Consider the following 144,179-nt stretch of genomic DNA (forward strand, 5'->3'; position numbering starts at 1 on the left):
GAGGACTTAATCCCTGAAGCCGGGGACTATAATTGGCTTTTAGCTTAGCACCTGCTTGTTGAAAGGCAGGTCCTTTTGAGGTGCCTCGGAAACTGAGCACCTGTTGTTGTTAAAGAGGAGAGCGGGAGAGATTCCTAAATGAAGGATGAATGCAGCGTAGGTCAGAGTGACACAGGATGAGGTTGGATGTGATGTGCAAATCACACACATAATGCGCAAACCATTCTCCTGGTTCACTGTGAAGTATGCAGGTCATAAATGCATAAGACGAGTGACATCTTTTATTTCTTATATCGTGTTTTATCGTATTACAATTTGAATTCAATAGAATCCAAGTGGCAAATGTTCTTCACGGATATGCCCTGGACCTCCGGAACAAACTCACGGACTGCTAGTGGTCTCCAGCCCATCGTTTGGGAACCCCTTATTTGAGAACATTTGGAGGGCTTTAAAGGAAAAGGTAAAGGGACCCCTGACCATTAGGTCCAGTCACAGACGACTCTGGGGTTGCGGCGCTCATCTTGCTTTACTGACCGAGGGAGCCGATGTACAGCTTCCAGGTCACGTGGCCAGCATGACTAAACCGCTTCTGGTGAACCAGACCAGCACATGGAAACGCCGTTTACCTTCCCGCTGGAGTGGTACCTATTTATCTACTTGCACTTTGACGTGCTTTCGAACTGCTAGGTTGGCAGGAGCAGGGACCGAGCAATGGGAGCTCACCCTGTTGCAGGGATTCAAACCGCCGACCTTCTGATCAGCAAGTCCTAGGCTCTGTGGTTTAACCCACAGCGCCACCTGTCCCCCCCTTGGAGGGCTTTAGAGGAGGACAATTCTCAGTTGGAAGCAAATTCTGCAGCTGTGAAGCCACCACCAAGGCGGCCCTGTCTCGAACCACTCGGAGGAATGGGGCTTGCCTGTTTTCATTTAGAAGCACATTCCACGGGTGTTTATATGCTCAGATTCTGCTTGCATGTTTCCCATAGGCATCTGGTTCTTTACTATGGTGACAGGTTGTGAACAAGATGAGCCTTGACCCAGCAAGCTCTTTCAACGTTCTTCCCTAGGTGCTATAAACACAACAGAGATAGCCCCCTTCTGGTTTTCATCCTATCTAAGGTGAATCTGTGCTGTATGTATTCATTGCCTCACCAACCTAAGACAAGAGCTGATTGCGCAATTGTCGAAAAGGGGGGGAATTCAGTGAACCAAGAAGAAGCTTTGACTGTATTCCAAATGCAAAAATTCACCTGCGTTAATTTCGGGTTTAGATCTTTTTCTCTCTCCCTCCAAACCAAACCCAATTTGGCTTTCCTTTTTATACAAAACCTGAATCTCAAGAAAAATACAGCAGAAATGCACATAACCTGTGATCGCTCGCCTCCTTCTTTTTTTTTTTACTTCTAAAACAGGAAATGCACACAGAGCCAAATTCAAGTTTTGCTCAGAAATTGCCTGACAGTTGCTAGGTTTTTTGAAGGAGGGGGAAGAGGGTGCAGGGAGGGGGGAGGTTATATAAAAAGTTTGCATACAAGCTGCCATTGCACTTTTATAAACACACACACACACACACACACACACACACACACACACACAAATAAATGCTGCAGGGCAATAGCACTAGTAATGTTAAATGGACCAGGCACGAAAGATATTATTTCAGCTTTGATGACTGCAGCAAGCTGTTACGGCTGCTCTTGCCCATGACAATGACTGCAGATGCTGTTCTGTAACAGGCTGGCGGTATCACTATCTGATCATACGGAAAAGCCGCATTAAAAAAGAAATATCCTTGGGGCATTGATCAGGTCTTCTTCCTGCATTTATCTCTTCCCATTTTAGTTAATCACAACTCACTTGGTCCACAGTCAATGTTCTCAAAAAAGGGGTGGTGTCAGGGACTGGACTGAGGAAGAATGGTGGGCACTGCCCCCTCCTCTTCCTGAACCTTCCTGAGGGGGGGCCGGATTTAGGTTTGATGCGGCCCTAAGCTACTGAAGGTAATGGGGCCCTTTATATGATCAGCTGTCCTTTGTCAACAACAAATTGTCACTGTTTTTTGTGTTGAATATATGCTATATGGTAATTGATGGACCTAATAGGTAGCTAAAGCCATTTGCACTTGTTGCCATGCAGCCAGTCCATGCAGAATGTAGGCATCCTAAATAATAATAATAATAATAATAATAATAATAATAATAATAATAATAATATAATTTATTATTTATACCCCGCCCATCTGGCTGGGTTTCCCTAGCCACTCTGGGCGGCTTCCAACAGAACACCAAAATACAATAACCTATTAAACATTAAAAGCTTCCCTAAACAGGGCTGCCTTCAGATGTCTTCTATATAGAAATGAGCAAAGCAGTGATATTTTAGGGAGCAGCCTAGCATGCGGGGCCCATGACTTGCATCATAGGAGCCTACACAACACAAAACACTGTTGCCGTATGTAGGTTTTATTTTATTTGCTTTTTATCTTATATTTTGGAAACGTGCATCCAGTTTTCCCCCCCTTTAATTTTTTTGGGGGCTCCCAAGAGAGTGGGGCCCTAAGCTATAGCTTGTTTAGTTTATACATAAATCCGGCACTGACTCAGTGTCTTTAGAAAGCATTCCTGACCCCCTTCTCAGGGCCAGGCGAGCGTTGAGAGTAGTGGAACAGAGAGCTCACAGGCAGAAAGCACATATCAGCCAGCGCATTGATGATGTAGAATAGGGGGTGGGACTTTACTCGGAGCAACGCCATTATCTGAGAGTCGGTAACATCCGTCTCTCTCTTTTTTCCTTCTGTAACACACTGCCAGACCCACAGCTATGATTCTCTTCCTTCTGCCTAAGGCATCCCCACTAAAATGGCGCATGAAAGATAAAGGAAGGCAGTTGGTTACTCAGACAATGGAGATTTAATGCCAGGTCTCACGAAGACAACTTTATGGAGTTCCCTCCATAATTCCAACCACACATCTCTCACAGGCAGCCTCCTGAGAGGTACAAATTAAACAGCTGGTTATAATCATCAGCTTTCGCAATATTTTGCCTACTGCCATAAGCGTTAAGTTCTTATGTTCGGCTGCATTTCTAACGAGCTCTACTTTGTCTTTCTCTTTAAATAAAAATGCAGTGCTTGGAATCCCTGCGGAGATTGGGTTTTATTGTTCCTCTACAGCAGTTGCTCGAAACCTTTTCAAAAATAAGAGCCAAAAACCATGTATGTCTCTGTGTTTGCACGTTAAGGGATGCAACCTTTGAACTGAGAAAGATTCCCCACCCCTGACCTCTATTTACACTTGTAGGGAGTGTTTGTCTGTTTGTTCTTAATTTGTTCTGGAGGTCCGTTCTTAACCTGAAACTGTTCTTAACCTGAAGACCACTTTACCTAATGGGGCCTCCTGCTGCCACCGAGCCGCTGGAGCACTGTTTCTGTTCTCATCCTGAAGCAAAGTTCTTTACCCGAGGTAATATTTCTGGGTTAGTGGAGTCTGTAACCTGAAGCGTCTGTAACCCAAGATACCACTGTACGAATCTACCGCTCTTAACTACTACACCACACTGGCTCTCACTGAGTCTACCTGAGCCTCAAGCAACAAACTCCATACTTGTTCCAAGCATTCCCAAACTCCATACTTGGGGGGGGGGCTTCTTTTAGGAGGGGTAAATTGCACACTGTTGCTTATATTTCCATCAAGGGAGCCTCGGGGTGCCTTGGAATGCTGTACAAGAGGCGCTGCTTTAAAAATCAAGGCAAACGATTCTGCAAAGCTATTTCAACAACCCAAGTCTGGGAACATAATGTTCATTCCTGGGCACAAACATTTTAAAAAGCCGTTTCTAGATTGTTTGAGTGAGAAGTGTTTTGTAGGGGAAAAGTCGCCCTTTGTAATGTTTTGGAACGAGAAAGCCCAGGATGATGCAAGACCTTTTGCCCTGTTCTCTGTGTTATAGGGAAAGAAGGAACATAATTGGTTTGCATGCGCATGCTTGCGTGTGTCTGTGAGAGCGCATTTAAAGCAGGAATTATCCACTAGCAATGTGAGAACAAGATTTCCAGGAGAGACACCAGTCTCACTTCGCCAGCTAGCAAAGGCAGGGTGGTATGTCTAGAACGTAAAGCTTCCCTGAATTTGCTGGGACATACGGAATATATGCTGATAACAGCCATTTCCAGATATGAAAAATTATGCCCTTTGTTATGCTGGAAACACAGTCAAATTTGGCAATCAGCTGTAGTCAAAAGGTGCAGGGAGGGAGGAAAAGGGAGGGAGTGTCTTGCTAGAGGAACTCTGTTCTTCAAAATCCTCCCTGCTGATAGAGACATGTCCGCCGATATTTTTGCCTGCAGGAACGCGAGTCGCGCCATGTCTCTTTTCAACGGTGCTGAATTTTCAAACTTTTGCGAGCGACGTTTGGGGGCCTTGTTCCAGTTTTTGAACCTGGAGGCACATGAATGGACAGCAGCTGCAAACTCAAATCAAACCACACAAGGGCTTAGTAAAGGCAGCTCTAAAAGCAGCCGTAATGTCCATTTTCCTGCATAGGGTTTCAATGTAACGATGCTCTGCTGCTCCTGTTAATATATACCATTAAAGGGCATAAAGTTCCAATTTGTGCTATCAGATTGAACTTTGCATATTTACAACCACAGGGAGTTGCTCTGCTTCCGAGTATGTATTTCATCTGCCCGAGGTATCAGCTAGATGGAAGCTATATGCAATTTTATCTCTTGAATATTTTCTAAGTCCCTTTAAAGGTGTCTTATTATTAATGGTGCAGCCAAGCTTAGCAATTCAGCGACTCAGAATGTGGACCTCAGTGACACGGAATGGTAAGTTAAGATACAAGGCAAGTACTATGACTTCCAAAGTTATTCTCTGGCTCGGATTCTCAAACTGAGCCAGGGGAAAACTCAGCTCCTCTCGTCTGTCTGCCTGCCTACATGCCAACACCATTCCTGCACACCCCATCTCTTTCACTTTATTGCTGCTCCATTCTATCACCCTCCCCAGCAATTTTTGGGAAATGGACCCTTCTGGACAGCACCAATATGCCCACTCCTCTGACCCACGTTAAGAACTGAGATCTCTTGGGCAAAACTTGCCTTGGGATTTTAGAGTTGCCAAACAGACGTCCAAACATAGCAGGATGAACTCTGAAGCACCAAAGAATATCGCAGCCATAAGGAGGGAGAGAGGGACGCAGGTGGGTTAAACCACAGAGCCTAGGACTTGCTGATCAGAAGGTCAGCGGTTCAAATCCCCGCGGCGGGGTGAGCTCCTGTTGCTTGGTCCCTGCTCCTGCCCACCTAGCAGTTCGAAAGCACGTCAAAGTGCAAGTAGATAAATAGGTATCACTTCGGCGGGAAGGTAAATGGCATTTCTGTGCGCTGCTCTGGTTCACCAGAAGCGGCTTAGTCATGCTGGCCACTTGACCCGGAAGCTGTACGCCAGCTCCCTCGGCCAATAAAGCGAGATGAGCGCCGCAACCCCAGAGTCGGCCAGGACTGGACCTAATGGTCAGGGGTCCCTTTACCTTTACCTTTAAGGAGGGAGAGAGGAATCCATTTCAATTGCCTCCAGTTTCTCCTTTTTCCAATCTTACGTTCAGCTATCTGCCTTTCCACACCATTTTGGGAAATACACCAGCATTTTCATGCAACTTAGCATAATATGGACATATCTGTATGCAGTTTCGACTAATTATTTAATTGATCATTATATTGTGTTTTTTTAAATTTAAAAAATGGTTTATTTGCCGCAGTATATATTTCAAACAATCTCATAATCTTGAAAACTGTAAAATAACGCATCATGTGCTCCAATCTCATTAAAAGGAAGGAATACATTATATCTGCAACAATATGAAAGGTTAAAATGCAAGTATTACTATGTTACCCGCCCCCAACACCCCCATGTTCCTCATTACCTGTGTATTCAATAAAATCGCCCCATACTGCATAGAAGTTATCGTTTTTCTTTTGGCCCCTTGCTACCTGCTGTTTCCGTGTTAGCTTTTCCAACAAAGCTGTTGATAATTTTATTGTTTTATCTTCTTTAGAAACTGATTGGAAGGGTCCCTCCTCAATCAAGTGGTGTATAAAATAATAATAATAATAATAATAATAATAATAATAATAATAATAATAATAATAATAATAATAATAATAATAAACATCTTCCTTAATAAAAATGCATGTTTGTACCCATTATTTGGCTAGAGAACTGCGCTACAACATTAGGAGAAGTGTCCACCTATTAAATAAATAAAGACACAAGGACACATGTATTTTAGGTTAACGGACTAAATAAGGCCACAACTTTATTGGTTACAGCATGTGAGTGGTATTGGCTTAGGCATTGGATCAAGCAATCTAATATATGACTCCACCCCGCTCAGCGGGGAGACATCTGAAGGTTAACAACCAGTGGGAGGAGCTTGTTGATGCAAATACAACTGGAAGCTTCCCCTGATGTCACCGGGGGTTGTGCCATGGCCCTAGCCACCAGCAGGGCATCGGACAGGATCCACGACCGCCGGATTCCTTCAACGGAATACCCAACAAGGGGAGGGGTAGCTGATGACCACAACCCGCCCTCCAGCACACAACACATATTCCAATGCCTAACCGCCAATACCCGAAAAGTTGTGACGATTTGCTACAAGGTAGGCGAAAAACCAAGAGGCTGGTGCCAATTTGCCAAATGGATAAAAATTCCTACCAGGCCCCCTGGTCAACCAAGGCTACCAACCAAGGTCCATAGCAAGGTCAGAAGCATAAATATATCCTAAAGGGAGGGTGGGCGGGTGATCCGACAACTTCTGGCAGCAGAATAAATAATAATAATAATAAATTTTTATTTATACCCCGCCCTTCCCGGTTAAAAAACCGGGCTCAGGGCGGCTAACAACAAATTTAACAACACTTAATTATAAAAGCAGCATAAAATACAGTATAAAAACATGAATAACAATAAAATTCAAAAATCAATTTAGGGGAAATAAGCATTAGATAATCCCCAGGGCTAGCTGGCTGAATTGGTCCTACCTGGGCCAGCGAGGAGACCAGGGGAGAATTAGCTGTGGGGTCTCAGGGTGGGTGATCTTCATAAAAGGGGAGGGAAGGGAAATAAAAGAATGAGGGCACGGTGCTGCCACAGCCTCCTGAAAGCGGCTAAACCCCACCCCGCAAGCCAGCCCTATTGGCTGGCTGATGGGAGTGGCGTGGCAGCCGGGTAACTGATTCAGGGGGCCGAATATGTCTCCCTGCCGACGCAGAAACCGGCTCTCACTCACAACTCCTCCCCCCTGGAAGGAGGAGAGGCTTTCTCAACTCAGCCGTGTTGTTGTTGTTGTTGTTTAGTCGTTTCCGACTCTTCGTGACCCCATGGACCAGAGCACGCCAGGCACTCCTGTCTTCCACTGCCTCCCGCAGTTTGGCCAAACTCATGCTGGTAGCTTCAAGAACACTGTCCAACCATCTCATCCTCTGTCATTTCCTTCTCCTTGTGCCCTCCATCTTTCCCAACATCAGGGACTTTTCCAGGGAGTCTTCTCTTCTCATGAGGTGGCCAAAGTCTTGGAGCCTCAGCTTCAGGATCTGTCCTTCCAGTGAGCACTCATTTCCTTCAGAATGGATAGGTTTGATCTTCTTGCAGTCCATGGGACTCTCCAGAGTCTCCTCCAGCACCATAATTCAAAAGCATCCATTCTTCGGCGATCAGCCTTCTTTATGGTCCAGCTCTCACTTCCATACATCACTACTGGGGAAACCATAGCTTTAACTATACGGACCTTTGTTGGCAAGGTGATGTCTCTGCTTCTTAAGATGCTGTTTGTCATTGCTTTTCTCCCAAGAAGCAGGCGTCTTTTAATTTCGTGACTGCTGTCACTCAGCTGTGTTACCTTTGCACAACTCTGGCTCTGTCTCATTGACAAGGATGCTCCCAGGCTAACACAAAGGCGGACATTTTTCGGAAACCCCATAACTCCTTTTTCATTTCCCCCTGGGGTTTTGAAAGAGGAGCTTTGATAGGGTGTGTTTGCCAAAGTGCCAATGTCCCGCCGGCAAATCAATAGTCAAAACAGGCAGCGTTGTGCAGTGGTTGGAGCTTTGGACGGGAACCTGGGGCGCTAGGGTTCAAATCCCCTCTCAGCCTAAAAGTGAACTGTGCCTGCTTTGTGGCCTTTGGGTGCTAGGTGAATTCCTCATTATTTTCTAGGTTTTTGGAAAACACAGACATGAGTGCTTCTTGAGTAATTTGTAGTTTAATCCGATTGCTGTTTTAAGTGATGCTTATTCTACCTTTAGATTTGATGCTTTTTAAAAAAAAGTGCACTGCCCAGAGAACTAACTGTTAGCGGGTGGTAAAAACAATGCTTGCAATAAATAAGAAAATATTTTCAGTAGTCAGCAGGGAAACACACACAAGCACACACTATTGGGACTGTTAAGTGCCTGCTTTCGAATGGATGCAAGCCCGCCGTGAGCTAAAATAAGGCTTTTCTCTAGAGGGGATTTGTGTTTCTTGCCAAATGGAACGACCTCATCCAGCGATCCAGCGATAAATTGCTTCTAGAAAAAGTCACAACAACCTCATAAAGAGCTTTGCGTGTGCATTCCCAGTTGTGTAGGAAGACACTGATTGGCAGTTTTGAGAAAATACAGAACACGAAACCCTCCTCTGGGGAGCTCCTGTTCCAGGAGAGCCATGTTAACGACGAATTAAGAGATGGAGAAGTTCTAATGGATTCTAAGTTTGGGCTCTGTCCTGGCGATCTACTGGAGAAAAACTGTCTGTCTGTATGTGCAGAGAGGGTCATGGTTGACCTCTGCAGCAGGAAGCCAACAACTGGGTGCCTCAGTTAATAATAACAATAATAATAAAATTTATTTATACCCTGCCCTCCCTGGCTGAGACCGGGCTCAGGGCAGCTAATACCAAATCCATAATACATTAAAAACGCAAAATCAAATGGTTAGTTTAAAATACAATTCGAATCATATTTAAAATCAAACTAAAATTAAGTGGGAACCTATGAACCATAACCATAGGGGTAAGGAATTAGAAGTTCACCAGCCCGCCCCCCTGTGCTGGTCCCATATGGGCCAATGGAAAGAGCCAAGGAGGCCACTTACATACAGGGTCCCATAGAAAGAAGGGGGTCAGTCTAGGTCCACACCAAAGGCCTGGTGGAACAGCTCCGTCTTGCAGGCCCTGCAGAAAGATGTCACACCCCGCAGGGCCCTGATCTCTTGTGAGAGAGTGTTCCACCAGGCTGGGGCCAGGGCTGAGAAGTTGTGCGTTTTGTTGCCCCTCTCTCTGTCCCTCCCTCTCTTTAAGAGAACTCCATGGTGTTGTGTGTTTGCAAACCAACATTCCATCCTCTTCCTCCTCCTCCTTGTTTTTTCTCAGGGAAGTGCCATAGCTCAGTGGCAAAGGATCTGCTTATCAGGAGCTTCTCCTACTCTCGAGTAGGACCCTGGCAGAGACACATGCCCGACTGGCGTGTTCTCTCCCTCCTGGTCGATTGTTCGGGAGCTTCGAAAGCTTTCTTCTGCCCGGACATCACAGCGACTGATGCCAGCAGACATCGGCACACTTAGGGATCCGCAGAGTCTTTGCAGCTTGCGCAACAGACCTCAGCAACTCAGCATTTTGGCTAATCTATTTACATATAAACACACATGGAGCACTGCAACATGGCTCCCTCTCTCTCTCTAGCATCAGACAGCAAAGAGAGAAAGAACAAAGGACAATAGTCCCACTTCACAGAACACAGTAACACAAACATCCTGTCTCTGTCACTTCCCACTCTGTGGAGTCAAAACATACACCGTCATGTGATAGACAACAATCCCATGACTGCAATCATGGAGCTGGAATTCTAACACTGCTTTGCATACAGAAGGGCCCAGGTTCCATCCCTGGCACCTCTAGGTATGGCCGGGAGTGTCCCCTTGTCCGAAACCCTGGAGAACTGCTGCCAGTCAGTGTAGACAATACAGACCTAGATGGACCAAGGATCTAACTCCGTAGAAAGCAACCTCCCATGTTTACACCTCTCCTACCCGGGGCTTCCTTCTGAACCCTCCAGGACCTGCAGCTACCGAGCTGTTTACTGAAAGAATTTGGCCCAATGTGTGCACTGCTGCTGAGTGTCACGGTCCAGACTACAGGCGATGGAAGTCCCGGCTGAGTACGTCGGGACCGGGGGCAAGATGGTGGGGTGGGAGCAGGAATGAGAGTCCAGAAGCCGGGGGTCCGAGGGTCAGGAAGCAGGGAGTCACGAAGTCAAGGGTCCGAGGGTTGAGAAGCAAGGAGTCAAGGAGCCGAGGTCCGAGGATCAGGAAGCAAGAAGCCAAACGCAGCAAGGTAGGAAACGTGTTGCTGTGGCAAAGAGCCAAATGGAAATGCTTCTTAGTTTCTGTTTGCCACTGTGCAGCTGCTTAGAGTCACAAGACTCTGTTTACATTCCAGAGACATTCCAGGCTGTTGGAAGTCTCACGGAAGACAGGAGACGGATGTGTTGTTTACTGGTTTCTTGTTCCTTTGTTTGTTTCAGTTGCTCTCTGTCTTTCACAGAGAGAGGATGTATTTTTCTTTGCTGTCTGCGTAGCTAGAAAATAAAGCATAGCATGTAGCTCATACTATCTCATCCTTCCCCATGCTGCTGGAAACTCTGCTGAATGGGGGGATGTGACTGGAGTCTTATCAGAGGCTCAGGTCGTCAATCACATCGGAGGCGATTCTGGAGGACTCGGCCAGAGGAGGATGAGCTTTATCAGCTTGGCCGAGCGAAGATCCCGACAAGGCTGACCTTCCCGGCTCTTGCCACCAGGTGCAGTGAGTTACCAAGTGGCCTCACCTGTGCGGCCGCATCTTGCCTCTCCAGAAAAAACTTAGGAAGGCCCCAGTCCTGTGAAGCCCTACCGGTCACAGGGCTTGGCTCCTGCACGCACTCCTGACACTGAGCTAGATGGGCATGTTAGTGCTGGTTCCGTATTTGTTAGGAAATGCATTTTGCATTTTGCAAAGAACTGGAGGAAGAGAAAACCCATGTGATGTAATGTAACAGCTGCAAATTCTTGTGACTCCGATTAAGGTCACAGAAATGGATAGCTCCCCTTAAAAGTGATCATGGGTAGTGATAGGATGGGTGGGAGATTGGCTGGTTGTTTTGCCGAGTGTGAAAACTCCAAGCACATGTGGCCCAGAGGAGTTGGTGAGGACCGAGGTACAATTCATGGACGGCTTCAAGGGAGTTTTAGAATCAAGAATCAAGAAGACCCTCTCTTGGGCTCAAGAGAGTGAAATGCATTGCATTGGACTTAATATACAGTGGTACCTCGGTTCTCAAACTTAATCCGTTCCGGAAGTCCGTTCCAATACTAAAGCGTTCCAAAACCAAGGCGTGCTTTCCCATAGAAAGTAATGCAAAAGGGATTAATCTGTTCCAGACTTTTAAAAACAACCCCTGAAACAGCCATTTAGCATGAATTTTACTATCTAACGAGACCATTGATCCATAAAATGAAAGCAATAAACAATGTACTGCAGTCACACCATCAATCAATCAGTAGCTGAACTGGGTTCCAAAGAGTCACAAGAACAGACAGACCTTAGCATAACACGCAAAATGGAAGTGTGGCACTCAAATCGGAAGCGTAACACTCAAAATGGAGCATGTTTGGCTTTCAAGAAAAGTTCGCAAACCAAAACACTAACTACCAAGTTTGCAGTGTTTGGGTTCCAAGTTGTTTGAGTACCAAGGCATTTGAGAACCAAGGTACCACTGTATATGTATGATTTTGCTTGTAATAGTTGCTGCCCTTCTTCAAAGTCTGGGGTGTGGAGTCTACTTCATCACTATGGCTTCAGTTGTGAAATCTGCATGACTCAGAAAATAGCCAACAGGACTCAAGGGACTGATATGGCAGTTTTCTGTGTTCTTCTTCCTCCTTCTTGGTCCCTAAGCATTTTACAAGTATAAAACCAATTACAGATAAATATAAACGCACATAACTGAAGAACACACTCAAACCGTTCTACTGAAATGTTAACAATAAACATGCAATGAAAATGTGCTATGAAACAAGCTCATTTAAACAGCGCAACAATCAAAACGGCCATTAAAAAAAATTAATGCAGGAGGTTCAGGGAATGCTGATCAAGAAATATCTTGCCTGATGCAGACAGAAATGAAAGGCTTAAGGGTTTCATTCAACATTAGTCCTGCTCAGAGCAGATCAACTGAAATCAATGGGCACCTTAGATCAATTAATTTCAGTCCGTATAGTTCAAGCTATGGTTTTCCCAGTAGTGATGTATGGAAGTGAGAGCTGGACCATAAAGAAGGCTGATCGCCAAAGAATGGATGCTTTTGAATTATGGTGTTGGGAGAGAGTCTTGAGAGTCCCATGGACTGCAAGAAGATCAAACCTCTCCATTCTGAAGGAAATCAGCCCTGAGTGCTCACTGGAAGGACAGATCCTGAAGCTGAGGCTCCAATACTTTGGCCACCTCATGAGAAGAGAAGTCTCCCTGGAAAAGACCCTGATGTTGGGAAAGATGGAGGGCACAAGGAGAAGGGGACGACAGAGGACAAGATGGTTGGACAGTGTTGTCGAAGCTGCCAGCATGAGTTTGACGAAACTGCGGGAAGCAGTGGAAGACAGGAGTGCCTGGTGTGCTCTGGTCCATGGGGTCACGAAGAGTCGGACACGACTAAATGACTAAACAACAACAACAATCACAAGTTTTACGCTGTCCGGTGAGTCCAAGTCTTCAAGCAAGAGTGAAAAGTGCCTTGCTGGAGCAGATTTCAGTCCACCTTAATTCAGCGTCCTTTGCAAGAACCACAGCAACCAGCAGGAAGTTCACACACAAACAAATTGCCAGCCAATTGCATCCTTACCCAGGCATTGTGTACCAGTGGCCCTCCTGATAATGCTGGACTCCGACTCCCATCAGCCCCAGCCAAGCATGGCCAGTAGACAGGATTCATGGGAGTTGTAGTCCAATAACATTGGGGGGCCCATAGCTTGTATAATTATGTTTTATTGAATTCATCCATTCAGCTCCCTGCGGGATCCATCTTTCTCCCACAAAAGAATTATGAGGCATTGGCACTCTAGAGTCCGTGGCACAAATGGGATTAATTTACTGCAGCAAGACTAACAATCTGAAATGAATAAATCTTGTTCTATTTTTATTTATTTATTTTGCACTATGGAAGTTGCATTTTTGGAATTCAGGAGCACGAGGGACCTTAAACCGTATTGGCAAAACGTATTTCTCCGTGAAGTTTGCTTGGCTCACAGATTTCGCTCCCCTAAGTAGAGATGCTGTCAAACTTGATAGATGGCCGTGTGAAACAGCCAACAGTCAACATTGAGTCTTCCAAAAATTAGCCTTGGTACTATAATAAGGTCTCTAATGAAGTTGTTACGGGTTTATTATCAACCACGTGGAAGAAGAGTTTCCCCTTTGGCTGCTTAGAGTACCTTGACTGTTGACACAGGACAACAGCTGAGGGATTGCCTAGACACCCAGGAAGGAGACGTTGAAGGCATAATATTGGATATAAAGGTTGTATTTATAACAAAGAGAAGACCTGCAGCCTGCTCAACCGAATTTTGAAACTGAAGTTAGGTGGGATCTGGATAACTCAGGTAGGGACGGATCTTTCCGCCGCCCCCCGAACATGTTCACACCAGAAACTATCAGTTCCAAAGCGGATTATGGGGTGCAGGATACGTCACATGAGCCTAAAATGTGCATCCCAACCAGCTATGCAGGGTTCAGCAGGCCAAAAGAGCACTCATCCAAGCATAGCTGTCAACTTACAGATTGGAAAATAAGGGACCAGCAGCCAAAATAAGGGATTTTCTGAACACAGGTATGTTCAACTTCTGAGCCCCTCTGAGCCAAAGGCAGAAAACCCAGCCAGCAGCCAAACGAAGCCTCAAGCGGTGGTTCCCACAGCGCAGCAACCCGGCAAAGGGGATGCAGCAAGGAAAACCACCGTCACCTCTCTGCTGGGAAGCGCTGAGCAAAGGCGAGTCCCCAGGCAACGCGGCCGATTTGATTGGCACAAGGCATGCAAGCTCCACCCCCCAGTCGTTCTTAGACTCCTTATTGGGTGAGCAACACAGCCAACCAACACGGTTGGAGCCTCCCTCCTCCCTGGCCGGCAGGGAGGGAGGGAGAGAAGCTGCTTCCTTTGAAACCCGGGAAATTTAAGGGACATCAACAATAAGGGACAGCAGCAGGACACAGCGTTGGGATAAGGGAGTTTCCCGTCAAATAAGGGACGGTTGACATCTATGCATCCAAGCCAGTTGTAGAAAGTAGCCGGAGAATTCCCATTCCCATTTTCCCAATTTTAAATTTACTTTCCCACATTTCCACAGCATCTGTGATTTACTTTTACTACTTTTAAAAAACTTGGTTGTGAGAATTTATGAGAATTTTAGTACAAACTTCTCCCAATATGCACATTCGTGTGCAATTCCCCAAATATCCATTTTTGTATATTATTGTATACTATTCACTATTATATGCCTGTTGTCTTTGTCCATGGAGTTTTCTTGGCAGGGATACTGGAGTGGCTTGACGGTTCCTGCTCCAGGTGGATCATGTTTAGTCAAAACTCTCCACTATGACCTGTCCGTCTTGGGTGGCCCTGCATGGCATAGCTCATAGCTTCTCTGAGTTATTCAAGCCCTTCGCCATGACAGGGCAGTGATCAAGGTTATGCTTAAAATTCTACAAGGCAGGCTTAAGCAGTATGTGGACCGAGAACTCCCAGAAGTGCAAGCTGGATTTTGAAGGGGCAGAGGAACCAGAGACCAAATTGCAAACATGCGCTGGATTATGGAGAAAGCTAGAGAGTTCCAGAAAGACATCTGCTTCTGCTTCATTGACTATGCAAAAGCATTTGACTGTGTCGACCACAGCAAACTATGGCAAGTTCTTAAAGAAATGGGAGGGCCTGATCACCTCATCTGTCTCCTGAGAAATCTCTATGTGGGACAAGAAGAAACAGTTAGAACTGGTTATGGAATAACTGATTGGTTCAAAATTGGGGAAGGAGTACGACAAGGCTATATATTGTCTCCCTGCTTATTTAACTTATATGCAGAATTCATCATGAGAAAGGCTGGACTGGATGAATCCCTAGCCGGAATTAAGATTGCCGTAAGAAATATCAACAACCTCAGATATGCTGATGACACAATCTTGATGACAGAAAGTGAGGAGGAATTAAAGAACCTTTTAATGAGGGTGAAAGAGAAGAGCGATAAATATGGTCTGAAGCTCAACATCAAAAAAACTAAGACCATGGCTACTGGTCCCATCACCTCCTGGTAAATAAAAGGGGAAGAAATGGAGGCAGTGAGAGATTTTACTTTCTTGGGTTCCATGATCACTGCAGATAGTGACAGCAGTCACGAAATTAAAAGACACCTGCTTCTTAGGAGAAAAGCAATGACAAACCTAGACAGCTTCTTAAAAAGCAGAGTCATCACCTTGCCAACAAAGGTCCATATAGTTAAAGCCATGGTTTTCCCAGTAGTGATGTATGGAAGTGAGAGCTGGACCATAAAGAAGGCTGATCACCGAAGAATGGATGCTTTTGAATTATGGTGCTGGAGGAGACTCTTGAGAGTCCCATGGACTGCAAGAAGATCAAACCTATCCATTCTTAAGGAAATCAGCCCGGAGTGCTCACTGGAAGGACAGATCCTGAAGCTGAGGCTCCAAGACTTTGGCCACATCATGAGAAGAGAAGACTCCCTGGAAAAGACCCTGATGTTGGGAAAGATGGAGGGCACTTTGGCCACCTCATGAGAAGAGAAGATTCTCTACAATTGCTCTCCCTGCTTCCTGCCCCACTGGTCCCAATGAGCACCAGGCATTGTTGCAAGTGTGAGAGCCAGTTTGGTGCAGCAGTTATCGTGGCAGACTAGGACCCACGAAACCAGGATTCAAATCCCCGCTCTGTCATGAAGCTCACTGGGTGACCTTGGCCCAGTCTCTCTCTCTCTCTCTCTCTCAGGCTAGCCTACCTCCCAGGGCTGTTGGGGAATTAAATGAGGAGACGCAGAACCATGAATGCTAGCCTGAGGTCCCTGGAGAAAAGGATGGGATATAAACGCAGCAAACAAACAATAAGATAAAAGAAAATAATAAGTGAGATGCTTAGGCAAATGGGAGCCCATTATTCAGGTGAGATGGCCAAAATTATCCCTACTGACTCATAACCCTTCCGCTTCTAGGGCTGGTAATGGGGTGGGATCCTGCTCCAATATCACCACAATTGCCCAGCTCTGTTTCACTGACTTGTTTGCATCCTGTAAAACCCAATTGTGTGTTAATGCTGTCACCTAGTGGTTGGCTAGTGAGATGAACCAAGAACGCAGAGGTGGAAAGCAGGGATGCTGTTATCCTTCACTATAAGGCAGGGGTAGGGAACCCTTTGCAGTCCAAGGGCCACATTCTGTTCTGGGCATCCTCCTGGGGGCCACATGCAAGCGGCGGGCAGGGTCAGGGTCAAAAAAGTGTGCGGGGCAATGAGTGCAGATCCCACCTTTGCAGAGTAGCTCATCAATCTCGATCTCAGAGTTGAAGGACACATTCCAGATCGCTCAAGAATGCTGCATAGCAGAGGAAAGGACACATGGATGGTTAAGTCCAGTCAAAGGCAACTATGGGGTGCGGCGTTCATCTTGCTTTCAGGTCAAGGGAGCTGGCATTCATCCACCGACAGCTTTCCGGGTCATGTGGCCAGCATGACTAAACCGCTCCTGGCGCAACGGAACACCGTGACGAAAACCAGATCTCATGGAAATGCCGTTTACCTTCCCACCGCAGCGGTACCTGTTTATCTACTTGCACTGGTGTGCTTTTGAACTGCTAGGTTGGCAGGAGCTGGGACAGAGCAATGGTTTTCTCCTGATTGAAGTGCAGAGTGTTTGAGGACCAGAACTTTTGCAGGGAAACCAAAATGCTTGTTTACAAAGCTATTGTACTACCAACCACTGTATGCTTGTGAAACATGGACCACTTATAAACGCCATCTCCAACTCCTCAAAAGTTTCCATTAATGGTGTCTCTGAAAATTTTTACACATCACTTGGGAAGGCAGGCAAACTAATGCCAGTGTACTGGAAGAGGCAAAGATCACCAGTGTTGACGCAATGATTCTTCAACATCTACTTCATTGGACTGGTCATGTTGTTTGGATGCCTGATGATCGTCTTCCAAAGCAACTACTCTATTCCTAACTTAAAAATGGAAAGTGTAATGCTGGTGGTCAACAAAAGAGGTTTAAAGACAGTCTCAAAGCAAATTTTAAAAAATGTAGTATAAACTCCAACAATTGGGAAACACTGGCCTCCCTGCGAGCGCTCCAGTTGGAGAACAGCCTTTACCAAAGGTGTCATGGGCTTTGAAGACCCTCCAACTCAGGATTTAAGGGAGAAATGTGCTAGGAGGAAGGCACACTTGGCAAATCCACACCGTGATCACCTCCCGCCCGGAAACCAATGTCCCCACTGTGGAAGGATGTGTGGATCCAGAATTGTCCTCCACAGTCACTTACGGACTCATTGTTAAAACCATGTTTAGGGAAGACAATCTTACTCGGCTACGAGGGATCGCCAGAGAAGAAACCAGGTGAGGGTAGACGATGGGTCTCAAAGCCTCATTGAGTGAGAGACTTGTCCTGCATACGAAGATGGCGGATGAGACCAACAGTGGGTTCAACAGTCAAGAAGCTGGTCTCCGCATGTGCTGTAGAGGGAAGTGAGGGGCAGGAGGGCCTCACCCACTTGGAAAGGTAGCATGGGGGTTGTGGCGATCACACAGGGTCCCTGGACGTTTAACGGTCTATTGATGCCTGTGCCACCACTTTGATCGCTTCCCTGCCTCCACCAACCAGTTAGGTAAAGGTAAAGGGATCCCTGACCATTAGGTCCAGTCGTGGCTGACTTTGGGGTTGTGGCGCTCATCTCGCTTTATTGGCCGAGGGAGCCAGCGTACAGCTTCCGGGTCATGTGGCCAGCATGACTAAACCGCTTCTGGCGAACCAGAACAGTGCACGGAAACGCCGTTTACCTTCCCGCCGGAGCAGTACCTATTTATCTACTTGCACTTTGACGTACTTTCAAACTGCTAGGTTGGCAGGAGCAGGGACCGAGCAACGGGAGCTCACCCCGTCACTGGAATTCGAACCACTGATCGGCAAATCCTAGGCTCTGTGGTTTAACCCATAGCGCCACCCGCATCCCTACCAACCAGTTACTCTCTGGTAAAACACTGAGTCCAGTCAGTTGTTAAAAGTGAACCAAAAAAACAATTTATTTTACAAACATTAACAAGTTTATGGTTTCTCAGATAATATTCCTGTGAGTATCTTAACTTTAGTTTCTTTACCGGCCTAGACCTTCCTAATACCTTCTGACTGATTATCTCAACTGTCTGACTGACTCCTCTTAACAAATTCTCTCTCTCACACACCAGACTAGCCCAACCCACAGACTTATCTTCCCTCTCTAGTCTAACTCCAGACTGTCTTCTCTGCCACTCTAACTTCTCTTAACAATTTCTCTCTGTGCTTAAACCTTATACACAGTTAACTCTGCCCCCTGGGTTCCCATTGGTTAATCATTTTACAATTAGTTAACCCTTTCCCTATGAAACCAGTATGATGTCACACACCTAGGAGGGCAAACGCCACAAGGGTAGCCAAGATTTTTGTTGGGGGGGGGGAGGCTTTTGTGGTGGAGCAGAACCTCAGACTTTTTAAAAAATTTGTATTGGTTTTGATTGGTTTTAGAAATGTTACAAACGTTTGTAAAACAAATCAAAACAACCAGAAGCTTTTCTTTTGGGAATTATAGGAACAGAACTACCAAAACTGTATAGAAACTTACTCATGTATGCGACTACAGCGGCAAGAATGTTACTCGCCCCAAAACGGAAAGAAGCAGAAGTCGCAGTAAAGGAAGAATGGATACAAAAACTTATGGAATATGCTGAAATGGCGAAACTTACTGGAAGAAGAAGAAATCAAGATAACAGAACTTTTTTTTTAATAAAAGAATGGATATGGTTTATTGAACATTTACAGATAGATTGTAAACAGATTAAAAAAAATTGGCAGGATTATTGTAATAACCTGCAGTTTTATATATTTAAAGTAGATGAATAAATGAGCAGATTAAGTTAATTTGGAATGTGCAGAAGATATTAAAAATAAAGGAACCGCAGATAGAGGGGGGAGGAAGTCAAGTTCTGAAATGTTAAAATGATTGTAAAATTAGTGAAACATATAAACATGAAAAGCATAAAGAAAGAAAGAAAGAAAAATATTTTGATTGATTTAGGGAGGCAACCGCCGCCCTGCCCCCCCCCGGCTGTGCCCATGGAAGGTGGCCCAACTAAGAGAATGAAGGAAAAGTCATCCTAAACCTCTGCTGCCTTACGGTATATCTTCCTGAGAAGAATAGACTCAGGAGTTTACAAAGCATCTGACAGGCATTGCAGCCTCCATCTTTCTCCCCTCCGCCCTCAGCCTCCTTCCTAGCGTTTGGCTGGGTCCAGGGCTGGTGAAATATACTCAGAGTCGAGCGTGGATTTCATGCTCTTTATTCAGCTTATAGTGGTGAGGAGGAATGGAAGTTCCCCCAGAATGTCTGCTTTATATACATTATTTACACAATGGGCCCCACGTGATTGGCTAGTTCCGGGATTCACCTGTAGGCCAATCAGGTTGTGGATTCACTTCCACCTGGAGCTGGATTGGGTGGCTCCTGTGGACCAATCAGACTGCTGCATTCTGGATCCTATTGTTCTAGGACCAATCAGACTGCTGCATTCTGAATCCTATTGTTCTAGGAGCAATCAGACTGCTGCCTTTTGGATCCTATTCAGCTCAGTACATAACAGCCAGATTTAGGTTTGATGAGGCCTTAAGCTCAAATTGTTGCTGTTTGTTGTGTTGAATAAATGCTATATGGTAATTTATGGACCTAATAGGTATCTAAAGCCACTTGCACATAACAAAATATGTATTTTATCAAAGTAATTGTTGAACTGAAATACAATTAACAAGAAGGATATTAATAGTGAATTATTAAGCTCTAACTTAAAATGATTTTTTTATTCATAACAAACTTAATAATGCAAACACTTTGGCAATAACAAAAGTTCCTTTAGAAACACAATTTACAAAGACTCATAATCTAGTCTCTAGACACTTGGTAAAACATCAAATATTAATAATAGGTGTAAATATATGATGCAAACCACTAATAATTATAAAAAGCAGAATGTAGGCACCCTGTATAGAGAAATGAGCAAACCAGCGATATTTTAGGGAGCAGGCTAGCAGGCGGGGCCCATGACTTACATCCTAGGAGCCTACACAACACAAAACACTGTTGCTTTATGCTGGTTTTATTTTATGTACTTTTTATCTTATATTTTGGAAATGTACATTCAGGTTTTTCCCCTCAATTTTTTTGAGGGGTCCCCAAGAGAGTGGGGCCCTAAGCTAAAGCTTGTTTAACTTCTTCTTTGGCGATCCCTCGTAGCCGAGTAAGATTGTCTTCCATAAACACGGTTTTAACAATGAGTCCATAAGTGACTGTGGAGGCCAATTCTGGATCCACACGTCCTTCCACAGTGAGGACATTGGTTTCTGGGCGGGAGTTGATCACAGTGTGGATTTGCCAAGCGTGCCTTCCTCTTAGACCAGGGGTCAGCAAACTTTTTCAGCAGGGGGCCGGTCCACTCAGACCTTGTGGGGGGCCAGACTATATTTTGGAAAGGAAAAAAAATGGACGAATTCCTATGCCCCACAAAGAACCCTGAGATGCATTTTAAATAAAAGGACACATTCTACTCGTGTAAAAACACACTGATTCCCGGACCGTCCGCAGGCCGGATTGAGAAGGCGATTGGACCGGATCCAGGCCCCGGGCCTCAGTTTGCCTACCCATGTCTTAGCACGTTTCTCCCTTGCGTCCTGAGTTCGAGTGTCTTCAAAGCCCATGACACCTTTAGTAAAGGCTGTTCTCCAACTGGAGCGCTCGCAGGTCAATCCGGCACTGGCTGGGTCCCTCCGAAGTGCCCGGCGCGCTGCGTACCTTGCCTTGCGCGCTTACCTGTGCGCGCCCAGGTGAGTTGCCTCGCCGCGCCGGGTGCCTTGCCCCCGCAGGAGCGGCAGGGGGCGCTGCGAACGCTCTCCCGGCCATGATTCCATCGCCACGGCAACCTGCCAACGGCAACGCAACAGCCGGGTTGCAGATGGAGACCTGGAAGCTGTGCCGCTGCAGTTCGCCGGGCGCACAAAACAAAGGCGCTCTCTTTTTCTCCCTCTCCCGGTCCTTAAACTGAGCCAGCAAACGCAGATCTCCCTTTTTTTGCATGCTCTGGGAGTTTTGCAATGGAAGCCTCTTTCCTGGAAGAGGTGGCTGCATCCTTGGTGAGAGAATTTCTCAGCAAAAAGGTAAAGGATAATAAAAACAAAGAGCTTGCGATCTGCCTTGGAGAGCAGTGCATGCGCGCTTTACGATGCTTTGGGAAGGGGGAAAAAATAGCAGTGCATTTTGTTAAGCTTAAAACATTCCTTCTGCTTTTTCAGATTTTGCTAAGATAATTAATGCTTTTGTGTGTGTGTGTGTGTGTGTGTGTGTGTGTGTGTGTACATATATATGCATATACATATATGAGAATGACTTTGATTCAGGCTGCAACAACAAGCTCTCAGCCACCCACCACGAGGACTACATTTCCCAGAATGCACTTGGGATTCCCATGAACGCGGAAGCAGAAATATGAGTTTTCCACCCAATTTGATAGGAAAAGGCTGTCCAAATGTTAAAACAGAGCGTAGATTGTGTCGAACGGATGTGTACTGGAGAGGGAAAAAAAGCACGAGCGATGAAAAAAAAGCACGAGCGATGATTCTGTTTAAAAATAACATTTTTTATTTTTTAAAAAAGTGGAGGGGAGAAAGGGATTGAGAGCTCCCCGGTAGGAGATGCTATTAAAAGTCATCTGTTTGGCCGCTTCTAGCATTTTATCCGTTAAAAGCTGCAGAGTCGGCGAGAAAGAGACAGAGAAGGAATTTCCAATAGTAAAAATGCATGTCTGCTTTTGTGACCCATATCCATTTCACACATCTAATTCAAGCCTGGATTATTTATCTTATTTGTTAGTTTCACGGAATCGTAGAATTGCCGTGTGGGAAGCGACTCATCTAGTCCAACCCTCCGCATCCTTTGTTTATGTTTGTTTATGCATTTATTTACATGCTTGGCCGACACTTCATATCATCAGGGACAGCTTGCAAGCTCAATAAAATAAATAAATTGCAACTTGTGGCGAGAAAACAAGTAAACAGAACTGATACAATGCAAATGAAATCATATAACTTTTTAAAATGGTTTTTAAAAACAAACAAACAAACAAACCCAAAAGTTGCAATACAGCTTTGTCCCCTGCCATAATGTCACAATTTTAAAGAAATTGAAACCTGGGGGAAATGGTTTTGCAAAGCATGGTTTTGCTGCCTTGCAAAGCAGCTAACCTCACTTCCTCAGGATCCAGCCCTGGTGAGGATCATGACCTGCTAGAGGGGCATAGGGTTGTAAACACCCGCAACCTCTCTTCCAAACAGGGTGCATAAAAATCAATGATTTTTTAAAAAATAATTAATTAAAAATGGATTTTTAAAAATTTAAATTGGATTTTTTCAAAATTTATATCAGATTTTTAAAATAAAATGCTTTTGGGGGAGAAATCTTTCTAAAGATAGTTTTCTATTTAAGTTACATTATAGTCCAGAGGCTAGTCATCAGGAAATAAGGATTTAAGTTTTTCATGTGTGCTAAAACTCAGTCTAAGTTTTTTTTTAAAAAAACATTTAACCACATCAGTTAACAAACATGGATACATATGCTATAATGTTGTTGCTTTAGTTAAATAAATTGTTTAAATGGTTGTTAAGGAAATGATTTTTTTTTTCTCCTTCCAATAAAGTACAGCAGAAAAGTTGCCCAAATATAAACAGTTAACTTATGAAACCTCACAATGATTTCATAATTATCTGTCTTTGTATTTCCAATAGTATAACCAAATCAGTAGTTTTTGATGTAACTGTAAAAACTACTCTGAAAATTTATCGTTCCAAAAAAAGAAACATTCCTCTGGTTGTAAATATTAAGATTACACCAGCAAGAATGAGTCTTTCTGTAAAACAAATGACTTAAATCAAGTATTATTGACTAGTGGTTTAAATCGTGATTTAAATCAATTTGATTTAAATCAAATCCACCCTGCTTCCAAAACTCAAAATCTGCCCACAGACCCCAAAAGGTTGGCAACCTTTGCTTTATGCACAGAATCCTATTGCATGCCCCTATGTGCTATGCCAGGGACACGGGTGGCGCTGTGTGTTAAACCACAGAGCCTAGGACTTGCCGATCAGAAGGTTGGCGGTTCGAATCCCCGCGACGGGGTGAGCTCCTGTTGCTCGGTCCCTGCTCCTGCCAACCTAGTAGTTCGAAAGCACGTCAAAGTGCAAGTAGATAAATAGGTACTGCTCCGGTGGGAAGGTAAACAGTGTCTCCGTGTGCTGCTCTGGTTCGCCAGAAGCGGCTTAGTCATGCTGGCCACATGACCCAGAAGCTGTACGCCGGCTCCCTCGGCCAATAAAGCGAGAGGAGCGCCGCAACCCCAGAGTTGGTCACGACTGGACCTAACGGTCAGGGGTCCCTTTACCTTTATGGTAACCTTTGGCAAGGATATCTAAAAGGTAAAGGACCCCTGGATGGTTAAGTCCAGCCAAAGGCAACTATGAGGTTGTGGAGCTCTTATTCCTTTCCTGATGGGTCCGTTCAGGATTGGCCACGACTCAATAGGGTCAGATTCCACATAGTGTTTTTATACAGTTCATAATGCAAATATTCCCTAGCGACGACTGGACCTAATGGTCAGGGGTCCCTTTACCTTTATGTGCTATGCCAACTTCACTGGATAGTATTTTTCTGTAGGAACTTTTATCAACAAGTTGTCCTGAACTGTTAAGACAGGATGGGGAGAGGTCTCTATCCTGCACAGCGCCACGTCCGTCCTCTCTCTTCCTTCCACAGTGCTTGAAGAAAACCATCGTTGTGATGGATGAAGAGTTGCCCCGAACAGCTCTCAGCATCAACAACAGAAACGAACTGCGAAATGTCTTGCACCTCCAGTCTTTGTGCAAGCAAAACAAGGTGAGAAGATGAATCCTCTGTACAAAATTCCCTGGATCCTTTGGAAACCTGAGAGCGGGTGGAGATGAGGCCAGCCGTTCCATAGATAAACTACGGAACTCGCTGGACATGTAAAAAGGTAAAAGTGTATTGGGAAATGATATATAATGAGTTGAAAAAAAATGTTTAAAACTACTTTTCCAAAAACACACACACCAGAGTCCTTTTTATCGAGGATAACCCAGACTGAAATTCCTAGGGGTCAGGAAAGGTTATTTATGTATGCAACAACTGCAGCCCATGTTTTGTTAGCCCATAAATGGACAGTGAGTGTGAGGTCCCACCTAAAAAGAGTTGGTAACTTAAGTTGACAGAATACGCAGAACTTGCAGATTTAATATATAGAATAAGATAGCAAGAAGAACATACATTTAAAGAAGATTGGAAAGCATTTACTGAATATATGGAAAATAACTGTACACAGCTGAAAACGCTGGCAGCATTAAGATAAATTCAACAGAGTAAATAATTTTTGATGGATGTGAAAGTGGAAAACGGATTTGGACAGTTATAGTAAGATATGCAGGGATGTATATGATATGTAAAATGAACCACGGGAAGAGAAGAAGGGTAGTGTTATGTACTGAAGTTCTCACCCTGGGCCAGCAGGGGGATACTGTAGATAGTTATGCAAATAAGGGATCGAAAGTGACGTTCAGTGATTGGATAGTTTTAGAAAATTGTTACAGTTACGTTGTACTGGAGCTCTATATAAGCAGGCTGGCTGAACCCTTCAGTTCAGTTCTGTTCTGGCCTGTGAATAAACAAGAGCTGTTTGAAGAATCGCTGTGTTGTCTGATATGCTCACCCACAACTTAACAGGTAGCTCCTGCAGCCAGTGGGAAGCTGCGCACGCCTCCTCCGTGCCGGAAGGAGCGCCGGAAATAGTGTTTGCACATGCGTGAACCGGCCCAAGCCACAAAAACTTTGCCGACTCCTGGTGTAGACAATATTGAGCTTGTTGAACCGGTAGTCTGAAGCAGCTTCCACTGTGCACATATCTCAGTTAAGGGTTCAATGAAAGACAGAGGTTTTCTCTAACCAGCTGAGCTCTTCTGTTGCAGGCAAGGGAGAATCCCTTGAAAACCCTCCTTGAAGTCATGGCCAGCTATTTTCTGGAGCATACGAGCAGCTCCAAGGGTGTTAAGGGGAGCCCGCCAGCCCCACGGAAGAAGCTCAGCCAGCCCAGGTGTACAGAGGACTCTGTCCTGAAGAATTATCTCTCTGATGAAGACGCCCACTTGCAAACTGGGCCTGGAAAAAGCAAAACCGAGACCTACAGGTATGGATAAGCGCTTTGATTCTAAATCCATTTTCTTGGGCCAAGAAATGTCGCTACAGATGAATCTTCTTGGTGTAACTCAGAAGTGGAGAGCATTTTTCATCTCTGCATTCCCTTTTGGAGATCCTTCTAGGGACCACATGCCGGTGTTGGGTGGGGCCAGGTTGGCTAGTGGGTGGAGCAATGGATGTGGCTCTGACCTTTGCACAGGTGATTCCAGCCACAGGAACGTCAGGGCTTTCTACACACACAAACCTCTCTCCATCCTTTGCCCACGCAACTGAGGCACGGGTGCTGCAGCACAATTGCTGACAGGAGCGAGGCCTTGTATGCATTTACGTAATGCCTGGACTCAGAGGTCTGTTCCAGTTGCGGGCTGGCCCAGTATACCTGAAGGAGCATCTCTACCCCCATCGTTCAGCCCGGACACTGAGGTCCAGCGCCGAGGGCCTTCTGGCGGTTCCCTCATTGCGAGAAGTCAGGTTACAGGGAACCAGGCAGAAGGCCTTCTTGGTGGGGGCGCCCGCCCTGTGGAATGCCCTGCCATCAGATGTCAAGGAAATAAAGAACTATCTGACATTTAGAAGACATCTGAAGTCAGCCCTGTTTAGGGAAGTTTTTAATGTTTTCTTACGTTTTTAATCTATTGTTGGAAGCTGCCCAGAGTGGCTGGGGAAACCTAGCCAGATGGGCGGGGTATAAATAATAAAATATTATTATTACTACTTCAATAAGTTATTGATAGTATTTAAAGCCCTTAGGACCTGCGAGATCGCCTCACCCACTTCAGTCGATGCAATTAACACTCCTACAGGTACCACATAACTAGGGCTGGGTGGTATCTAGTTAATAATAACTAGTCATAATAATAATTTTATTATTTATACCCTGCCCATCTGGCTGGGTTTCCCTAGCCAATCTGGGCAGCTTATATCACTTATAGGTAAAGGTAAAGGGACCCCTGACCGTTAGGTCCAGTCGTGACTGACTCTGGGGTTGCGGCGCTCATCTCGCTTTATTGGCTGAGGTAGCTGGCATACAGCTTCTGGATCATGTCACCAGCATGACTAAGCTGCTTCTGGCAAACCAGAGCAGCGCACAGAAACACTTTACCTTCCTGCCAGAGTGGTACCTATTTATCTACTTGCACTTTGATGTGCTTTCGAACTGCTAGGTTGGCAGGAGCAGGGACCGAGCAACGGGAGCTCACCCCGTTGCGGGGATTCGAACCGCCGACCTTCTGATCAGCAAGTCCTAGGCTTTGTGGTTTAATCCACAGCGCCACCCGCGTCCCTTATAGCACTTACAGAAACATAATAAAAGGTCAAACATTAAGTAATTCCCCATATAGGGCTGTCTTCAGTTGTCTTATAAAACTTGTGTAGTTCCTTATCTCCCTGACATCTGATGGCAGGGTGTTCCACAGGGAGGGCGCCACTACCAAGAAGACCCTGTGCTTGCATTCCTGTAATTTTGCTTCTCGCAGGAAGGGAACTGCCAGAAGGCCCTCGGAGCTGGAATTCGGTGTCCGGGCAGAATTATGAGGGTGGAGACGCTCCTTCAGGTATACTGGGCCGAGGCTCTTTAGGGCTTTAAAGGTCAGCACCAACACTTTGAATTGTGCTTGGAAACATGAAGATACTTTAGGACCATTGTTATATGGTCCTGGCAGCTACCCCCCGTCACCAGTCTAGCTGCCACATTCTAGATTAATTGCAGTTTCCAGGTCACCTTCAAAGGTAGCCCCACATAGAGCGCATTGCAGTAGTTCAAGCGGGAGATAACCAGAGCAGGCACAACTCTGGCAAGACAGTCTGTAGGCAGGTAGGGTCTCGGCCTGTGTATCAGATGGAGCTAGGAGACAGCTGCCCTGGACACAAAATTAACCTGCATTTCCATGGACAGCTGTGAGTCCAAAATGACACCCAGGCTGCGCACCTGGTCCTTCAGGGGCACAGTTACCCCATTCAGGACCAGGGAGACCTCCACATCTGCCTATCCCGTCCCCCCAAAACTGTACTTATGTCTTGTCGAGATTCACAATGGTTTTCAACATATATCCCCAACTCAACACCGCAATACAGTGGTACCTCAGGTTAAGTACTTAATTCATTCTGGAGGTCCGTTCTTAATCTGAAACTGTTCTTAACCTGAAGCACCACTTTAGCTAATGGGGCCTCCCGCTACCACCGTGCCGCCGGAGCACGATTTCTGTTCTCACCCTGAAGCAAAGTTCTGAACCCGAGGTACTAATTTTGGGTTAACGGAGTCTGTAACCTGAAGAGTATGTAACCTGAGGTACCACTGTATACTGTTGTTGCCTTCCTATTAATATAGTGTGGTGCACACCCCAATCTCTGAATAGTAAGAGAACCCAGAGGGCTTGGTTTCCTTGGAAGCAAGGTCACTGGTGGCTCCTTTGTCATATTATGGTTTTATTTATGTGCCTGTGCCTGGTGAACGGAAGAGAGAAAGCTCACTGAAATGACATTCATGCCTGCTTAAACCATGAGACATAGTTTCTAAACCAAAGTGTGCTTCTATTCGACTCCATAGCTCTCCAGGCAGCTGTTCCCATACTGTGGTCTGTCCTTTGGCAATCACTCGTAGCCAAGTAAGATTGTCTTCCATAAATACAGTTTTAACAATGAGTCTGTAAGTGACCGTGCAGGCCAATTCTGGATCCACACGTCCTTCCACAGTGGGGACATCGGTTTCCGGGCAGGTTATCATCACGGTGTGGATTTGCCAAGCGTGCCTTCCTCTTAGCATGTTTCTCCCTTGCGTCCTGAGTTTGAGTGTCTTCAAAGCCCATGACACCTTTGGTAAAGGCTGTTCTCCAACTGGAGGCAAGTGTTTCCCAATTGTTGGTGTTTATACTTCTCCTGCCAACCTAGCAGTTTGAAAGCACGTCAAAGTGCAAGTAGATAAATAGGTACCGCTCTGGCAGGACGGTAAACGGCATTTCTGTGCGCTGTTCTGGTTCTCCAGAAGTGGCTTAGTTATGCTGGCCACATGACCTGGAAGCTGTACGCCGATTCCCTCGGACAATAAAGCGAGATGAGCGCCACAACCCCAGAGTCGGCCATGACTGGACCTAATGGTCAGGGGTCCCTTTACCTTTTTATACTACATTTTTTTAGATTTGCCTTGAAACAATCTTTAAACCTCTTTTGTTGACCACCAGCATTACGCTTTCCATTTTTAAGTTTGGAATAGAGTACCGTATTTTTGGCTCTATAAGACTCACTTTTTCCCTCCTAAAAAGCAAGGGGAAATGTGTGTGCGTCTTAAGGAGCGAATGCTGGCTGCGCAGCTATCACAGGAGCCAGAACAGCAAGATGGATTGCTGCTTTCACTGCACAGCGATCCCTCTTGCTGTTCTGGCTTCTGAGATTCAGAATATTTTTTCCCTTGTTTTCCTCCTCCAAAAACTAGGTGCATCTTGTGGTCTGGTGCGTCTTATAGAGCGAAAAATACGGTAGTTGCTTTGGAAGACGATCATCAGGCATCCGTATAACATGACCAGTCCAACGAAGTAGATGTTGAAGAATCATTGCGTCAACACTTGTGATCTTTGCTTCTTCCTGTACGCTGGTCTGTAGAACCATCAGTGGTCCATGAACTTCATTCAGGCGGTCTAAATGACAGACTTCCTTGCATCTGTGTCCTTGCAGCTACGAGATCGATGGGGAAATAATCCCCAAGCGAGACCAGCACAAGAAAAGCGAAAAGTGCAAATCTGGGACGGCATTCGAGAGCAGCTCACTTTCTGAGGGAGAGAAACCGGCGAGCCATCACTACGGGGACTTGAGGACACCTGAACTGTCTTTGAATGCCATGAGGGAGCAACCCCAAGCCAGGAGCGGTGGTCTATTTGGCAGAGGAACGATGGCGGCCCCCCCAGTCAACTCTCCAGAGGTTCTTTGCTCTCATTCTAAACATTTTGTTATTTTTATTATTATATATAAAAAAATAATTTTATTTATTGCACTTCTGTACCACCTTTCTGACAAGGCAGCCCAATAAAGTTTTGCAATTTAAGATATGAAAACAGAACAAGAAAACCCCCAACATTGGAAAATATGTAAATATAGCAAAAAAACAACAACCCCAGAGTCATTTCAGGTCGTTGGTGGTTTCCTCAGAACCTGAAGACAGGGACTTCCTTAGCTGGGCTCCCCAGACTAGGGAGAAATTAAATTAAATTCCCAAATTCGTACTTCCTGAAACAATATGGGAACTGGAAAAAAGCAGCCCTCCTTCAAAATTTCCACTGCTCTGAATTTGGCGATGTCATTTTATAGTGTGCATATATGTTTTGCATACATTGGTAAGAATAATGTCCAAGAATGAATTGTATTAAGGGAACTAGCTCTGTAAAAATGTGTATATTAGACAAAATGGCATAGGAAGTGTGTGTTGTAGAAGAAATTCACACAAAAACGCTGTGGCATTTCCCCTTTTTAAACAGCAATGCAAACTGATGTAGATATGTCGAGAACTGAACATAATAAGGCTGGAAGAGTGAGGAAATGAGAGAAGCCAAACGGACGTATTTGCCTATCATCCACCTCTGATTTTAGGAGGGAGCAGGAAGCTGTGTTATTATTATTCCACATAGCTCCATACTGTCTACACTGAGCGGCAGGGACTCTCCAGGGTTTCAGACCTGGGATATACATTCCCAACCCTACCTGCAGATGTTGGGGGTGAAACCCAATACCTTCTTTGGATAGAGCAGATGTTCTCCCATTGAGCCATGGACTTTTCCAAGGCAGTTGTGAAAGTCACCTGAATGGGGATTATCTGAAGAGCCAAAGTGCTGGGACAAATCTGTGGAAGGATAAAAGCCACATCTTTTAAAAGGCAGCAGATGGTTTGTTGATTAGGACAGCTCTACCTCTATGCTGGTGGCGCTGTGGGTTAAACCACAGAGCCTAGGACTTGCCAATCAGAAGGTCAGCGGTTTGAATCCCCACGACGGGGTGAGCTCCTGTTGCTCGGTCCCTGCTCCTGCCCACCTAGCAGTGCAAGTGCAAGTAGATAAAGTGCACAGTGCAAGTAGATAAATAGGTACCACTCTGGCAGGAAGGTAAACGGTGTTTCAGGGGACTGCTCTGGTTCGCCAGAAGCGGCTTAGTCATGCTGGCCACATGACCCGGAAGCTCCCTCGGTCAATAAAGTGGGATGAGCGCCGCAACCCCAGAGTCGGCCACGACTGGACCTAATGGTCAGGGGTCCCTTTATCTTTACCTCTATGCAAACCTGTTGGGTTGTGCAGGACTGAGTTGGGGGTTTTATACGATACAATACGATACGATAATCTTTATTGTCATTGTCCCATACAGAACAAGGAAATTGAAAATCTACATCAGACATTCAAAAACCAACAAGCCTGCTATCCCAGCCATCCCAGCCTGGTTAACCCCCTAAAAACTCTGATACCCCATAATTAAATACAATATACTCCCATAGAGACTACCTTACACTGCGTTTAAAACCAAAATCACATTTGAATAGAAACTGTTTCTCAGGCGGCTAGTCCTAGTCTTTATAACCCTGTACCTTCTTCCAGAAGGCAGAAGCTGAAAGAGATCATTTCTGGGGTGCGCACTATCCTGCACTATCTCTGCAGCTATCTTGTGACACCTGGAAGCATGGATTTGATCTAAGGTGGGAAGAGTGCACCCAGTTATTCTCTCTGCAGTCTTTACAACCCTGGACAGCATTGTTTTTCCCCTGACCGTGCAGCTCCCAAACCACACACACAGACCATAAGTTAATACACTCTCAACAGTACAATGGTAAAATGCCATCAACAGGTCCTTTGAGACATTATTTTTCCGGAGGAGTCTCAGAATATATAACCTCTGCTGTGCTCTCTTCATCAGGTCTTTGCTGTTTTCTCCCCAGGTTAGGTCATCTCTCTCTCTCTTTTTTAATAAGACATTTATTAAGATTTTCAAAATATTACAAAATAAAAAAAGAAAAAAGAAAAATACAAAATAAAAGTAATTAAAAACAACTCAATCTTTCCATTACTTATTTTTCATTAGCTTGTTTCCCGGACCTCCTCACGCCTCCCTTTTTTGTATTCCAATTCAATTTGTTGGTTCAGCAAATCCTTCCCCTCTTTGTTTATCCTAATCTTTAATATTATAACATTAAATCTTTACCTATTAATAATCCATTTTTCATATTCCCTTATAATATTGCAGCTAAAAAACACTTAGTTTCTATCCAACATCATTCTAACATTCATTAATTTTACAATATTTCTGTAAATAATCTTTAAATTTCTTCCAATCTTCTTCCACCAACTCTTCTCCCTGGTCTCGGATTCTGCCAGTCATTTCCGCCAGTTCCATATAGTCAATCACCTTCATATGCCATTCTTCCAGAGTGGGTAGATCTTGTGTCTTCCACAGGTTAGGTCATCTCTCAACTCCATTCCCAGAAATCGAAACACCAACACCGAGATCTGTTCCACACACTTCCCCTCAATAATAAGTGGCTGAATATTCAATTTACATTTCCTACATGTCCACAATAATCTCTTTTGTTTTCTTTAAGTATGTGCTGTTAATGGAGGAGATCTGGGTTCCAGTGAGTGACTTACCCAGGCTTTCCCTGCAAGGGAAAGTAATTGTTTGGGGAAAATGGCTTTCACCAGGTGACAAGGGGGCGGGGCCTAGCAACACATAGTGGCTGCTCATTGGGTGCATTTGTCTGCAGACTTGCAGCTGATTGGCCACCAGAGGTAGACTGAGTGATCTAATTGATGATTATGTGGGTCATTATGTTGGGGTGACAGGAACAGTGTTGAACCCTGGCTGGGAGAAGGGCAGTGCCCCATTTTGCCCTGAAGAGAAACCACCTATTCTGGGCTACATGGACCCAGAACCTGGCTCAATGTAAGGCAGATTCGACCATCCTAATCCCTATGGTGCAGCAATTAAAACTGCACATTTGCAAAGCTAAGCAGGGTCTGACATGGTTTCAAACTGGATGGGAGACCATGTGTTGAGATTCCTCCATTTGCAGGGGGTTGGACTAGATGACCCTTGGTGCCCCTTCCAACTCTACAGTTTTTTTTGATTCTTTGCCATCCTGTGTGGCTCATCCTAGGGCCACCTTTAGATGTTTTGAGGAGTCGAGTTATCAATGTGTCTTGTACAGAAGAGAAGGACAAGCGTAGGTAGGGTACCTCTCTGTCATAAAAAACACTGCTGTGTGTATATTCTCATTTTATTCTAAAAACATGCAGCTTTAGGGTGCTTTGCTGCATCAAGGCCTATAGAATTATAGCAAGGCCTGTATACCTGAAGGAGCGTCTCAACCCCACCCTCCACCAGTCTTGAAAGACCTACATCGGCTCCCAGTACGTTTCCAAGCACAAGTCAAAGTGTTGGTGTTGACCTTTAAAGCCCTAAACGGCCTCGGTCCAGTATACCTGAAGGAGCGTCTCCACCCCCATCGTTCAGCCCAGACACTGAGGTCCAGCTCCGAGGGCCTTCTGGCGGTTCCCTCATTGCGAGAAGCCAAGTTACAGGGAACCAGGCAGAGGGCCTTCTCGGTAGTGGCGCCTGCCCTGTGGAATGCCCTCCCACCAGATGTCAAGGCAATAAACAACTATTTTACTTTTAAACACAACTGAAGGTGGCCCTGTTTAGGGAAGTTTTTAATGCCTGATGCTGTATTGTTTTTAATATTCAGTTGGAAGCTGCCTAGAGTGGCTGGGGAAACCCAGCCAGATGGGCGGGGTATAAATAATAAAATATTATTATTATTATTTTATTTTATTTTATTTTATTTTATTTTATTTTATTTTATTTTATTTTATTTTATTTTATTTTGTTCTTTAGTCGTGTCCGACTCTTCGTGACCCCATGGACCAGAGCATGCCAGGCACTCCTGTCTTCCACTGCCTCCCGCAGTTTGGTCAAACCATCTTGTCCTCTGTCGTCCCCTTCTCCTTGTGCCCTCCATGTTTCCTAACATCAGGGTCTTTTCCAGGGAGTCTTCTCTTCTCATGAGGTGGCCAAAGTACTGGAGCCTCAGCTTCAGGATCTGTCCTTCCAGTGAGCACTCAGGGCTGATTTGCTTCAGAATGGAGAGGTTTGATCTTGCAGTCCATGGGACTCTCGAGAGTCTCCTCCAACATTATTATATAGCTTCATCTATATAGCTATATAGCTTCATTTAGCCCAACCCTCGCAATGCAGGAATCGTTCGCCTAACATGGGACTCAAATTCATAATCCTGAGATTAAAAGCCTCGTGTTCTTACCACCGCTGTCTCAACAATTTATTTCAGGAATCCTTGAAAAGACGGCGCACGAAACAACCATCTGGAATCCGGAGAACATTTAAACCCGGAGAGGAAAAGGAAACTGGGGACCGTTTGGCCGCTCCAATGGGGGATTCGCAAGAGTGGGCAGGAATCTCCAGGCCATCTGCAAATCTCTTTTCTCCGCACCTCGGCCGTTCCATTGACATAACCAAGGACTATTCATCCACGATCCTGACTGGCTCATACACAAATGCCGGCGGGGAAGGGGCAAGAAATTCAGCCCAAAGCATCGAAGGCCCGTTTGCCAAACTGATGTCCGAAAGACGCCCAGTTGAAGAAAGGAAAGCTGCGGAGGTGAATAAGGGGAGCAACCGCTTGAACTTTCTTCCGAGGGAGATGGGAGCTGACCGTGAAAGGACAGTGAGATCCGCACCAAAGAGTGAACCTCAAAATACAGAATTCAGGTAGGATCAAGATTTGAAATGCGCTCTATGTGGGCTGCAATGCACTCTATGTACCTTTGAAGGTGATTCGGAAACTACAACTAATCCAGAATGCGGCAGCTAGACTGGTGACTGGGAGGGGGCCCCTAGACCATATAACACTGGTCCTGAAAGACCTACACTGGCTCCCAGTACGTTTCCAAGCACAATTCAAAGTGGTTGGTGCTGACCTTTAAAGCCCTAAACGGCCTCGGTCCAGTATACCTGAAGGAGCATCTCCTCCCCCATCGTTCTGCCTGGACACTGAGGTCCACCTCTGAGGGCCTTCTGGCGGTTCCCTCACTACGAGAACCCAAGTTACAGGGAACCAGGCAGAGGGCCTTCTCGGTAGTGGCACCCGCCCTGTGGAACGCCCTCCCATCAGATGTAAAAAAAACACACAAAAACTACCAAACTTTTAGAAGACATCTGAAGGCAGCCCTGTTTAGGGAAGCTTTTAATGTTTAATAGGTTATTGTATTTAAGTGTTTTGTTGGAAGCCGCCCAGAGTGGCTGGGGAAACTAGATGGGTGGGGTATAAATAATAAATTATTATTATTATTATTATTATTATTATTATTATTATTATTATTATTATTAAAAATGACATCCAGTCGTTTATACACACACTTGTGTGTAAATATGCCACTCCAGTGCTTTATTTTCTGGTAGGTTAGGATAGCTCCGTCGGTAAAAAGCATGAGATTCTTAATCTCAAGGTTGTGGGTCCAAGCCCCACGGGAGGCAAAGAGATTCCTGCATTGCAGGGGGTTGGACTAGATAACTCTTGTGTTCCCTTCAAACTCTACAGTTCTATAATATAATGATAACCAAAAAGAAAGATCCCCATTCTTGGTTGGAAGAGAACTTTTTGGCTCAGCCTTCTCCAGTCTGTAGCCATCCAGATGTTGTTCGACCCCAGCTTCCATCATCCCAGACGAATGACTGTTTGGGGCTGATGAGGTACAACATCTGAAGGGCACCAGGTCGAATCTGGTCATTTCTTTTGAATTTAAACCAGAATAGGTTGTGTAATTGTGTAATTGTTACTGGACGTTAAAGCTGCTTTGTGACGAGAGGCTGGGCAGAGAAAATTGGATGTTCTGCATTCAAAGTAGATGCTCCATCCATAATTGCATATCTACAAGAAACGGGAACAGTTCAGGATTACGCATCCGAACCCGTTGAGTGAGATTCGGGGAGTGGCTTCCTTCGATTCCCGCACGTGGGAATCGCGCGAGACGTCTTTTTTTTTATTTAAAGGTATATATGTTTTAATTAAGATTTGCCATCATATGGTTTAAGAGGTCATAAGTGTGTTTAAACAGTTGCCTGTGCAGACCTTGACAATGCCTTCAGGTCCAAGATGCACTTAGCAATGCTCTCCTTCTCCTGTCGGGCTGTAATACTCTGATCCTTACGTTTCATTTCCCTCCTTTTCTGTGCTGATTTGAAAGCCCCCTCCCTGTCAGAGTCTGAGCTTCGTTCCTGAGCCTCTGGGCGGTTGAAGGGCTCTGGACCATCCCTGAGCCCTTCCTCCTCCTGGCTAATCTCCACCCTCTCTTCCGCTTCCTCTGCCTCTGGGCGGTTGAAGGGCTCTGCACCATCCCCGAGCCCCTGCTCCACCTCTTCGGTCACTTGCTCCTCCAAATTCTCCCTGACACCCTTGTAGGAGATGGATTGAGGATTAAATCTGTACATTAAAATTTAAACCTCCTATGGTCAGGGGTCCCTTTACCTTTACCTTTATCCCACATGCATGGAAGAAACACAAAATTAAGCGAGCTGTATGGCCTTTCTAGCAGAGAAAACACTTGTACATTTTTCAGCTCACTAAACATTTTCTTTAACTCATTATATACCATTTCCCTGAAAGCCTTTACCTCTTTACAAGTCCACCACATGTGATAGAAAATACCTTCCTTTTCTTGACAGTTAAGTCCAGCCACAGATGACTCTGGGGTTGCGTCACTCATCTCGCTTTACAGGCCGAGGGAGTCGGCGTTTGTCTGCAGACAGTTTTTCTGGGTCATGTGGCCAGCATGACTAATCCGCTTCTGGCGAACCAGAGCAGTGCACGGAAACACCGTTTACCTTCCCGCTGGAGCGGTACCTATTTATCTACTTGCACTTTGATGTGCTTTCGAACTGCTAGGTGGGCAGGAGCAGGGACCGAGCAATGGGAACTCACCCCCTCGCGGGGATTCGAACTGCCGACCTTCTGATTGGCAAGTCCTAGGCTCTGTGGTTTAACCCACAGCGCCACCTGTGTCCCTTGGCAAGTTTAGCTGGCGTTAAATACCATCTATACGTCAGATTCAGACCATACATCTAAAGCACTTATGGTAACACTTTAAACTGCTGTGGCTCCCCCTGAAAAATTCTGGGAGTTGCAGTTTCTCAAGGCTGCTTGTTAGCTGCTAAGAGGTTCCCCTTCCTCATCCAGAGCTACGATTCCCAGAGTCCCCCTGCGGAGGGAGATGGACTGTTTGAACTGTTTTCTGACTTGGGATGCCTGCAGTACGGTCATACATTCAGAAGTCCAGCAGAGGGCAATCTCTGAAAAGCAATGCTCCCTGCCATTGCTTCATTGGCAGATAGCTTGCCCCCATTCCGCCAGCTCCCAAAATTCACCGTCCAAAATGCTGTGACTCAGAGCTTCTGACTAATGCTTCAGAAAGATGTGCGATCGCTGACCTTTGAGCAGGAGGAGCTGCCTCAGTTCAACTCGGTTTGGTGTGATCAGCGATCGCAGGATTGCAATGCCTTCCAGGCAAGGAGAGAGAGTGACTTTTCGGGGGTCCAGTCTTTAGAAAAACAAGGTGATTTAGGAGGGGGGAAGGCCACGCTGGGAGATTTCTAAAGGTGCGTGTAGTGCAAAGAAAGATTTTGTTTCCCCCCCTCCGGCCATGTTCACGGCAAGCATTTAAACAGCTACAACTTTCCCCAAAGAAGTTTTGGAGCTGTAGTTTGTTGAGGGTGCTGAGAGTTGCTAGGAGGCTCCCTACAAGGAACTACACTTCCCAGAGTGATTTAACAATCTCAGAATCGTCGAGTTGGAAAGGACCGCAGGAATCATCTAACCTAACCCCCTGAATCGCCGAAGAATGGATGCTTTTGAATTCTGGTGCTGGAGGAGACTCTTGAGAGTCCCATGGACTGCAAGAAGATCACACCTCTCCATTCTGAAGGAAATCAGCCCTGAGTGCTCGCTGGAAGGACAGATCCTGAAGCTGAGGCTCCAATACTTTGGCCACCTCATGAGAAGAGAAGACTCCCTGGAAAAGACCTTGATGTTGGGAAAGATGGAGGGCACAAGGAGAAGGGGACGGCAGAGGACGAGATGGTTGGACAGTGTTCTCGAAGCTACCAGCATGAGTTTGACCAAACTACGGGAGGCCGTGGAAGACAGGAGTGCCTGGCGTGCTCTGGCCCAGGGGGTCATGAAGAGTCGGACACGACTAAACGACTAAACAACAACAACAACCCCCTGAAATGCGGAAATCTGTTGCCCAATGTGGGATTTGAACCCACAACCATGAGATTAAGAGTCTCACGCTCTGGCATCCAATGCCCTGTTAAATGCGTTCTGCAAGGGGTTATTGGCTTCCTGCTGTTCTTATTTATCTATATATTTTGTGGTTTTCATGTTGTGATTTTACGTGGCGAACCGCCATGAGGTCTGTAGTTGCAGGGTAGTATACAAATTCAGTTGTTGTTATTGATAATGAGGATGCTGATGCTCTACAAACTGAGTGAAACCAGGACGTGCCAGACTCCTTCCCAGGGAACTCTGGGAATTTTAGCTCTGTGCACCCTTAACAAACTACACCTCCCAGGATTCTGGGGTGACTGTTATTTCGAAATTCATTTTTATTTGATTTTACAAAACAAAGTTATAAGAAAAATGATAAAATACACATCAATATACAGAGATTCCTCCGCATCTCAGGACTTTCCCCTCGCTGGAGTCCCATTTTAAACATTTTAAACTGCATCTTTTCCCATACTCTGTCATATCAGTCCATATTTTCCATGGTAATTGTCACACTATAAGTGAAATCAAAATCCTGCCAGTGTTTCTGTCTGCTTTCAGTAGTCTCCTAAATCAGGGGTCAGCAAACTTTTTCAGCAGGGAGATAACCCAGAGATGCATTTTAAATAAAAGGACACATTCTACTCATGTAAAAACACATTGATGCCCAGACCGTCTGTGGGCCGGATCTGGCCCTGGGCCTTAGTTTGTCTAAGGTAAAGGTAAAGGGACCCCAGACCGTTAAGTCCAGTCGCGGATGACTCTGGGGTTGCGGTGCTCATCTCCCTTTACTGGCCGAGGGAGCCGGTGTACAGCTTCCAGGTCATGTGGCCAGCATGACTAAGCCGCTTCTGGCGAACCAGAGCAGCATACGGAAATGCAGTTTACCTTCCCGCCGGAGTGGTACCTATTTATCTACTTGCACTTCGACGTGCTTTCAAACTACTAGGTTGGCAGGAGCAAGGACCGAGCAACGGGAGCTCACCCCGTCGCAGGGATTTGAACCACCGACCTTCTGATCAGCAAGTCCTAGGCTCTGTGGTTTAAATAGCTCATACATAACTCCATCAGCTTGGTTTCCCATTCTTCTCTGGTCGGGAGGAGCCGTGACTGTTCTAAATGTTGTCACAGGACTTTAAAGACATCATTAACCACGACTAGCTCAGACTTGGCCCTTTCCTCTCCTGTCCTTGGAAGACAACTCTCTGTCAGTTCCAGCTGTTGGGAATTCTGGGATGTGCCCTCTGAAACGCCAATCAAAAAATACATTTCTTGTTCTTTTCCTTCCCGTTCTACTTTTTGTTGTTGTTGGTGGTGATGGTTTTTCTTTCTTTCTTTTTAAACACCCACCCTGTGGTTTGACATTTTCAAAAACGCCTGTTGCTGATCCGCCACTAGCCTCAGGCACCTTTATTTTATTATTATTTTTTTTTGCCTATGCTTGCTGTCTAGAGAGGGATTAGGTCCGAGAACCAGAGCGCTGCATCAAAAGGACTTGTCTGAAGAGCAATGAATTTGAGGCATCAGGGAGGGAGAGGGTTTAAAATAAATAAATAAATAGCTGGCCAGTGAAAGGAAGATGCTGGTTTTTAGTTTTAGGGAAGGGTAAAAGAAGAGTGGAGAATCTCAGGCCTGAGGGCTGGATTTCTTCTCTATATAGTCCTTGGGACTTCCTAGGATAATTCTTCTTCTTCTTCTTCTTCTTCTTCTTCTTCTTCTTCTTCTTCTTCTTCTTCTTCTTTTTCTTCTTCTTTGGCGATCGCTCGTAGCCGAGTAAGATTGTCTTCCATAAACACGATTTTAACAATGAGTCCGTAAGTGACTGTGGAGGCCAATTCTGGATCCACACATCCTTCCACGTTGGGGACATTGGTTTCCAGGCAGGAGTCGATCACAGTGTGGATTTGCCAAGCGTGCTCTTAGCATGTTTCTCCCTTGTGTCCTGAGTTCGAGTGTCTTCAAAGCCCATGACCCCTTTGGTAAAGGCTGTTCTCCAATTGGAGCGCTCGCAGGCAAGCGTTTCCCAGTTGTTGGTGTTTATACTACATTTTTAAAGATTTGCCTTGAGACAGTCTTTGAACCTCTTTTGTTGACCACCAGCATTACGCTTTCCATTTTTAAGTTGGGAATAGAGCAGTTGCTTTGGAAGACGATAATCAGGCATTTGCATAACATGACCAGTCCAACGAAGTTGATGTTGAAGAATCATTGCTTCGACACTGGTGATCTTTGCTTCTTCCAGTACACTGGTATTAGTTCACCTGTTGTCCCAAGCAATGTATCAATTTTTCGGAGACACCGTTGATGGAATCTTTTGAGGAGTTGGAGATGACGTTTATAAGTGGCCCATGTTTCACAAGCGTACAGTAAGGTTGGTAGTACAATAGCTTTGTAAACAAGCATTTTGGTTTCCCTGCGACTGTCTCGAGTTTGATTTATGGAAAGATTCCCCAGAAATAAAAGTGGTCCTCCCTTCCCAGGGAGCATAATAAATATCTGGGGTTTTCCAAATGTACAAGGAGTGGAAGTTGTGAAATGCATGGATTTAAAAGCACAGGCTATGGGGTATTTCCTCCCCTCATCCCTCACTTGCAATGGTCCCCAGCACTGAGATCAATCCCAGTGCTAGCAAATGGAACTTTCCCCCATAATATTCGTTGCCCTTTTGACAAGAACCGGCTGTGGCAGAGCAGAGGGGAGACTCAGCTTTCTGCTGGAGTGGATCACAGCTGGGAGAGAATCGACAAGGACCCAGCAAGCCAGGAACACAGCAGAAGTATTCTGTGCACTTTTAATATATATATATATATATATATATATATAATTAAGCCACAACATATAAACACAGCCTTTCAGTGTTTTGCATCGTGCATTTTGAACGAGGAGAAACGGCGCAGGAATGGCGATGGCAGTGGCTGGCTTTGCAAAAAGTTTGGGAGAAATCAAGTGACTGCAGGACATTTAAGAATCTTAGAAGGGGATGTGGTCCTTGGTCTGGAAAGCTCCCCTAAGCCCCTTGATTAAAACCTAGCTAAAATTCTTGCATTGTAGCAGGTTGGACTAGATTGTTGGAACCAGGGATGAAAAACCAGCTGGCTCGGTCCTAGCCAGAGCGTCACACCTCTCAGCCTTACCGCTGCGGAGATCCATCAGTCTTCCTCCGACGTGCGTCTGCGACTCAAGCTGCAGGTCATGCTTGAGCACACATTACTCAGCAGAGTAATCACACAACAGAATCAGGCCCGAGGCGTGGATACGATACTAAGCTACGCATTTATTATACATAAATCAGGGCGAAGAAAAACATGGCCTCTCTTCTGGTTCTTCTCGGAGAGAGTGAAAAACAAAAGCAATATAGAGCGGAAGTTCCGCTCACGGACTCCAGAAATCTGTAAAGGTAAAGATAAAGGGAGCCATGAGCGTTAGGTCCAGTCGTGACTGACTCTTGGGTTGCAGCACTCATCTCGCTTTATTGGCTGAGGGAGCCGGTGTACAGCTTCTGGGTCATGTGGCCAGCATGACTAAGCCACTTCTGGCGAACCAGAGCAGCGCACGGAAACGCCGTTTACCTTCCCGCCGGAGCGGTACCTATTTATCTACTTGCACTTTTGAACTGCTAGGTGGGCAGGAGCAGGGACCGAGCAAAGGGAGCTCACCCCGTCGTGGGGATTCGAACCGCCGACCTTCTGATCGGCAAGCCCTAGGCTCTGTGGTTTAACCCACAGCGCCACCCGCGTCCCTACTGCGTCCAGTAATCTGTGCTGGAATGTAAACAGACATGTGACATGCAATAATCCCACACATCTGCAGCTCGGGAGGAGTGTAATCCCAACATAGATGACCTTAGAATCTACAATTCTATGATCTATGATCCACTATGGTTCTATGTGATGTGCAAACACAGCCATTATAGCTCTGTGTTTGTGTACAGGGACCTGCCAACAGCCTCTCTCTCGCGCAAGTGCAAAGGCACAGCTTGGAGTAATTGTCTGGGAAGCAAAATGGCCTAAAGTGTCTCTTTTTTTAAAAAAACGATGCTTCTCTGAAACATGACTAATTTTCCAATAGAGGCCTTTTAAGCCTTTGTGGCCATTTCAGGATCCCTCCATGGACGCAGCTCGAAAACAACCCATTATCAAATGATGAGGTTTTTGCAGTCATATTTCAGGAACTATTAAAAAGCACTTGCCTCTGTGCAGGGTAGGTGAGTTGTCGGTGGGTGGAGGAGGCGAAATCTTCCATGCCAAAGATGAGATGTTGGGCCAACTAATTCTTTCCCATTCAGAGGAGAGAAGGAGGGATAGATGGCAGGAAGTGAACACTGTGATGGCCTGGGACTCGGGCTCGGACTCAGATCCAGAGAAGTCTCAGTCCGCACCGGATCCTTTGCCTCAGGCAGCATCTGAACCAAGTCTGGGGCCTGGTCCTGAAGAGTCCCAGTCTGCATTGGTTCTCCTGCAACAAAACCAGCTGGGCCGAGTCAGGGGCCTGGGCCTGCCCTGGCTCCAGATGCGGGGATGACCTCGTTGCCTTCAGCTGGGCCATCACTTACAGCTGCTCCACTACCGGTTGGGTCAGGGGAGGCTGAGGTGGCCTCTGGGTCTAGTAACCCACTGACATCTCCTGAGCTGCAGAGACTGAGGTCTGAGAGACCTGAATACTCACAGGAGGAGTGCTCACCTTTGGGCGAGACAGGGAGGTGAGTCACCGGGGGATCAGGACTGGCCACTACCCCAACAAAGATAAAAGGCTGTCGGACCCCGCCCCAGGTTGCGGGAGCAATGTTGCTGTATGCTAGATCCTGCCTGAGACCCTGTGCCTGACCTAGCTTGGTTTCCTGCCTTGTGTCCTGCCTTGGCCCTGTCGGACTGACTCCTTGCAGAACCCCTGGATTTGGGACCGGACCTGGACCTCGCTACTCGGGTTACCAGCTTGTCAACATCCTTTTTAAATTGTAGTGCCCAGAAATGGACACAGTTTCCCAGGTGTGTTCTGAACGAGGCAAAATAGAGCAGTACTATTACTGAGAAGTGAGAGCTGGACCACAAAGAAGGCTGATCGCCAAAGAATTGATGCTTTTGAATTATGGTGCCTGGTGTGCTCTGGTCCATGGGGTCACGAAGAGGCGGACACGACTAAACGACTAAACAGCAACATGACTTCTATTGACCTGGACACTGTACAGTACTTCTGTTGAAGAGCATTCACGTTTTTTGCTGCTGCATCACACTGTTAACTTATAGAATATAAAACTGTAAAGTTGGTAGGGGCCACGTGAAGCTTGTGGTTTACTAAGGCCCCTAGATCCTTTTCACATGCACTGCTAGCAAGCCAGGTGTCCCCACCCTATATTTGTGCACCTGGTTCTTCCTGCCTAAGTGCAGAACCTTACATTTGTCCCTATCGAAACTCATTTTGTTAGCTTGGGCCCAGTTCTCCAATCTCTTAACGTCATCTTGAATCCCGCTGTTCTGTCTTCGGTGCATTAGCTACCCCTCCCAGTTTAGAGTCATCTGCAAATCTGATGAAGATTGGGGGAAAAAATAATTGCTCTTCCCCCTTTGGACCTGATGCTTTCAGCGTACAGTCACTACTCTTCCTTCCCTGCAACATTTTGTGGAGGAAATCTGGCGTTCGTAAATCCCATTATCTTTGGCGAGGCTGGTCCAAGTTTAGTGCAGGCTCGTGAGATCAACAGCAAACCCGTTTCCCCCGATTCTTCTCTAACGCTTTGCTTCATCCCTGCTATCCCAGCCTGTAAAGCAAAATCCTGTTTGGTTTTTTGCAGATGGAAATTTTCGTCTCGTTTTCTTTGCAGCCCGTTTCCCCAAGCCGCCACGCATAACGGTTCTAACAAGTTAACCCACCAGTAGCAGAGGCTGTAAAAAGTTTTTGAGACGGCACTTAACCTATGACACCCCCCTGAGTGTTGAGCCGCTGGGGAAGACGGACAGGCTCTGGGGATGGAAAAAGTGTTTATCTAATATTATCTAAACCGCGGCTTAGTTCTTCCCTCGCCATAAAACTCTACCCAAGCCTTGCCATTTGCTCTGTCAATGCTGCTCCTGTCTGTTCTGTGGAACATCTGGCTGTCTGTGGAACCAGCCCAGTCCTTACGCTCTAGATTTGCGGTGGCACATCCAACTGCCCCTTATTTTGGTTAGCAACACAGTTCTGTTGCAGTTAGAGGATAGAAACTGCGATCGCCACCTTCCACACCAGAGTGACTTGTCTCACTTCTTTCATCAGGGGACAGGGCCGTCTTTACCTGGGGGTGCAAGGGGTGCGGGGCACCCGGGCGCTGAATTCTGGGGGGTGCCAGGTTCCCGCCGCTGAAGCCGCCTAAGTTCTTAACTATCTACCTGTTACGAAATAATAAATAATTTTGATCAAGCTGGAAAAACAAAATACATACATACCTGGGTATTACTGAAATGTATACCTACTGTTTCACTAAAGGACTTTCAACTTTGTGCACTTATTTACAAAAGACGCGGCGCTTGTCATTCACAACAGCGGCACTTGTCAGACTCAACGTTCTCAGTGGTGCTGTGCACGTGAAATTAACTAAATTATTTTAGTTATATATTTAGTTATATATTTATAACTAAATTATTTTAGTTATATATTTAGTTATATATATATATATATATATATATATATATATATATATATATATATATATATATATATATATATGCTTTCGTAGATTTTCACGGGTACAGGAATGTAGGTTTTGGTGTCTTCGGGTGTCTTCCCGTGTAAGAGTTGGGGTGTCTAGGCGACGTTTCGACGAGGTCTCACTCGTCATCTTCAGGCTGGTGCTTTCGGCTTCTTGTTCTAGTAACAAGAAGCCGAAAGCACCAGCCTGAAGATGACGAGTGAGACCTCGTCGAAACGTCGCCTAGACACCCCAACTCTTACACGGGAAGACACCCGAAGACACCAAAACCTACATATATATATATATATATATATATATATATATATATATATATATATATGTTTTGGTGTCTTCGGGTGTCTTCCCGTGTAAGAGTTGGGGTGTCTAGGCTAGACACCCCAACTCTTACACGGGAAGACACCCGAAGACACCAAAACCTACATTCCTGTACCCGTGAAAATCTACGAAAGCATATATATATATATATATATACACACACACACACACACACACACATACACACACACACACACACACACATTTTTATTAATTTTTTAACATATCATTTCCAACAGTCATTTAACATATCTTATACAATATTTTAGACTTCCGTCAACAACCTCTGAATATTTTCCATTCTCTATCACTTATTCTGCATTTCTTAATTTCTCTGTTACTTTTAACTATCATTAACTAATAATTCTCTTCACAGTCTTCCTTGCAATATTTCATATAATCCTCCTTACAGAACTTCTTGTAGTCCTGCTAGCATAATCTGCTTATTACAGTTGCTTTTCAAATAGTTCAAATATTTACTCCAGTCTTCTAAGGATCTCTGGTCCAGCAGGTTTCAAATCCTTCCTGTTAATTTATCTAATTCTGCATAGTCCATTAATTTTATTTGTCATTCTTCTTTCGTTGGTAATTCTTCTTGCTTCCATTTTTGTGCCAATACTATTCTTGCTGCCGTTACTGCATATAAAAACAACTTACAGTCCTGTCTGTTAACATCCTCCCCTACAATGCCAAGAAATTAACTAAATTTGGGGGTGCTGGGCAGATCTTTGCACCCCGGTAGCGCATATGCTAAAGACGGCCCTCTCAAGGGAAGCCTGATATCCATTAGATTTCCCTGGACTCTGGTCTCGTGGCAGACGACGCAGCCTTTTCTTTTAATGCATTTTATTGCTTTTTCACATGTAATAAGCATAATTTAAAATACAATAAACAACAACAATAGCAGCAGCTAGTCTGACATTTCTTGGAAAAAGGCATAGCAGCAGCTTCAAGTTACTTAGAAAACCAGTTTGTGATGCATATTAAAGACTGTAATCCGATAGGTTCCTCCAGATGTTTCTGTGCAGGTTGTCTCGATAGATGGATTGTCATTTCTCATATGGATGCCAAGTGTTGTAGAAGGATAAAGGGCATCTTGCCTCTGGTCATCCTAACCTGGCAGGTAAATTTATTGGCAGTATGCTGGGTTGTTGTTTTTTCATGTACAGGATAGGAATGTGAATAGGCTCCAAGATTCACCTTGTATCTGTGTGTGTTTCGAAGAAGAAGAAAAAACCCAGTCTGTTTTTGAGCGACTCTGTGCTCTGTTCAATTCATTCTGCGATGGAAAAAGGGTCATGAAGCATCAGGCAGCTGCGAGGGATGTGCAATTTGGTGCGGCATAAATAGTTTAAAGGTGGTTTATAAATGCTACATATTAATAAATCAGTGCATTCCATAGACAGGGAGCCACTGCAGAGAAGGCCCCGTTTTCATGTTGCTGCCCTCTAGACCTTTGGAGGAGGAGGAACATGAAGAAGGACCTCAGAGGATGATCTCAGGGTCCGGGTAGGTTCATATGGAGAGAGGTGGTCATTGAGGTATTGTGGTCCTGAGCCATTTAGAAAACCTTGCAAACAACCTCTGTGCTTTGCTCAGTTACAGCTGTTGTTGTTGTTGTTGTTTATTTCATTTCTATACCGCTTTATATTTTTAAGAAAAATCTCAAAGTGGTTTACATCATATTGCAACATCAGTAAAACAATCCAGAATCAAACATTTCTGAAGAATCATAGAATCATAGAATCATAGAGTTGGAAGAGACCACAAGGGCCATCGAGTCCAACCCCCTGCCAAGCAGGAAACACCATCAGAGCACTCCTGACATATGGTTGTCAAGCCTCTGCTTAAAGACCCCCAAAGAAGGAGACTCCACCACACTCCTTGGCAGCAAATTTCACTGTCAAACAGCTCTTACTGTCAGGAAGTTCTTCCTAATGTTTAGGTGGAATCTTCCTTCTTGTAGTTTGGATCCATTGCTCCGTGTCTGCTTCTCTGGAGCAGCAGAAAACAACCTTTCTTCCTCCTCTATGTGACATCCTTTTATATATTTGAACATGGCTATCATATCACCCCTTAACCTCCTTTTCTCCAGGCTAAACATGCCCAGCTCCCTTAGCCGTTCCTCATAAGGCATGGTTTCCAGGCCTTTGACCATTTTGGTTGCCCTCCTCTGGACACGTTCCAGTTTGTCAGTGTCCTTCTTGAACTGTGGTGCCCAGAACTGGACACAGTACTCCAGGTGAGGTCTGACCAGAGCAGAATACAGTGGCACTATTACTTCCCTTGATCTAGATGCTATACTCCTATTGAAAGTCAGATATAGAACATACAGTCAAAGCAACATAATTAACAGAAAGCTTAAAATATTATCTTAAAGATTTCAAAAGAAAACATTACAAAGGAGGTCAACTGCAGAATACGTATTTAATACAAAGTTAACAAAAAAAACCTTAAACATTTCAAAAAACAAACAAACATTGCTAAGTGAAGTCAAATATAAAATGCACAGCGTAATTAACAAGAGAATAAAATGGGTTTTTAAAGGTTATCTTTTCATTGATTGGTACATCTTACTAACTTTACAGCTGTAAATATATATATGCATATATTATTCCAGAGCTGGACTAGGTGGGTGTTGGCTCTGAGTCAGAAACCAGGAATTGGTGGAGTTGGTACCGAATTCTGGAAGGAAGTCCTGTGTGGTTGTCTTTTTTTGGGGAGGAAAAGGCCTTTTGTCTCTGGGCCCGGCTTACGAGTCTGAGTCTTCTTCCCGTCCTCTCTGACTCCCAGGCTGTCGTCATGCAAAGGGCAGCTCTTCGTTTCCTGTGCCCCTTATTCCCCAGCTTGACGTCACCGCTGCCTCTGGAGCCCTGGCAGGCAGGAAATGGCAGAAGGGAATGAGAGCTGGCACTTTGCTTCAGAGACGGAATGCCTTGCCCCTGCCAACTTTGCCTCTGGATAGCGAGAGACAGAAAGGGAACGCCTTGCCTAGTACCACTGAGTGCATCCAGCCACACGCTGGCTACCGAGCGAAGGGAGCCCAGGATAATGTTTGGGCACCGTCTTGGGCTCGTATGGGGATATAGATCTTTCATTTAAACTGTGGAACTCCTTGCCACAGGAGACAGACACGGTCACCAACCTTTTCAGTACTGGCCCCGACTTGGTGGAATGCTCTGTCCCAAGAGACTAGGGCCCTGTGGGACTTGACATCTTTTCGCAGGGCCTGCAAGACAGAGCTGTTCCGCCTGGCCTTTGGCTTGGACTCAGTCTGACCCTTATGTTTCCCTCCCCTTATGGTTTTGATCTATGGGCTACTTTTAAAACGAGGCTGCATTTTAAATTGCATTTTAAATTGGTTTTTCTTTTCCTATTATGTTTTTACTATAATTTTACTGGTGTTAGCCGCCCTGAGCCCTGCTCTGGCCGGGGAGGGCGGGGTATAAATAAATTATTATTATTATTATTATTATTATTATTATTATTATTATTATTATGGCTTTAAAAGAGACCGAGAAGCAATAAATTCATGGAAGAGAGGACTACTGATGGCTATCCTCTGCCCTCCACGGTTGGAGGCAGCGATGCTTCTGAGTGACAGGCCTCTATCGCTCGAATCCTGTTTGCGGGTTTCCCACAAGTATCTTCTGGCGGTTTCCTCCCTGTGAGAAGTGAGGTTACAGGGAACCAGGCAGAGGGCCTTCTCGGTGGTGGTGCCCGCCCTGTGGAATGCCCTCCCGTCAGATGTCAAGGAAATAAACAACTATTTGACCTTTGGGAGACATCTGAAGGCAGCCCTGTTTAGGGAAGTTTTTAATGTTTGATGTTTTATTCTTTTTATTTATCTGTTGGGAGTGCCCAGTGTGGCTGGGTATAAATAATAATAATAATAATAATAATAATAATAATAATAATAATAATAATAATAATAGGTTCAGCCTCTGTGAGAGCAGGATGCTGGCTCAAATGGGCCACTCCTACAAACTCTCTTTCTGTTCTTACAAGCCTTGTTGTCGCTTAGTCGTGTCCAACTCTTCATGACCCCCTGGACCAGAGCACGCCAGGCACTCCTGTCTTCCACTGCCTCCCGCAGTTTGGTCAAACTCATGCTGGTAGCTTCAAGAACACTGTCCAACCATCTCGCCCTCTGTCGTCCCCTTCTCCTTGTGCCCTCCATCTTTCCCAACATCAGGGTCTTTTCCAGGGAGTCTTCTCTTCTCATGAGGTGGCCAAAGTATTGGAGCCTCAGCTTCAGGATCTGTCCTTCCAGTGAGCACTCAGGGCTGATTTCCTTCAGAATGGCTAGGTTTGGTCTTCTTGCAGTCCATGGGACTCTCAAGAGTCTCCTCCAGCACCATAATTCAAAAGCATCCATTCTTTGGCGATCAGCCTTCTTTATGGTCCAGCTCTCACTACCATACATCGCTACTGGGAAAACCATACCTTGAACTATACGGACCTTTGTCGGCAAGGTGCTGTCTCTTATAAGCCTAGAAGAGTTCTTTTGAGGCTCTAGATTTATTTCTAAAGCTACCACCATGCCGTGGAAAACCCATCAAGAAAGCCAGCTCAATGCTGCAGCCTGATTTCTCCTGCAAGGAGAATTGGTTGTTTTGAAGTGGCCGGTGACCATTGCTTATTTAAAAAACCCTTTGTGTATTTGTTCTATACTGTAAATAGGAAGCTGTAGAGGAAGAGGGCCTTATTGTATCAAGAGAGGGACTTTCCCCACCAGCGTTGCTCTTCGTGTAAACACCGGGCCCGCAATGCGCGGAGATCAAAAGGGGGAGGCCTGTCAATCTGGAGAGAGCGCCGTATGGCTTCCTTATGGGGGGGCCTATTTTCTTCCTGCCCCCTTTTCCTACTGTGATGGATTGCTTCCTTCTTACAACATGCGGGAACCGTGCATTTTCCTGCTCCACCAACCCATGCGTGCTATGTATACAATAGCTGCAATTGCGAGATCATCAGCTGAAGGGGAAACAGTGGTAAAGTCCTTGCAAGTCTTTCCCAGCCCCAGAAACCCTCTTGTTTCAACTTTTTGGATTGTGGTTTTTGCAATTTGTTGACTGGGAGGCAGTGTGCAGATGCCAGAGTTGTGTTGCTGTACCCTGGTGCACAAGGGACGCGGGTGGCGCTGTGGCTAAAACCTCAGTGCCTTGGACTTGCCGATTGTATGGTCGGCGGTTCGAATCCCCGCGGCGGGGTGAGCTCCCGTCTTTCGGTCCCAGCTCCTGCCCACCTAGCAGTTCAAAAGCATCCTTAAGTGCTTAAGAAAGCACCGCTTTATAGCGGGAAGGTAAACGGCGTTTCCGTGTGCTGCTCTGGTGCTGGCTTCATCACGCTGGCCACGTGACCCGGAAGTGTCTCCGGACAGCGCTGGCTCCCGGCCTCTAGAGTGAGATGAGCGCACAACCCTAGAGTCTGGCAAGACTGGCCCGTACGGGCAGGGGTACCTTTACCTTTACCTTACCCTGGTGCACACTTATTTATTTGTCTGTTTCTTGCATTCATGCTTCACCCTTTTCTCCAAGGAGCTCATTAGGTACTCTCCTTCCTAATTGAACTCCACAACAACCTTGCGAGGTAGGCTAGGCTGAGAGGCAGCGACTGGCCCAAGGTCACTCTCAGGTACCTTGAGAGACTACACTTCCCAATACACCCTGCTGATGGCGGACATGCACAAGCTTGCTCTGCATTTTGTGTTGAAGAACTTCAGGAAAACCGTGCTCATCTCGTAATATAATTGAACATTACAAAATGGGGAATATTTGCACTATGAACTGTATAAAATCACTATGTGGAATCTGACCCTGTTGAGTCAAGGCCAATCCTGAACAGAGCACCACAACCTCATAGTCGCCCTTGGCTGGACTTAACCATCCAGGCGTCCTTTACCTTTTAACTTTTAGATATCCTTGCCAAAGGTTACCATAAAGGTAAAGGGACCCCTGACCATTAGGTCCAGTCGTGACCAACTCTGGGGTTGCGGTGCTCATCTCGCTTTATTGGCCGAGGGAGCCGGCGTACAGCTTCCGGGTCATGTGGCCAGCATGACTAAGCCGCTTCTGGCAAACCAGAGCAGTGCACAGAAACACCGTTTACCTTCCCGCCGGAGCGGTACCTATTTATCTACTTGCACTTTGACGTGCTTTCGAACTGCTAGGTTGGCAGGAGCAGGGACCAAGCAACGGGAGCTCACCCCTTCACAGGGATTCGAACCGCCGACCTTCTGATCGGCAAGTCCTAGGCTCTGTGGTTTAACCCACAGCGGCACCCGCGTCCCAAAGGTTACCATACCCCACTGCAATGTAATTTCATTGATTTGCAACCCATTTGATTCAATCCCATGGCTGGTCTTTTAAAACACGGATGTTTGCTGGGTGGGGTTTTCTTTTTTTGCCTTGACTCATCCCTAACGCCGGTGATTCATTTTCTACTCCAGTGTGTACGCGTGCTTCAGTTCTCCTGACTGAGTCACGTTGTTGAATCAATTCCTTATAGCTTTCCAGGGTGAGAACAAGCGCTAGCTTTATGTTCTTAAGTTGCAGAAGGGGTCCAGTAGTCAGAGGTCCAGGAGACACCCCCGCCCCACCAGAAAAAGCCCCCCGTATTCTGCTACGAAGGTCCTGAATGTCACAAAGGGAGTTCCCTGCTTTGCTCATCTCCTGCTAAAGAGCCAGGAGGGGAAACGTATGAATGGGAAGGATGTTGCAAGTCGGCAATCGCTGATGCGATGACATTGTTGAGCTGGGAATGTGTGGGATCCCATATCCTGGATAACGACCTCCGTCTCTCCTCCCATCTGGGTGTGGAAACGGTTCCCTCACTCTGTGGAGACAAAGAGATGCCAGGAATAGGGTCCAATTTCAGTTACCAAACTGGAGCAGATCCAAGTAGGTTTAACAGCCCGATGGGAAGACAATGCAATGTGCAAAACGAGGGCGGGAGGAGCCCATGCAACGTGCCATGCAATAATAGTCAAAATAAGAATTAAAAGTCCTCTGTGACAAGAGGTTTGGTTTTTTTAAAAAAATAATTTTTACTGGTTTTACAAATACAAAATTATAAACAAAGAATCAAAAAGTACAGTGGTACCTCGGTTTAAGAACAGCCCTGTTTAAGAACGATTCCGTTTACGAATTGCGCAAAACCGGAAATAGTGTCCCGGTTTGAGAACTTTACCTTGGTCTAAGAACGGACTCCGAATGGTGGAAGGGCACCAGCTGCGGGAGGCCTCATTAGGGAAGGCGCGCCTCAGTTTAAGAACGTTTTCGGTTTAAAAACGAACTTCCGGAACGGATTAAGTTCGTAAACCGAGGTACCACTGCATATCCATATAAAGAGATTCCTCCGAATCTCTGCATTCCCCTCCCCCACCCTCTCCATGGGGTCCCATTTTAAACATTTTCTGCTGCATCTTCTTCCACACTCCAATTTTTATATCAAACCATATTATCCATGGTGATTGTCACACTACCGGTGAAATCAAAATCCTGCTAATGTTTCCATCTGCTTACAGTGGTCTCCTAAATAACTTCTACATTTCCCCCATTCTTTTATAAAGTTTTTGTCCTCTTGGTTTCTGAGTTTTCCGGTCAGTTTTGCCATTTTGGCGTAGTCCCATCAACTTGGTTTGCCAATCCTCTCTGGTACGGACTTTGTGTTCTTTCCATCTCTGGGCTAGTAGCATCCAAGCGGCTGTTGTCCTTTCAGATATCGGTACCTATAATTCCTAATAGAAAAGCTTCTGTTTTCTTAACAAAGGTTATTCTAAGCATTTTCCCCCCATTTCATTATATATCACATGGGTGGGCAAACTAAGGCCTGGGGGCCAGATCTGGCCCAATCGCCTTCTAAATCCGGCCCACAGACAGTCCATGAATCAGCATGTTTTTACATGAGTAGAATGTGCCCTTTTTTTAAAAAAAAAAATGCATCTCTGGGTTATTTGTGGGGCCTGCCTGGTGTAACATGAGTAGAATGTGTGATTTTATTTAAAATGCATCTGTGATGGCCTGGGATTCGGCTGAACCTGAGGAATCCCAGCCTGCACAGGAGTCCCCGCCTCCAGAACCAGTTGAGTCGGGGCTGGGGCATGAGCCTGAAGGGTCCTCACCTGTGCTGGATCCTCAGCTGCAGGCACCAGCTGAGTCTGCTCTGGCTCCTGAGGGGATGGAGGACCCATTGCCTGCAGGTGCTCCACTCTCAGCCCCGTCAGGGGAAGCTGAGGTTGCCTCTGGGTCCGGTAACCCTCCAGCCTCTCCTGAGCTGCAGAGGCTCAGGGCAGAGAGGCGGAGGGAAGTAAGTTCCCGCAGGAGGAGGGCTCGCCTTAAGGCCAGGAGAGATGAGTCCCCAGAGGATCGGGGTTGCCCTATGCCCCAGGGCCAGCCAGCCCCAGTCCCAGGTTGCAGGAGCAACATTGTTGGTTGCTAGTTCCTGCCTGCACCCTGTCCTGCCGGATCTCCTGACCTCGCCCAACTCCCTGCCTTGCACCCAGCTTCAGCTTTGACGGACGGCCTCAATACTGCACCCTTGACCTCAGACTGGACTCGGACCATGCCTCACGGAAACCCATGGGACCAGCACAGCATCTCTGGGTTATTTGTGGGGCATAGGAATTCGTTCATTTCCCCCCCAAAAAAATATAGTCCAGCCCCCCACAAGGTCTGAGGGACAGTGGACCGGACCCCTGCTGAAAAAGTTTGCTCACCCCTGATATATCATCTCCCAGAAAGCTTTTATTACCTTACAAGTTCCCCACATATGATAAAAGTTACCTTCATTTTCTTTACATTTCCAGCAGGTATTTGTACTTGTCCTATACATTTTTGCCAACTTAGTAGGGGTTAAATACCACCGGTACACCATTTTCACATAGTTTTCTTTCAATGCACAACATGTCGTCAAGAGGTTGTTGGTTTTTTTGAAGGCCCTGGCTAAAATTGCACCCACGCTTCCATTTCACTAATCTATTAGCAGATACTAAAATGAAAGGGCAATTTTGACTTTCCCCTGTAGGGACGGGATTTGCAGTAGCATCAGGACTCCTGTCCATCGCTGGAGCAACCATTTCCTGCATCCCAAAATGGCAGATATTTAATAATAATAATAATAATAATAATAATAATAATAATAATAATAATAATAATTTATTATTTATACCCCGCCCATCTGGCTGGGCTTCTCCAGCCACTCTGGGCGGCTTCCAAAAGAATATTAAAATACTATAATACATCAAACATAATACATTATTGAAACTATATGAGTATTGCTACATCATATAGAGTAGCCTGCCAGGGCTTTTCAGAGAAAACATGGCAGCAGGGCATTCTACCCCTACTAAAAATTGTACACCCCCCCAATAGGAACAGGGGGGTTTAATTTTGTTTGCATTTCAGTGTGGAGCTACCCAATTCACACTTTGCGAACCAAAAGACAGCTATCCTTCAGAATTCTCACTCGCTTGATTTTTTGCAGTGCACTTTTCCAACCAAGCAACATTTACAAAAAATGCACATATTTGGGGCATGAAAACTAATGTGATAGCAAAATGCCTCACAAAAATGCACTCCCTTAGGGGAAACTGCTTGCTAAGATGTGTACGTTGGTCGGAACTGCAGACGAGAATGGGTTTATTGGGAGAAATTGGAAGTGCTGGTGAATCTCTGCAAGCATTAAAGAAGAAATGGCAAATTTGCTGTGGAGGTCCGAATTTAAGATCGCAAAACTGAGAACTGAGATTGACAGTCCCTGAATTTTGTTGAGGGGGGTGGGGGACTTGATACCCCCTTCGCCCCCATCCTTCTGAGCACAGAATGTGGATGAAAAACTGCTCTCCTTGCTGAAATGTTGTTGTTCATCTCTGTTTATACAGCAGCCTTTCTGATAAATTGCCTCTTGTTTGGTCATCTGTGTGCTTAATTTGTTTCTGTCCAGAAAGATGCCTGTGTCCTCTCCCAGCAGAGACAGCTTGAACCAAGACGCTCTGGAATTAGGTATGTCTTATTCTGTTCTCAACTAGCTCACTTATTGCGAGGGTAAGGATTTTACACTTCTATCCATCGCTATTTCTGGAGGCCGATAGAAATTTTTATTGATTTATTTTATTGGGCTTTATAAACAAGAATAACGTTATACAAATAAGTATAGCAAGTTTTCTCATGTTATTTGTATGCCACAAAAATAGCATAATAAATGTGGGAAAATATCTACAACATATGTTTCATTTACAGGTAGGTAGCCGTGTTGGTCTGCCATAGTCAAAACAAAATACAAAAATTCCTTCCAGTAGCATCTTAGAGCCTCTGCGCACTGGGTCTTCATCGAGCTGCCTGCTATGACCCCAAGCTCTCGTAATGAAAATCCAAATTCTTTATAGCAGAACTTTATGTACGTGTCAAATCAGTATTCCTGGAGGGTGATGCTTGTGTGTGTCAGCCAACATGGTGTAGTGGTTAAGAGGGGTGGACTCGTAATCTGGGGAACCGGGTTCGCGTCTCCGCTCCTCCACATGCAGCTGCTGGGTGACCTTGGGCTAGTCACACTTCTCTGAAGTCTCTCAGCCTCACTCACCTCACAAAGTGTTTGTTGTGGGGGAGGAAGGGAAAGGAGATTGTTAGCTGCTTTGAGACTCCTTCAGGTAGTGATAAAGTGGGATATCAAGTCCAAACTCTTCTTCTTCAGCCGTGACAGATATGTAGACGGAACACATATTTAAAAACTGGAAGAGAACGGAGGGTGCCTTCACTTGCCAAAGCCACAAAAGCTAATGTTTTGGGGTTGCATGTTTCTGAGTATGTGTTCTGGGTATTAAACAGCCTTTCCTTTGCCCTCCGCAGTTGATGTCGAGGACGAAGAAAATTTGGAGGACGTCTACATGATCCCCGACTCTTCTGCTCTGTCTGCTGTCCAAGTAACGTCAAAGCCCATTGACTACTATCTTGCAAGGGTAAGAAACACATTGATGTGGCCATTGCAGAACATTCTGTTGGAAAGGCCGAATGACTCTTGCTGTACATGGAAGCAGACCAGCACCCCCAGATCTAGCCCAGTGTGGTCAACATTTAGGAGGTCTCAGGCCCAGCTCTTTGGAGAGAGGTTCTTCAAAAGTTGGCTGTCACCTTCATTGCACAAATTCTGTCTTACGCTGAAGATGCATCTCTTTAACTTAGCCTTCTTCATTTTACCCTGCCCTTCAAGATTCACCTATTCTCTTTGACTGCAAAGTGTTTTAAGCTGATTTTAATACCATATTTTAACAACAACAACAACAACAACATAATATTTATACCCTGTCCATCTGGCAACAACAACAACAACAAAATATTTATACCCCGTCCATCTGGCTGGGTTTTCCCAGCCACTCTGGGCAGCTTCCAACAAAAGATTAAATATACATTAAAGCATCAGTCATTTAAACTTCCCTAAACAGGGCTGCTTTCAGGTGTCTTCTAAATGTCAGGTGGTTGTTTATTTCTTTGACATCTGGTGGGAGGGAGTTCCACAGGGCGGGTTCCACTACCGAGAAGGCCCTCTGCCTGGTTCCCTGTAACCTCACTTCTTACAGTAAGGGAACCGCCAGAAGGCCCTCAAGCTGGACCTCAGTGTCTGGGCAGAACAATGGGGGTGGAGGGGCTCCTTCAGGTATACAGTGGTACCTCGGGTTACAGACACTTCTGGTTACAGACGCTTCAGGTTACAGACTCCGCTAACCCAGAAATAGTACCTCGGGTTAAGAACTTTGCTTCAGGATGAGAACAAAAATCGCGCAGCGGTGGCAGCGGGAGGCCCCATTAGCTAAAGTGGTGCTTCAGGTTAAGAACAGTTTCAGGTTAAGAACGGACCTCCGGAATGAATTAAGTTCTTAACCCGAGGTACCACTTACTGGGCTGAGGCCGTTTAGGGCTTTCAAGGTCAGCACCAACACTTTGAATTGTGCTCAGAAACATACTGGGAGCCAATGTTGTAGCCAAACTGGTGGAACCCATCCTGAGCAGGAGTGCTCCACGCTGTAATATTTTGATAGCAAGGCCCACAAATACCCTGGAAAAAAATATGCTTTTCAACCTTTCAAATTAATTATCTGCCCCCCCCCCCCCGAGCTGCAGTGGGTTCCATTTTCTTTTAACAATTAGGCTTGGCACAGCCTTCCCGAAGATAATGGAAGACTGGTTGAGTCCCAAGTGGGTCTGCAGCCAAAAAGCCTCATTCTGTTGCAGTGACACACATACACAGAGCCATTTATGCCGAAGGAACATTGCGAGGGAAGGAAAAAACGACTCCTCGGGTTAATCAGGACAACTGTATACGCCATTTATTTTTATTAAATTTACGAGTGTGGCGAGACAGGCTTGGGCAGCGCGCCAGTGGGTTTCTCCTTCCTGCTTGGAAATCCCTGCAGGAATCAGGGGGCTCAGAATGCTGACAGGGGGGTTTATAATGCAGGGGAAGAGAAAATGGAATGGAGTTCCCTGAAATAGGGCGTGGCTGGCTGGAATCCTAACTGTCTGGATCACGCATGCACCCTTGGACTATCCCTGAAAACTTCTTACTTGTTGGGAGTTTGTGTGCACCCCCCAGAGTGAAGAATTAGATTTCAAAAAGAACAGGAGGTCTGTCCTTCCCTTTTCTAAATTCTTAATCTCATGTTTCCCTTCCTCATTTAAATCAAGGACCTGAAGATCCTTTTGTTTGGCTCCAGCCTCGGCTGCTTCAGCGAGGAATGGAAAATCCAGAGTTTTATGTTTAACGACAACCCTCAGCTGAAGTATGGCATTGTGCAGAAAAAGGTAAAGTCTGGAGGCAGGATTTCGAAGCCACTGGGGGCACAATTTATGGGGGGAAGGAGGTGGGCACTGTCCTAGGCTAGTCCCGTTGAAATGGCTCTAGTGTAATAGTGTGCAAGGTGACTTTCATCTGGACGGAACCCTAGGCTCAGTCAATTGTGCTTGTGCGTAAATCACCGCACATCTTGATGAGGCTGTACTGGTGACCTCACGAAAGACTGTCTTTGCTCTTCGGCAGCAATGCAGACTCGTGCCTCGGTAATATAGTTGGGGCCTGGGATGAGCAAAGCAGCTGAAGGAACCGGAAGCTGTGGCAAACAGTGCATGCGCAGAATTCCTGATGCACCGATCCCACTTCTAGGACAAGAGCAGATCACCTGCGACTCCAGGACACAGAAAGTTCCGTTCAGTCATTCCCCTCCGAATATTCATGCACAGAGCAGAATTGTGCTCCGTGTATTTCTAGACCTCAGCTCCCATGATTCCTGGCTGCTGGCCATTCTGGGTAGGGCTGGTGGTAGTTGGGGGTCCAGCAGTACCTGGAGTGGGGCAGAGATTTGCCACCTCTGTTCCATTTAGGATTGTGGCGATCACTTACGAAACGAAATAGTTTTTCGCTCTTTGGCCAGCCAAGCTTAACACGTCCTAAAAAAAAAACCATTTATAAACATTTCCTCGTGAAAGCAATGAATTATTTTTTTAATTGTGTGATCTCCAGACATATGCTTTTGCATCTCCATAGCCTGTTTGTTTATCTGTTTATTATTTGATTATTGCATTTATGCCCCACTTTTTCCTCCAAGGAGCTCAAGGGGGCGTGCGTGGTTCTCCCCTCTCCTTATTTAACCCCCACAACAGCCTTGTGAGGTGGGTTAGGCTGAGAGATAGTGATGGGCCCAAGATCACCCAGTGAGCGCACTGGCCAGGTGGAGATTCGAACCCTGGTCTCCCAGTCTGAACCCTCCAAACATTGCCCAGTTGGCTGCCTTAAGGAAGAGGACATCGTATGAGTGTCCCATGCGCTCAAGTCTGAGGACCCATTATCGACCTCCTAAGAGTAAGACTTAGGACGTGGGTCGTGCTGTGGGTTAAACCACAGAGCCTAGGACTTGCTGATCAGAAGGTCGGCGGTTCGAATCCCTACAACGGGGTGAGCTCTTTTTGCTCTGTCCCAGCTCCTGCCAACCTAGCAGTTTGAAAGCATGTGAAAGTGCAAGTAGGTAAATAGGTACCGCTCCGGCGGAAAGGTAAACGATGTTTCCGTGCGCTGCTCTGGTTCACCAGAAGCGGCTTAGTCTTGCTGGCCACATGACCCGGAAGCTGTACGCCGGCTCCCTCGGCTAATAAAGCGAGATGAGCGCCGCAACCCCAGAGTCGTCCACGACTGGACCTAATGGTCAGGGGTCCTTTACCTTTAAGAGTAAGACTTAGAAGGATACAGACGGGGAGACCAGGGTTCGAATCTCCTCCTGGCCGGGATATTTGAGCTCTTTTGCTCCAGCCGTTTGCTCCCAGGCCACCTGGCCACTGAGAGAAATCAGACCCCTCCTTCACCCCTTGACGACTGAACAAATCAACCATATGCTCCAGATCTTGGCATCACCCACACATACTGTTCTGAGGTTTTCGTCTCTGGGAAAACATCCAGGGACGCAACCTTTTAATTACAAGCGCAGAATTTTCAGCCGGTTGCAACGTCCACAACATTTGGGCCACAGCGGTTAAAAACACAGAAAACAAAGGGAAACAAGAGGCAGGAGACTAGGTGGAGCTGAAGAGGGTTGCAGCCTGTGCAAGCTTCTCACCAGCTTCAAACAGCGCTCATTGTTTTTCTCCGTCCCTTGCCTTTTGCCGCTGTCTAGGGTGGGCCGTGCGGGGTCCTGGCAGTAGTCCAAGCCTGCCTCCTGCGACATCTTATCTTTGGAGACAGCAGCAGGAACAGCGATACGTGGTGAGTCGACGCTGGTGAGAGCCGGCCTGTTTTCCACCCTGAGCTGAACGCAAATCCCCCTCTATTGTTGGAAGGGGAAAAGGGGTCTTCCTGGTCTTGACCTCATTAAAGGGAGATAAAGTCCAAATTGCAGCGCCAGTGTTGACTGAGAGGGTAATGGACACCGTCCTTCAGGGTCAAGCCCCATGTATTTTTTGCACTTGCAAAACACACGTTGTTCGTGACAGGTCGGGTGCGTTTGGGGAGGGCTAGGAAGCCGGACGGACCCTATGCAGAAGCAGTGTGTCGCTGTGCGCAAGTGCACAAACACATTCTGCATGCACAAACACGGCACAGATGTTGGCAGGTCACTGCATCAGCTCCCCACCGCCATGTCTCTTGGTCCTATGTACACCGTGAGACAGTACTCTCTGCCTCCCCCTTAAATTCCTCTGCAAAATGCCCTTGCAAATGCCCCCGTTTGAGAGGCCTGTTTGCAACTCTAGGCCATGAGCTCCCAGAAGCTGCAATGAGCTAAGTTTGACTGCTGCTGACTGCTAACTCCTCCCGATTAAAATAATGAATACCTAAACTATGGTTTTCCCAATAGTGATGTATGGAAGTGAGAGCTGGACCATAAAGAAGGCTGATCGCCGAAGAATTAATGCTTTCGAATTATGCTGCTGGAGGAGACTCTTGAGAGTCCCATGGACAGCAAGAAGATCAAACCTATCTATTCTGAAGGAAATCAGCTGATTTCCTTAAGAATGATTTCCTTAAGAATGATTTCCTTAAGAATGAAGCAAAATTAAATTGGTTTAATTCATCAGGGCTGCAATGTCGCTCCCAATACTCACCCCCCTGAAGTAAACCAAAAGGGGGATAACATCAAAATCCCTTCCACGCACATTCTAAATCTGAAACATCCGCATTTCAGATGAAGACGCCATTTGGAATTTTAGACAATAGCAGGCCTCTCTGTGAGAGATAAGTCTTCTCAGTGTTCCCACTGCTGGTCTGCTCAAAAGATCTCCCCATTTGAGAAGACTAAACATCAAATCAAAGCATCAGACATGAAAGAGAGTCCTTTGGCGTTCTTCCTCTGCCTTTGGGACAGTGTGGGATGTCTCCTCGGAAGGGTGTTGGTGACTTGCAGGGAAGCAGATAAAGGCGAAGCGAAACCTTACATCACTCACAGCTAATCGGGGCACTTCTTGGTGTTGGTCACTTACGGGCGAGGAAAGAGGAAGCAAGATCTTATGTCACCCGCAGCTATTTTGGGTGCTTCTTGGGAGCATTTGAGGACACAGTGCCAGGGGTCAGATCAATAGCCTTGCAGGCCAAGCACCAGTTGGGCAGTTGAGTTGGGTTGGCTGGGCTTACTGGAGGCTACCAGGTTGGCAAAGACTAGCCTACCTTGCATCAGATGGATTGCATCTAATAGGGACCCACTTGGGCAGGTGTTAACATGGCGAATATCCAAAATTTAACAGGTGGGAGCAGGTGCAAGTCCTACGGCTCACTTCTCTGCCGGTCACTACTCCTGTCCCAAATCATGAGCTCAAACTGTCATCAGCCTGGGATGAAGAATAATAATATTTTTATTATTTGTACCCCGCCCATCTGACTGGATTGCCCCAGCCGCTCTGGGCGGCTTTCAACATAGACAAAACCACAATGAAACATCAAACATATATAAACTTCCTGACACAGGGCTGCCTTCAGATGTCTAAAGAAAGTCGTATAATTGCTTATCTCTTTGCCATCTGATGGGAGGGTGTTCCATAGAGCGGGCGCCACTACCGAGAAGGCCCTGTGCCTGGTTCCCTGTAACCTCACATCTTGGAGTGAGGGAACAGCCAGAAGGTCCTTGGAGCTGGACCCTGGTGTCCCGGCTGAACGCTGGGGGTGGAGATGCTCCTTCAGGTATACAGGGCCAAAGCTGTTGAAGACTTTGAATTTTTTTTTCAGTTTCTGCATTTCTCCGCCTCTGCTTTCAATTCTGGGGGCTGAGTGGTATGTTGAAACCCTGGCAGCGAGGGACAACCTAAAGCCTCCCACGCCTAAGCTTATGGGTTACAATCAGGAGTCATCAGCCCATCATCATCATAATGTTCATTTGTTTTGGTTTTTCTTCCCCTCTCAGCCGTTCCACAAAATGTCCCCCTTGGGGTCTCCTTTGCCGTAGCTAAAGTACATTCTTCTGCATCCTACGGAACTCGCTGTCCAGGGCGGGGTCGTTTTCCAATATCTGGCCTGAAACGGCCCTTTCCTAATGTCTTCCCTCTGCTTTTAACCTTTATGCTAAGTACATCCTTTCCCTCCCGATCTGAACCCATCAGCTATTTCCAGACATCTGCCATCGTGCTCTGCAAGCCGCCACTTCGCTCGCCCGGCCGCCTCTCATAGAAATCAATCAGCCTCCTTTGAAAAGGGAGTGTCGTTCTTTGAACCAAAGATCTAAAATGGAAAGGGCATTAAGGAAGAGGAGTTTGTGCGGCCAGCACAAAGGTTGTTTTCAGATCATGACACAGCCGGCTCCCCTGTCGGTTTCTTGCACCTCTCAAGATTTTGTTTCAGTGCATACAAAGGCGTATTGCGTGCCAAAGATGCGTGCAAAATTTGCATTTTGCAACCGAATGTGTCAAATTGTGTGTACGTTAGCAATTCTTTTCAAGTGTGCACCTTGTGTAGAAAGTACCGTATTTTTTGCTCTATAAGACTCACTTTTTCCCTCCTAAAAAGTAAGGGGAAATGTGTGTGCGTCTTATGGGGCGAATGCAGGCTGCGCAGCTATCCCAGAAGCCAGAACAGCAAGAGGGATCGCTGCTTTCACTGCGCAGCGATCCCTCTTGCTGTTCTGGCTTCTGAGATGCAGAATATTTTTTTTCTTGTTTTCCTCCTCCAAAAACTAGGTGCGTCTTGTGGTCTGGTGCGTCTTATAGAGCGGAAAATACGGTACATACAAATTGCGTGCAATTTAATTGTGAAGTTTTGCTTCGTCTGTTTGAAAAATCTGCACTGCAAACAGATGAAAACATGAGCAGAGTTGCAATAACACTTGTAACGGGTATTCTGGAGATAATGAAGTTTTTAATAATAATAATAATAGGGAGCACAGTCGTACCTTGGTTGTTGAACGCCTTGGTACTCGTCCGTTTTGCTCCCAAACGCTACAAAGTGAGTATTCTGGTTTGCGAACGTTCTTCGGAAGCCGAACGTCTGACATGGTTTGCACAGCTTCTGATTGAGTGCATAAAGCTCCTGCAGCCAATTGGAAGCCGTGCCTTGGTTTTCGAACATTTTCAGAAGTCGAATGGACTTCTGGAATGGATACCGTCCGACAACCAAGGTGCGACTGTATAGAAAAAGATGCAGTAGAAAAGATTTAATAACAGAGCCCATGGACGGGATGGTGGGAAGTCCAGAGCTTTTGAGAAATCTCTTAATTGTGGGTATGCTATGTTATTTTTCTAATTTTATACTTGTAAAATAAAATAAAAATTATGTTAAAAAAGGGAGAGTATTCTGCATGAACCAGAATGGAGTCTACCAATGTTTGAGCAACAGCAAGGCTGATATGTGAGAGAATTGGCTGCTTGGTTCTCCCCTAGAACAGCCTCTAATGAGAGTGTGGCTCAGAAGAGGACATTTCAACACATACAGCTCATTGGTGGGGTAGAGGAAGGAAGAGGTGTACAGACTGCAATTTCTCCTACAGCATAATCCTTTGCATGTTTACTCAGAAGGAAGCCCTGCTGTGTTCAGTGGGATTTATTTTCTCAGGTAGAGATGGGGGAGAAATAGAATCCAGTTCACAGATAAATGTGAACCGACCTAATTTACGGTCCAAAACAATATGGAAACTGAAACACTGCCTTCTTTTGAAATTCACACCTCTCTGAATTTTGCAACACAGTTTTGCAGCCAAGTACGTGGTGGCACTGTGGGTTAAACCACTGAGCCTCTTGGGCTTGCCGATCAGAAGGTCGGGGGTTCAAATCCCCATGACGGGGTGAGCTCCTGTTGCTCGGTCCTTGCTCCTGCCAACCTAGCAGTTCAAAAGCACATCAAAGTGCAAGTAGATAAATAGGTACCGCTCCAGCGGGAAGGTAAATGGCGTTTCCGTGCGCTGCTCTGGTTCGCCAGAAGCAGCTTAGTCATGCTGGCCACATGACCCGGAAGCTGTACGCCAGCTCCCTCGGGCAATAAAGCGAGATGAGCGGCGCAACCCCAGAGTCGGCCGTGACTGGACCTAATGGTCAGGGGTCCCTTTACCTTTACCTTTACAATGTGTAACAAAAGTGCATATACTAGGAGGGGAAAGCGTGCAGATAAAATATGCATATTTGTGAAAATAAGGAACAAGAGGCAAAATTTGCTTTGAAATATGTGTGGGGAAATACCCAAAAAATTATGTTTATATTATTAGAAATTCACACTAAAATGCTGGTGTGTTTTCATGTGAACTGAGGGGATCGGAATTTTATATTGGAATCCCCAGCAGATCCAAGTAGAGCTTGGAATGTTCTCCATCGGAAGCCCTTCAGGGCTGCTGCTGCTGCCAGCCAGTGTAGGCAGCATTGAACTACAGGGACCAATGATCTGACTCGGCAGAAGGCAGCTTCCTATGTTCACTGCAGAATGGTCCTCCCTGTTCATTGCCCATTTCATTTCTCCCCTTGCAACGTTTGCCGCTGGTGACACCTTGCTATCTCTTTTTGTCTCGAAACAGGCAGTGCCTCCAAGTGTCGGCGGCTACTAGAACCCAGTGCCTCACTCTGGCCATCGCCGGCATTTTGTGGCGCGCAGGCGGCCGCAGGAAAGCCACGATTGCCTTGTAAGTGGAAGACACGTTTTCGGGAAGTTTGAGCAGACCTCCTTCCTTTTCCGTCCCCCTTCTGACAACGCCCTCCTTAAGCCACTGATTTTTGCACATTTCATCAATAAAGATCCTGATAATAGAGGGTCTGGGGACGGGGGTGGCGCTGTGGGTTAAACCACAGACCCTAGGACTTGCCGATCAGCAGGTGAGCTCCCGTTGTTCTGTCCCTGCTCCTGCCAACCTAGCAGTTCGAAAGCACATCAAAGTGCAAGTAGATAAATAGGTACCACTCTGGTGGGAAGGTAAATGGCGTTTCCGTGAGCTGCTCTGGTTCGCCAGAAGTGGCTTAGTCATGCTGGCCACGTGAACCGGAAGCTGTACGCCGGCTCCCTCGGCCAATAAAGCGAGATGAGTGCCGCAACCCCAGAGTTGGTCACAACTGGACCTAATGGTCAGGGGTCCCTTTACCTTTAATAGAGAGTCAGCTTCCTTTGGAGACAGTTCGGCCTCCCTTACCGATTTTCCACCTGGGAAGATACGGGAAAATATTGTGCATGTTGCGTGAAAATCCCTTGGGTTTTCCCTCTCCTAGTTAACAGCAGCCGCAGGGAGTGGTGTTCATTAGGACCGCAGCAAGGGAGAGAAAGTCTAATCCTGGCCACTCCGCACCACTCAAGTCCCAGAGACTTTTGGTGCCTTTCACATCTGCTCCTAATTTGGAAAACACACCCACCCACCCACCCTGGTATGTTTGCAAAAGTTGCACAGAGCATTATGACAACCGTGCCCACTCTGCACACGTAGTATTCGTCCATTTATGAAACTGCCGCGAGCACTGCAACAAAAGGTTGCAGCGTGGAGCCCGCGCTGCTCTTTACAGGGAGAGGCCCTTGTTGCTCGCTGGCAGTAGCAGAATCAGTCAGAATATGTCAGTTCTGTTAATATTTTTGCAGCAAATTAATTATTTTTGCAGCGAGGACTAATCATGTATGTTTAATTACTGTTGAAAATGATATATTAAAAAAAACTGTGTGTGTGTGTGTGTGTGTGTGTGTGTGTGTGTGTGTGTGTGTGTGTTGCAGCAAAGACATGGGAGGCTGCCAGGATATGTTGGCCCCCTTTTCCATAGAAAAACCTTATAATAGGTTTGGTAGTTCTTTGGACCAGAGTTGGACCAGTGGTGTCGCTCGGAGGAGAGGATGTTTTCCCAACCTCTGAGGTTCCTATTTAAAGAAAACCTGAAGGACAAAAGCGCATGGGATTGCTGTTTTCCTCTTCCCTGGGAAAGTATTGAGGGGGAGAGATTCCAGACTCTAGTTGCTCCTCCAGCCCCTGCCAAATATTGACCCTGGATGCAAAGGGCACAGTCCTTTAATGACTCCTGCCCTTAGCGAACGGGGCTCCTCATCGGCTGTTTTCCTTCTTCAGATCTTTTGTTGTTCTGTTCTTTTTAGGTGCAGTGGAACGCAGCAGTTCACTCCTGTAGGGAAATACAAAGCAGATGGGATCTTGGAAACGGTAATGTTTTAGCCAGAACTGTCCTCCACCCTCCCTCAACCTTTCATAGAATTGTAGAAAGTTGGGAGAGACCCTGAGGGGTCATCTAGTCCAACCCCCTGCAATGCAGAAACCTTTCTTGGGTATACGTTTCTGCTTTGTAGTTAGAAATAGCATACAGTGGTACCTTGGTTCTCAAACGCCTTGGTACTCAAACAACTTGGAACCCAAACCCTGCAAACCCGGAAGTAAAGTGTTCCAGTTTGCAAACTTTTTCTGCAAGCTGAACATGCTCCGTTATGAGTGTTACGCTTCGGATTTGAGTGCCACACTTCCATTTTGAGTCTTACACTGAGGTCTGTCTCCTTTTGCTATTTGTTTTGCAGCTTTTTTGTTTCTGTGACACTGTGGAACCCAGTTCAGCTACTGATGGATTGATTGTGTGGCTGCAGTGCATTGTTTATTGCTTTCATTTTATGGACCAACGGTCTTGTTAGATAGTAAAATTCATGTCAAATTGTGGTTTTAGGGGTGGTTTTTAAAAGTCTGGAATGGATTAATCCGTTTTGCATGACTTTCTATGGGAAAGCGTGCCTTGTTTTTTGGAACGCTTTGGTTTTGGAGCGGACTTCCGGAACGGATTAAATTTGAGAACCGAGGTACCACTGTACTCTATTCTGCACGTGTGGAATTTGCAAACTTGTGCATCTGGGATTTGCACTCTCGGAATCCCCAGAATCCCTGCTATCCATCAAACTTTAAATGCATGCTTCTAGCCCTTAAGGCCAACAAGAACAGAACCGGGAAATATGTGGTCAGCGTCTGGCAAACACTGAGAAGCAAATCTGGGGGTTTAGCCGCTTGACAGTTATTTCCACAGTCCTGGGAGGGTGTGGTTGTGTGTGTGTGTGTTTTCCCAAAAAAGAGGGAACCCAAATTCCATCTCTTCCAGCGGGGCTGCTGTTAGGGTGGGGAAGAGGCGTAAAACATTACGCAGCAGTTAAAAAACAAACCATAAAGTATTTATGTACGCCACGACCGCCGCTAGGATTCTAGTGGCTCAAAAATCAAAAACCCAGGAAATCCCAACTTTAATGGAGTGGCAGACGAAAATGTTTGAATACGTAGAATAGGCGAAAATGACCTATAAGATTCGGAGCCAAAAAGTAACAAAGTTCGGAGGGGGTTGGAGTAAATTTGTTGAGTACATACGGAATAATTGTAGAAGCTTAAAGACTGTAGCAAGGTTAATATAAATCTTGTGACGTGGACAGAGTGTAAATAAGAATCTGTAAGAGAGCATGTTAATTGTGAAAGCCGATGTAGGGAAGGAAGGAAGTCCGGGCGCAATAGCGCACATGGTAAATAAGAAGACACAAAAATGTTGAATGTAAGAGTATATGCTTTGTTTATTTTTGTTTTGGAAAATAAATAAAAAGCATTAAAAACCAACAAACAGAAACCTTGACACCCGGAATCCAATATACATGTTTGCACAAAACCCATGCAGCGAGTCCCAAACTGAGCAGAGCTGAGATGAGATCAAAACAGTAATGAACCGGAAAGATCGTTGTTGTGGAATGAACGTCATTAAAAATACAAGGCGTTTCAATTTAAGCCTCCCTGGGGAGCCGCGGAGCTTCGCGTTCCACCTCCGCAACAGAGGATCCTCAACAGCCCTACATCTCCCGACCATCTCAAAAAGCAGGGGGGAGAGAGAGAAAGAGAAAGAGAGAGAGAGAGACACCATAGTTCAGGGCTTTCCGTCTTCAGAGGGTCCCAGGTGATGGGAAAGCCCCCCCCCCAATTGAGACACTGGGGAGTTGTGGCTGGTCAGAGACAATCTTGGGTTAGGCAGACAAATTGTCTCACCTGACCAGGCAGCTTCCCGGGCTCTTGTACGTGATTCTGGGACCCCCCCCCCTTCTTCAAAGCTCCACTAAGCCTTCTCCTTAACCCATTTGAGCACCATTCCTGCTTTTTTGAAGGGGGGGTCATTTTTAATTGATTTTACAAATGAGAATTAGTTACAGTACCAAATACGTATCCGTAAAACGAGATTTCTCTGAATCTCACTACTTCCCCCCCCATCCACTCTGTGGGTCCTGTTGTCAACACTTCCAATTGCATATCATTTCATAGTCTCTGTTTTGTATCTATCCACATTGTCCATAGGGGATGCTGGTGGCGCTATGGTCTAAACCACTGAGCCTAGGGCTTGCCGATCGGAAGGTCGGCGTTTCGAATCCCCGTGACGGGGTGAGCTCCCGTTGCTCGGTCCCTGCTCCTGCCAACCTAGCAGTTCGAAAGCACGTCAAAGTCCAAGTGGATAAATAGGTACCACTCTGGCTGGAAGATAAACAGCGTTTCTGTGCACTGCTCTGGTTCGCCAGAAGCGGCTTAGTCATGCTGGCCACTTGACCTGGGAAAACTGTCTGTAGACAAGTGTCCCTCGGCCAATAAAGCGAGATGAGTGCCGCAACCCCAGAGGCGTCTGTGACTGGACTTAACGGTCAGGGGTCCCTTTACCTTAACTTTCATTGTCCATATTTCTTACATTTCAAGTGGGATTAAAATCTTGCTAACATTTTCATCTGCTTACAGTAGTCTCCTAAATAAATTATAAACTTTTCCCATTCTTTCTTGAATTTCTCGTCTTCTTGGTCTCTGAGTTTCCCAGTCAGTTTTGCCATTTCGGCATAATCTAACAGCTTAGTTTGCCACATTCCTGCTTAAACCAGGGCCACATCCACGCCATGCCTTTAGAGCAGCATCATTCCGTGTTAAACCACCGTGGCTTCCCGCAAAGAATTCTGGGAGCTGTAGTTTGTTCAGGGTGGTGAGCGCTATCGGGAGGCCTCCCGATTCCCCTCACAGAGCTACAGTTCCCAGAGCTCCCTGTGAAGGTAAAAAAGGTAAAGGACCTCTGACAATTAAGTCCAATCACAGACGACTCTAGGATTACAGCGCTCATCTTGCTTTACAGGCCGGCGTTTGTCCGCAGACAGCTTTTCCGGGTCATGTGGCCAGCATGACTAAGCTGCTTCTGGTGCAATGGAACACCAAAACCAGAGCAGCTCACGGAAACACCGTTTACCTTCCCACTGAAGCCGGTACCTATTTATTTACTTGCACTTTTTTTTGACGCCCTTTCAAACTGCTAGGTTGGCAGAAGCTGGGACCGAGCAACGGGAGCTCACCCCGTCGCGGGGATTCGAACCGCTGACCTTCTGATCAGCAAGCCCAAGAGGCTCAGTGGTTTAGGCCACAGCTCCACGTGCCACAGTGCCAACAGTCGGGTCCTTTATCTTTACCTTTATACCCCTGCTACAAAGCCTCAGACCCCAATGCATAGCAGAATGCCTGTCTCCACCAAGAGAAACTCTTTGCTACACATGACAGTAGTCCTATCTCTCTCTTTCAGTTTGGGATTTGTTGCCTAGACCTTGGCTGGATGTTCCCCTTGTATTTTGGCCTAAATTCCCCCCCCCCCATTTTTTTCTTCCTTTCACAGCTGATGTTGCACGTTGCCACAAGTTACGAAGACCTGCTGAGGTTCCTGCAACAAAATATTCATCAGGTACGAATCTCGGCCCGGTCCGGTTCTCAGTCGCTTCTCAATCGCAGCGTGATTTTTCTCTCGCACACTTGTTCAGAGCATTTATTTCCATTTGCACGTTGCCTTACATGATTCATAAATCTACAAGTGAGGCACTCAGACTATATCCTTGTTCTTCCTGTGTGTGCCAACTATTCTGTCTGTGATGTTTCTTCCTGTCCTTGTAAAATGTTATATCTATCTTTTCCTGGTTGTTGCTGTTCTGCGTCCTGCCTTGGGCAGAGCTGATATCCCATTGTTGTTTCAGAAATTCTCCATTGCTCTGCCCTGTGTTTTGTTGTTTTGCAACTTTTTACAGCAGCTGCAAAAATCACTGTCCCAATAAATAACTACGATTCTACAATTCTACCTTGATGGCTTTACCTCCAGCTAGGAAAGGGAGGAAAACCTGCTTTCTTTCGGCTTGTCTACTATAATCTTCAGTTAGCAAGTTTCTGTGGAGCATGTAGCAGACTTGGCTGGCGACAGTAACTTGTCAAAGAGACTGGATTTGACCCCTTTAGCTGTGTCTGCTTCTATAGAATCTCATCTTCCAGGTACAGAATGCTGGGAAGGTCCATAGCTTAGAGGCAGAATGTCTGCTTTGCAAGCAAGAGCTTACTGGTTCAATCCCTGAAGTCTCCAGGCAGGGTTAGGAGAGGCTGCCTGCCAGAAATCCTGGACAGCCTCTGCCAGTCAGAGTAAGCTATACTGAGCAAGACAGACCAAACATTCTGCCTTGGTATAAGGCAGCTCCCTATATTTCTAAAATCACAGGTTTGGCAGGGACTCCAAAAATGACTTACAGACCAACTCCCAATTCTACATCAGTACAAAATAAATTCAACCCCCCCAATCAATCATCATAATAAATATTGTGATATTTTGGTTGGCCTAATATCGGGTGGTAGTTCACAGTTTTGCTTAAGAGTAGACCTAGTGAAATCAATGGACCTAACTTAGTCATGTCCATTCTTTTCAATGGGTCTGAGAAAGGTAAGATAAATGACCCCGGGTGGTTAAGTCTAGTCAAAGGTGACTATGGGGTTGCGGCACTCATCTCGCTTTCAGGCTGAGGGAGCCAGCGTTTGTTCACAGACAGCTTTCTGGGTCATGTGACCAGCATGACTAAACCGCTTCTGGTGCAACTGGACACCGTGATAGAAGCCAGAGCATATGGAAATGCCGTTTACATTCCCGCTGCAGCGGTACCTATTTATCTGCTTGCACTGGCGTGCTTTTGAACTGCTAGGAGCAACAGGAGCTCACTCCGTCGGGGGGATTCGAACCGCTGACCTTCCGATCGGCAAGCCCAAGAGGCTCAGTGGTTTAGACCACAAGGCCACCTGTCTTTGTAGGTTTGGGATTGTTTTCTTAAGCACCAACATAATTACCTTTACATTTTTTAAGATGAAACCAAAGTATCTGCCAGAAGGATAGTTGGTTCTCCTGTTCCACTCGGTCAGCACCACCACCTTGCAATTTAACACAAAAAAATATTTTTTAAATAACACAAATGGATGCATTTTTGGTTCTGCTGCGAAAGACTAGTTTGAAAGGTGTGCCTTCCAGCTGAGAACCTTGATCTTCTTCCCTTCCTTCCCTCCCAGTTTGAAGCTGGTCCGTACGGGTGCATTCTTCTGACTTTGTCCGCGATACTATCAAGATCCATCGATCAGTGAGTATATCTGCATTTCTTTCTGAAGGGTGGCTGGCATTGGCTCCTAAGCCTCTGGGATATAGTTGTGCGATGTGCAGCGTGGCCAAAGTTTCCGAGTATGCTCTGGCTTATCGCGGATGGAATTCCTTAGGCCCTGGTTTCTTGAAAAAAGGCTTCCCTGAGACTCCCTTAACGGGCACGTCTCCTTGCGCTCCACTTGCCCAGGTAGCATCTGTTACGTGTGCAGTGTTTTAAAGTTCATTAAACCAAAATGGCAAGCATAGACAGTCACTATCAAGGCACACTGCGTTGAAGGCAGGATGCCTTTCAGTAGTCAATGTCCTGCAGGAAGTGGTGATAGGCGCTCCAGCGGAAAAGAGCAGAACAGTTTTTCCAGATAGACAGCGACGTAGCGTGGGGCAAGGCAAGTAATTTGCACCCCCTAACCCAGGGCAAGGCAAGTAATTTGCGCCCCCTAACCCGGGGCAAGGCAAGTAATTTGCGCCCCCTAACCCCTAACCTGCCGCCGCTGCCAGCTTCTTCTTGCTGCTGCCTGGGCTGGTCTGGTATGGTTCTCTCCCGCGCTCAGCGCTGCGCTGGGCGGCCGCTGCACTGTCCCTCCCCCAGATAGTCCCTCGCTCTCTCTCCGCACCGCATGCCTGGCACCCACCCCGCCTCCACAGTGGGCGGCGACCCAGCGGCTCGGATCGGATTCGCAAAGCCAGCACTGCAGTGAGAGAGAGTGAGTGAGCCAGGTAGGGGCAGAGAGCTGCGAGTGCGAGCGCGCCCCCCCCCAGATGTTGCGCCCGGTGCGGCCGGCCCCCCTGCACCCCCCACGTTACACCACTGCAGATAGATGAACTGTTAGTATAGTATATAGTATAGTATACCTGAAGGAGCGTCTCCACCCCCACCGTTCTACCCGGACACTGAGGTCCAGCGCCGAGGGCCTTCTGGCGGTTCCCTCACTGCGAGAAGCCAAGTTACAGGGAACCAGGCAGAGGGCCTTCTCGGTGGTGGCACCCGCCCTGTGGAACACCCTTCCACCAGATGTCAAACAGAAAAACAACTATCAGACTTTTAGAAGACATGTGAAGGCAGCCACATTCCCACGGCTCCTACCAATACGTAAGAAGGAAACTAGGGTGGGGTTCTCCCGTTAGTCGTGTGGGTTTCCTGCGAAGTTTCTTTGCCATACCAGGACAGCTGGCCAGCAATTCCCATCCCTTCCATTGCTTCCCATGCCCAAACGATGCCTCGTCCGTTTAGCTGCCCTTCGCAATGCCTGTACCAGAAACTCATTGGTACATATTTTTTCCTTGGGCAAGAAAACAAGGGAATCCATCTTCCCCTGAAAGTTTTGACAGTAGTAATTAGAAATATACTTAGGGCAGGGCAGCCTGCTCCTTCCACTCGTGCCCTGCAGAGCCGTCCAAAAAACAGCAACACCCCACAAGTCATTCTCGGGAGAGATAAGCGATAAGCTCATTAAGGTTCTTGAATGTAAACAGATGATAAGAACTGGGGCATTTTAGTTCCTCTGCTCGCTTCCTCTGGGCAGCAGCTCTGATTCACCTAATGCCTTTTTGATTGCTGTGTGTTTTTCGATTCGCAACGCCCGCCTCTCCCGACTTTGACATTCAGAGCGTTGGAAGCCAGGCTGGTTTAGGTTTGATTTGGCCCTAAGCTACTGAAGGCAACGGGGCCCTTTATATGTCCAGCTGTCCTTTGTCAAGAACAAATTGCCACTGCTTTTTTGTTTTGAATATATGCTATATGGTAATTTATGGACCTAGTAGGTATCTAAAGCCATTTGCACATGCAGAATGTAGGCACCCTATATATAGAAATGAGCAAAGCAGTGATATTTTAGGGAGCAGCCTAGCAGGCGGGGCCCATTACTTACATCCTAGGAGCCGACACAACACAAAACACTGTTGCTGTATGTAGGGTTTATTTTATTGGTTTTTTATCTTTGGAAATGTACATCCAGTTTTTTCTCCCCTTTTAATTTTTGGGGCCCCCTCCCCAAGAGAGTGGGGCCCTAAGCTATAGCTTGTTTAGCTTATACGCAAATCCGGCACTGGCTGGATGCGAGGGCTGTTGGAGAATTCTGATGAATGCAGAACCCAGAGAAAAAAAAGGGAGGGAGAAAGGTGGGAAGAGTGCACCCAATTATTCCCTCCGCAGTCTTTACAACCCTGGACAGCATTCTTTTTTCCCTGACCATGCAGCTCCCAAACCACACACACAGACCATAAGTTAATACACTCTCAACAGTACTCTCAACACAGTTCAAGAAGGACACTGACAAACTGGAACGTGTCCAGAGGAGGGCAACCAAAATGGTCAAAGGTCTGGAAACGATGCCTTATGAGGAACGGCTAAGGGAGCTGGGCATGTTTAGCCTGGAGAAGAGGAGGTTAAGGGGTGATATGATAGCCATGTTCAAATATATAAAAGGATGTCACATAGAGGAGGGAGAAAGGTTGTTTTCTGCTGCTCCAGAGAAGCGGACACGGAGCAATGGATCCAAACTACAAGAAAGAAGATTCCACCTAAACATTAGGAAGAACTTCCTGACAGTAAGAGCTGTTCGACAGTGGAATTTGCTGCCAAGGAGTATGGTGGAGTCTCCTTCTTTGGAGGTCTTTAAGCAGAGGCTTGACAACCATATGTCAGGAGTGCTCTGATGGTGTTTCCTGCTTGGCAGGGGGTTGGACTCGATGGCCCTTGTGGTCTCTTCCAACTCTATGATTCTATGATTCCATGATTCTAAATGGCCAGTGCTTAAAAGAAGAACCTGCTGCATCAGGCCAGCATCTACAGTGGCCTGCACAATTTCCCTAATTCCTATAATTGATTATGCAAATTGTTTAAGTTACTTAGTGTTGCCGCGGCAGACGGCAAGACGGATGCTGTAGTTTTTGGCGGTAGCCCTAAGCTATACAGTGGTACCTCAGGTTACATACGCTTCAGGTTATAGACTCCGCTAACCCAGAAATAGTGCTTCAGGTTAAGAACTTTGCTTCAGGATGAGAACAGAAATTGTGCTCCGGCGGCACGGCAGCAGCAGGAGGCCCCATTAGCTAAAGTGGTGCTTCAGGTTAAGAACAGTTTCAGGTTAAGAACGGACCACCGGAACGAATTAAGTACTTAACCTGAGGTACCACTGTAGCTTGTTAGCTTATACGTCAATCTGGCCCTGGTTGGAAGTCTCCAGTTCAAGCATCGTCTTCATCAAAAGCTCAGCAGAGGGCCTTGGGTGCTAAAGGCCTCAGAGTCCTTCCCTGCCCCAATCTGAAATGCAGAGGGGATACTAAGGGGGTGTGGCTCAGCGGCAGAGCATCTCCTTGGCATTCAGAGGGTGCTGACCTCACTCTTGAGCATCTTCAATGTGGAGCTAAATGGACCAATGGTCTGAATATGTTCCTATATCCCCAGTGGCAGAGCCTTCGCTTCTGCACACAGCGCATAGTTGGACTGCGGAACGCCCTCCCACAAGAGGGAGTGATGGCCACCAACTTGGATGGCTTCAAAAGACAATGAGGGGAATTCACAGAGGACAAGGATATTGATGGCTACTAGGCACGATAGCTATGCTTTTGCCTCCACGGTTGGAGGCAGTCCAACGCGGGTGGCTCTGTGGGTTAAAGCACAGAGCCTAGGGCTTGCTGATCGGAAGGTTGGCTGTTCGAATCCCCGTGATGGGGTGAGCTCCCATTGCTCGGTCCCTGCTCCTGCCAACCTAGCAGTTCGAAAGCACATCAAAGTGCAAGTATATAAATAGGTAGCGCTCCGGCGGGAAGGTAAACCACATTTCCGTGCACTGCTCTGTTCGCCAGAAGCAGCTTAGTCATGCTGGCCACATGACTCAGAAGCTGTATGCCAGCTCCCTCGGCCAATAAAGCGAGATGAGCGCCGCAACCCCAGAGTCATCCGCAACTAGACCTAACGGTCAGGGGTACCGTTACCTTTAGGCATGATGGCTGTGTTTTGCCTCCATGGTTGGAAGCAGTCATGCTTTTGAATTATAAATGTTGTTGTTCTTATTACAGTGGTACCTCAAGTTTTCGAGTCTTTCGGAAGCCGGACATTTCAGTTTTCAAACGCCGAAACCCAGAAGTCATTGCTTCCGTTTTTGAACGCTGTTCGGAAGTCAAATTGCTTCTGCTGAATTCCCCCCCCCCAATTTCCCCCATTGATATTGCAGGCCACCCTTTGCGCCTCGGTTTTCGAACGTTTCGGAAGTTGAACTGTCTTCCGGAACGAATTATTTTCGAAAACCAAGGTACTACTGTATTATTGTTTCTATATAAAGATGAAGGGTGGTTTACAATATAAAAACACAACAGTACATACAGTATTGTAGTAAGAAACAAACAGACACACATACACACACACACAGAGAGAGAGAGAGAGAGAGAGAGAGAGAGAGAGAGAGAGAGAGTTAGCCAAAGAATTAGGCAAAGGCCTGAGAGAAGCTGGACATTTTTCATGCCTTCTTGCTGCTGAAAACTGCAGGAGGTGAGAACACTATTTTGCTAAGGTCTCCCTCGGGACGTGGTGGATTCTCCTTCCTTGCACTTTTTAAGCAGATGATGGCTGGCCACCTGTCATGGATGCTTTAGCTGAGATTCCTGCATTGCAGGGGGCTAGACTAGATGGCACTTGGGGTCCCTTCCAATTCTACGGTTCTGTGTGTCAGATGCTGTTTGGTGGTTGCTCGTGAGTAACCAGGCAGGACTCTGACCTGTCTTTTACAGGTTTTATCGTGCAAACTGTTTACAGTACAGATACACAAAGTTCATGTCTGTCTTAGTCACGTGCAGAATCCGGAAGTGGCCTCTTCCGGCTTCTCCCCCAACATGCCTCGGTCCTGTATACCTGAAGGAGCGTCTCCACCCCCATCGTTCAGCCCGGACACTGAGATCCAGCGCCGAGGGCCTTCTGGCGGTTCCCTCATTGCGAGAAGTGAGGCTACAGGGAACCAGGCAGAGGGCCTTCTCGGTAGTGGCGCCCGCCTTGTGGAACGCCCTCCCATCAGATGTCAAAGAGATAAATAATTACCTGACATTCAGAAGACATCTTAAGGCAGCCCTGTTCAGGGAAGTTTTTAATATGTAACGCTGTACTGTTTTTAACACTGATTGGGAGCCGCCCAGAGTGGCTGGGGAAACTCAGCCAGATGGGCGGGGTATAAATAATAAATTATTATTATTATTAGAACTTTGGCACCCCAAGCCTCCTCCTCCCCTCCTTGCGTTTCACCCCTCTGCGCAAGCTGGGCGACGGAAGTGGCGTGCGTCCCTCCTGGCCCGCCTGGCGAGGTGAGGCACTGGGGCTTTCAGCAGCATCCTCGAGCCCTTTCCTCGCTCGGCTGGCCCCTTCCCTCTCTTCTCCACTGGAGGTGTGGCTTTGCCCACCGCTGGAAGAGGAACTGCTCCTCAGGAGTTTCGGAGGCTCTCTGTATCCCAACAGCCCCCCTGCCTCCCTCCCCTGTTCCGATGGCCGTCCCCTGACACCATGGTTCTGTGATTCTGTGCTCTGTGGTTTCCCATTGGCCACCGTGATGCTGGACAAGACAGGCCATTGGCCTGATCCAACAGGCTCTTGTTGCGCTCTTCCTCGCATGCAGAAAGCATTCCAGCTTCAATCCCCATCATCTCCAGCTAGGACAGAGAGTGGCTCCATCTGCAACCCTGGAGAGTCGCTGCCAGTCGTTCAGTGCTGAGCTGGATGGAGCAGCGGTCTGACTCAGTATGAGGTTGAGGTTCCTGCGTTGCAGGGGTTGGGCTAGATGTCCTTTGGGGTCACCGCCAACTCTCTGTGATTCTGTCAAGCTGCTTCCTGTGGAAGAGGAGAGCCTCTGGAGATTGCCATCAGCTAAGGCAGGCGTAGGCCACCTGTCGTAAGGAAAGACACTTTGCTAGAGGATTAATGGACAAGACAGTTAGCATGGCATTTTGGGCCGTGAGTATCGTGAGCCCGCGACTCGGAATAACTCCTCCTGGCCTCCCCCCTTTTCTTTGAATGCGGAATCAAGCGTGTTTGGAACACAGATCCCCATCCCAGCTTAGACTCCCAGAAAACTCTCGGAGCTTTTTAACTTTCCCCTCTGAAACGTTTTTTTTTTTTTTTTTTTTTTTTTTTTTTTTTTTTTTTTTTTTGCTTTTGGGGACGATGGAGCAAGCAATGGCTGCTTATGTGTTTAATCGGGAATATATAGCATCATTAAAAACAAGAAAAGAAAACAGGCCAAAAAACAATGGCCTTGAGAAAACAGCTCCAAGTCTCAGGGACACAGAAGGTCAATTGGGGAGGCTGCTTGGTCCATTAAGAGCAATCTATTCTAATCCGTGGAAAATGTGCTTCATAGCCTCTTAATCTGCCTCAGAACTTGAGTAGCCAGGTCTCTCTCTCTCTCTCTCTCTGGCCTCTTACCTTCCTGAAAATGTTCCCACCTCCCTCCTGAAGGGAACCGGGCTTCTGTTGCACGGTTCAGAAGTTTGCTGTGCATTCAAACATATGTTTATCCCATTGCCGTTTCTATAATGTGTAGGAGAAATTCCTCCTCAACTCACACTGCCTTCAAATTAATACAAGTGCTCACACCCTGAAATTTGCAGCTTTTGTTGTGTGGGCTGCCAACAGCTCCCTTCTATTAGCACTGTGTGGTGTTCCGGATATTTTGCGTCTCAATCTTCACACCCCGGCCTCTTGCGTCTTGCATGCAAGGCGGCAGCCGTAGCTTGGATCTTCTAAATGTTTTTTTTTTTTTTAATTAACTGTACAGTGGTACCTCGGGTTAAGTACTTAATTCGTTCTGGAGGTCACAGGACCTCCGTGCGGTGTTACAAAGAATGCAAAAACGTGCTTCGGAACTGCCGGTTAGAAAACCTACGTTACCGGCAAGCTTATGGAAAAAGCAAAATGAGTAAGATTGGCAGTCAGAAGTGTGCATTCCGAGCTAAAATTGCAGGTTAGAATACACACCAGCTTTGCAGGCCACAGGTGAATAGGGAAGGAAGATACAGGTACAGGAAGATCTTCACCTTTGGAGGATGGATGGCAGCTAATGGATTGAGGTTGAATCCTGACAAGACAGAAGTACTGTTCTTGGGGGACAGGGGGCGGGCAGGTGTGGAGGACTTCCTGGTCCTCAGTGGGGTAACTGTGCCCCTGAAGGACCAGATGCGCAGCCTGGGAGTCATTTTGGACTCAGCTGTCCATGGAGGCGCAGGTTAATTCTGTATCCAGGGCAGCTGTCTACCAGCTCCATGTGGTACGCAGGCTGAGACCCTACCTGGCCACAGACTGTCTTGCCAGAGTGGTGCATGCTCTAGTTATCTCCCGCTTGAACTACTGCAATGGGCTCTACGTGGGGCTACCTTTGAAGGTGACCCAGAAAGTACAACTAATCCAGAATGCGGGAGCCAGACTGGTGACTGGGAGCAGCCGCCGAGACCACATAACACCGGTCCTGAGACATCTGCATTGGCTCCCAGTACGTTTCCTAGCACAATTCAAAGTGTTGGTGCTGACCTCTAAAGCCCTAAGCGGCCTCGGTCCTGTATACCTGAAGGCGCGTCTTCACCCCCATCGTTCTGCCCGGACACTGAGGCCCAGCGCCGAGGGCCTTCTGGCAGTTCCCTCATTGCGAGAAGCAAAACCACAGGGAACCAGGAAGAGGGCCTTCTCGGTAGTGGCGCCCGCCCTGTACAACGCCCTCCCATCAGATGTCAAAGAGATAAACAACTACCTGACATTTAGAAGACATCTGAAGGCAGCCCTGTTCAGGGAAGTTTTTAATGTGTGACATCTTAGTGTATTTTTAATCTTTGTTGGAAGCCGCCCAGAGTGGCTGGGGAAACCCAGCCAGATGGGTGGGGTACAAATAACAAATTATTATTATTATTATTATTATTATTATTATTATTATTATTATTATTTATTTATTTATTTCAGCCCGTAAAAGATACACTTGGTATGTGGCTGCGGGGCTCTCCTGTTTTGCATGCCATTGGACCAAACCCATTAATGGTGGCGCATGTACATGTCCAAGGAGAACATCCCTTCGGAGATCCCTTGTGCCCAGGCTGCCGTTTCCTAGAAGCGTCCCTTGCAATTATTTTAATACCTTTTCTCCCCCACCCACGGCCTATTTCTGTCGCCAACCCCGTAATTGTGTGTGTTTTGCTAATGTTAACAGTCTGTTGCCATGAAGAAAGGGGTGTGAGGTCAGCCCTGGAGCACTGAAAGCTCGCCACATGGAGAGGAACTGTAGAATTGCCAGGTCTCCCATTAAAAGCACACACACACGTGGCGTCCTCTGCTTTTTAAGCGGCCGGGAGTAGGAAAATCTACAATTAAAAAAGGTGGGGGGGGGAGCAGGGAGGAGAGGAGGATGGTTTATTTTTGTGTCTGTAAGTTAGGGTTTTCCCCTGAAGTCAACTCTCTTACTTTCTGTCCGTTAACGTCATGGAACGTGGGGGAGCCCCATCTGGCTCCCATCTGACAAGGGACTCTGAGAATTATTTTTATAATGATTATTATATTTGTGCCCTGCCCCTTTCCCCCTGTCTGGGTGGCTCAAGGTGCCTAGCGCAAATAAAACCGAAGCCAAAAGCATAGCAGAGACAGTCATTAAGGTGTGAGGAAACACTATTGGAATTAAAATAACATTAAAAGATCCACTAAAAAACACACTAGTGACAATAATGATAATTAAAACAGCAGAACGCCAAAACAGTCCCTTCTCAAAGGTCCGTTGGTACAAGGTCTTCTTTGCCTGCCAGCAAGAAGGACAACAAAGAAGGAGCAAGTCTAGCTTCTCTATGATTTTCAGAGTTGGAGCAGCCACCAAGAAGGCCCTGTCCCACACCCCCGTCAAGAGTGCCTGTGAAGGTGGTGGGACTGAGATAAGGGCCTCCTTTGAAGATCTCAAAGCCCGGGAAGATTCAGATAAGGGAATAATGCTTTTCAGGCATCCTGGGGACAGCGGCAGCCTCGAGGCCTTCCCTGAGTGACCACAATGTCTCTTGATCCCACCCCCAGGGCCAGATTTAGGTTTGATGTGGCCCTAAGCTACTGAAGGCAATGGGGCCCTTTAGATGTCCAGCTGTTGCTGTTTTTTGTGCTGAATATATGCTATAGGGTAATTTATGGACCCAGTATGTATCTAAAGCCATTTGCACATAACAAAATATTTATTTTATCAAAGTAATTGTTGAACTGAAATACAGTTAAGAAGAAGTATATTAATAGTGAAATAATTATTAAGCTCTAACTTAAAATGATTTTTTTTTATTCATAAGAAACTTAATAATGCAAACACATTGGCATTTGGCAATAACAAAAGTTCTTTTAGAAACACAGTTTACAAAGACTCATAATCTAGTCTCTAAAAATTTGCTATAACATGAAATAAGAATAGGTGTAAATATATGATGCAAACTATAGTGGTACCTCAGGTTAAGTACTTAATTCGTTCCGGAGGTCCGTTCTTAACCTGAAACTGCTCTTAACCTGAAGCATCACTTTAGCTAATGGGGCCTCCCGCTGCCGCCGCGCCGCCGGAGCACGATTTCTGTTCTCATCCTGAAGCAAAGTTCTTAACCCGAAGCAAAGTTCTTAACCCGAGGTACTATTTCTGGGTTAGCGGAGTCTGTAACCTGAAGCGTATGTAACCCGAGGTACCACTGTACTAATAATTGTAAATAGCTTTATTAAGATGAAATTAAGTGTTATCATTGTAGTTAATACAATGCATTTTTTATATAATATCAATATCACCATAGTAGTCCACTAATTGGCGGGACCCATTACTTACATCATAGCAGCCTACACAACACAAAACACTGTTGCTGTATGTAGGTTTTATTTTATTTGTTTTTTATCTTATATTTTGGAAATGTACATCCAGGTTTTTTCTCCTTTTTGGGGGGGTCCCCAATAGAGCGGGGCCCTAAGCTATAGCTTGTGTAACTTATACACAAATCCAGCACTGGCCAATCCACTTACTGCACCCTTGCTTGTGAGGTGTTGGGGGGGGTGTCATTATTTTGTCTCGTGAAAAGTGCGCCGAACCAAAGGAGGAAGATGGAAGTGTGAGGCTCTTTCCCTCTTCCTCTTTCGCCTCTGTGTGCTCAGATTAATTGCAATGGTACCTCGGGTTAAGAACTTAATTCGTTCTGGAGGTCCGTTCTTAACCTGAAACCGTTCTTAACCTGAGGTACCACTTTAGCTAATAGGGCCTCCTGCTGCCGCACGGTTTCTGTTCTCATCCTGAAGCAAAGTTCTTAACCTGAGGTACTATGTCTGGGTTAGCGGAGTCTGTAACCTGAAGCGTCTGTAACCTGAAGCGTCTGTAACCCCAGGTACCACTGTATTTTGCCCGGATTCAGGGCAGCAGGAGGGCGAAGCAATGGACCCAGCTCCCGTGTTGTTCACGTTTGGCCTGTCTTGATAGGTTGCCTGGTTGGCTCCTCACCAAGTTACATGTACCTAACGGAGACTACTTAGGGGATTTCAATACAACCCAAGCTTAGCCGTCCGTCTCCATCCCATGTCCTTGATGGCTTCCTCACTCTCAGAAATGATGCGAAGCGCAGATGTCACTCCTCTGTGGGCGTCTTAGGTACAACTCAAGATTCCCAGACCGTTTGCACCCAAAGATGGAATTAGAAACTTCCTCCTATTGTCCAGACTCAACATCCCACGGCCCCTAATTGACGCAGGTTGCACCGGTCAGTTGTTTCTAGCAAAGGTTTGGGGTTTCCAGAGTGCGATTGTTCCCTCAGCGAAAAACCGTGGCCAGTAGCCAAAGGTGGTTCTTTCTGAAGCCCCATGAAAGTGTGCAGTGATATTTTCTCTTTGACTGCTCATTATTTGACGTTCTGCTTTGTCAGTTCAGCTCTGAAAACAGTTCCGGTCATTAATGTAACTAAAATAATAAGAATATTGTTTTATTTTATAAGTTATCATCTTTTAAAAATTGAAACATGCTCTTTGAATGCCCTTGCCGTGATAAAGGCTCTTTTTGATTTTTTTAGTACTCATAGTAACTTCCTCAATACTTTCTACGGATACTCATGTTGACAACGAAAAGATATTGTGGCCTTGTTCTTTGAATGAAGTCTTTTATTTAGAGAGATAGAGGAGGCCTATGGATTCCATCACTTGACTTTGGGGGAGGATTTTCAGGTTTAGCCCTTCTTAAATCACCCAGATTCCTCCAGAGTCTTGACTTAATGATTGCATATATATATCAAAAGGGTTTAAGGCAGTCTTCACCAGCCTAGTGCTCTCCAGATGTTTTGGATTCTGTGCTGGTTGGGGCTGAAGGGAGTTGAAATCCACACATCTGGAGGGCAAGACATTGGCTAAGGCTGGTTTAAAGTGTGCAGCAGCAATGCAAAATGCACTTGGGTTGAACGGTGCACACTTATAATAGGACTTTGCACACCCATGGCAGAATTTGAGAGCCATCTCATATAATGTCACGGAACCTGGCCCAGTCTCCAAAATATTGGACTAGCCAGGTAGGCAACCTACCGTATTTTTCGCTCCATAAGACACACTTTTTCCGAAGAAGTAAGGGGAAATGTGTGTGTGACTTATGGGGCAAATGCAGGCGGGAGGCTCTGCTCAGCGCTCCCTTTCACGAGCCGTGTGGAGCGTGTGTGCGGCTCTTGGGGGTTTTTCCCTGAGGAGGGGGAAGGGCAGCCTGTCAGTCCCAGGGAAAAGCCCCCAAGAGCTGCAAACACACTCCACACGGCTCGTGAAAGGGAGCGCTGAGCAGAGCCTGGGATGCATACAGGCTCTGCTCAGCGCTTCCTTTAAAGAATATTTTTTTTCTTGCATCCCCCCTCTAAACACTAGGTGCGTCTTATGATCAGGTGTGTCTTATGGAGCAAAAAATACAGTAAGGCCTATGGGCCGCAAGCATCCCACGGGGGTCTTTAACTGGCCCATGAGCCACCCCCAAACCGAGCCACCCTATCGGAGAGTCCCCGCACGCTGTGCTAAACCGGCACAGTGCGGCATGGGGATTCGCTTCCGCGGTGCTGGAAATCGCCTCTGCGCATGCTCGGATGCCAAAAATCGCGTCTGCGCAGGCACAGGAAATTGTGGCTATGTACGCTCACACATGAGCGCAATCCTGCCCATGGAGGGATCTCTGCTGGAGTGAACTGGCCCAGGGGAAGTAAACCTTGCTGACCCCTGGACTAGACCCATTTTTATGATGTGTTCTTGATGTGCCCTTTCGGTGGGAACTTCAGTCGATCTAACTTTGCTGCCTTCATTTTTATCATCCCACCCTAGAGTACGTGGAGATTTTGACGTGATCACAAACCGGCTGATTGGCGCACACGGGTACTGTACGCAGGTAAATATGGCAAAGGCCTCTGAGACAGGGCTGAAATATATACAGTCATACCTCGGGTTGAAGTAGCTTTGGGATGAATATTTTCAGGTTGCGCTCCGCGGCGACCCGGAAGTAACGGAGCCCATTACTTCTGGGTTTTGCTGCTCGCGCATGCGCAGATGCTCAAAATGACCTTACGCGCATGCTTGGAAGCGGTGAAATGCGACCCGCGCACCTGCATGTTACGTTTACTTCAGGAAGCGAACAGGGCTCCAGAACGGATTCCGTTCATAATCCAGAGGTACCACTGTATGTCGGGGGTGAATTTTGTGAGCGGTTGTCATGGTTTGGTTGGACGCAGAGGAATGGTGGGAGAAACCAGCTGGGGGGACCCCAAAGGGAAAAAGCTCAGAGCCTGGGGGGTTGGTGGTGGGACGACGACAAGGGGTCAGAGGGAGAAGCCTAGGAGGAGGAGGAGATGTCAGAAGCTGAAGAGGTAACAAGGCTTAGTGAGCAGGGAGAATCTGTGGCAGAGAGAAGTCCAGAATCCAAGGCAGAAGCTGAAGCAGGAGAGGAGGCCAAGAGGCAGGGATGAGTCAGGCTGCTGAAGAAGCAAGGGGTTCTCCTCCTACAACAAGCTCCCTTGCAGGAGCAGGAGAGGCATGAAAAAGGCAGATGAGGGGTTGGTTGACCATGGGCACAGTGTCCGATTTCTTGTGGAAAGCCTTTGGCGAGAAGGGGACTTAGACAGCTGTGGGGAGGTGGGGATTTTCAGTCCCGGCAACTGATTCCTGAGGATGAGCTGCTGTGCTCATTAGGCCTGACACTCAGCCAGTGGCGTAGCGTGGGTTGTCAGCACCCGGGGCAAGGCAAGTAATTTGTGCCCCCTAACCCGTGGATTTGCACCCCCTAACCCATGGATTTGCGCCCCCTAACCCTAACCCCCAGATGTTGCGCCCGGTGCGGCCGGCCCCCCCTGCACCCCCCACGCTACGCCACTGCACTCAGCCAAGTCTCTGAAAATCCTGTTTTTGCTAATAAAGAACTAACTCCAACTTTGAACTGGGGCAGCCCTCCCCCCAGAGTTCCATCTCTCTGCCCTCTCCCAGATCAGCCCCTGCCCTTGCAGACAGAGAGAAACTTTTCCAAGGGATCTGGAGGAAAGTTGGGTCCAGCAGAATTAGTCCTAGAACAGGGGTCGGCAACCTAAGGCCCATGGGTCACAAGCGGCCCATGGGGGTCATTTAACCGGCCCATGGACCCCCGCTGCCCACTCGGGAACCCCCGTCGCCTGCTCGGTTGGTTCCCGTGCACCACGCTAAACTGGCACAGAGCAGAGTGGAGACCGCCTTCCGCAACGCTGGCCAGCTTCCCATTGGCTGCGGGAAGCTCTTGCAGCCAATGGGAAGCTGTGCACGCTTCCTCCGCACCGGAAGGAGCACCGGCAATAGTGTTTGCGCATGTGCACGCGCACACACACGCACTCCAGCCCACCGCGGCATCTGCGGGACCGTGAACCGGCCCAAGCCACAAAAACTTTGCCGACTCCTGTTCTAGGACTAATTCTGCTGGACCCAACTTTCCTCTAGATCCCTTGGAAAAGTTTCTCTCTGTCTGCAGGGGGAGGGGCTGATCTGGGAGAGGGCAGAGATATGGAACTCTGGGGGAGGGCTGCCCATGGCACCCACTGCCAAATAACCAGCTGGCAGTAAATCACAGCGTTCAAAGTTGGAGTTAGTTCTTTTTTAGCAAAAACAGGATTTTCAGAGACTTGGCTGAGTGTCAGGCCTAATGAGCACAGCAGCTCATCCTCAGGAATCAGTTGCTGGGACTGAAAATCCCCACCTCCCCACAGCTGTCTAAGTCCCCTTCTCTCCAAGGCTTTCCCCAAGAAATTGGAGGCTGTGCCCATGTGCAACCAACCTCTCCTCTGCCCTTTTCATGCCTCTTCTGGTCCTGCAAGGGAGCTTGTTGCAGAAGGAGGAGGAGACCCCCTTGCTTCTTCCTAGAACATGAGCACCAGCTCTTCCTACTAGACCAGTGTCTGTTCAAAGAGCCCCTTTTTCTTCTGCGGTAACCAGGAACTAGTCAACCTGCTCCTGACTGGCCAAGCCGTGTCCAACGTTTTCAACGATGTGATGGAGCTGGACTCTGGGAACGGCAACATCACCCTCCTGAAAGGTGTCTCCGGCCGCAGCGACATCGGCGTCCTGTCCCTCTTTGAGCACTACAACATCTGTCAGGTACGCACCAAATTCCAGGGCCTCCGACATTGATGAAACTGGCCTTTTCCCCTGTCCAGAAAAGCTGTCTTTGATTTATTTGTAGAGTGGTACCTTGGGTTACATACACTTCAGGTTACACACTCCACTAAGCCAGAAATAGTGCTTCAGGTTAAGAACTTTGCTTCAGGATAAGAACAGAAATCGTGCTCTGGCAGTGCGGCAGCAGCAGGAGGCCCCATTAGCTAAAGTGGTGCTTCGGCTTAAGAACAGTTTCAGGTTAAGAACGGACCTCCGGAACGAATTAAGTACTTAACCCGAGGTACCACTGTATCTAGTTTAGGAGGAGAACCCTCTTTGAGCCACAGGGTACACTGTTTTCCATCCTGACATCTGTGCAAAATTGGGGTGTGTCAGTGTTCCTTTACCTCTCTGTTGTTCTTACTTGCTCCCGCATTCCAGGATGATAAGGTGATCAGCCCCATGGGAATATAGGAGCATATGGAGCTGCCTTCTACTGAATCATCTCATTATCCCTCGAGCTTTCTTCAAAAACGTTTGCAGAAGTGGCTAGAGCCTGACCAACTCTGTAAAGAGTCTTGAAAGAAGCAGCCCCCTTCCTGCCTTGTGGGATTTTGTGGGTGGGTGGAGAGAGATGTATTCTACAACACGTCCATGATGCTTACTTTATTAGGCATTACAAATAAAGACAATCCTAAAAACACCCATGTATAATAAAAAGTAGAGACATCACCTTGCCAACAAAGGTCCGTATAGTTAAAGCTATGGTTTTCCCAGTAGTGATGTATGGAAGTGAGAGCTGGACCATAAAAAAGGCTGATCGCCGAAGAAATGATGCTTTTGAATTATGGTGCTGGAGGAGACTCTTGAGAGTCCCATGGACTGCAAGAAGATCAAACCTATCCATTCTTAAGGAAATCAGCCCTGAGTGCTCACTGGAAGGACAGATTCTGAAGCTGAGGCTCCAATACTTTGGCCACCTTATGAGAAGAGAAGACTCCCTGGAAAAGACCCTGATGTTGGGAAAGATGGAGGGCACAAGGAGAAGGGGACGACAGAGGACGAGATGGTTGGATAGTGTCTTCGAAGCTACAAACATGAGTCTGACCAAACTGCGGGAGGCAGTGGAAGACAGAAGTGCCTGGGAAGCTATGGTCCATGGGGTCACGAAGAGTCGGACACGACTAAATGACTAAACAACAACAACATAACAATAATAAAAAATACAAATAAACAGCCATGTAAATAATAATAATAATAAATAATAATCCTTGTAATAACAAGTATTTTCATTGGAGTTTCTTCCCACTAAATAGTGCCATTCACCGCTCTTGAGAAACTATTGATAAAAGCTCAGCCATCCTTGCAGTTAAAGGTAAAGGTAAAGGTAAAGGGACCCCTGACCATTAGGTCCAATCGTGGCCGACTCTGGGGTTGCGGCGCTCATCTCGCTTTATTGGCCCGAGGGAGCCAGCGTACAGCTTCCGGGTCCTGTGGCCAGCATGACTAAGCCGCTTCTGGCGAACCAGAGCAGCGCACGGAAATGCCATTTACCTTCCCGCTGGAGTGGTACCTATTTATCTACTTGCACTCTGACGTGCTTTCGAACTGCTAGGTTGGCAGGAGCAGGGACTGAGCAACGGGAGCTCACCCCGTCACGGGGATTTGAACCGTCGACCTTCTGATCAGCAAGCCCTAGGCTCTGTGGTTTAACCCACAGCACCACCCGCGTCCCTATCCTTGCAGTTACATCTGGGTTAATGTCAGACAGATAGAATCTGGTATTTTCATTGTGCCGTGATGTTAGACTACCCAAAAAGAGGGGATAGCGTGTGTTTGTGTAGGTGGTTGTACGATGGACAGTAGAAAAGGATACGTTCTACTGTGTGGGGGGCATTCAAAGAACATCTGCAATATCTATTGTTTCTGGGGATGTTTGGATATCTGCTCCTTGACAAAAGCTGGGGGAGAAACGTTCAGTCGGGCTAACATAAAGGCCCTGCGTTGGACTGGAATGTCCATGATGCAATAATGGTGAACCAATGGCAGATTCATACTGGGCCATCCACAGGTCCACCATTTTGCTGTATTAGTTGTTCTCCAAAGCTTCCCCCATGTTATCATGTTGTCGCTGCCTGGAAAACGCAAACATGGGTCCAAAAAACGAAAACCAAAATGTTTGTGGTCTTGGAAGTTCCAGGATGCCATCAGGAAGTGACGGGAAACATACCGATTGGAAACAGAGTACAGTCAACAACCATTTTGTGCGGCGGTTCTGTGCTGATGGGAGGCAGGCAGGATTGGGCCGAGCGACACTCCAACCCAGTCCAAACCTTCCATCGACTGGTGCAAAGGTGGCCTAGATTTCTCTGTCTCCCTCTCTGGTATGGTTGTTGCTTCTAGCACTTGCTTTTGGGGGGGTTGTCTTTAGCTCCTGTGATTTCTGTTGCATTTTACATTGGTTGGTTTTAGCCTGCATTAGATTCTTGAGGTTTATTGTCACTTTTTATTTTATCCTGCTTAGAGCACAGTCTAATTGGTCACATTTCTCACTGACGTGCGTGATGCCCAGAGAGCTTGTTCACGAGGCATCTGAGAAGCCTAAGTAATACATGCCATAAATAAGTAAATATCCCACATTTCGCCCTGTACTCTAAAGGGATTCTAGCGTTTGATTAACATACGGCGTCTGGGGGATATTGGGCTCCTGGCGAGCGACTTAATCAATTGCAGAAATCCCTGCAAAAGGGCATGCCCATTTTTTTGCCTTAAGTGAAACTCCTGATGCAAAGAGGCTGGGTATATATAATTATTGAGAACATGTGCCCCACCACTGTGTGTTGGAATGATTAAGTCTCCAGGCGCACAAGGGAAGCAGCAAAAGCCAAATGAAATTCTAGTGGGTTTAATTCTTCCTCGGCTCGGTTCTAAAGCGGGCTGGGGGAGAGCGGGCGTGCTGTCTCCTCTCAACCGCTGGTGTGTAAACAAGAGAGAGGCTCGTAATACTCCTTTAAGCAAGCTGGCATGACCAGAAAGCAAGCTGAACCCAAACCTCTGCAATCACACACACACACACTTAATTCTCCTGCCCGAAATGTCAGCAAATGGGCTCAGTCAGCACTGAATTAACTCGCAGTAACTGAAAACAGGAATGGAAGAGCAGTAGGGAGAGAGACACGTGTTCAAGGATAAATTCAGGGCTAGGGAACCTATGGCTTTCCAAGCACGGTTGGGCTTTTTGTCCACAGGGGGAAGGCTGTAGCTTGGTGATAGAGCATCAGTCAGCCTTGCATGCAGAAGGTCGCAGGTTTAATCCCCGGCATGACTGTCAAGCAGCTCTAACTATCAGAAAGTTCTTCTTGAGGTTTTTGTTGGAATCTCCTGTCTTGTAACTTGAATCCATTGGTTCGGGTCCTAGCCTCCAGAGCAGGAAGAAGAAGAAGAAGAAGAGTTTGGATTTGATATCCCGCCTTTCACTCCCCTTCAGGAGTCTCAAAGCGGCTAACATTCTCCTTTCCCTTCCTCCCCCACAACAAACACTCTGTGAGGTGAGTGGGGCTGAGAGACTTCAAAGAAGTGTGACTGGCCCAAGGTCACCCAGCAGCTGCATGTGGAGGAGTGGAGACGCGAACCCGGTTCCCCAGATTACGAGACTACCGCTCTTAACCACTACACCACAAGCTTGCTCCATCTTCCATGGGACAGCCCTTGAGATATTTGAAGATGGCTCTCATATCTCCCCTCAGTCCCCTCTTTTCCAAGCTAATCATGCCGAACTCCCTCAAACGTTCCTCATAAGGCTTGATTTCTAGACCCTTGATCATCTTGGTTGCCCTCCTCTGTCAATATCCTTAAATTGCCGTGCCCAGAACTGGACACAGTATTCCAGGTGTGGTCTGACCAAGGCAGAATAGAGCGGTACTATGACTTCCCTTAGGGACGTGGGTGGCGCTGTGGTGTGAACCACTGAGCCTTGGGCTTACCGATCGGAAGGTCGGCAGTTCGAATCCCCACGACGGGGTGAGCTCCCGTTGTTCGGTCCCAGCTCCTGCCAACCTAGCAGTTCAAAAGCACGTCAAAGTGCAAGTAGATAAATAGGTACCGCTCCAGCAGGAAGGTAAATGGCATTTCTGTGCGCTGCTCTGGTTTCACCAGAAGCGGCTTAGTCATGCTGGCCACATGACCCGGAAAAACTGTCTGCGGAAGTGGACAAACACCAGCTCCCTCGGCCTGTAAAGCAAGATGAGTGCCGCAACCCCAGAGTCCTTCATGACTGCACTTAACTGTCAGGGGTCCTTTACCTTTTTTATGACTTCCGTTAATTGGGACATTCTATTTCTGTTAGTGCAGCCTAGAGTAGCATTAGCTATTTTTTGCTGCTGCTTCACAGAGTTGATTGACCTCCCTGTCAAGATCTGAGCTTGTTATATTTATTCTGAACCTCTCGATTCTTTCCATCCTCTCTCCTCTTTTCATTGCCTTTCATGTTCTCCATTCCTATTCAAATCTGCAAGTGATCATAGAGCAGCCTGGTCCTTGTGTTTATTTTCAGATGTGGCCTGTCCATATGGGAATGCGTTTTATTAATGACAAATCCTTCACCCTCCTGGAAGAAGCTCGTGTCCAGCTTACAGTTTTCCGTGGGCCTCTACTTGGCCCCTGTGAGAATGGGCCTGATCTAACAGGCCTCTGCCCAATTGTGTGTGTGTTTATGGATTAATAGAATTCAAGGGCTGGCGATGCCCTACAAGTTTTTGTTGTTGTTTAGTCATTTAGTCGTGTCTGACTCTTCGTGACCCCATGGACCAGAGCACGCCAGGCACTCCTGTCTTCCACTGCCTCCCACAGTTTGGTCAAAACTCATGCTGGTAGCTTCGAGAACACTATCCAACCATCTCGTCCTCTGTCGTCCCCTTCTCCTTGTGCCCTCCATCTTCCCCAACATCAGGGTCTTTTCCAGGGAGTCTTCTCTTCTCATGAGGTGGTCAAAGTATTGGAGCCTCAGCTTCAGGATCTGTCCTTCCAGTGAGCACTCAGGGCTGATTTCCTTCAGAATGGAGAGGTTTGATCTTCTTGCAGTCCATGGGACTCTCAAGAGTCTCCTCCAGCACCATAATTCAAAAGCATCCATTTTTCTGCGATCAGCCTTCTTTATGGTCCAGCTCTCACTTCTATACATCACTACTGGGAAAACCATGGCTTTAACTATATGGACCTTTGTTGGCAAGGTGATGTCTCTGCTTTTTAAGATGCTGTCGAGTAGCCCTACAAGTAATTTCATTTCATGCCAATGGTGGATGATATTGGAGACTGGCGGGTGTGCAGCAGGGAAGCGGTGCTGGAGTCTGACTCGGGAGAGGAGCCCAGTGATTTGTGGGGACCTGTACCAGCCAGGAGGCAAGAGTTGAAGGCAGGGGAAAGCTTCAGAGCTGGAGGGTCCAGCACAGGATGGGCTGGAGGAAGAGGCAGATCAGGCAGGTGAAGAGCCGGGTTCATCTCCACTCTCTCCTGCACCACCCTCTCCCAGAACCAGGAGCGGATTGAAGAGGGATGAGCAGAGGCAGCTTCCATGCAGGCGTAGTCTCTGTGTGCATGCAGCCCCATCAGGCAAAGGTACATAAACTGATGGAGGGGGTGTCCTCTGTTGCTGCAACTGCTCCATAGTGCACATACCTGGGAATAACTGCCTAGCTGTTAGATTGGTGTGTGTAGGTCTCTAGAGCTGTAGAAGCAACTATGTTATTTTTGACAATAAAGAGACAGCTTTCTGCCGTGTGCATTCCTTTGGCGGGGAAGCACCCTTGACAGATTACGCTCTTTAAATTAGTATGGTAATGGCCCAACTAGCCCAGCATCCTGTTTTTACAGTGGCTAACCAGATGAAGGGATGCGGGTGGCGCTGTGGGTTAAACCACAGAGCCTAGGACTTGTCGATCAGAAGGTCGGCGGTTCGAATCCCTACGACAGGGTGAGCTCCCATTGCTCGGTTCCTGCTCCTGCCAACCTAGCAGTTCGAAAGCATGTCAAAGTGCAAGTAGATAAATAGGTACCACTCCGGCGGGAAGGTAAACAGCGTTTCCATGCGCTGCTCTGATTCGCCAGAAGCGGCTTAGTCATGCTGGCCACATGACCCAGAAGCTGTACGCCGGCTCCCTCGGCCAATAGAGCGAGATGAGCACCGCAGCCCCAGAGTCGGTCACGACTGGACCTAATGGTCAGGGATCCCTTTACCTTTACCTTTAACCAGATGCCCCTGGGAAGCCCACACACAGGACACAGGACCTGAGCTTGACAGGCCTCTCCCCATCCACAATTCCCAGCAGATTCGCGGTTCCCAGTTCCTCCAGCAGCAGAAGTAGAACTTAGTCGTCATGGCAAGTAGCCATTATACTTTATGAATCCATCTTTATGAATTTATCCAGTGCTCTTCTAAGGCCAACCAAATTGTAGTCCATCATTACATCTTGAGATAGTGAGTTCCGTCCTTTATGCGTTGTGTGCTTTTGTCTGTTCTGAATCTTCATGGGATGGCTCTTGAGTGCTGGTATTATGAGAGGGGGAGATAAACAGGTCCGTCTACTGCAATATTGTCAACACTGGCTGGTACCGTCTCTCAAGAGTGTTGGCCATCTCTTTCCCAGCCTTGGAGATGCCAGGAATTCAACCTGGGAGCTTTCGCATGAAAACTTTGTGTTCTACAAGTGAGCTGTGGTCCTTGCCCAAAGCGGAGCCACCGGGGTGGGTGGGGTGGACACAAATAGAGCAACTGGTCCCATAGGCAAGATGCACCTCGTGTTTCGTTTCAAAGAGAATGGGGAGCAAGTACTTGATTTTAGCCTTGTTGGGAATCTGATAAATGGACTGTGATGGGAACATCTTTCAATAAACTGTGCTGGCAACGCTTGTTCAAGCCAAGGAGTGGTGCTGGAAACATTATTTATAGAGCTGAGTTGGACATTTGATGTCAAGAAACTGACCTGGAGCTTTTGATTGACTGTAAACGGAGCCGAGGCTGTTGAATTAATGAACTCGGCAAGGATTGAGCTTGGGAGTTTGAATTGATGGGAATCTGTTATTGGGAGACTGGTTTACCACATGTTCGAATGACGGGCAGTAAAGATGTAATTTTGTTTTGGAGGTGAGCAAGTCGTATGGAATTGTCATGGCCAGTAAGAAGTGTTAGAAGGGAGAGATGTCGGCAGGTGATAGATTTTGTGAAATATATCCAATCAGAATGTGGTTTCAACAGCAGAGAAGAAAATGCATTTTGATTGATTGGATGGTGACGATTTAGCTTCTTGGAAACTCTTATCAGAGTTAAAGATGTAAAAGAATCTATAAGAAAAGTCTGAGCAGTAAGTTAAAATATGGCTTCGGGCCCAGTTGGCTTTTCCTGTGAATATTATCAGTAATATAAAAGCATCTTGTCATCCAAAGTAACATTGGGTATGAATGACTACTTAGTGGGAGATACAGCTGCTGAGAGAACCATTATATTAAAACCTAAGTTTGAAGGGGATCTCTTGTAGATTGGACTATTCAGACCAATAACTCTGGATTATAAAATGTTGGGTGGCCATGTTGTCTTTCACCTAAACATATTATTAAGGGGGAAGGTTGCTTTGTATAGAACAGTTTTCCTCCCCAAGTGTGGTACTCCTCCCTGCTGAGGTATATGAAAGGGTTTCAAAGGGTATGTGGCATAATTTTTTATTTTAATTTATCATAGAAAAAATATTATTCTTAAAACCAAATTATCTTCACCTGAGAAGGCGAATGGTAAACTCCCGGAAGTCATACACAGTTATCACAAGTTTGAGAAACCCTGGTATAGAAGATTATCTGGTAAAGTAATGTGGCAATCACAGTGTAAGAGATAATGATAGATCAAGGCTAGTGCTTAGATATTGATACACAAAAGGCATTTGCTCAAGTAGAATGGACTTTTTTTTGAAGAGAGTTATTGTTATGTTTGGAGTAGGAGAAAAATAATTGCGTATAGATTTCCTTGTCATATGCATTTGGCTATGCATTAACAACTACCGTATTTTTCTGTGTATAAGATTATCCCCCCCCCCTAAAAATAATATCAAAAATTAGGGGGCATCTTATACACGGGGCCATCTCCCCCCATTTTCTTAAATCTGGGTCCCCCAAAATAGGGGGTGTCTTATACATGGGGGCATCTTATAGACAGAAAAATATGGTAACTTCCAATCAAACTGTACTTTAAAAAGGAACAATGCACTGTTACCCTTTTTCCCAATGTGTAATCGACCAGGGTGGAAATTATATGACTGCATTGTCTTGATAGTTCATGACACTGAGGAATTTGCAATAATCACCTTTGTATTTTGAAAATATAAATAAGAAACAAAGTGCTTAGCTTAGTTGACTCAGGACCCTGATTTGCTGAGCCCACCTAAGGGAACTCTATAATAAAGCTTTGTGCTGATCTGCGCCGATCAGGCCAAATCTGGAGTACAATTTGGGGCGACACATTTTAGGATGGACATTGACAAACTAGGGCTTCATTCACAAGAGGGCAACCATCATGGAGAAAGCTCTGGAAGCCATTTCCTGTGAAGACCAGTTGAAAAAACTAGATATGTTCAGCCTGGGAAGTGGAAAGGTTAACGGTCGGTGTGGCAGGTGTATTCCAGTATCTGTCAAGCTAGAATATGGAGAAGACATGTTCTCTGTTGTCCCAGAGGGCTAGAGCTAGTGGAATGGAAATGGCAAGGAAGCGTATTTCACCTGAACATTGGGAGAGACCTAACAGCTGTTCAGCCGTAAAACAGGTTGCCTTGGAATTTAACAGGTTGTCCTTCGCGGGTGGCGCTGTGGGTTAAACCACAGAGCCTAGGACTAGAAGGTCGGCGGTTCGAATCCCTGCGACAGGGTGAGCTTCCGTTGCTCGGTCCCTGCTCCTGCCAACCTAGCAGTTCGAAAGCACGTCAAAGTACAAGTAGATAAATAGGTACCGCTCCAGCGGGAAGGTAAACGGCGTTTCCGGGCGCTGCTCTGGTTCGCCAGAAGTGACTTAGTCATGCTGGCCACATGACCCGGAAGCTGTGCGCTGGCTCCCTCGGCCAAAAAAGCGAGATGAGCGCCGCAACCCCAGAGTTGGCCACGACTGGACCTAATGGCCAGGGGTCCCTTTACCTTTACCTTCGCCAGTGGCATTTCAGCAGAGGCTGCATAGCCAGTGTGGAAGCTGAGAGCCTGGCCTTCTATCCTGCACCACACACTCTGACCTTTGGCTCCATCCAACACCTGTATGTGGCCCTCAGAAGATCAGTCAGGAGGGAAGAAGGACATCAAACTTGAAATGGTTCCATGCCCTTGTTTCACTGCGTTTTGTGCCCTCCCTGCAAGGGATAGGGACAACTCCTGTGGTGTCGGGACGCCATTTTGCACCCTCCACAACGCCCCGGACCCGGCATCCTTCCAGGGCATTGTGGGGCATGTGTACAGGGGTGAGGATGTCATAAAGAACGATGGAGTTCTTTTATCCCACCTAGGAAGGTGGGATAAAAGAAAAGGAAAAGAGAACCATCAAAGAAAAAGGTCTCCCAAAAAATCCAGGTCGCTTCTGTTTCTTGTACCGAAGGCATTCTGAGATAATCGGTGTGAAATGCTTTGCAGATGCAGGGAAAAGGTCTGTGTTGATGTCAAATACTTGCAATTCCCTCCCATCTTGCTTCAGGCAGGCATTGCGTCTTTTCAGCACCTATGAAAACCTATCCTTTTTCAACAGGCCTTTCAAATAGAGGTGGTGGTGTTTTTTAACCCAGCCTGTAATCTGTATCGGTTTTGAAATTCTTCTCATATATGAAATCATGTTATGTGTGTTTTTGATGCTAAATTGCTTTGAGATGTTTCATAGGATGTGATTCATAAACGAAATAAATTATTGCTATTATTACTATTATTCAAAAAAAAATATTGGTTTTCCAAAATTTTAAACAAACAAACACACATACACCTTAACTGTACTTGATCCAATCTTAGTAACATTGTTAAATTACTTCCTCAAATCCCCCTGGCTGCATTTCAGTGTATATCATTGTAACAATTTTCCAAAACCTATTTTCTCATAAAATTAACTTAATCACTTAACCTCTTACTTTGTTTTCATTTTGACTTTAAACATATTGTTCTCTAAAATCACGTAATTAAATTCTAAGCCTATCTGGAATTTGCAAGCTTTTCCAATTAAGCTATCTTAACATATTTAACTAAATAGTCTTTGAATTTCATCCATCCCTCCTCCTCATTATTAGCTCCCTTCTCTGCACTATCCAGTGTAACCTCCTTGGCAATTTGTTGGGGCGCCTTGTTTGCTGTAATGCCTTCCTTTTATCTTGCAAAACATGGCAATAACCTGATTCCCCACCCTCTATTTGCATTTTGGGATGTTGCAAGCATTGAAGGCAGAGAAGCAGTCTGGGCTTCATTCCTATCACCCCCCTCTAAGTAGCTACAGGCAAGATTCTGCCTCTCAAAGGGGCAAAAATGCCTTTGGGTGTTAAGAACTTTTGTGCTCGAAGTGACCAGGGTCACCTTGTTGAGAGGAATTGATTCACCATCCCGGAAGCATGGAATGAAGTCAAACAGGCATGAACTCCTCCTGGGGAGCTGGCAATTGCTATGCCTTTGAAGAGGCCTCATTGTAAAAGAGGTTGACATTTCCCCCCAAAAATGAAAACGACTGCTCAGACTTATGAGAGTTCCATTGGTCAGAAGGACAGTGAGGTATGCAGTTATTCTGATCATATTGGACCCACCATTTCCCCCACAACAGTGGATTGCTGGGAATGTCTTGGAACCAATCAAAAGAGGTGAAAGGTTTGTTCTGCGCTCTGATCTGATACTTCGTTCATCTCTGCACAACTATAGCATTTTGAAAGCTGGCTATCCACAGTTTAACTTTGAAAATATATAGGCTATGGATAGGCACCAGCCACAAGATGTGACATGCATGTATATCTCTAGCTTTGCAAAGCAACCTGATCTGCTTCAGAGCTGCTCTGTGTTTTCCCAATTGGACTCATTATTTGGATATAACTTTCCATCCCGTTTTTACAAAAGTGAATGAAATTTGCAGGCATAGGAGAGGTGCCAATCAGACTCTGGGCAAATGCATCCAGGGGTCTTTCTTCTTCTTCCTCCTCCTCTTCTTCTTCTTCTTCTTCTTCTTCTTCTTCTTCTTCTTCTTCTTCGCTGTTCTTGTTAAACTGTGGAGAGTCAGAGATATTTGACAATGTTCTGCAAACCACCCAAAAATCTACCGGTAGCTCCAGCCTTGCTTTCTGTCTGTCCCTGCTATGCAAGTTACAGGCATTCTGTGTTGGTCATGGAGGGGGTTTTCGTCGTCTGTTTTTAAAGAACAAATAGATGTGGAAAAGGCTCCTTGAAGCTAGAAAGTTTGAAAATCTTTTAATTGAGCGGCATTTGCGGTTTCGCTCCGGAGAAATGTTTCAATGTGTTTCTCATTTCACATCAAACGGCATTCTTGAGAATTTGTTTCTTCTGGAGTGGGAAAGAGTTGAACGGCTTGTTTGCTTTTCAGAACGCTTCCATATGCATGCGTTCGAAAGGAAATCCTTGCGATATTATCTTTCCCCCTCTTGAAATTTACCTTTTGCGCTCTCTTTCTCTCTCTCTGTTTAATTCTGACGGCGTATTTATAACTGCGGGCCTCTGTTCGCAAATCAAAAATTTACCCAAGAAACAAACAAACAAACCATTGTCTGGAACAATGGCTTTAAAAATAGTCATTATCAAAGTAATGAAGCAGAGAACGGTTTATTCCCCCAATGAGGGGGTGGAAATAGGGTTATCTAATTGTTCAATCGAAAAGAAAGCAGGTCAGTTGTTCCATTCAGAACTGGCGTCAAAGGTCCACATCATTGGACATTTGATGGTGACTCGTTAAGGGACCCACAGACAAGAGCCCCTCTGAATCTGCTCCTACCACTCACCACTTCTTCTTCTTTTGAAATATTTTTTATGATTCCCTACAGGGCCTGCAAGATAGAGCTGTTCCACCAGGCCTTTGGTCAGGGCGCAGCCTGACTCCCTCCTCTGGCAATCTGCACAGAATTTTGCTTAACGGTTGCCACCAATTTGATTTTAATTAATTTTTAGAATGAGATGTTTTTAGAATGTTGGATTATTTGATTGTTGTTAGCCGCCCTGAGCCCGGCTTCGGCTGGGGAGGGCGGGATATAAATAAAAATTATTATTATAATTATTATTACACTGTTATAAACTGCATGTTCACCCACCTTTTCTTTTCTTTTTTAAAATATTTATTTGGTTTTTCAACTTAAAATTTTGCAGAGATATATCAAGCATAAATCATAAAAACAGGAATCTCCTGGAGTTTGTGGGTCCTATTATTAAACATTTCCTCCTGCATCTTTTATGATAATCCAAACCTTTTACCTCTTCCATTATGTCCAGAATTAACCTTAAACTACAAGTGATATTCCTATCCTACTTTTAACTGTTTACAATGGTCTTTAAGATAAGTTTTTTTTTAAAAAAAAAAAAATCCCATTCCTTGTTAAAATTTTGGTCTTTCTTATTTCTGACTCTTCTGGTCATTTTAACCATTTCTGCATAGTCCATTAACTTCATCTTTCATTCTTCTCTGGTAGGGACTTTATCTTCTTTCCATCTCTGGGCCAATAACATCCATGCAGCCGTGACCACATACATAAATAGTCTTTTCTGTTCCTTTGGGATTTCGGCACCTAGAATTCCTAAAAGGAAGGCTTCGGGCTTTTTAACAAAGGTTATTTTAAACATTTGTTTTTCAACTCATGATATATCATTTCCCAAAATCTTTTTACCACCTTACAGTTCCACCACTTATGATCAAATGTTCACCCACCTTTTCCTTTGGGCCAGACAGGTGGTGGTGTTGAGCTGCTAGGAATCACAAGAGCTTAGGATGGGAGAACGCAATGATGGATTAGATGAGTCTTTGGCCAGATTCAACAGGGCTCGTCTGATGTTGTTCACAACACGGGTCCTTCTCACTCAAAGAGCTGCCAACTGGCCTTGCCAACAACGCCTAGGCTTTCAAATGTCACATCAGCAGTATGGAATTAAGCTGCTACATTTCCAAGCACAATTCAAAATGTTGGTGCTGACCTTGAAAGCCCTAAATGGCCTTGGCCCAGTAGACCTGAAGGAGAATCTCCACCCCCATCATTCAGCCCGGACGCTGAGGTCCAGCTCCAAGGGCCTTCTGGCGGTTCCCTCCCTGCGAGAAGCGAAGTTACAGGAAAGCAAGCAGAGGGCCTTCTCGGTAGTGGCGCCCTCCCTGTGGAACGTCCTCCCACCAGATGTCAAGGAAATAAACAACTTCATGTATGTGACAACAGCCACGAGAGTTTTAATAGCACAAGGATGGAAGACTGAAGAAACCCCAACTAAAGAATCATGGCAAGAAAAATTGATGGACTATGCAGAACTGGCAAAACTGACAAGGATAACTGTGACTTTAAAGATGAATGGGAACCCTTTGAAGTATTTGAAGACGCAAGAAAGTGAACTGAACTCCTTGGCTGGCTTTGAATAAACATTCACAAACTTTTTATTGATAATAATCAGCTAAATACCGTATTTTTCATCCAATAGGACGCTCCATCCCATAGGACACACCTAGTTTTTTGGGGGGGAAATAAAGGGGGGGAATTCCTTTATTTCCCCCCCCCAAAACCAGGTCGGGGAAACCGAACCAGGTCGAGGAACAGCGGGATGGCGGCACTGCGTCTCCCTGCTGTCCCCCGAGCTTGTGGGGCTGGCCGATGTCTGCCCGGCACGCGGGGAGCCACGCGCCGGGCGTCAGGCTGCTATCCGCACCGTGGGGAGCCCTGCGGGGAACTCCTGCAGGGCTCCCCATGCTGCGGATGTCTGTCCGGCGTGCGGGGCACCCTGAAGCGGGGCTCCCACTAGGTTGCCTAGGCTGCGGATGTGTTCCCGAAGCGCCGGGCGCTCTGCTTTCAGCACGCCCGGTGCTCCGGGAAGCAGGCTGCTATCCACAGCCTAGACAGCCCTGCGGAAACTCCCACAGGGCTGCCTAGGCTGCGGATGTCTTCCTGAAGCCTGGAGAGCAAGAGGGGTCGGTGCGCACCAAGCTTCAGCGAAAGCCTGCATTCGCCCCATAGGACGCACCCAGATTTCCCCTTCATTTTTGGAGGGGAAAAAGTGCGTCCTATAGGGCAAAAAATGCGGTAGTTTGAGGATCTATACAACAGTGTAACAAGCAGAAAACAGCATTCTTAGAGAAATCAAAGACTGGAACTGAGGGAAGTCGGGGGTGGGTGGGTTTTGTGTGGGAGGGGGGAGGGAGGGAGGAAAAATGGCGGGGAGTAAGGATGATAAATTCCTGGATAATATGTTTTGTTTTAATTTTGAATAAAAAAAGTTTTTTTAAAAAAGAAAAGCAAATAAACAACTATCTGCCTTTTAGAAGACATCTGAAGGCAGCCCTGCTTAGGGGAGTTTTTAACGTGTGATGTTTTACTGTGGTTTTATTATTATTATTTTATTAGATTTATAAACTGCCCTTCATCATAAGATCTCGGGGCGCTTCACGGAATAAAAACCAGTAGATAAGTAAAGCAAAACAGCAAAACAGTAACGCCCTCCTTCCCACAGACACATTTATAAGGCTGTAGAGTATCACGTTGAAGAGGAACGTTCTCACCTAGCAAAATAATTTGCTGGAAGCCACCCCGAGTGGCTGGGGCAACGCAGTCAGATGAGTGGAATATAAATAAATTATTATGATTGTGATTTTTGCTAGGAAACAGAAACGACATTTGAAGGGACTTTCCTCCCACTTCTTAAAATGCTTGTGGTCTTCCACAGTGAAAATAAGATTGAAAGAGCCTCCGGGCATTATCCAGTTGTGAAAATATAACCTTGTCCTAAATGTGTGCACTTTCCCCCCCTCCTCTTTGCTCAGGTTGGCTGTTACCTGAAGACCCCCAAGTTCCCAATCTGGGTTGTGTGCAGCGAAAGCCATTTCAGCGTGCTCTTCTGCTTACGGAAGGATCTGCTCGCAGACTGGAAAATCGAGAGGCGGTTTGACCTCTATTACTACGACGGCTTAGCCAATCAGCAAGACGAGATCCGTCTAACCGTCGGTAGGGAGACAAACAAAAGATTGAATCTGGGGTGGGCGTGTGATTTTTAATCGCACATTTCATGAAGAGACTTAGGGTGCCTTCAGACGTCTCATCCCTGATTTTCCAAACCATGTTTTGGAAGGCAAGGAGAAGTTCTGTGAGCTCCATTCCTCCCCTTCTCTTCCCTCTTGGCATGCCCAGCTGAATAAGTTTGATCAAACCACAGTTTGCTTTTACATTTGAGCGAGCCAGCAAACTATGGTTTAAGACAACTTTTCAAACCATGATTTGATCCTGGTCTTCAGTTCTGGTTTGAAGGACTCGCTCCCTTACATCATCCCAGTCCACATGAAAAACAGATTAAATTGTTGAATGAGCCTCACCTGCTTAATTCTTGCACATCAACCTGCTGCTACAAGCACAGCAGCAGGGGCTATTGAGAAAACAGCTGGCAACCCCTAGCTTAAAGTCTTCCCACATTGCATTGCTCAGTCTCACTGTCTTGAAATTTGCAAAATCCTATTTCTGGATCACCATTCAAAACAGATGCAATTTCATGGTGGCATCCGTCAACTCTCCTTATTTACCATCCCAGACTCCTTAAACTTTGGGTCCCTGCATGTGGTTGACTACAACTCCCATCATCCCCAGCCCAGTGGTCATGGATGATGGGAATTGTAGTCCGTAGCTTGAGAAAAGCTGCTTCCTGTTGACTTCCTGCAGCTGTGGTTCATGTACTAAGTTTCACTTTAGACGCCTTCATAACTCTGGCTTTTTTTTTTTACATTTTTCACCCCCAGCCTGCTGCCAGGGTACCTGCAAGGCTCAAACTTTTCCAGCCCTTTCCCTATTCTTCGGCGTATTGTCGCGTCACAGTTTGAACGGAGGAAAACTCTTTGCTTTCATTCCAAATGCACCCACGCGTCTAACCATCCTGGCAACCCCGGCTGCCAGTAGCTCCAGAGCTGTGGGCTTCTATTCATAGAGGAACGGCAGGGGAGAGAGGCAGTGGGTGTTGTGAAACAGAGAGATGTCGTTCAGCCGACGGGAAAACGAAGCCGCAGGGGAGTGGAATTTGGTGCTGAGCTCTGAAATTCTCCCCCACCTCCCTTCTGGTTTCCAAAAGTATTTGACACCCCCCCCCCCCAGGGCTGGGCCCTGCCTGCCTCTTTCTCCCTTTATCATATTGCCAGAAGTGGCCCGAATTTAGGGCCCAAATAGATGGTGCTTCAGTTTCGTGGCTGGCAGAGCCGTCTGGCTTTTATTTTAAAAAGTCCCAGTTCCCTGCCTGGCCGTAGGGTGCGATACTTTTCCGTACTGCAACCACACAGGGAGGGGATGCTTAACCCTTCCCTCCCCAGCCATGATCCTGATAAAAATCCACCCACCCTTTGCACAACAATTAGCATGATGAATCCTTAAGTGGTATTTTAATCAATTGTTTTTATACCTGGTGTTAGCCACCCTGAGCCCGGTCTTGGCTGGGGAGGGCGGGGTATAAATAAATTATTATTATTATTAACATTTGCATATGTCCCCAAAATGTTGGGCTACAGCACTTTCAGGAAAACTGACCAAGGAAGTTAAAGCTCCACCTGGAAAAAGAGAGAAGGATTTTATAGAGACAGAATGCTTTTGCCTGGCTGGGATAAGTCTTTGAATTCTGAAGCTGCCACTTGCTTACCTGGGTGATGGAGAGATGTTTATGTCTAGAAACCTCTGCCTTGATAGCTCAGTCGGTAGAGCATGAGACTCTGAATCATAGGGTTGCGGGTTCAAGTCCCGTGTTGGGCGAAAGATGCCTGCATTTCAGGGGTCGCAGTTGCTGCTCTGCTTGCTTTTGCCTCTGGTCACGCTCAACAAAGGCGCCCCCAAAATGTTGCCCCCAAGGCCCATGTCCTGCAGAGGGGGGGGGGTGAATCCCACCCCTGCTTTTTCTACCCCCAGTTCCTCTGTCAAAGGGACAATCTGATTTCTCCAGCCCGAAGATAGGAAAGGGGAAATTCCTTTTAGAACACAGCAACAGGGCCAGATTCAGACATGCTGGAACCAAGTACTTTTCAAAAAACACACACAGAGTTCTTTTTGTTGGAGATAATTCAGGTGGAAATTCCCAGGCGTCAAAAAAGGTTGTTTATGTATGCCACTAAAAGGGATGCAGGTGGTGCTGTGGTTTAAACCACAGAGCCTAGGACTTGCCGATCAGAAGGTCGGCGGTTCAAATCCCCGTGACAGGGTGAGCTCCCGTTGCTCGGTCCCTGCTCCTGCCAACCTAGCAGTTCGAAAGCACGTCAAAGTGCAAGTAGATAAATAGGCGGGAAGGTAAACGGCGTTTCCGTGCTCTGCTCTGGTTTGCCAGAAGCGGCTTAGTCTTGCTGGCCACATGACCCAGAAGCTGTACGCCGGCTCCCTCGGCCAATAAAGCGAAATGAACGCTGCAACCCCAGAGTCGGTCATGACTGGACCTAATGGTCATGGGTCCCCTTTACCCCCCTATGTATGCCACTACTGCGACCCATGTTTTGTTAGCCCAAAAATGGAAAACGAACGAGGTCCCAACTAAAGAGGGTGGCAACTTAAACTGATGGAACATGTGCAACTTGCAGACCTAACATATAGAATAAGAGAACAAGAAGAACAAGATTAAAGGAAATTGAAACATGTTTATTTATTATATGGGGGAAATTGTGTACACTTGAAAATTTCGGCAGCATTAAGATAAATTCAACAGTGTAAACAAGTTTTGATGGATGTAATAATGGAATACTGAATGGTTTTGTTTATGTAAAATATTCAGGGATTTATGATATGCAAAATGAACCATGGAAAGAGAAGAAGAGAAGTCACTGACGTTTTAAGGTTGTTTAAATGAATATTCCAAATTGTAAAACAGAAAATTAAATAAAAATTATACCAAAAAAAAAAAGACATGCTGGAACCCCAAGCCAAGTCAAGTTTAAGAGGCCCCATAGCTCCACCAGGAAAATGTGCATTATTCTAACGAAATGACAATGGAAATAGAAACAAGATAAATTTGCACATATCCTGGTGCACAGGCAAGGATGCAACCAAAAAAATCAGCAGCCTAAGTAAGATGAGACTGAAGGATGATTTGGGTCAGCCTTTCCTCAGGTTAAGACTGGGTGTGGTCTTGACCAAAACACTGGGCCTAAAGAAATTTTGCTGTAAAGCAAAAGACTTATTTCTGCACAGGTATCCAAACATAATATAACAAAGTAATCGTGCAGCCGTTAAGTATGCTTGATCCACTCACATGCAACATTAATGGATGCCTGATTTTCCCCCTGTAGATACCTCACAGACTTACATCGAAGGAAAGGATAATGACCTCATCCCACCGCTGGAACACTGCATTCGGACCAAGTAGGTGAAATCCAGCCAGTGTGGTGTAGTGGTTAAGAGAGGTAGATTCGTAATCTGGTGCACCGGGTTCGCTTCCCCGCTCCTCCACATGCAGCTGCTGGGTGACCTTAGGCTAGTCACACTTCTCTGAAGTCTCTCAGCCCCACTCACCTCACAGAGTGTTTGTTGTGGGGGAGGAAGGGAAAGGAGAATGTTAGCCACTTTGAGACTCCTTAAAGGGAGTGAAAGGCGGGATATCAAATCCAAACTCTTCTTAATCATCTTCTCTTCCATTATTTTGTCATGTTCATATTTTTTCAAGCGAGTTGCATGTCTTCAGTGCCAGATACGTGCTTGCAGCCAATTAGTCCTTTTGGTATGACTTCATAGTCAGATGGTAGTTGGGAAGTCTTGCAGGCCGAAAATGCAGGTGGCATCTCTCGGTTCTACGTCTCCCAACAATGCCGGCTAAATTGCACGCTGCTTAGCAAAAGGCGTTATCTGCAGCCTATGTGCGATTTTCAGAGAACGTGAGGAGTCTTTTCAGCTGCCATTAAAGCCTTTGTTCAAACATCACAACCTGTTTTGTTGCTAATACACCTGCCTAATTGTCCCCTTCCTCCCTTAGACTCTCTTTTCCTTACACTTTTATAATTTCCAGGTGGTGGATTTTCAGAAGGTTAGATAAAATAACTGTTGTCTGCAAACACACACTTTCGTTTATGTATTTATCTTTTTCCTGCCACCCGCGTCCCTTTTGACTAATTTAGTAGGCCTGACTATTTAGGCTCATTGATTTCAGTGGATTTGGTATACCCTATGTTTTTAAATGTGTTGCAAATCCCTAAGAGCAAACCCTACTGCTGGGGTGTCTCCTGTCGTCCTCCTCTGACATGTATGAAATGAAAATCTGGGAGACACGACCCACACCCCTTCCTCGTGCTGCTTCCAGCCTCAGACTGCATTGCAACTCCCATCACCTGTGCGAGAAGCTCAGTTCTGATCCGAGAGACGAAAGGAATGTGCCTTTCTGGAGTTTTCCCCCCCGGAATGTCATGTGGCCGTAATGTATTCCATCGCCCCAAGGAATAAAAAAGAGAGGGAGAGAGAGGCTCATATCACACTCCTGATCCTCCTGTTGTTTACTGTCTCCAGCAAGAGGAAATAACTTCTGTTAGCTCTGCCGAAGGGTAGGCTGCAACTTTGATCTCGCCGTGATCTCTAAGGCAGCCGTCTTATTTTGTTAACTCCTGAGGCCTGCCTCTCCTGGAATTCCCTTGGCTTGGAGGCATATCTCTGGAATGCAAAGGTTCCACCCCAGCCCCCTTGCAATGGAGGCATCTTTTGCTCAACGTGGGGCTAAGAGTCTCATGCACTACCGACGGAGATATCCCAGGGCAGCCTCCCCACAACCTGGTACCCTCCAGAGGTTGTCAGACTACAACTCCCACCTGTCAGTACGCCTTTCAACCGATGTCAGCGACTGGGCTCAACAACTGGTTCTGCTTTGACCGGGCTAGGCCACTGGAGCACTTTCAGAGACCTTCCAATTCTTTAAAGCAGGTTCCAGTGTACTGGACCCACAACTGTGCATTGTGAGCACCAGACTCGTGCAAAGTATAAATAACGTGGAAGCTAGCTGTGAAGCATAACTCCTTTTCTTTCTAATAGCTACTACAAACTAAAGAACTACAAACTAAAGAACAATCACTTTCATTGTGGCAGGGAGTTCCAGAGATGCCACAATGAAAGAGATTGGCTCCTCACACAAGTGCAGCATAAGGCCCCTAAGGTTCAAAGTTTCCAAGTCGGCATATATATAGCTAGAGATGTGAACCTGTGCCACCACTGTTCCATCTTAGTCAAGGTCTGTACAGACAAAATCAGAAGATTGTTGTTGTTGTTTAGTCGTTTAGTCATGTCCGACTCTTCGTGACCTCATGGACCAGAGCACGCCAGGCACTCCTGTCTTCCACTGCCTCCCGCAGTTTGGTCAAACTCATGCTGGTAGCTTCAAGAACACTGTCCAGCCATCTCGTCCTCTGTCGTCCCCTTCTCCTTGTGCCCTCAATCTTTCCCAGCATCAGGGTCTTTTCCAGGGAGTCTTCTCATGAGGTGGCCAAAGTACTGGAGCCTCAGCTTCAGGATCTGTCCTTCCAGTGAGCACTCAGGGCTGATTTCCTTCAGAATGGAGAGGTTTGATCTTCTTGCAGTCCATGGGACTCTCAAGAGTCTCCTCCAGCACCATAATTCAAAAGCATCCATTCTTCGGCGATCAGCCTTCTTTATGGTCCAGCTCTCACTTCCATGCATCACTACTGGGAAAACCATGGCTTTAACTATACAGACCTTTGTTGGCAAGGTGATGTCTCTGCTTTTTAAGATGCTGTCTAGGTTGTCTATCAGAAGATAGGTTCAGGATAATCGTCTGACCCTACAAATACGTAGTGGAAATCAAAGAAGTCATACGATTCCTTCATCCCGTTTATTTGCACATTTAAAACAACTTATGAAGAAGCAAAAACCAAGCAAACACGCAAGGCAAAAGCTGCATCATCTGCAACAGGGTTTCCCAAACTTGAGTCGCCAGCTGTTTTTGGACTACAACTCCCATCATCCCTAGCTAGCAGGACCAGCAGCTGTGGATGATGGGAATTGTAGTCCCAAAACAGTGGGAGACCCAAGTTTCTACAACATCTGTGTGCGGGGTTACAGTGGGAAGAACAGAGACCCGGAGAGGCCTCTGTGTCTTTTAAAAAACAGATACATGTTTGGAGGACATAAAAGAAGTTAAACAAGTTGTGCTGTTGCCATTCCCGGACTGACTCCCGAGTCAATTAAGGCGGCAAACCTGCGCTGTTACAAAAGCTTTTAGAAGCGAGAATTGACTCTCCATTGAACTCCCAAGTGTATTTCAAGGATTCTGGCTCCTCGCTGGAGCTCCTTTGAAGTCATAGCCATAAATAAACATGACTGTCAAAAGAGTCCTTAAGAGAACAATCGGTCCAGGCTGATTCAAGCCTCGGGGCACTTTTGTGAAGGCCACCGGCAGGAAGCGTTTGCTGATGAGCTCCCATTGTAATGGCGGTTCATGTGACGTCGTTGGGCCGAGGCACTCCTCCTGAGAGGGTTCACCCGCCTCATTCAGTTGCAGAATCTTGACTCTCAACTCAGGAACAACAGTTCCGTTTTGTAAGGCGAGTGAGAGGCGACAGGATGGTAGCAGGGCATGGAAAAAGCGAATAGAGAGAAGTTTTGTTTTTCTCTCCCTCTCTCATGAAACTAGAACTCGTAAACACCTGGCAAGGCCAGATTAAGTCCTTTAGAGGTCCTCAGCGCTTAAAAGATTTTTGTGCCCCTGTATATATCTGATTCGAAATATAAACAACAATAAACACACATTGTTTTTCATGGTCAGCTGTTAATTTCTCCTTCAACCGGTCCTCGCCAGTCTTGTGGTAATTCCACCTTTAAACCCATCAAAGTAAACAATTCTGCTTTGCCTTTAGGTGGAAAGGCGCCGTCGTCGACTGGAACGGCACAGAACCCATCCTGTGATGACTGTGGCCCGCAATGACCAAGAACCAGCCTGTTCCCACAGCGATAGGAAACCCCGGAAGGTGCCGTGCCTGCTTCCATCGCATGCGACAAAGCCGAAGGACGTTTCAGGATTCCATCTGGCGCACCGCGTGCTCCTCCTTCCCATTGTTGTAAACAAGTGGCCGTGCGCACACGCGCATCTGGGCCTGCACTGCGTGCCGCGTGTGAAAATGGAGAGCCAACCTTGACAGCCAAAACAAGCTGCGGGGAGAGAGCAGTAAATCTGTCAACATCTACTCAAGTTCCGTTTCTGAATCCAATCCACGTCCTGCGATTGTATCTGCTTCTAAACAACGCCGACTGCGCCCACAGTTGGCTCTTTTTCACTGTCTCCGTTCTAAATCAAGGAAACCGGAGTGCACAAACACACAAAAATGAGAGAAGAAACTGTTCTTCCTAATAGTGTGATCAAGCATTAGGCTAACTTAGTGGCTCCCCAAACACTCTGGACCAAAGGGTATCACTGCCAACGCTTATTATCATTTCCCCTCTTTTTTTCTTCCCCTTTTGTTGGTCCTTTGACTCCTGGCTACCGAGAGACCCAAGTCAAGAGCAGGCATAGGCAAACTCAGCCCTCCAGATGTTTTGGGACTACAACTCCCATCGTCCCTGACCACTGGTCCTGTTAGCTTGGGATGATGGGAGTTGTAGTCCCAAAACATCTGGAGGGCCGAGTTTGCCTAAGACTGGTCAAGAGCATTGGTCCTCCCTTAATTCCACCAAGGAAGGCCTCAGTGGGCCCATTTGGAATGCCGAGAAAGTGCCGTGGGTGCCCGTCACAAAATGGCAGCCATTGGGCGGGACGTGACATAGCACAAAATGGCCGCTGCGGTGGTGTGGCATAATGGCTGCCACTTCTTAGAGAGATGAATACGAAACAGGGTCATAAAATGGCGGGGGCCTACCCCACCACCAGCCAGCCATCCCATCAATAGGGAAGAAGACGCCACACAGGGTGGGCATCCAATCCTGGCACCCAGTGGCACCCAGTGAAATGTCATGTTTTAAGGGGGCATGTCCAGTTTAGAGGAGGCTGAGCCAGCACACACGGGAGCTGAGGTCAAAGAGAATTTTTGAGGTGATATTTATGGATACCTTTATGGAGGTACTGGTGGGTATACTGGTGCCTGCACTAAGGAGCACCTTATCTAAGCTGCAAAATATTGTTGGACAATGAGAACTATCCGGTTGTAATTCTTAAGCATTAAAGGCCGCCCACTGCAAGCCAGGTCACAATACATCGTCGTGATCTGCATCTAAGTGTGCTTTTGAAACAATCTAGATATTAGAATCATGACAGCTGGCTTGCCAAAACATTTTATGGTCTTTTTAAGGAGCTGCCAGGACCTGAACTGCGGATATCCCCGCAACCCATCCGTTCAACTTCCCTGGTCCTGCGAATTTATCCACCGGCCAAACCAAATTGGTGCAGGGAAGACGGCTGAGTTGCAAAAATTGAACAAAAGCTTTATCAAGGACGCACCAACAGTGTGTCCCTGCCCCTGTCCAGACTTCGCAGAAGCAGATAAAAAATCGGCGAAAATAAAGGTTTCTTACTCTTCCAAAGACACTATATTCCACTAGGGGAGGTAGCTAGATTGTCAGCCCCAATCTTGGTGGTTAACCAGCAATGCAACAAAACAAGTCCCCCGTAGAAATTCCACCGGGATCCAAGTCAAGAGAGTCACCCAAGCTTCTCTCGCCATCCCTTTTTATGCCATTGCTTGTGCCCCTTTGTCAATCCCTGATTGTCTCTCTAACATTTACCTCCGGGTCTCGGGCACAGCTTCTGTCTGTCAGTCAGAAGCTCCAGGAAGTACCTATATCAGGCATCCCCAACCTTTCGGCCCTCCAGATGTTTTGGACTACAATTCCCATCATCCCTAACCACTTGGTCCTGTTAGCTAGGGATCATGGGAGTTGTAGGCAAAAACATCTGGAGGGCCGCAGGTTGGGGATGCCTGACCTAGATAGTTATTTGGGTACTTCCTGTGTCAAGGTTCACGTAGTATTCATCAGTGTGCAGAGTGGCCTAAACGCTAACTGGCCCTTTGTTTCCTATTTTTGCTCCAGCCCAGGAGTGGGGAACCCCTGGTCCTGGGGGCAAATGTGGCCTGCCAGCTCTCTCTATCTCTGGCCCTTAGGATTCCTCCCCCAGCCCAAACAGGGCACACCCCTCACCGGCCCTGCTCTGCACCTTAAGTGCTTTTGCCTGGCTGGAATCTGCCCCTTGTTTGCCTGGATGGAGGGAGAGCTGTGTACAGATACCTCTGACTTGTGCAGCTGGAATGTAGCCTATAATAACAAAAGTTAAGAGTCAGGTCCATTGGCCCTTCTACCATTGGCCCTTCAGCCTCTTGGGCTGAAAATGGTTCCCACCATCACTGTCCTACCCTAACCGCAAGCTATATTTCCTGCTGCACTGCAACCAGTTTTATTATTTTAAAAAATGACAACCGCAACACCTCTTTCCACCTTTCCACCACCTAAGGAGGCAGGGTCACATTACTGACGCAGATTTATCGGCATCTGTTGGGGAGAGCCAAAGTGATACGTCTTCCATCTGTTGATGGACTCCAGCTCCCATCATCCCTGACCGCTGTCCATGGTGATCGGGGAGGATGGGAATTGTAGTCAAACAAAACAGAGGACACGGCTTTGGCTACCCAGTTAATGTTTTGCCAGGGTTCTGAGCTCTGGGATTGGGTCACTCCATTTAAGGGTAATAATAATAGTTTATTACTTATAACCCGTCTGTCTGGCTGGGTTGCCACTTTGGGCAACTAGGGGACATCTGAGTCCCTCCAGATCAGGGATAGGCAAACTCCAGCCCTCCAGATGTTTGGGACTACAACTCCCATCATCCCTAGCTAACAGGACCAGTGGTCAGGGATGATGGGAATTGTAGTCCCAAACGTATGGAGGGCCGGCGTTTGCCTGTGCCTGCTCTAGATATTGCTCAAATGCATCTCCCATCACCCCTGGCCATTGACCCAAGGTCTGATGGGAGTCAGGAGTCTCGGAGCATCCACAGAGCATGATGGTGGCTATCTCAGTACAGTCATACCTCGGGTTACAGATGCTTCAGGCTGCGTTTTTTCGGGTTACGGACCCGCCAAAACCTGGAAGTACCGCAACGGGTTACTTCCAGGTTTCAGGGGTCGCGTTTGCGCAGAAGTGCTAAATTTTGCGCATGCACAGAAGCACGTGTGCAGACACGCCGCTGCGGGTCGCGAACGTGCATCCCGCACAGATCACATTCACAACCTGATGTATGACTGTATAAATTGCTCCTTCAAGGCCTCGAATCCCTGCAGGAATTTCCGGCAACTGATCCCACCTTAAAGCTGTTGGGAGTTAGCATGTGATGCTCGGTCACAGTGCAGTTAAGGTTGAAGCTAGGCCACAGCGTTGTGAGTTTCCTTTGCCCAGCTGGCAAGCCGTAAGCAGTGTGGATTATGGGCAGGGAAACTCATCTCCAAGACGGTCCTGACTCACACAGGGCATTCCAGCAGACAATATGGCTGGGATTAAGGAAAGAATTTGCCCAGGGGAGGATGCTGATCTCCGTGGTGACCGAAACGTCTAGACTGGGTCTCCATCCCTAGAAGCGTTTCCAGTAATTCTATCAAATGCATTATCTAGGAACGTATCGGAAATAAAATGACAAGAGGTGGGTGGTTTCTCTTGCGGCCTGTCAGTCTTCACTGGTGAAAAGAGCTTCGCCTTTTCCTGATGAGACGCTGCCCGGGTCCTTCTAGTTGGAGCTTGGCATGAAATGTTCGTGGTCAACGTTGGGGCTGGATTCTGTTCTTTCGGTGAAGTAGGTTTGGGGGTGGCAGCGGTTGGATGTGGGGAGAAGTCAAAGGACTGCAGGCAGGTTATCTTGTTCCCCGCTTGTGCCTTCAGTTTACCAGAAGTGAAATGTGTCTTTCAGCATATCTTTTGAGTTACACTTTGCTATAATTTCCATTAAGCAAAGCAAATGCATACGATACTTAGCAGAAATGTTTTCAGCATAACATAGTAGTACGTGCCTTTGGCGATGCTCCTTGCAGCTCCAGATTTTATTTCTAAAGCAAAATATATTGTACTTAGTGGACATGCCATTTTGTAAATAAAAAAAGGCCTGAAGATTAACATTAGGCATTATTATTTATTTTCCCCACAGAAGCAGCAAACGAAGGAATTCAGGGTGGCTCTTGACTGTATTTGTAGCAGGAAAGCAGACTTTCTTTCTTTTTGAGGCCATTTGTAGAATTAACAAATGAATCATACCAAATATGTTCAAACTACTGTTAGGAAAGCATTTTCACACACCCTGGACTGCTCTTGCAAATTCTCTTGTCATGGTTTCAAAACACATGAGATGCGGCCCGGGGGGCTGAGGAGAAAAATGTTTGAGCTGACAGGGAAGAGAAGTGGGGAAGGGGGTGATAAAATAAGATACACACCCCTTCCTACTGCAGATGTGAAGGGGAAAAGATCTTTTGGCTAGTCCTGTCACAACAACTCTGTCTCCCTCCACACACCCCTCCCAAAAAAACACGGCTGTTTTTTGAGGAACTGTGTGTGAGAATAAATAAAAAAAAATAAATAGAATTGCTGCCAAATTCCACCCCAAGTGAGAGTTTTGGTGGGGCTGCCATGTGTCTGGGTCTTTCCTGACATGTCTGGGAATTGGCGTAATGTCAGGGGAAACTCGGACATATGGCAAGTAGTGCTACTTTTAAAAATCGGGGGAAAGCAAAGGCTCCCCCCCCCAAAAAAAAACCCCTCAACAACTTTGTCCAGATCTTCACTATTGGAAACCCTATTTTGGGGAGAGACACTTAATTTTTTTCAGGCGAGAGGGGCACAGACGCATTTCTAGGCTGCCGCGAAATTACACCTCCAGCAAACTTTGAAATGAACGCAGGGCTCTCGGTCTAGTGAAACATTTGACAATTTCACTCTGTGTTAAGCAACAATAATTGCCGCTTCAATGTTTAATGTTAATTCCCTCTGTTTTCCAGTGCCAGTACTGGCCTTCCCTGCCATTCGTGTGTTTCTGCATCTCTCCAAAATGCATTAGTCACCCCCTGTAAATATATTTATATATAAACATATATGCTTGCGTATATCAATGAGAAACAAGCCCTCACTGACGTAACAAAACAAAGGGTTGTGTCCAACTAAGTTCTACCCAGAATAGAGCCATTAAAATGATGGATCTAAGTTAGGCCACAAACACACCACATATCTGAAGCACTTCAGACAGTCGTGGCTTCTCCCCAAAAATTCTGGGAGCTGTAGCTTGCGAAGGGCTCCAAAGAGTTGTTGGGAGACCCCCTATTACCCTCACAGAACTACAGTTCCCAGAGTTCCTTGGGAAGAGGGATCGCTAAACCACCATGGAAACCGCAGCTCTCGGCACCCTTAACAATAATGGTATCTCCCCGAGAATTCTGGGAAGGGTAGTTTGTTAAGGGTGCTGAGAGTTAGGAGGCTCCTATCCAAGTATCCCAGATTTACAGAAGCCGTCCTGGTTTCTGATTTGACCCTGGAATGTCCCGCTTTTCCTTAGGATGTCCCTATTCTCATCAGAAAAATGTTGGAAGATATGGAGTTGTGCAATCCCCAAGCCATCTGAAGGCAGCCCTGTATGGGGAAGGGTATTTTGTTAATGTTTAATGTTTTATTATGTTTTTATGTTGGAAGCCTCCCAGAGTGGCTGGGGCAACCCAGTAAGATGTGTGGGGTATAAATAGTAAAATTATTATGATGGAGTAGCTGCCAAATCTCTTGAGGTTTTATTTTTGTACCCTAATATTTGGTGGTCTTTCAGGGGAACACATTTGCCGTCCAGATTGTCCATGCTATCAGTTCTCAGCGCGTCTCTCAACAAGGCTCAAGCCACCCATTGTTATCTGAGTTAATATTATGACTACTCCGCAGTATTTCTGCTTTTATTATGTTCACTTCTGAGCTGCTGGCAAGAGGCGACTCTCCGTGAGAGAACAATCCCTCCTGCCGTTGAAGTACAACACCGGCTTCCCGTTTGCTGTGTAAACTGTTACAAGAGTGTCCCAGCAGGCTGCTGAGATATTTAGGGACTGCCTAAATATATCAGCAGCCATTACAGATATATGCAGGGTTGCCATATTTCAAAAAGTGAACAGAAAAGCTTTTATTTTTTGTTGTTTAGTCGTTTAGTCGTGTCCGACTCTTTGTGACCCCATGGACCAGAGCACGCCAGGCACTCCTGTCTTCCACTGCCTCCCGCAGTTTGGTCAAACTCACGCTGGTAGCTTCGAGAACACTGTCCAACCATCTCGTCCTCTGTCGTCCCCTTCTCCTTGTGCTCTTCATCTTTCCCAACATCAGGGTCTTTTCCAGGGAGTCTTCTCTTCTCATGAGGTGGCCAAAGTATTGGAGCCTCAGCTTCAGGATCTGTCCTTCCAGTGAGCACTCAGGGCTAATTTCCTTCAGAATGGAGAGGTTTGATCTTCTTGCAGTCCATGGGACTCTCAAGAGTCTCCTCCAGCACCATAATTCAAAAGCATCAATTCTTTGGCGATCAGCCTTCTTTATGGTCCAGCTCTCACTTCCATACATCACTACTGGGAAAACCATAGCTTGAACTATATGGACCTTTGTTGGCAAGGTGATGTCTCCACTTTTTAAGATGCTGTCTTTCTTTTTTAGTTTTGCCCAAAGTTCTTGAGCTCAGTCTTTCCTCATACGATTTGGGGGAGGAATGGAATAAGAGCCCTGCTACTTCACATCACAGGTCCAGCTATTCCTCATTTCATCCCCATGTCGAAGCCAAGAAACAGTGACTGCCCAGCTCTGTGAGCTTCATGGCCTAGCGTGGATTCAAACCCTGGTCTCCTGGGTCCTGGTCCGACACTCTAACTCAGGGGTAGGCAACCTAAGGCCCAGGGGCCAGATGCAGCCCAATTGACTTCTCAATCCGGCCCATGGACGGTCCGGGAATCAGTGTGTTTTTACATGAGTAGAATGTGTGCTTTTATTTAAAATGCATCTCTGGGTTATTTGTGGGGCATAGGAATTCATTCATATTTCCCCTCAAAATATAGTCTGGCCCACCACATGGTCTGAGGGACAGTGGACTGGCCCACAGCTGTAAAAGGTTGCTGACCCCTGCTCTAACTACAGTACCACACTGGGGACAGAAGTGGTAGCATTATACAGTAGTACCTCAGGTTACATATGCTTCAGGTTACAGACTCTGATAACCCAGAAATAGTGCTTCAGGTTTAAGAACTTTGCTTCAGGATGAGAACAGAAATCGTGCTCCAGCGGCGCGACGGCAGCAGGAAGCCCCATTAGCTAAAGTGGTGCTTCAGGTTAAGAACAGTTTCAGGTTAAGAACAGACCTCCAGAACGAATTAAGTACTTAACCCGAGGTACCACTGTAATCAGGAAAACAAAGGCAACATCCCCCACATCTGAGTGCACGTTGGAAATAAGACCATTTCCTATGTTCCTTCGTTTACACTCCAGTGCTGGGGAGCTGCTTTGGAATCCACCAGGAATTCTGCCAAAGTAGAAGTCTTCACATTCACCCAGAAATGTTGCTTAAGGGAAACCATCCCTTGATAAAGGTGGTCAGATTTATCAAGGCTCTCCAGGAGGCCTTGGCAGTTGAGAAAGGATAAGTAGGATTTGCCCGTGGGGTGGGAGTCAGCGCTCAGCCGATAACACTTGACAAATGGGCTGAGAACAGGGCCCTGGGCTTTTGCCAAGGCTGGGGATATTGAGAGTTTCTGGGGTGTGTTTGATGAGCAGAAACTCCTTTTCCACAGCAGTCCCAAAGCACAAAAGGGGAAGGGGGAGATGTGAAGAGTTTGAGAGAGAGAGAGTAGGTTTGGGTTTGGAACTGGCTTCTTTCCAGATCTTCCGAAACTCCTTGGGCCCAGGCCTGCAGATCATCAGCAACTAAATATGCCAAGTATTTGCCGCCATGCTGTTCCACTGGTATTTATCTGTTTGCAGAATGCAAGCAAAGAATGTGCAGGACAAACAACCACTGGCCTTTTCTGCCCTTGCTGCATTGCGCAGAGAATAGATATCGGTGAATTATGTCCAACACACATAATCCTCTCATTAGACCTGTTTGTTTTGGTTGAGCCTTGCGAATAACAGCTAGGGCTGCCAAGCAGGCGTTTCACAAATACCTGGTCTTCTGGGGGTTAGATAACAGGCGGAGCCTGCAAGCTTTTGATGGGCAGGGGTGGTAATACCTAACAGGGTTTGGAAGGGTAGGTCCTGGAAGGTTTTGATAGTTCAAAGGGTGGATGTCGATGGCTTTGAGGCTGGGGGAATGGGGAGGTTTATAGCAGGGGTAGGCAAACTAAGGCTCGGGGGCCGGATGTGGCCAAATTGCCTTCTCAATCCGGCCCGCAGACGGTCCAGGAATCAGCGTGTTTTTACATGAGTAGAATGTGTGCTTTTATTTAAAATGCATCTCTGGGTTATTTGTGGGGCATAGGAATTCGTTCATTCCCCCCCCCCAAAAAAAATAGTCTGGCCCACCACATGGTTTGAGGGATGGTGGAGACCAGCCCATGGCTGAAAAAGGTTGCTGACCCCTGGTTTATAGGCACCAGGGCTATTGATGTCTAACTGAACAAGGTGCATAGTTGATAGAAAGCAAACTACAGTGGTACCTTGGGTTACAGACGCTTCAGGTTACAGATGCTTCAGGTTACAGACTCCACTAACCCAGAAATAGTACCTCGGGTTAAGAACATTGCTTCAGGGTGAGAACAGAAATCGTGCTCCGGCGGTGCAGCTGCAGCAGGAGGCCCCATTAGCTAAAGTGGCGCTTCAGGTTAAGAACAGTTTCAGGTTAAGAACGGACCTCTAGAACGAATTAAGTGCTTAACCCGAGGTACCACTGTATTTGATTTCATTGTATATTAAGTGCATATTCCCTCTTTCCTCCAAGGAGCTCGAGATGGTTCACACAGCTCCTCCCTTCCCATTTTATCCTCCCACCAACCCCATGAGTTAGGATAGGCTGAGATTGACCCAAGACCATCCAATGAGCTTCAGCATTGAGCTTGAACCCTGATTTCCCAGGGCCTTATCACTAATCACTGCACATGCAAACTCCCAAGACTCAAAACAGCTGGTTCATTCAATAAAAGGGGTAATATTGTTTGTTTCTTTCAAATATTTATAGACTGCTTTTCATTTGACTAAGTGGTTTGCAAAGAAAAGCAAACAATATATTCAAATACATAACAATAAAACAGATGAAACACCAAAAATCTATAAAAATGGATTTCCACTTACTCTATGCCCACACAAATTATGTTAAGTATAGTGATTTAATTTTCTGAAATTGGGCGTGCTTAAATGCATTATTGTGTGTTTGATTCTGGAATGTTCCCCAGTAACTCCTGTGTGACTGGTTAACTGGTCCCTCAGGAGGTATCTTATTCGGTTCTCCATTTTGTTTGGTGTGTGAGTGACGTGACTGTAACGGCTGCATCTCCATGAAGGCTGAAGAAGAGACTGTGTTAGATAACACTCTCTCTCAACACAACAGAGGAGAGGAGTAGTAATGGTTCTGTGTGAATGCATGTGACAGAAAGAAGTACAAATGTTGACGTTCTCCCAAAAAAGCAGCAAGGAAAAGTCTTCTGGAAAGAAAAAGTGGAAACCTCCCAGAAGGAACTGCGTGGCCTTGCTGGGTCATGCAAGCCCCAGAAAGAGAGAAATACACAGATTTGCTTGAATGTTTAAGGAAGAAGCTGTAATCTTCAGCTAAGGAAAACTTAGTCCATGCTTGGATAAGCACGCAAATGTAAATACTTTGCATATTTTTTTCTTTAGCTATATGTTCTCAAAGTAGAAAGCTGTTGAATATTTTAACAAATGTTTGGAGATTGTTTTAATTTCGAGAAAAGAGTCGGTATTGCACATGATTTGGCTTCCCAGCTGCAATTTAGCTACACTGCCAACAAATACCACACCCACCAACACAACTTAATGTCAATCCAGCCTATGCCAGCACACATTTCCCCACACAAACGCACTCACCCTTACTCTCAACAATAATTACCAACCCCCCAAAATCCCCTAGGTGCATACCCAAAAAGACTGCAGTACCACAAGGGTAGCCCAACAGCATGTCGCTAAAAACCAAGACTGCATTCACTGTTAAGTTGTGGGTGAACATATCAGATGACACAGCGATTCTTCAGACAGCTCTTGTTTATTTCCAGAACAGAACTGAGCTGAACGGTTCAGCCATCCTGCTTATATAGAGCTCAACTACAAAGCAACAGTAACAACTTTCTGTAACTATCCAATCACTGAGCGTCACTTTCAATCCCTTATTTGCATATGTGGACCTGAGTGAAAACTATCTACAGTATCTCCCTGCTGGCCCAGGGTGAGAACTTCAGTACATAACATTCGCTACATACATTTAAAGCACTGAGATACTACTCTGAACATTCTTTTTCGTTTTCCCCAAAATAATTCTGGGAGTCGTAGTTCGTTAAGGGAGCTGAGAGTTCTTAGGAGACCCCACCCTATGCCTCTCCTGGAGCTACAATTCCCAGGTGATTTAACAATCCCCCTTCACTGGGAGCTCTGGAAATTGGATGGTGAAGACTGAAAAATGGATAGGTGAAGCTCTCGCCCTCATAGTGCCCCAAAGCCAAGATGCCTCTTTGCAGCTGCTGCCATCGCATGATGTCCGTCTTTGGAACCAGAAGAGCTCAATGTGAGGTTGAGATTGTAGATTACATCCCCCTCTGTGAATGATCCGTTCCCACCTTTCAAGGCCAGGGATTTAACCAAGACAATCCCAGCCACCTGACATTTCGGTTCGCCCATAACCTCCCCATGTCCAATGGAGAGCACAATGTACTTCCTCGGTTTTACTGCCCTTGTTCACTTCATGTCATGCCAGCAAAACTTGATTTAGGAAGCTCTAATCACGAAGCGACAATGTTTTTCACCGGCCCTTCCCGAAAAGATTTCCAGTGAGCTTCGCCGACTGTCGTCTAGGACGTTTTTGCCTGGAACAGTTGCAGAAAACATCTCTCTCCTTCCTGAGGGGTTTCGGGTAGGCTGCCCTTTTCTTTTATTTTTCAAAGGAAATGCAACAGGGGTTTGTTTATAAAGTGCTAAATACCTTTTTGTCATGCCAACAATCTGTTTCCCTTCGGCTTTCGGGGCGTTGAGCCGGCACTTGTAAATCATGTTGTCCACGGGCAATAAATGTTTCTCCAAAATGGTGGCCATTCCCAGGCATGATTTGTGGCGTGTTATAAATAAGGCAGCAACTCATTTCTTCCCAAGAAGGAGGCACAATGTGGGCACACCCTCTGGTACCCTCCAGAGATTGTAGGATTCCAGTTCCCAACCGCCCCTGTGGTCAAGGTTGATGGATTCTCAAGGGCACCAGGTTGGGGAAGCTTGTCTCGAGCCTTTGGCGATGCCAAATGGTACATTTCTACATCTTCTACAGGGTGTCTGTTGTGTGTCGAGGTCCCCAAGCCACCCCTAAACCATTCACAATTCACACATAATTTTTGCTTAAGGTTTTTGGCATAATTTGGGACACAACTTTATTAAAATACATAAAGGTGAGTGGTTGCTTAGGCAATGGTTATGACTGTCTGTCCCCAAGCCCAGGGACAGAACTGACTTCTGGATTCCAGCGAAAGCCAGTAAGGGAAAACAATACTGGGGAGAGCATGGAGACGGGCACCAGACCCTCATCCCCTCCCCCGCATGCTCCCTGGGACTTGCACGGCCCTAAACCCCATTCAGGGGTACGGACACAAGAATGGCGAGCCCCTGGATTCCTTTAAAGGAATTCCCCTACAGCAGCAGCATTGGAGGGGCAGGCACTGCCAATCCTTGCCCCTCCACCAACCAAAGATTAACCAGTGCCTAACCACAACCTAAGGGACGTGGGTGGCGCTGTGGGTTAAACCACAGAGCCTAGGACTTGCTGATCAGAAGGTCGGCGGTTCGAATCCCCGTGACGGGGTGAGCTCCCGTTGCTCGGTCCCTCTCCTGCCAACCTAGCAGTTCGAAAGCATGTCAAAGTGCAAGTAGATAAATAGGTACCACTCCAGCGGGAAGGTAAACGGCGTTTCCGTGCGCTGCTCTGGTTCGCCAGAAGCAGCTTAGTCATGCTGGTCACATGACCAGGAAGCTGTATGCCAGCTCCCTCAGCCAATAAAGCGAGATGAGCGCCGCAACCCCAGAGTTGGCCATGACTGGACCTAATGGTCAAGGGTCCCTTTACCTTTAACCACAACCTTACAAGTTGTGTCAATTTGCTATGTGGTAGGCAAAAAACCAAATGGCACCAGCCAATCAGCCAAATGGACAAAATTCCTACCAGGCCCCTGCTCCAAAAGCAGACGACCCCATGACAGACATAGCAAGGTCAAACGCAAGAGCCCTAGATTAGGATGGGTGGGCAGGTGATCTGATGCACACACCAAAAGAGCCCAGTCAGTGCTGCATGACTTAATTTTATAACCTTTGGTCCGTCCCCCTAAATGGCAACACAAAATCTCGGTCCTGAGAGATCTGCATTGGCTCCCAGTACGTTTCTGAGCACAATTCAAAGTGTTGGTGCTGACCTTTAAAGCCCTTAACAGCCTCGGTCCTGTATACCTGAAAGAGCGTCTCCACCCCCATCGTTCAGCCCGGACACTGAGGTCCAGCGCCGAGGGCCTTCTGGCGGTTCCCTCATTGCGAGAAGTGAGGTTACAGAAAACCGGACAGAGGGCCTTCTCGGTAGTGGCGCCCACCCCGTGGAACACCCTCCCTTCAGATGTGAAGGGAATAAGCAGCTATCCTTTTTTAAAAAGACATCTGAAGGCAGCCCTGTTCAGGGAAGTTTTTAATATTTAATGCTGTATTGTTTTTAGCACTTGATTGGAAGCCGCCCAGAGTGGCTGGGGAAACTCAGCCAGATGGGCGGGGTATAAATAATAAATTATTATTATTATAATAATTATTATTATTATTATTATTATTATTATTATTATTATTATTATTATTATTATTATTTTGAGGCAAAGCTTCCTAATTTTCTGAAACAATATGCAAACATAAACACAATTCTCCCCCAAATTCTCACTCGTCTGAATTTTGCAATGCAGTTCTGCAGGCAAGTAACAGGTGCAAAAAATGCATACACCAGGGTCAAACGCCCGTATTAGTGAAAATTACATTAAAAAATGAATTATAGCAGGCTCAAAAACTGAAATGGAAGGCAGGGAAGGGGCATGGCCTGAAGACAGGTTGTGTGGCTAGGGAGGACCTGGAGAGAGTATTGAGGGCCATACAGAGAGGTCTGCAGGGCCACATTCCTCCTGGGCCCAAGGTTTCCTATTCCCATCTTAAAGGATGACATTTGTGAATACAGAACGTCTCCTGGATCAGGAATCTGGGCAAGACGACGCTAATTCCATCGTGGCCCCAAATGGAGTCTTTTATAGCATTGTGAGATCCCTCCCTCTTCCGATTCAGAGTTTACAGGACAGAACTTCTTGTTCCAGCCTGGGGAAGAATCACACTGCAGCAAGAGAGGGGAAACTCAGTTTGGTCTGGAGCCTTCGCTGGCATTTTTGAGCATCAACAGCCCAGGGTGTAGGAAACAGCCTCTGGTGACATTATTCAGCCATTCAGTGGCTCGGTTCCAATGTGCCAGTTCATAAGAAACACACTTAGGAGCAGGGGTCACAGCCTTGCCACTCCTCTGAGTCAAACCCCCTCTTTTGTCTGGTTTGAATTCCGTACAACGCAGTCGTGCTTGCCCTCTGTCAAGCAAAAAGAAGGAACTGTTCCACATGCAAAATTTAAGGCAAAAGCAAGACTGTACACCTGCATTTTTTAAAAAAATAATATTAATAACTAGAGATCAGTGAGCGATTTCAAGTCAGTGTGTAGATTATAGCTCTCCTTTGCTGGGGCTTATACCGCAGAATCTCAAACCGCTCCTCTGTTTCCACCATTGTGATTATGTGGGTGCTAATTTTTGTAATCCAGCAACTTTTTTAAAAAAAAAAATGCCAAGTGACATCAGGGCACAGATTTCTACATTGCTGTTGTGTTTATGCTTCTGTAAGTCTGCATTTAACACTAAAAATGTGGTTTGAATGCTCTAAGGTGGTTTAGTTCTGCAAGCTGAGTATCGACCATGGAGTAACATTGCTGGCCTATAGAATAACAGGCACCAGGTGGAAGCCGTGTTCTAAGTCAGGGGTCAGCAAACTTTTTGAGCAGGGGGCTGTTCCACTGTCCCTCCGACCTTGTGGGGGGCCGGACTATATTTTTTTTGGGGGGGGGGGGCGGAATGAACAAATTCCTTTTAAAAAAAAAAAAATATTTATTAGAGTTTCCAGTTTTTTGCAAACAAAAAGAAAAAAGCAAACATAAAAACATTAAAAACACATAAATTTCACAACTTATTTTCTCATAACATATATCCCCGACCTCCTCATACCTCCCCTTCTTGTATATCCAGTTCAAATTATTTATACAGCAAATCCTTATCTCAAAGCATTACAGCTTAAAAAGAAAAGAAAACACCTTACTTTCTCTCCAACATCTTAGATTATTATAACTTTAAATTCTTGCTTACAAAAAGAAAACCATTTTATCATATTCCTTTTACCATTACAGCTAGAAACCACTTAATTTCAATCCAACATCATTCAACATTCTGGAATGAACAAATTCCTATGCCCCACAAATAACTCAAATGTTATGTACTGAGTTGTATAGGATCCAAAATGCAGCAGTCTGATTGGTCCTAGAACAATGCAGCAGTATGATTGGTCCGCAGGAGCCACCCAATCCAGCTCCAGATGGAAGTAAATCCACAACCTGATTGGCCTACAGGAGATCCTGGAATTAGCCAATCACGTGCAGCCCATTGTGTAAATAATATATATAAAGCAGATATTGTGGGAGAACTTCCATTCCTCCTCACCACTATGAGCTGAATAAAGAGCATGAAATCCACTCTCGACTCCGAGTATATTTCACCAGAGATGCATTTTAAATAAAAGCACATATTCTATTCATGTACAAATACCAGGCAGGCCCCACAAATAACCCAGAGATGCATTTGAGATAAAAGGACACATTCTACTCATGTAAAAACACGCTGATTCCCAGACTGTCCTCGGGCCAGATTGAGAAGGCGATTGGGCCAGATCCAGCCCCCAGGCCTTAGTTTGCCTACCCCTGGGATGATGTCTTCCTAAACACCTTTTCCAGCCCTGTTATACACTAATTCCCACTGCAAGTGAGGAGTTGGCGAGAGCTGAGAGACTCGGAGCATGAATTGTGCTGGCTGCAAAGGGGAAAGCGGGTGGGCAGCGGGGGGGGGGGAGGACTGAGGATGTTTGAGATGTGTGGGGCTGTGAATAAAATGTCAATTGCTAGAGGAGTGAAGGAGGGAGGGACGGAGGGAGGGATTTCTGCAGTTCTCAACCAAACCGTGTGATTAAGAATCACTTTAATCTTTGGGGTGAAATATAGCCAAGTCCCTAGGAATGTTAGAATGATGTTGGATTGAAGTTAAGTGGTTTCTAGCGGTAATGGTTTAAAAGAATATGGAAAAATTGGATTTTTAATAGGTAAAAATTTAATGTTATAATATATTAAGATTAAACATCAGGATAATAAGGAGGGAAAGGAATTGCTGAACTAATAAATTGAACTGGAATACAAAAAAGGGAGGTATGAGGAGGTCCGGGAAACAAGTAAATGAAAGATAAGTGATGTAAAGATGGAATTATTTTTAACTGTTTTTTATTTCTTATTTCTTCTTTTTTCTTTTTCATTATGTAATATTGTGAAAACTTTAATAAATATTTATTTTTAAAAAATGAAATATAGCCAAGTCCCCAGTCTCTCTGAAAGAGAAAGGGTTCATGTTTTTATTTACTAACTGTGTGTGTGTGAGGTCCCGGGAATCTTTTCACAGCCAAAAGAATCAACGCACAACCCCAGAGGAAGTGCTAGGGTGTAATTAAGGCCACTAATTAACTTTGAATTATTATTTTTTTTAAAGCACAGCTTGGCTAGGATTTTTCTTTTTCTTTGGAAAGAGGCAGGAGAGTTGTTTTATTTTGTTTGCATTGGAGCAACTGAAAGGGGCATGGCTGCTCTCCCCCATGGTGTTATGTACTGAAGTTCTCACCCTGGGCCAGCAGGGGGATACTGTAAATAGTTTTCATTCAGGTCCACATATGCAAATGGGGGGTTGAAAGTGATGTTCAGTGATTGGATAGTTACAGAAAGTGGTTACAGTTGCGCTGTAGTGGAGCTCTATATAAGCAGGCTGGCTGAACCTTTCAGTTCAGTTCTGTTCTGGCCTGTGAATAAACAAGAGCTGTTTGAAGAATCGCTGTGTCGTCTGATATGTTCACCCACAACTTAACACGTATAATACTCTGCTCCGTAGGAGCCAACTCCTAAGGGCTGAGGTCCCTTTGGCCCCCCAGTAAAATATTTGAGGGGTCTGCCCCCCCCCCAAAGTTGATGGGCATTGCCATTCAAATGGTCTGGATGTGCTGCGTCTTGTGATCAGTTATGCAGGGTGCGGTTTACCTGGGCTCCCTCGGCATTTTATTCAGGTTGGCACCCCTGCTCAGCTCACACCTGGCTAGTAGCCAGATTCTGCGCCCAGATTTGTAGGCACAGATCATCCTCTAGAATAAAATAGCTTACTAGGGAAATGCTGAAGTTGCCCTTTGGGGTGCCTCAGGGTCAATTTTTTATGGTAGCCCAAATCTCAGTTGTATGGGTGTATGTACATACAGTGGTACCTCAGGTTACATACACTTCAGGTTACATACGCTTCAGGGTACAGACTGCGCTAACCCAGAAATAGTATCTCGGGTTAAGAACTTTGCTTCAGGATGAGAACAGAAATCGTGCTCTGGCGGCATGGCAGCAGGAGGTCCCACTAGCTAAAGTGGTGCTCCGGAACAAATTAAGTACTTAACCCGAGGTAGCACTGTATCTCAATTTTAACTCATGAGCTATTACTGCAATCTGTTCCAATTGTATATTTTATCTTTATGAATGCTGTTTTTATTGTGTTATGTTATGTGAGCTGGTCTTTGACTGTAATAAATTATCTATCTATCTATCTATCTATCTATCTATCTATCTATCATCTATCATCTATCTCATACCCTAGTTCTGCCCCCAGAGTCCTCTTCAGGAGTTGGTGTAAATACGGTGTGTGTGTGTGTGTGTGTGTGTGTGTGGAGCCCCCAGAGTGGTTTGACAATCAATCCCTCTTCACTTTGCAAATTGTAATTCTTTGTTGGCAATAAGGGGTCTCCAACAATTCTCAGCACCCTCAATAAACTACAGCTCCCAGGATTCCCAGGGACCTGTGACAGTGGTATTGAGGCGCTTGAAATGTATTGCATGAATTGTGTCCAAATTCTATCTGTACAGTGGTACATCGGTTTAAGTACTTAATTCGTTCCGGAGGTCCGTTCTTCACCTGAAACTGTTCTTAACCTGAGGCACCACTTTAGCTAATGGGGCCTCCTGCTGCCGCCGCGCTGCCACCACACGATTTCTGTTCTTATCCTGAAGCAAAGTTCTTAACCTGAAGCACTATTTCTGGGTTAGCGGAGTCTGTAACCTGAAGCGTCTGTAACCCAAAGCGTCTGTAACCCGAGGTACCACTGTATTATATGAGAAATTTCTAAGCACTCATCTGTATGTACTAAATTACATATGCTCTCCCCAGAGAGGCTCGCCTGGCGCCGTCATTAAATGTCTTCTTTTCCCAGGCTCTTTAGTCATTAAATAATCTATGGCTGTGGGGAGGGGCAGGTGGTGACTGCTATTATGATTATTTTATTATCATGCTGTTATTGTGCTTTCTATTTATGTTATTGATGCTCTGTAAAATGTGTGCTTGATGTTGTACATCACCCTGGCATCTTTTGAAAAATTGAATAAATAATAATTCAACAACAACAACAACTGCATTAAAAAAAAATTAAAATCTGGGACCTCTTTTCCGTTCTATTTAATGATGCTTAACTTCTTTCTTGTTGTTGTTGTTGTTGATGATGATGATAATTGTCAGGGGTTCAGGAGCAGAGGCAAGGGCAAGGGAGGAAACAGAGAGCGAGGGGGAGGAGGCAGAAGAAAAGATGAGTGATGACGACGACCCGAGATCTCCGAGTCTTTCCAGTGAATCAGAAGATTCACAGAAAGGAGCACCAGTGGCCAGGGCAAGGGGGGAGCCTAGGGGGACACCCCAGGAAGATAGAGCCAGAGGGGACTTAGAGGGGAGCAGTTGGAAGTCGGGACCAGCGTCACCGCCAGAGAGCAGGGAGGAGGAAGGACGCCAGGGATCAAGCGCTGGCAGCTCACAACAGGGGGGAGGGCATGAGTCAGGAGTGGCCACACCTCCATCGGGGAGCGAAGAAACGGTCAGACGGAAAGTGGAAGGTTGGGCGCGCGCGCCAAGTTCAAATGCACAGGAAAGTGACGCAGTAGGCAGCCCGGAAAGGGAGCCAGGTCCTAAAGCCCGGCGCAAGGAAACAGGAGGTTCCGGGGGGTCGGCGTCAGAAGAATCCCGGAAGGAAGAGACCCCGGGGGGCAGAGGGACCCAGAGGAGAACAGTCAGGCGGAAAAGGTGGAGCAGGGCTAGGATATTAAGTTGGTGTACGAGGGGCGGAGACTCAGACGGAGCTTCGCCGATCTAACCACTAGACGTAGAGTTGCACGCAGCAGCTTGAGAATGGAAACTGTAACTCAATAAAGACTTTTACTTAATGATCGCTGGCTAGCGTGATCCTCTGTGAGCTAGGATCTGGAAGCAGCTCTGACAATAATTTATAACCCACCATTTACCCTAAGGTCCCAGGGTATGTTGCAACATTAAAACATCTCCTTCTCTCCCTCTCTGCGTACCATTGGTATCTTAGTGACAAGGCAAAGGATTTGAAATCATTTAGGGTTTTCTCTTATTAGCATAACAGCATGATACCATTGTGAGAGATTAACAGCAAGAAGGAGCAAGTTAAAAACACCACACACACACACAACCCAGCCATTGTTTTTTCAACCTGAAATATTTGGGAGCAAGAGGAGGTGTTGGAGAGCCTGTCAGCTTTCCAGGAAAATGAATAATTTCTCTGTGCTCTGCTCAACATTTCACAGCTGTCAACACAATGAAGAGAGTGGGGAATCTGCCAGGTTCTTAACAATACAACTACACACACACACCCTCTACACCCCTGCAGTTTCTTCATAAGTCACAAGGAATGATGGGTAAATTGCAGTTCCAAAGCACTTAAGCGGCTCTACTCAGACGATGGTTTTTGAAGGGAGTTCTTCCAGTTCCAAGTCTCCTGTCCTGTCTGAGCTTTTCCTACCTCACCTTGCCCTGCCTTCAGTTCCTGGCCTTTCTTTTTCAAGGGCATTTATTTCATCTCTCTACACTTTGCTAAAAAAAAGTAGAGACTGATCGCCAAAGAACAGATGCTTTTGAATTATGGTGCTGGAGGAGACTCTTGAGAGTCCCATGGACTGCAAGAAGACCAAACCTATCCATTCTGAAGGAAATCAGCCCTGAGTGCTCACTGGAAGGACAGATCGTGAAGCTGAGGCTCCAATACTTTAGCCACCTCATGAGAAGAGAAGACTCCCTGGAAAAGAAGACTCCCTGGAAAAGACCCTGATGTTGGGGAAGATGGAGGGCACAAGGAGAAGGGGACGACAGAGGACGAGATGGTTGGACAGTGTTCTCGAAGCTACGAACATGAGTTTGACCAAACTGCGGGAGGCAGTGGAAGACAGGAGTGCCTGAACCTGGGACCTCCAGCATGCAAAGGAGATGCTCTTCCACTGAGCTATGCCCCTTTCTCTGCCCCCTTTCTCCACCAGACTATCCTCCACCAGTGCCAGAGCTTTTCCAGTGATGGCTCCAACCTGGTGGAATGCTCTGTCCCATGAGACATGGGCCCTACAGGATTTGATCTCCTTCTGCAGGGCCTGTAAGACACAGCTATTCCGCCTGGCCTTCAATTTGAATTAGCCTGATCCTCTATTCCCTTTTCCCTTTCCTCTTCTATGAAGAAACCCTTTCTGGGACCCCACATTTAACTTCTTCCCTGCTCTCCTTGCTGGCCCTAGTAGGACCAACTTGGCCAGTTAGCCCTGGTGATCATTTGATGTCTACTGACTAGTTTTTTTTTTCTTCCCCCAAAATGACCCCTGAATTTTTGAATTTTATTGATATTGATGCCTCATTTTGTGTTGTATTTTATGCTGTTTTATGCTGTTTTTAAGTTGCATTTTAATCAGTGTTTTATATTTGCTGTTAGCTGCCCTGAGCCCGGTTTTTAAACCGGGAAGGGAGGGGTATAAATTATTATTATTATTATTATTATTATTATTATTATTATTATTATTAATATTATTATTATTATTATTATTTACCCTCTGTTCTTCCTGGATTCCTTCTCTGATAGCTCTTCAGGGCAGGGACACAACAAAGTACACATTCCCTCTTGGGAGCTGGAGTTGGTGGTTACAAAGCATGACAGGTTTACAAACAAAAATTAACACAGAAAAACCAGCTAAATAGGAATAGTCACCAGCCCATCTTATCCTATTGAACTCTTGAAAGACTTATTATTACAGGTGTTCTAGTGTCCTGCAAAGTATTTACTGGTCCACCTGAGTTAGTAGCTTTCCTTGAAACTCCAGAAAGGATCTAAGCAGATGTTCACAACATCAAGGTCTGATACGAAAAACACTGGATGAGAAATGGTTGTGCAGATAAGATCTCCCTTTCCCTAATTCCAGGCAACATTTCACCCTTCCAATAGATCTTGCCTTCTTCATCTGGTAACATTTAGGTCCATCCACATTTTGTTTCCCTGAAGATATTCTGGCTCAGCAACCCATCCCTGGTATTTCAAGTTAAGATGGCTCCCAACATGCCTTGGCAAACCTCCTAAAAATATTGTTCTCCATGAACTTCCTAGGAAAGGTTAGCCATTATCACTCACTCGGTTGGAATGGTCAGAACCATAAAAGGACACACCCAGCTCTCCTTTTTCATTTTTCATTTTTTAAAGCATTGTTTTCCTAAGATCCTTTGGGGTGGGGTTTTGGGGGAAAACATTTTTTAAATAGTCCAGGAACACTGTCCATCACTGAGTCCTTCTCCCATATGAACTGCGGAACAGAAGTGGTTTTGTAAGACTTTCAGCAGATTTATTAAGCATGCAATTCATATGGCAGAGAGACCCCCAACTAAATGGTAAGGCACCTGCAAATCACACAAAGATGGCATACATAAATGTACACACACACACCCCATATTTCTCCATGGGTGTCAAAAAGTACTTCTTGGTTTTGGTGGGTTTTGGCTCTCATTGCAAACACATTCAGTTTGTACGAACAGGCTCTTTGTTGCCATCACTGCCTCCACTCTTCTTCACCCTCACTGTCCTCGACTTCACTTGCCCTCACTGTTGGGTAGTCCCACTGGCTGTGGCAGCTCACGTGATTTTGCTGACAGCATCGTGAGACATCTGACCTGCTGGTCTCATGTGTGCTGGTTTTAGAAGGAATTAATCAGGCCAATCAGATTAAGCAGTGGGCTGGGCAAATGAAACTGGGAGTGCTGAGAACAAATAAGGAGAAGGAAAATGCTACTGAGAAGATCAGGAAAATAGAAAGGTACCGAACAGGTCCAAAACAATGTGCCTGTGTGACAGGTACACTTTTGCTCCTCTGTTGATGCAAAATATCAACTATCTGGTCGGTCTAATATGAAGTTGTCTTGCAATGAGTCAGACCAACCTTTTCTAACCAGCTTTAGGAGTTTTAGACCAAAGGTCCCATCAGTGTCAACCAGGACAGCAATAGGAATGATGGGAGTTGGAAATCCATCACCATCTGGAAGGCTCTCTATGTGTGTGTCTGTTATCGAGTCTCCCAAAGAATTATGGGAATTGTAGCAGAGTTCCGCTTTCTCCCTGTCACCCAATAGCATTTCTGTGTCTTCTCCATGCAGAAGTCATGGAACATGGAAGCTTCTGCATACATGAGTGGAGAAAGCAATGCTTCTGAATACCAATTTCTGGAAAGGACGGGACGGGAGAGTGTTCGAATCCTGCTTGTGGATTTCCCATGGGCATCTGTTTGGCCATTATGAGAACAGGACGCTGGTCTAGATGGGTCATTTCCAACTCTTTGTTGTTGCTTAGTCATTTAGTCGTGTCCGACTCTTCGTGATCCCATGGCCCAGAGCACGCCAGGCACTCCTGTCTTCCACTGCCTCCTGCAGTTTGGTCAAACTCATGTTGGTAGCTTCAAGAACACTGTCCAACCATCTCATCCTCTGTCGTTCCCTTCTCCTTGTGCCCTCAATCTTTCCCAGCATCAGGGCCTTTTCCAGGGAATCTACTCTTCTCATGAGGTGGCCAAAGTATTGGAGCCTCAGCTTCACGATCTGTCCTTCCAGTGAGCACTCAGGGCTGATTTCCTGAAAAAATGGTGAGGTTTGACCTTCTTGCAGTCCATGGGACTCTCAAGAGTCTCCTCCAGCACCATAATTCAAAAGCATCCATTCTTCGGTGATCAGCCTTCTTTATGGTCCAGCTCTCACTTCCATACATCACTACTGGGAAAACCATAGCTTTAACTATTCGGACATTCCAACTCTATGGTTCTATGCTTCTATGATTTGGTGGGCCTAACTCGCTATCCAGTGGCAAAGTCATCACTTGATGGAAAAGCTAAGACTTTCAGTCATATTTCTTCTTATTCTTATTTAAATAATAATAATTTGGTGTGTGGGTGTGGCACTTGCTTATCGCCAGCAAGAGAGAGGAAAAAGGAAGAGGAGGGGGGAAGTAATCTATTTTTGCTACCCGTTTCCCCCCTCTTGTGAAGAGTTCTCTCTGTCCCCCCTCTTTGCTCTTTTCTTTCGCAAAGCTTTGTTTATTTAAAATTAGCTCTTTGAGATGTTTTTTTGGGGAATTTTGAGCGACAAATTCGCTGGGGAGCCAGTTATCCTCAGGAAAACACAGGGATGCCCACGTGCCCGTGAGTCAGCTGGACCTTTTCTGCCGGGCGAACTTGAAGGCAGTAGGAAACTTTTGTAGAAACAAGCATAAAAGAGGAAAGAAAACGTTCCCATCCATTCTGGGTGAGCAAACAGGCGTCAGGCGCTATGTCAGGCACGAATACAGGGCACTTCGCATTTGACTTTGATCACCCTCACATTGTTAGACCAAAGGCAGGAGCTGAGAGCCAAGGCCCGAAGCCAACAATAAGATCCACGGAGTAAGGTATTGTTCATGATTATGGCACACTTTTCGCTATTATGTAAAGAAATGGTTGGCTCAAGGATTGTTATTTTTAGTGACACTCGCTGCCTGAGAAGCAACTGTGATGCAGATTGATCCCCTGGCACTTTGCAGGGGACAAAAGCAAGACAAAACAAGGAATTCCTGGCAGGAAAATAAATGACTATGAAAATAATGTTCGTTTTTGCATAGAGGTCTGCCAATTCTTAAGGATCCACCTGAAGATTCAGGGTGTTTGGTCTCTTCTTCAATATCTTCCCACCATGTTAGGGCATCAGAGGCAATGTTTTTGACCATTAGCTCTGCTCCCAGATACATTAGGCTCCATCTATGAGTCACCAAACACGGACCGATTCTGTCCCTTGATGAGCCAGTAGGTTCTGCTTCTATCCCACCGATCTAACAGGTATATCCTTTTAGTTCTAAGGTCCCACACTTCTCAAATTTGAAGTCTAATCCTCTAGAAACCTGGTCTACTCTCCTTATAGAAGGTAGAAGGCTGAGCCACCACGGCTGCACTTGATGACCTCCCCTTCAGATATACAACTGTACCAGTAATGGCCAATTCTTGGGTGAATGAGGATTCCTGGGATAAGTCCTTGCACAAGGGACGGGGATTTTTTGTTTTTGTTTAGTTTACCTTTAAATGTGAAACTGCTTAACACACACTTCCAAACAGGCAAACTGACCACAAGTATCCTTTGAAATTCCCACGTCTACAAATGTTGTAGATCTCCAACCCAAACGTGTGCAAAAAAATGTTCAAAAATTGCATTATATTAGTATAAATAACATGCAGAAATGTGTATACGAGGCAAAATTGTGTAGGAGAATGCCTATGTTAAGAGTGATAAACATAAAAATGCATATAAAGATTCATACAAATTTCATTTTGTTTTGTTTAGAAACGAAAATGACAAATTGATGCGGAGATGGGTGGAAAATGAGAGAAACCACAACTCACACAATTGCCCATCCCTATCACTGCAAAGATGACCACCTCTGGGGTGATGATATCTGATAATGTGAAATTCCTTGTCCTACAAAGTTGGGTTATCTTCTGCTCTATTTGTGTTCTGCCAGGAACTGAAGAGCATTCCCCTTCAAAGAAGCTTTTGTTTCTGTTGCTGATTAATTTAATTTATTGATTGTTTGCTCTTTGTGTTCTTCTTCTTGCTTGATGCTGCTTTTGTTAGTCTGGCAATTGTTAAAATGATGGATTGCTGTAATTTCTGGTTTGGGGGTTTTTTATAAACGGCTTTGAGCGACTTCTTTCTGGGAGGGGGGGAAAAACGGGTCGAAGTGTCTGCACAAACCTATATATGGCTCTGCCTCTATGCTTCAAGAGACTCAAGAAGGGGATGGAAAGGGGTTGGATATTGTTGTTTTGTTCATAGGGCAAGACTCCAAAAGGGCAAGGCTTTAAATTTATCTTTAAAAAATGACAACAGAACATGGAAGGTCTTCTCACTTGAAAAATCTGGCCCCATTTTGAACTGGATACAACTTCTCTGGAACGGCACCCAACCTGAAATGGGGGTTCGCAACTCGCCTCCACCGCTTACCAGGCCTCCCTGCCAAGCTGCACAACTTTTCACAAGCAAGGAAATTAGCCTACTGTAGGCAGGAAGATCATGGCGACTGGTCCCATCACCTCCTGGCAAATAGAAGGGGAAGAAATGGAGGCAGTGAGAGATTTTACTTTCTTGGGCTCCATGATCACTGCAGATAGTGACAGCAGTCATGCAATTAAAAGACGCCTGCTTCTTGGGAGAAAAGCAATGACAAACCTAGACAGCATCTCAAAAAGCAGAGACATCACCTTGCCGAAAAAGGTCTGTATAGTTAAAGCTATGGTTTTCCCAGTAGTGATGTATGGAAGTGAGAGCTGGACCATAAAGAAGGCTGATCGCCAAAGAATGGATGCTTTTGAATTATGGTGCTGGAGGAGACTCCTGAGAGTCCCATGGGCTGCAAGAAGATCAAACCTCTCCATTCTGAAGGAAATCAGCCCTGGAAGGACAGATCGTGAAGCTGAGGCTCCAATACTTTGGCCACCTCATGAAAAGAGAAGACTCCCTGGAAAAGACCCTGATGTTGGGAAAGATCAGAGGATGAGATGGTTGGACAGTGTTCTCAAAGCTACAAACATGAGTTTGACCAAACTGCGGGAGGCAGTGGAAGACAGGAGTGCCTGGTGTGCCCTGGTCCATGGGGTCACGAAGAGTCGGACACGACTAAACGACTAACAACAACAAGGCAGGTAGCATGGACATCCATTGGCCCACCCACTTTGCCGCTGGCTCCGCCCACCACCGACATGTGGCCCCTGGAAAAATTGCCCCAAATGTAATGTGGACCTCAGGATGAAAAAACCCTTCCCTACCCCTATTTTGTATGTTGGTATTCTTCCTTTCTGAAAACGCCTTGTTTCTTGTGAGCCATCTTGGAAGGATCTCTCCCCTGAAAGGTGAGATATAAGAAGTTGCCGTGAATGAATGAATGCATCCCTACACCATCCTTTTCTGCTTTGGACAGAGAATCAGCCAGCGGCTTCCATTCATCTCAGAAAAGTGTCTCACTGTGTACTGGGCACCATAGCTGTCTACGTTTCCCGTTTTTTAAGGGAAATCCCCTTATTCCGAATAGGATTCCTCACAAGAAAAGGGAAAAGTTGACAGCTATGCTTGGCACTCAGCTGTTAGCCCGGGGACTTTGACTTGAGAACAAGTTAAAGGTTAAGGCCATTCAGCAGTTTCCAAACAAGGTTTTATTGCCTTTTCAGACCAACAGTTTCCTGAAAATTATAGCGCGGCAAAGGACATTTTATTGCCGAGTTCCTCTCTGGCAGGCAAATTATGCTCCCTTCTGCAGCTAGAAAATCGAGTTTTCCAAGGGCGACCCGCAAACGCCAGAAATTGTCCTGTTTTGGTGAGCGGTGGAGCTCTGAACCCAGAGAAGGCCTTACTTAGCCCATCTGCAAAACCATGTTGTGCAGTGATTAGAGAAACATGCTAGAATAGGAAGGGCGAAGGGTTAACTTTGGTGATCTAACCTGGATTCAAATTTGCACTTTAGTGACCTGGTGAGTTAGGAAGTACAGAAGGCATGGAGAACATCAGGCCTGGCGGGAGGAGAATGTGGCCCTCTAGGCCTTTCTGCCTGGCCCTTTGGGCCCTTTGCGGCTTGCACACCCTTCTGGGTCACACCCCTGTCCAATAGGGTTGCCAGACCTCCAGGTCCAGCCTGAGATCTCCAGGTTTGACTGGCCTCCAGGTAGCAGGTAGAGGGCCTGTATTTCCAGGTGGGCGAGAGTGCCTAATAATAATAATAATAATAATAATAATAATAATAATAATAATATATTAAGACAATTGTGCATGCAACTTGCAAGCTTCAGCCCACCAAGGGCTGGCTGCAAATTATAGTATAGGCACTCTGTGGGGTCTGCCCTTCTTCCCTCCCAATTAACTTCCATCTCCAGGGCTCACCCTTGTGGCATCACTAGGGACTGACCCTAGGACTCAGGCTTGTGTGGGATGTGAAACTCAAGAGCAGCCAAGTGCAACATTCCTAGAATGAACATGTTTACACATGGGGAGGAGTGTTTGTCCAGCTAGCAGGTAAACTTCCTGTTTCCTCCTGGGCTGGGACAGACTTCCTCTGCATGTGATTAGAGGTGGGTGTGGCCTCACCTGTGCAGGTAATGACAAAAGCACAGGGCAGGGCAGCCATCTCTCTCTCTCTTTGACTACAGGCATCGAAGAAGCAACATCTGCTTAGCCAAAGATGCTCTCTGTCTCCTTATGAGATAGTTTCCAGGTATATGTTACTTCTCTAAGATAAGTCTGCCTTCTGCGAACCGATTGTGAACAGAATGTGAGTAAACTCTTTTTTATACTTTTATAGAAGACTGTGTAAGGGGAAAATACCAGAACAGTAATTATAGAGGCTTTAGCGAGCCTGAGCAAACGTATCCGCTGTGAGTTTAAAAAGGGGAATGTTACTCTGCTAAATTGTGAACTTCTTAACACAAGTTGGAAAGGCTATAATCAAACAGTATATTCTCTCCTGCATCCCTGAACATTCCCACAGCTTGGACCCTGAAATCTCAGGGTCTGGGATGCTCCTCACCTGGCAACCCGGCCATACCCTCCATCATACTGAGGCGAAAAACCAGGGCCGTGAGTCACGTGACCCATGTGTGATTGAGGGGCTGCCACCCAAAAACTTGTGTTTTGAGGGGCTGTGCAAGATCGTGGCCCTGGAAAACCATTTTAACGGGGCGAGATTGTGGCACCCAAAATGGCCACTGTGCTCTTGCTATTAAAAAACAAGGACGTCCCGGTTTTATCAAGACACTTGATGGGTATGCCCTGCTCACCACCTCTGCTTTGCACCCTCCTGAACTCTGACAATGCTTCTTGCTTATCTGGATGTTTGCTGAAGCTGATGTTTCATTGGAAACACCATGTGGTAAGCACATGGGTAGGCAAACTAAGGCCCTGGGGCCGGATCCGGCCTACTAAATCCGGCCCATGGACAGTCCGGGAATCAACGTGTTTTTACATGAGTAGAATGTGTCCTTTTATTTAAAATGCTTCTCTGGCTTATTTGTGGGGCATAGGAATTCGTTCATTTCTCCCCCTCCAAACTATAGTCTGGCCCCCCACAAGGTCTGAGGGACAGTGGACTGGCCCCCTGCTGAAAAAGTTTGCTGACCCCTGACCTAGCAGGACCCAGACTAACACCAGGCACCACGGAGCGCCCAGGAAAGTTAGAAGCCTAGAGAGATCCAGTCGCTTCACCTAATTCCTTACTAAATCACTGTGTACGTGTAATCTAACAAGAGAAGACTGATCCGCAGCAACAGATTTAATTGAAAACCGGAGTGCGTGAGCTTGATAAACCCCGAGGGAATTTCAGGAAAACACTCGCCCCTACAGTATAATTGGTGCTCGTTGTTTTTCTCTTTTTCAAAGCTTTTAGATGCAACTCGATATATCGACGTATCAAAGATGCTGCTCGCTAATAGCAATTAATGGATAAGCCAGGCTTTCGTGGTGCAAGCATTTCCATTTTCTCATCTGCATAAAGCATTTTCAAAGGCCTCGCCTCTCTTCCTTTTCTCTCCCCCCCCACGACAACTTTATTCAAAGGACTTTTTAATCAGTTTCAGCCAGAGCACTCAAGAGCCCTAAGTGTTGGGTGGAGATGGAATCCACACCCAGGAAATCTGAAACCTGTAAGCAAATCTGCCAAATGAGAGGAATGGGAATGGTCTCTGCATGTCCCTAGTGTGTGAAGAAGCCGATGAGGCTGTTGACCTTACAGTCACATAATGACCCCTGACCATTAGGTCCAGTCGTGGATGACTCTGGGGTTGCGTGCTCATCTCGCTTTATTGGCCAAGGGAGCCGGCGTACAGCTTCCAGGTCATGTGGCCAGCATGACTAAGCCGCTTCTGACGAACCAGAGCAGCGCACCGAAACGCCGTTTACCTTCCCGCCGGAAGTAAACCTATTTATAAATAGTAGACCTATTTATCTACTTGCACTTTGACGTGCTTTCAAACTGCTAGGTTGGCAGGAGTAGGGACCGAACAACGGGCGCTCACCCTGTTGCGGGGATTCGAACCGCTGACCTTCTGATCGGCAAGTCCTAGGCTCTGTGCTTTAACCCACAGCACCATCCACGTCCCTAGGATGACTTTGAAATAGGATGAGACACATTTAAACCTCTTTTATTGACCACCAGCATTACGCTTTCCATTTTAAAGTTTGGAATAGAGTAGCTGCTTTGGAAGACGATAATCAGGCAGCCACACAACATGACCAGTCCAGCGAAGTTGATGTTGAAGAATCATTGCTTCGACGCTGGTGATCTTTGCTTCTTCCAGTACACTGGTATTAGTAACAACAACGTAAAAAAGGGGTATATTAGGAGGAATTGCATATGAAAGTATGTAGATTAGGATAAATAATAATAATAAAAATTAATAATAAAAAAATTAATAATAATAATAATAATTATAATAATTATAATAATAATAATAATAATAATTTAGTACTTATACCCCGCCCATCTGGCTGGGTTTCCCCAGCCACTCTGGGCAGCTTCCAACAAAATATTAAAATACAATAGTCCTTCAGATATTAGAAGCTTCCCTAAACAGGGCTGCATTCAGATAAAGACACACAAAGATGTTGATGAATTTTCACAAGGACTTTAAAAAAAAAAAGCCAGATGTGAGGAACTGTGAAGAACCAAACAGGAGACTGAAAGAATGAGGAAACCCAAGAAGCAGAAATGGACATTATTTGCCCTTCCTTATGTGAGGCACAGAACACAGACTTCTCGAAAGACCTTGTGGGGAGGAGAAGCTCATTTGGTGATCCTTTTAAATACTCTGGTCCCAAACCATTTGGGCACAGAGATGGACCTTCCAAATGGACAATAACCAGGCACCCTATAATGAACCTTATAGACTAAAGGACTAAAGGAGGAAAAGCCGTGTGCTCAGCTTCACCTGTTGGCAATCATTATATAAATAAAGAAGGCTTCCTCCCATGGCCCTTGGTCATGTCTTGGAGAAGCATGACTCAGTCCTCTTCAAGCCACACCCCGAGGCATGAGACCACAGCAGATAGCATGTCGACATTCCTTAGGAAATGGGAACATTTTGTACTTTGCTGACATGCTGCTGTAATTAAGTTCAGCATCCTGGTCTTGGGGTTATTCAGCAGAACAACCTGGCGGTGCTCATGCTTACGCAACCTTGACATCCACAAGGCTGCAGTGTTTTGGGATAGTCGGGGTGGAGGGCTGGCGTTGAAGCATCTAGGATATTTCAAAGCAAGGAAGCGCCAAGCAGATGTCAAACAAAGCCAGGCTGATGGATAGAGGGTGGTGACCTTTGCATCCCTAGGACACTTTTCTGCCATGCGCATGAATGGATGTGGGACAAATTCAGCGCCGCATATTAGGTGTGGCTGCAGATTCTGAACGGCTAGGCAGGAACAGAATTCTTTCCAAGGCTTCAGCTACTTTGCAAATCAATTAAGATAAACCGGAGCGGACTGATTCATCATGGCCTAGATTTTGCTTTGTTTTGCTAGACTCCTCGTGGACCGCCAATGTGTTTCCAATTTGCAAACCAAGAATGCGTATTCAGCATCTCTTGACGGTTGAGGCACATCTGATTGAAAACATGATGTGCCTCGTTGAATCTGACGGAGGCTCACCAAATCTAGCAGTCCTTGCAAAAGCACCAACAACCAACAGGTACGGGGGCAGGAGTCCTCCAGATGTTTCTGGACTACAGCTCTCATCATCCTTGAGCACTGGTCATACTGGTTGTGGCTAATGGGAATTGGAGTCCGGCAGAATCTGGAGGCATAAAGGTTGCCCACCTCTGTTCTAGGAGGTGGACCATTAACACAAGCCAATAATCCTCTATTGGCCCATGATCCAATTTCTGTCTGCTCATGAAATAATAATAATAATATTTTTTTATTTATACTGCGCCCTTCCCGGTTCAAAAACCGGGCTCAGGGTGGCTAACAACAAATTTAAAACACTTAATTATAAAAGCAGCATAAAACACAGTATAAAAACATGAATAACAGTAAAATTCAAAAATCAACTTAGGGGAAATAGGCATTAGATTAGATAATCCCCAAGGCTAGCTGGCTGAATTGGTCCTACTTGGGCCAGCGAGGAGGCCAGGGGAGAATTAGCTGTGGGGTCTCAGAGCGGGTAATCTTCATAAAAGGGGAGGGGGAGGGAAGAGAAGGGAAATAAAATATAAGGCTGAATTCAAATTAAAAGCCAGGCAGAATAGCTCTGTCTTACAGGCCCGACAGAAGGAGGTTAAATCCTGAAGGGCCCTAGTCTCATGGAACAGAGCATTCCACCAGGTCGGAGCCATCACTGAAAAGGCCCTGGCCCTGGTGGAGGATAGCCTGACTTTCTTAGGGCCTGGGACCTCTAAACTATGGTTATTCATGGACCTTAAGGTCCTCTGCAGGGCATACCAGGAGAGGTGGTTCCGTAGATACGAGGGCCCTAAGCCGCAAAGGTCAAGACCAGCACCTTGAACCTGACCCTATACTTCAACTGGTAAAGCACTGGGTGAATATGCTCCCATGGCAGGGACCCCATGAGGAGTCTCGCTGCAGCATTCTGCACCCGCTGGAGTTTGTGGGACAGTTTCAACGGCAGCCCTGTGTAGAGCGAATTACAGTAGTCATGCCTGGAGGTGACCGTCGCATGGATCACTGTGGCCAGATCGGGGCAGGAAAGGTAAGGGGCCAACTGCTTAACGCGGCGAAGATGGAAAAACGTCGCCTTAGCTGTTGATGCAACCTGCGCCTCCATGGAAAGGGAGGCATCAAGGATTACACCCAAACTCTTAGCAGAAGGCACTGGCACTAACTGGGCCCCTGCAAGAGAAGGAAGAAGGAAGCTAGTTCTTATTTAATAGAGCCAGATTGTACTGGTCCCGAGGGTTAACCGTGTGGCGAGGTCCATGTCCAGTCCGAGGTCAAGGAGGCTGTCTGTCAAAGCTGAAGTGGGGTCCGAGGCAGGGAGTCGGGTGAGGTCAGGAACTCTGGCAGAAGAGCAGGACAGGGTGCAGGCAGGAACAGGCCACCAACAATGTTGCTCCCGCAACCTGGGACTGGGGCTGGCCGGCTTTTATCTGCCCCGAGGCATAGGGCAGCCCCGGTCCACAGGTGACTCGCCTTTCCTGGCCTGGAGGTGAGCACTCCTCCTGCGGGAACTTAGTTCCCTCCGCCTCTCTGCCCTGAGCCTCTGCAGCTCAGGAGAGGCTGGAGGGTTACCGGACCCAGAGGCAACCTCAGCTTCCCCTGACAGGGCTGAGAGTGGAGCACCTGCAGGCAATGGGTCCTCCATCACCTCAGGAGCCAGAGCAGACTCAGCTGGTGCCTGCAGCTGAGGATCCAGCACAGGTGAGGACCCTTCAGGCTCATGCCCCACCCCCGGCTCAGCTGGTTCTGGAGGCGGGGTCTCCTATGCATGATGGGATTCCTCGGGTTCAGCCTCTGAGTCCGAATCCCAGGCCATTACATAATCCCACCTGCCACCACTGATCAAGTGATGCCAGTGGTATAGAGCCTCAGGAGCATGGAGATTCCTCTTCCTGCTGCCTAATATGTGGAAGATCCTGCCAGTGGCAGAGTTCGAAAGATCTCCAAAGGGGATGGCGTAAGGGGCTCAGCCAGAAAGGGGTGAACTACCCTGATATCTTTTGGATTCTGAAATGGCCCCATTGCCATCATATCCAGGCCCACTTGCTGCACCAGAATAACTGTCCTGCCCCCTCTCCTTCCATCTTGGCTGCTGTCACGGATTGGTTGGACGCAGAAGAATGGTGGGAGGAACCAGCTTGGGAACCCCCCAAGGGGAGAAGGCTCAGAGACCAGGGCGTGGTGGTGGGATTAAGATACGTGGTCAGAGGGAGAAGACTGAGAAGAGGAGGTGTCGGGAGATGAAGAGTTAACAGGGCTTAGTGAGCTGGAAGAGTCTGTGTCAGAAAGAAGCCCAGAATCAGAAGCCGAAGTAGCAGAGGTGGAGGAGGAGACCAAGAGGCTGAGGCGAACCAATCTGGTGAAGAGTCACAGGTGTTTCCCTCTCTTGCTGTGACATTCTCCCCTCTCCCCTTGTCTTCCAGAACCAGAAGGGGCATGAAAAGGGCGGAGAAAAAGTTGGCTGCACAAAGGCACAGTCTCCAATTGCTTGGATGTGCTGGTCCCGGGGATTAACCAAGAGGCGAGGTCCAAGTCCAGTCCATGGTCAATGATGCAATCAGGAGGCAGTCCGTAAAAGTTGAAGCTTGGTGCAGGGGAGGGTACAGGTAGGAGCCAACAACATTGCTTCCGCAACTCGAGACTGGGGCTGGCCGGCTTTTATCTGCCCCGAGGCATAGGGCGGCCCCAGTCCTCAGGTGACTCACCTCTCCTGGCCTGGAGACGAGCACTCCTCCTGCGGGAACTTAGTTCCCTCCGCCTCTCTGGCCTGAGCCTCTGCAGCTCAGAAGGGGCTGGAGGGTTACCGGACCCAGAGGCAACCTCCTCTTCCCCTGACGGGGCTGAGAGTGGAGCACCTGCAGGCAATGGGTCCTCCATCACCTCAGGAGCCAGAGCAGACTCAGCTGGTGCCTGCACCTGAGGATCCAGCACAAGTGAGGACCCTTCAGGCTCAGGCCCCAGCCCCGGCTCAGCTGGTTCTGGAGGCGGGGAATCCTGTGCAGGCTGGGATCCCTCAGGTTCAGCATCAGACTCCGAATCCCAGGCCATCACATTGGAAGAGGCCCTAGAGAGGAGGGGAGCCACTGGCTGAGGAAGATGGGGGCAGGGGGAGCTCACTGCTCCCGGCAGTGCGATCCCGGCGAGGTACCATCATGGCTGCCCCCGGCATCGCTGGCATCACACCACACCCCCAGGACGCACGCCACTCCCCTGTGGGCGGCACGCCTTGCCCCCAGGATGTGACCACGCCCCAGGACATGTGCCACACCCCCGGGATGCATGCTAGCCCTGCCCTGCCTGATCTCCGCCCCCCCGGTGCCGGAACATGAAGCTCCACCACTGAGGAAAGGCAGGGACTTTCAGTCTTGGCAACTGATTCACGGGGCCAGACCTACTTAGGTCTGACTCTCAACCAAGTCTGTGAAGATCATGCTTTTGCTAATAAAGAGTTAACTCTGACCATGAATGGTGAGATGTGTTACGGAAAAGGAGCAATGCGGCAGCGAGCTGCAGCTGGCTGGAAAGCAAAACATGCTGGGAATGTTGGGACTGTACCATGGGGACAAAGGGACAGTCTATTCACAGTGCTGAGCACCGGATTTAGCTCAGAGTGTAATTTGACCTGTACAGGAAGTACAGGAGGTGGAGTTTGCCTCTCGGCTGTTGGAGTTTGAACAGAGCAGACGCGTTTCTCTGTAACGCTGCAAAGACAGAAATAAAGACATGTAAATACATTTCTGTCTATCTCTTTCCCCTCCCTGGGGGAAGCAGGGAGCAGGGAAGAGTGGCGTGTCCTTCTCACGCTGAGGAGGATCGCCGATCGCGACCTAGCCTGTATCCTGCCGGGGAATGCAGACAGGGAGGTCAACAGGGAGATCAAGCTGGGTGCCTGGAGAATGGCCAGTTTCTCCTGATAAGGCTGAGATTTCCAACAAGATGTACCTCTCGAATGCTAACAGCTGCCATCTGTGGCAATGACTGCATGTGCAGCAGTGGTCCTGCCAGTCCAGAAAGCCCAACCAGTCAGCAGCTAGCTTTGGGTTGTTCCCTAAGGTCTTAGCCCCAGGCCCAGACAGTTCTCTCTTACAACATAATGTGAAGGCTCTTAGTTTATTTATTTTATTAAACAAAACCCACATACCTGTCGGTTGGTAAAAATAAAGGAACCACCCTCTGAGCATTATAAAACCCCATAGAACAAGACATTAAATCGATGGATAAAAACACGGTTGAAAACAGGTATTGAGCATATCCAGCTGATGATTAAAAATAAGCACCAGCTAAGAAGTACTGAAACACGTGTAACTTCCACGTGGCATGATATGCTTGCCTAAACAAAACATGTTTTAACCAGGTGCAGAAAATAGTACAGCGTAGGAGCCTGCCTGTTGTCAATAAGCAAGGGGTTTCAAGGTGTAGGGGCTGCCACATTAAAAGACTGGATTCTTACAACTGCAGAACAAGCTGGGAGCCACAGTTTAAGAAGGATTTCCGCCCTATATTTTTTATTAAGTTTTCTGTTTTACATTTTAGAATATTCATTTTAACAACCTTAAAAGTTCAACGACTTCCCTTCTTCTCTTTCCGTGGTTCATTTTGCATAACATAAATCCCTGCATATTTTACATAAACAAAACCATTCAGTACAGTGGTACCTCAGGTTACATACGCTTCAGGTTACAGACTCCGCTAACCCAGAAATAGTACCTTGGGTTAAGGACATTGCTTCAGGATGAGAACAGAAATCGTGCTCCGGCGGCGCGGCAGCAGCAGGAGGCCCCATTAGCTAAAGTGGTGCTTCAGGTTAAGAACAGTTTCAGGTTAAGAACGGACCTCCAGAATGAATTAAGTTCTTAACCCGAGGTACCACTGTATTCCATTATTACATTCATCAAAACCTGTTTGCACTGTTGAATTTATCTTAAGGCTGCCAACGTTTTCAATTGTACACAATTTCCCCATATAATCAATAAATATTTTCCAATTTCCCTTAAATGTATGTTCTTATTGTTCTGCGCTTAGCACAGTTTCCAAATCAAGCACAAGGGAAGCCCCACTTAGAGTGCATTGCAGTAATCCAACCTTGAAAAAATGCTTTTGCATTTAGTTTAGCTCTGATAAGCACCTGTGGGGTGGTTTTTGTGCAGGTGTCCAGCATATGGGACCAACTGCGGGGTGACCTCATGTCCTGTCTTTATCTATGCCCTATTCATCTATTTAAGCCAACACATGGACAGCAACATCTGAAAAGAGCTGTAAGCTAATAGCTTACATTTATTTATCTCTTGTGTTTATATCTCACCTTTTTTTCTAAGGTTGGCATCCATGGTTCTCCCTCACAACAGCCCTGTCAGGTAGGTTGGGCTGAGAGGCAGTGGCTGTCCCAAGTTCACCCAGGGAGCTTCTGGGCCAAGTAAGAATTTGAACCTCGGTCTCCACAGTCCTTGGATGCGGGTGGCGCTGTGGTCTAAACCTAGGGCTTGCCGATCAGAAGGTCGGCGGTTTGAATCCCCGCAACGGGGCAAGCTCCCATTGCTCGGTCCCTGCTCCTGCCAACCTAGCAGTTTGAAAGCACATCCCAGTGCAAG

At 46.5% G+C, this 144,179-nt stretch overlaps 1 protein-coding gene across 2 annotated transcripts; it reads left to right on the forward strand.

Annotated features, from left to right (window-relative positions):
* The first annotated feature begins 21,281 nt into the window (after positions 1–21,281).
* MINDY4 (MINDY lysine 48 deubiquitinase 4) lies at positions 21,282–111,122 on the forward strand. Of its 2 annotated transcripts, none has more exons than XM_081163569.1 (18): positions 21,282–21,519; positions 24,167–24,286; positions 25,390–25,607; positions 29,285–29,528; positions 33,927–34,366; positions 54,862–54,920; positions 55,764–55,873; positions 57,597–57,713; positions 59,573–59,661; positions 64,376–64,480; positions 65,920–65,983; positions 69,477–69,542; positions 71,171–71,238; positions 83,548–83,611; positions 85,672–85,833; positions 100,823–101,003; positions 104,297–104,369; positions 109,283–111,122. In XM_081163569.1, exons 1-18 carry the CDS (start codon positions 21,457–21,459, stop codon positions 109,530–109,532), a joined length of 2,493 nt encoding a protein of 830 aa, XP_081019695.1. In that variant the 5' UTR covers positions 21,282–21,456; the 3' UTR covers positions 109,533–111,122. The 2 variants fall into 2 exon arrangements, with proteins under 2 accessions (XP_081019695.1, XP_081019696.1); XM_081163570.1 differs by lacking the exon at positions 109,283–111,122 and adding an exon at positions 107,858–108,184 and having other exon boundaries at positions 21,285–21,519.
* Positions 111,123–144,179: the final 33,057 nt, after the last annotated feature.

This window comes from Podarcis bocagei, assembly GCF_964188305.1.
Source record: "Podarcis bocagei genome assembly, chromosome: 12".
Taxonomy (NCBI): Eukaryota; Metazoa; Chordata; class Lepidosauria; order Squamata; family Lacertidae; genus Podarcis; species Podarcis bocagei.

Bases quoted from the DNA above. Each gene is read 5' to 3' on its own strand.
- MINDY4 (XM_081163569.1), top strand. From the start codon at position 21,457: ATGGAAGCCTCTTTCCTGGAAGAGGTGGCTGCATCCTTGGTGAGAGAA. The intron at 24,287-25,389 runs GTGAGAAGATGA...CTTCTGTTGCAG, and splicing joins CTTTGTGCAAGCAAAACAAG to GCAAGGGAGAATCCCTTGAA. The intron at 101,004-104,296 runs GTAGGGAGACAA...TTCCCCCTGTAG, and splicing joins CGAGATCCGTCTAACCGTCG to ATACCTCACAGACTTACATC.